Genomic DNA, 143,785 nt, shown 5'->3' with positions numbered 1-143,785 from the left:
CTGCTGCCCAATGACTGCTGGGATAGGCTCCAGCATCCCTGCGACCCTGAGAGCGGGGTAAGCGGTTCGGATAATGGATGGTTTAATTTTGCTCTGTTAAAGTCCCCAAGGATTGATTATGGAAAGGGAGTCTGTGTGTTTTTGTTCCAAGCGGGTAATCTGGTCGGCCAGTTTGCAGTGCACCGGTCACACTGGCCTGGGATAGCATGTAAACACCGACCGGGATAATAATAATAATAATAACTTTATTCATATAGCACTTTTCTAAAACTGTCTCAAAGTGCTTTACAAAGAAATAAAACCAGACAAGGAGAAAACAAGAGCAAGACCAAATAAGTAAGAGTGAAAATAAAAACAGCATGAATAAAAACAACGATCAAACATTTGTAGAAGCTTTCATAAAAGGAAGAGTTCGTCTTAGCCCAGCAGGAAGAGAGCTCCATAGTGTGGGGGCTCTACCAGCAAACGCCCGATCACCCTTTGTAACAAACCGAGACCTGGGAACACCCAGCGGGGCTCCATCTGCAGGTCTTCATGGTCAAGGGGGGTATACCGGGTCAATCAATCACAAATGTATGTAGGAGCAAGACCGTTTAAAGCCTTAGAGGTGATCAATAACATTTTAAAATCAATAGGAAATATAACAGGCAGCCAGTGTAGGGAGACAAGCGCAGGAGTGACAGATATGGTCACGCCTCCTGGTCCCGGTCCCAAAAAGGGAAGGATGAGAACTCCCGCAGATCGGGATGGATTCGCTGAGGCAGGTTTCAGTGAACAAACGGCAGCAGAACCTACGACGTCCTTGTTTCATCCCGCTGAGCAGAAGCAACACTTTTTGTTCGTATTCTCTCCATCTGTGTGTGTGTGTGTGTGTGTGTGTGTGTGTGTGTGTGTGTGTGTACCTGGGGGATGAGTAAGTACTTGATTGGACGTCATACATGTTTTGTAATTCTTGTGGGATAAAAAAATGTGAAAATCAATAAAATATATTTACAAAAAGAAACCTCAGGTAGAGACCTCAAATAGGAACCTCAGATAGAACCCTCAGATAGGAACCTCAGATAGAACCCTCAGATAGGAACCTCAGGAATGAACATCAGATAAAACCCCAGCTAGAAACCTCAGATAGAACCCTCAGATAGAAACACCGGATAGAAACCTCAGATCGGAACCTCAGATAGAAATCTCAGATAGAAACCCCAGGTAGAGACCTCACATAGAAACCTCAGATAGAAACCCCAGATAGAGACCTCAGATAGGAACCTCAGATAGAAACCTCAGATAGAAACCTCAGATAAGAACCTCAGATAGAAACCCCAGATAGAAACCTCAAATAGAACCCTCAGATAGAAACCTCAGATAGAACCCTCAGGTAAAAACCCCGCGTAGAAACCCCAGATAGAGACCTCAGATAGGAACCTCAGATAGAAACCTCAGATAGGAACCTCAGATAGAAACCTCAGATAGGAACCTCAGATAGAAACCTCAGGTAGAAACCCCAGATAGAAACCTCAGATAGAAACCTCAGATAGGAACCTCAGATAGAACCCTCAGATAGAACCCTCAGATAGAAACCCCAGATAGAAACCCCAGATAGAGACCTCAGATAGGAACCTCAGATAGAACACTCAGATAGGAACCTCAGATAGAAACCTCAGATAGAACCCTCAGATAGAAACCCCAGATAGAAACCCCAGATAGAGACCTCAGATAGGAACCTCAGATAGAACCCTCAGATAGGAACCTCAGATAGAACCTCAGATAGGAACCTCAGATAAGAACCTCAGATAGAAACCCCAGATAGAAACCTCAGATAGAACCCTCGGATAGAAACCTCGGATAGAAACCCCAGATAGAAACCCCAGATAGAGACCTCAGATAGGAACCTCAGATAGAACCCACAGATAGGAACCTCAGATAGGAACCACAGATAGAACCTCAGATAGAAACGTCAGGTGGAAACCCCAGATAGAAACCTCAGATAGAAACCTCAGATAGAAACCCCAGATAGAAACATCAGATAGAACCCTCAGATAGGAACCTCAGATAGAAACATCAGATAGAAACCCCAGATAGAAACCTCAGATAGAAACCTCAGATAGAAACCCCAGATAGAGACCTCAGATAGAAACCTCAGATAGAAACCCCTGATAGAGACCTCAGATAGGAACCTCAGATAGAACCCTCAGATAGGAACCTCAGGTAAGAACCTCAGATAAAACCCCAGATAGAAACCTCAGATAAAACCCCAGATAGAAACCTCAGATAGAACCCTCTGATAGAAACCCCAGATAGAGACCTCAGATAGGAACCTCAGATAGAACCCTCAGATAGGAACCTCAGATAGAAACCTCAGATAGAAACCTCAAATCGGAACCTCAGATAGAAATCTCAGATAGGAACCCCAGATAGAAAGCCCAGATAGAGACCTCAGATAGGAACCTCAGATAGAAACCCCAGATAGAAACCTCAGATAGGAACCTCAGATAGAAACCCCAGATAGAGACCTCAGATAGGAACCTCAGATAGAAACCCCAGATAGAAACTTCAGATAGAGACCTCAGATAGAAACCCCAGATAGAAACCCCAGATAGAGACCTCAGATAGGAACCTTAGATAGAACCTTCAGATAGGAACCCCAGATAGAAACCCCAGATAGAGACTTCAGATAGGACCTCAGATAGAAACCTCAGATAGAAACCTCAGATAGAACCCTCAGATAGGAACCTCAGATAGAAACCCCAGATAGAGACCTCAGATAGAAACCTCAGATAGAAACCCCAGATAGAGACCTCAGATAGGAACCTCAGATAGAACCCTCAGATAGGAACCTCAGGTAAGAACCTCAGATAAAACCCCAGATAGAAACCTCAGATAGAACCCTCAGATAGAAACACCGGATAGAAACCTCAGATCGGAACCTCAGATAGAAATCTCAGATAGAAACCCCAGGTAGAGACCTCACATAGAAACCTCAGATAGAAACCCCAGATAGAGACCTCAGATAGGAACCTCAGATAGAAACCTCAGATAGAAACCTCAGATAAGAACCTCAGATAGAAACCCCAGATAGAAACCTCAGATAAGAACCTCAGATAGAAACCCCAGATAGAGACCTCAGATAGGAACCTCAGATAGAACCCTCAGATAGGAACCTCAGATAGGAACCTCAGATAGAAACCTCAGATAGAAACGTCAGGTGGAAACCCCAGATAGAAACCTCAGATAGAAACCTCAGATAGAAACCCCAGATAGAAACCTCAGATAGAACCCTCAGATAGGAACCTCAGATAGAAACATCAGATAGAAACCCCAGATAGAAACCTCAGATAGAAACCTCAGATAGAAACCCCAGATAGAAACCTCAGATAGAAACCTCAGATAAAAGCTATCAATAAGGACATTTTTACATATAAATGTCCAGTATTGAAGCTTTAAATCAGAAGTAATACTTTTTGTTCGTGTTCTCTCCATCTGTGTGTGTGTGTGTGTGTGTGTACATGGGGGATGAGTAAGTACTTGATTTGACGTCATACATGTTTTGTAATTCTTGTGGGATAAAAAAATGTGAAAATCAATAAAATATATTTACAAAAAGAAACCTCAGGTAGAAACCTCAGATAGAACCCTCAGATAGAAACCCCAGATAGAAACCTCAGCTAGAACCTTCAGATAGGAACCCCAGATAGAAACCCCAGATAGAGACCTCAGATAGGAACCTCAGATAGAAACCCCAGATAGAAACCTCAGATAGAACCCTCACATAGGAACCTCAGATAGAAACCGCAGATAGGAACCTCAGATAGAAACCTCAGATAGAAACCCCAGATAGAGACCTCAGATAGGAACCTCAGATAGAACTCTCAGATAGGAACCTCAGGTAAGAACCTCAGATAAAACCCCAGATAGAAACCTCAGATAAAACCCCAGATAGAAACCTCAGATAGAACCCTCAGATAGAAACCCCAGATAGAGACCTCAGATAGGAACCTCAGATAGAACCCTCAGATAGGAACCTCAGATAGAAACCTCAGATAGAAACCTCAGATCGGAACCTCAGATAGAAATCTCAGATAGGAACCCCAGATAGAAAGCCCAGATAGAGACCTCAGATAGGAACCTCAGATAGAAACCCCAGATAGAAACCTCAGATAGGAACCTCAGATAGAAACCCCAGATAGAGACCTCAGATAGGAACCTCAGATAGAAACCCCAGATAGAAACTTCAGATAGAGACCTCAGATAGAAACCCCAGATAGAAACCCCGGATAGAGACCTCAGATAGGAACCTTAGATAGAACCTTCAGATATGAACCCCAGTTAGAAACCCCAGATAGAGACCTCAGATAGGAACCTCAGATAGAAACCCCAGATAGAAACCTCAGATAGAACCCTCAGATAGGAACCTCAGATAGAAACCCCAGATAGAGACCTCAGATAGAAACCTCAGATAGAAACCCCAGATAGAGACCTCAGATAGGAACCTCGGATAGAACCCTCAGATAGGAACCTCAGGTAAGAACCTCAGATAAAACCCCAGATAGAAACCTCAGATAGAACCCTCAGATAGAAACACCGGATAGAAACCTCAGATCGGAACCTCAGATAGAAATCTCATATAGAAACCCCAGGTAGAGACCTCACATAGAAACCTCAGATAGAAACCCCAGATAGAGACCTCAGATAGGAACCTCAGATAGAAACCTCAGATAGAAACCTCAGATAAGAACCTCAGATAGAAACCCCAGATAGAAACCTCAGATAGAACCCTCAGATAGAAACCTCAGATAGAACCCTCAGGTAAAAACCCCGGATAGAAACCCCAGATAGAGACCTCAGATAGGAACCTCAGATAGAACCCTCAGAACGGAACCTCAGATAGAAACCTCAGATAGGAACCTCAGATAGAAACCTCAGGTAGAAACCCCAGATAGAAACCTCAGATAGAAACCTCAGATAGAAACCCCAGATAGAAACCTCAGATAGAACCCTCACATAGGAACCTCAGATAGAAACCGCAGATAGGAACCTCAGATAGAAACCTCAGATAGAAACGTCAGGTGGAAACCCCAGATAGGAACCTCAGATAGAACCCTCAGATAGGAACCTCAGGTAAGAACCTCAGATAAAACCCCAGATAGAAACCTCAGATAGAAACCCCAGATAGAGACCTCAGATAGGAACCTCAGATAGAAACCTCAGATAGAAACCTCAGATAGGAACCTCAGATAGAAACCTCAGGTAGAAACCCCAGATAGAAACCTCAGATAGAAACCTCAGATAGGAACCTCAGATAGAAACCTCAGATAGAACCCTCAGATAGAAACCCCAGATAGAAACCCCAGATAGAGACCTCAGATAGGAACCTCAGATAGAACACTCAGATAGGAACCTCAGATAGAAACCTCAGATAGAACCCTCAGATAGAAACCCCAGAAAGAAACCTCAGATAGAAACCTCAGATAGGAACCTCAGATAGAACCCTCAGATAGGAACCTCAGATAGAACCTCAGATAGGAACCTCAGATAAGAACCTCAGATAGAAACCCCAGATAGAAACCTCAGATAGAACCCTCGGATAGAAACCTCGGATAGAAACCCCAGAGAGAAACCCCAGATAGAGACCTCAGATAGGAACCTCAGATAGAACCCTCAGATAGGAACCTCAGATAGGAACCTCAGATAGAAACCGCAGATAGAAACGTCAGGTGGAAACCCCAGATAGAAACCTCAGATAGAAACCTCAGATAGAAACCCCAGATAGAAACCTCAGATAGAACCCTCAGATAGGAACCTCAGATAGAAACCTCAGATAGAAGCTATCAATAAGGACATTTTTACATATAAATGTCCAGTATTGAAGCTTTAAATCAGAAGTAATACTTTTTGTTCGTATTCTCTCCATCTGTGTGTGTGTGTGTGTGTGTGTGTGTGTGTGTGTGTGTGTGTGTGTGTGTGTGTGTGTGTGTGTGTGTGTGTGTGTGTGTGTCCGTCCAGTCTAAGAGGATGGAGGACCAGAGATGTTCTGTACCGGAGCTTGATGAGATTTCAGCTTCGCTTCCTGATGGTCAAGAGGATTTCTTCAGTCTGATCCAGAGAGTCCAGTCCAGGAGGCTGAATGAACAGAGAGCCTCGCTCCTGATCGAACACACTGAAACACACACTGACACACACACACACTGACACAGACCCACACACAGTCATTCATTCATTAAACCATTGTTTTACCTTGAAAGACCATTGGGGAGGTGTCCTCATTTACAAGTTGTATGTGTATTTGCAATTGTACATTTGTATTGCACATCTGGTTTAAAAAGAGGTAGTGTACATCGTACTTATGTAGGTGAGACATGTTGACCACAGAGGGTATTTACAAAGCGTCCTATTTACATAATAAGTGTCCATTATTGCACCATGCTGTTAAGTGTTCATGAGAGACGTGGCCTGTGTGAAAAACTATTCCTATGACTGGTGGTTTTGGTGCACATTGCCCTGTAGTGCTTACCAGAGATTTAAGAGTTCAACCAGACTGTGTCCTGGGTGGGTGTGTGTGTGGGGGGGGGGGGATGCCATCCTGGATGAGTCCGATGACCATACTGTCATCTGCAATCTTCAGTAATTTAACGGCTGGGTCCTTGGAGGTGCAGTTGTTGGTGTAGAGAGAGAAGAGCAGTGGGGAGAGGACACATCCCTGGGGAGCACCAGTGCTGTTTGTATACCAGAAGTGACTTCCCCCAGCCTCACCTGCTGTTTCCTGCCTGCTAGGAAGCTGGTGATCCACTGACAGACAGTGGGGCATATGGTGAGCTGGGATAATTTGGAGGAGAGCCTTTCTGTAGTGATGGTGTTGAATGCCAAACTGAAGTCCACAAACAGGATCTTTTCACGTGTTGCTGGGCAGTCAAGGTGTTGTAGAATGTAGTACAGTCCCACGTTGACTGCATCATCTATTGACCTGTTTTCGCAGTAGCCAAACTGCAGGGGGTATAGCAAGTGTCCTGTGGCATCCTTCAGGTGAGCCAAAACCAGTCATTCGAAAGACTTCTTGACCACAGAGGTCAGAACGACAGACCTGTGGTCATTCAATACTTTGGTCGAGGGTTTCTTGGGGACTGGGATGATGATGGAGCATTTGAAGCAAGAGGGGAATTCACACAGCCTCTTGAAGTTGATGATCTGCATGAAGATTTGAGCCAGTTGGTCAGCACAGCCTTTAAGACAGGATGGGGGGACACTGTCTGGACCTGGTGCTTTCCTGGTCTTCTGTCTCTGGAAAAGCCTGCTCAATTCCTCTACACATATATTGAGTGCAGCCTGAGTATCCAGGGGGAGAGTAGGGGGGGGGTTGCCAGAGGTGTGATGGGGGCTGTTGTCGCTGGGCTGGAGTGAGTGAGGGGTGTGAATTTGGATCTCTGAAACCTGCAGTAGAAGATGTTCAGGTCATCAGCCAGGACTTTATATGCCTCAGCATGGGGGATAGTCTACGGTAGTTTGTGATGGCTTGCTGGCGCCTCCACACCGACTCAGGGTTGTTGGCTGAAAACCTGTTTTTCAGCTTTTCCGTGTAGCTTCTTTTAGCCACTCTGTTCTCCTTTGTCAGTGAATTTCTGGCCTGCTTGTACAGGGCTCGTCTGTAGGCATCTTGCTGGGCCTGCTGAAGTTTTCTTAGTGTGGCTGTGAATCCAGGCTTGTTATTGTTGTATGTGCAGAAGGTCTTAGTAGGCACACAAGTCTTCACAAAAGCTGATGTAAGATGTCACAGTGTCATTTAGTTCATCCAGGTTTTCAGGTGCAGCTTCAGATACACTCCTGTCGGTGCAGTCCAAACAGTCCTGCAGCTCCTGCTTTGCTTCACTGGTCCATTTCTTCACTGTTCTAACCACAGGCTTTGCAGATTTTAGTTTCTGCCTGAAGGTAGGAATAAGATGAACCAGGCAGTGATCAGAGTGCCCCAAGGCTGCCCGGGGGACAGAGCAATATGCATCTTTAAAAACTGTGTAGCAGTGGTCCGGTGTGTGTTTTCCCCGGGGGGACAATTAATATGCTGTCTGTATTTTGGTAGTTCATGGTTTAATTTTTTTGGGGGGCGGCACGGTGACGCAGTTATTAGCGCAGTCTCCACACAGCAAGAAGGTTCTGGGTTCGAGCCCCGGGGTAGTCCAACCTCAAGGGTCATCCCAGGTCGTCTTTTGTGTGGTGTTTGCATGCTCTCCCCGTGTCTGTGTGGGTTTCCTCCGGGTGCTCCGGTTTCCTCCCACAGTCCAAAGACATGTAGGTCAGGTGAATCGGCCGTACTAAATTGTCCCTAGATGTGACTGTATGTGTGTTGACCCTGTGATGGCCTGGCGGCCTGTCCAGGGTGTCTCCCCGCCTGCTGCCCAATGACTGCTGGGATAGGCTCCAGCATCCCTGCGACCCTGAGAGCGGGGTAAGCGGTTCGGATAATGGATGGTTTAATTTTGCTCTGTTAAAGTCCCCAAGGATTGATTATGGAAAGGGAGTCTGTGTGTTTTTGTTCCAAGCGGGTAATCTGGTCGGCCAGTTTGCAGTGCACCGGTCACACTGGCCTGGGATAGCATGTAAACACCGACCGGGATAATAATAATAATAATAACTTTATTCATATAGCACTTTTCTAAAACTGTCTCAAAGTGCTTTACAAAGAAATAAAACCAGACAAGGAGAAAACAAGAGCAAGACCAAATAAGTAAGAGTGAAAATAAAAACAGCATGAATAAAAACAACGATCAAACATTTGTAGAAGCTTTCATAAAAGGAAGAGTTCGTCTTAGCCCAGCAGGAAGAGAGCTCCATAGTGTGGGGGCTCTACCAGCAAACGCCCGATCACCCTTTGAAACAAACCGAGACCTGGGAACACCCAGCGGGGCTCCATCTGCAGGTCTTCATGGTCAAGGGGGGTATACCGGGTCAATCAATCACAAATGTATGTAGGAGCAAGACCGTTTAAAGCCTTAGAGGTGATCAATAACATTTTAAAATCAACAGGAAATATAACAGGCAGCCAGTGTAGGGAGACAAGCGCAGGAGTGACAGATATGGTCACGCCTCCTGGTCCCGGTCCCAAAAGGGGAAAGATGAGAACTCCCGCAGATCGGGATGGATTCGCTGAGGCAGGTTTCAGTGAACAAACGGCAGCAGAACTTACGACGTCCTTGTTTCATCCCGCTGAGCAGAAGCAACGCCTCCGTTTCGATGGCGTGGAGCCGAGATTGGGCAGGAGAATCGCTGGGAGAATCGCTGGGAGTGCAGACCGGAGTCCCTGCCGGCGCACCGTCCGCGTCCCCCGTCACCACCACGTGACTGAAGAGGTCGCTTAGATTAGTGATGAAAGGTTTCGCTCAGTAAACCTTGTGTCCAGATGAACTGATTCAACTGTCTGCGACCTTTTGGATACTGTAACGTGCATGGAGAAGTAGACACGTTGGTCCGGGACTAACGGGTCGGACCCTTTAGTCGACTGGTTAACGGTGTCGCTTGTGGGGTGGGAGACATGGGTTCGCGTCCCGGCTGTGGCGACGGTCTCCCGGGCTGGCCCCCGATCCGCTACATTATACTTTATGTATGTTCAGCTCCTGTTCCCCCACGGTCACTTCCATGCCCCCCCCCCCTCGATAAAGTATGCCGCCCGCCTCAATCGCGCGCTCTTGCGTAATACATGCGAGCGGTAGGCGACGCTGTTTTCTGTAAGTTGTTTGCTGGTTTAAACGTACTGTGTGCCATGCTGACGTAGTCCTATGCCATTTAACTTGGGTAGGGCTGCAGAGCACATGTCGCTGTTGACCGGAGGGTTTTGATTTGGATTTTAACCTTGTCAGACTAAATGGAGATTGCCTCCAGGGAGCTCCTGGTCCGGCACAATTCCTCAGACACAACGCACGCGAGACCCCGCCGGTTACACTTGGTGCCGTGACCCGCTGCATCGACGGGTCAGCGCTTGTCTGGTCCCCGGGATACAGCTGCTGACGGCCGGCTCCTCCTCTCTCCTGCTGACGGCCGGCTCCTCTCTCCTGCTGACGGCCGGCTCCTCCTCTCTCCTGCTGACGGCCGGCTCCTCCTCTCTCCTGCTGACGGCCGGCTCCTCTCTTCCCGCTCTACGGCTCGGGGAACTGCGCTCTCTTGTGGTTGGTCTTGTAAATTGTAAAAGTTTCCCAGCCGGAGGACTGCTGATTAGTCTGCGGAGCCACTGTCACACATTGAGATTATAATATCTAATATTGCTGTTTATAGTCTGCCTTGAGGTGGGTTTTTTTATTTTCATTTTTTTTCCATTTTTCTTGGTTCTGCCAATATTGCTGCTAGTTTGTAATGTCAGAAGAAGACATTTTCGAGGTTTGAATATGGCTGGTCACAGGCATGATGTCACTCTTGAAGTGGGGAGGGTAGAACAAAAGATTGCTTATAGAGGTAGGTCTGTGTCCCCCAGCGGTCCCAACTACACAGTCCACCAGCCAGTTGTTGTCCCATCAGTAGCCCCCACTGCTAGTTCCACACCAATTACCCAATCGGAACCTAAGCCCACACAAGTCATCTCTGTTAAAGCTTTTGGGGACTTGATTACAGATTTGGCTAGACAGATTGGAGATAACATCTCTGCCAGCCTTAGCACTATGTACCAGCCTAGTATTGTCCAGCCTCAGTCTCCCACGAGTCAGTCATCCAGTCATACTGATTTGTCACAGTTGAAGGTCGTTGTACTGTCTGACACCAAAGCTCCGCCTCACTTCAGGGGTGACCATGCCAATATGTTCTCTGTTCACGAATGGGAGGACATGATGCAATGTCACTTGGATAGGGTTAAGTGTGACACTCATGCTGAAAAGTTTGACCTAATAATGTTGAAACTAACAGGCAAAGCTAGGGATGTGGTGAAAGTTTTGCTCCACAGCCATCCTGGGCTGCATGCAACTGAACTGCCCACAACTGTGTTTGACATACTGAAAAGTCACTTTAGTGAGCTGTCATACTCAAACTTGCCCATGAAAGATTTCTATAGCACCATTCCTCAAGCTGATGAGGCTGCCATGGACTACTTGATTCGCCTTAATAAGTCCATCGATGCTGCTAACGAGTGTCTCTGGAGGCGAGGTAGGTCTGTGGAAGACCCCAGCGCTGAAGTGATCATGATGTTCATTAATCATTGTCCCGAACCCAGTCTTGCCATGTCATTCCAGCTTAAGGCACCTGAGCAGTGGACCGCAGCTGAAGTTCAAGAGTGTCTGGATAGTCACATGAGAATTTTGAGAAAGACAGCAGCCCAATCCCGACATACAGTGGGTTTGTCAGCTTACAGTCAGAGCCCTGTGACTGATTCCTTTCACCTTTACGAGCCTGGCGTGTCTCAAGCAACAGCCCCCACCTACCTCTCTGCCTGCTTCTGCCCTGGCTTGCAGTCAGCCTCGGTCAGACAACATGATGGTGAACCCATGCAGCCCTGCCTCCTTATCCATACCTCCCGCTGCTGTCTCAGGTTCAACGCCAGCTACCGAACCTGGTGTTCAACAGGTCATAACTATGTTTGACAAGGTTCTGTCCCTGTGCAACGCCTCCCTTGCAATCAGTCAAAGGCCAGTTAGCCGCCGCCCAGTCAACCGTCAGCCGGTCCGCCGTCAGGCTGGCCAGCCCCGTAACCAGCAGGGTTCTTAGCCCTTAACATGCAGAGTTTGTGGTTCCAGGGACCACTCAACCAACGCACACTGTAGACTTTGTAGATTGTGCCTCAACTGCTTCAGTCCCGGTCATATGAGACACAAGTGCCCGCAGACCTCTCGTTCCCCAGCCATGCCAACCCCTTCTCCCTCCAATGCTGATTTAAACTAGCCCGCCCGTGTTGTGAGAGGGGTAGCATGGGCAGTGCTGGTGACACCCTCAGTGAAGAAAAGGATTTGCAGTCAACGTACGTGAACTGCTGTAGTACTCTTTCTGATGACAAAACAATAATTGTTGTGGGGTCGCATAGAGTGGAAGGAGCTAGTGACCTGTTCTATGCTCCAGTGTTCATTGGGGGCCAGTCTTCTTTGAAGGGGATGCTCGATTCAGGGAGCATGTCATGCACGCTCAGTGTAGAGGCAGAGTCCAAGCTTAAAGCCGCTGGTGTTCTCCCAAGTCCTTAGCCTGTACCCGAGAAGGTGGTCCTTGTCGGCTGCGGTGGCCTTGCAACACAACCCATATGTATCCATGACTTGGACATTGAGATTTATGGATCCAAGCTCATTGTGCCGACTTTCCTTGTTCCAGGGCAGAGGGATGAGCTTATCATTGGAAGCAATGTTATCAGGCCCATAGTACAGAAGATGAAGTCTGATGAGAAATACTGGGAGCTAATCTGCTCCAACACCTCGGACCCGGAGTATGAGCAGTTTCTTCAGTTGCTCAGTTGCATCACTCGTTGGACTTGTGCTGAAATGCCCAACAGGGTTGGCACTGTTAGGCTACGACATGCTGTCACCCTTGCACTACAGCAGGAGTATCTTGTATGGGGAAAGTTGCCCAGTAGTGCCCTTGTGTCACCAGGGACCACTATCATTGTGGAGCCCACCTCTTCCAGTTCAGCTCCTAAAGACATCTTGGATGAGTTTTGGCACCCATGTGAGGAGATCACTGGGTCCCGATGAAGATCCTCAACCCAATGAAAAGACCTGTGACAGTACGCCGCAATGCAAGAGTGGCAGATGTATTTGCTTGTGTTGCTGTGGAGGATCTTCTCTTCCAGGGGGTGAGTAGACCACAGGCTGCTCAGACAGCAGACCCTGTCTTCAACTCGGATACCACCTCTGTTCCCTCTCAGCGGCTTAAGGGCTGCGGATTGGCAGACATCGACCTTGAAAGCTGCGAAGTGTCGCATGAATGGAAATAGCGGCTGGCTGCTGTCGTGCTCACTTACCAGGATATTTTCTCCAAGGACAAGCTGGACTGTCGGGAAGCGAAGGAGTTTGTCCACTGTATTCACCTCACTGATGATCGCCCCTTCCGGCTGCCCTATCGCCGTGTCCCTCCAGCACACTCGTAAACCGAGAGAGGTGCTGTCTGAGATGGAGTTGAAAAGCATCGTCAGTAAGTCAATAAGTGACTATGCCTCCCCGCTGGTCCTAGTTTGGAAGAAGTCAGGAGACTTAAGGATCTGCACTGACTTTTGCTGGCTTAACACCAAGACCGTCAAGGATGCCCACCCGCTGCTCCATCAGGCCAACTGCCTTGCTGCCCTTGGTTGAAATGCCTTTTTCAGCACCATGGACCTCACATCGGGGTTCTACAACATCCCACTCCATGAGTCTGACAGGCGGTACACAGCATTTACAACACCCTTAGGCCTGTATGAGTACAACAGACTTCCCCAGGGCCTGTGCAACAGTCCTGCATCCTTTATGCGAATGATGATCAGTGTCTTTGGTGACGTAAACTTCTCCAGTCTCCTATGTTATCTAGACGACCTGCTCGTCTTTGCTCCACCGGAGGAAGAAGCTCTGGAACGTCTGGAGACGGTCTTCTCACATCTCAGGACCAATAACCTGAAGCTGACGCAGAAGAAGTGCCACTTCCTTCACAGGTCAGTGAGGTTTCTTGGCCACGTGATGGACAGCAGTGGTATTTCAGTCGACCAGGAGAAAGTGAGGGTCATCTCAGCTTTCAGGAAGGAGGATCTCATGAAGGATGACGGCTGCACTCCCATCTCAGCAGAAGGTCAAATCCTTGCTTGGGATGGTGCTGTATTACAAGCATTTCATTCCTGGCTGCTCTTCCAACGCAAAACCACTCTACACATTGACTGCAGGGCAGAAAAGGAGAGCTAAAGGCCCCTTTAATAGGCGGAGAGCTGGTACATTCCGAGAGCTAACTCCTCGGGATTGGAGTCCTGTGTGTGGGAAAGCATTTGAAAATCTGAAAAGTGCACACCTCAACGGTGTGGTGCTGGCACATCCAGACTTCGATAGTCCTTTCATCCTCTCCACCGATGCTTCCCTTGATGGTCTGGGTGCTGTGCCAGCTGGTGAGGAGAGAGCAAGACCCATCGCTTTTCCAAGAAAAACTCTCAGTCACAGTCAAGCCAACTATCCTGCTCAAAGGCTGGAGTTCTTGGCTCTTAAGTGGGCGGTTTGTGATAAGTTCAGCCACTGGCTCAAGGGCCACAGATTCACTGTTTGGTCATACAACAATCCACTCACATACATCTTAACCAAGCCGAAGCTTGATGCCTGTAGCAGCATTGGGTCTCTAAACTGGCTCCATATTCTTTTGAGATCAAACACATTCCAGGCAGGATGAATGTGGTAGCGGATGCCCTCAATAGGGACCCAATTGTGAAGGCTTTGAGAGAGCAACTGCTGTGCAAACCTTATTCTGAGCTGCTGGGCCAGGTTTGTGATGTTGATGATGGATGTGTGCAGGACACCTTCCACCTCACCTGCCAGCCACAGTCACTGGGAGGTCCCTCAACCTCTGTTGGCATTGAGGGTTCACTGTCTGAAGATGACGTCTCCTATCTTCTCTCCTCTTTGGATGAGTGGGACTCTGCTCCTATGCAGCATGCAGCTTCTCTTGCTGACCACCTCACCACATTGGAATCTCCTGGTCAGGACTTTTTGCCTTTCTTATCTCTCGCTGACCTTCAGTCACACCAGCAACAGCACCCAGTCATCTCAAGGGTTTCTCACTATGTTGACAGGAAACGCAGGCCCTCCAGATGTGAATGCTGCAATGAGAGTCAGCCAACTCTCAGAGTTCTTAAACAGTGGGATAAACTCACACTCCTGAACGGCATCCTCTATAGGGTCACAAAGGACCCCTTGACCAAACGGAGGAGGTTTCAGTTTGTTGTGCCCGAGTCCCTGAAGGCAGACACGTTGTCCGGTGTTCACGACCACGCTGGTCATCAAGGTCAGCGCCGTACACTTTCTTTGGCTCGCCGGCGTTTCTGCTGGTATGGCATGGAGAAAGATGTCCGCAATCATGTCAAGTGCTGCCATTGATGTCTTCTCAGCAAAACCCCTGAGCCTTCTGCAAGGGCCCCACTGGAGAGCATTAAGACCTCTGCTCCTCTGGAACTTGTTTGCATCGATTTTTGGTCAGCTGAAGACAATAACAAGTCTGTGGATGTTCTTGCGATCACCGATCACTTCACAAAGATGGCTCATGTTTTTCCCTGTCAGAACAAGACTGCCAAGAGGGTAGCCAGAAAGCTGTGGGGTAACTTTTTCTGCATTTATGGCTTCCCTCAGCACCTCCCTTCTGACCAGGGAGCAAACTTCGAAAGTGAGCTGCTCATCAAGCTCTTGAAGTTGTCAGGAGTTGATAAGTCTCATACCTCGTCCTACCACCCTATGGCGAATGGCGGTACAGAGAGGTTTAACCACACCCTGGGCAACATGCTGAGAACTTTAACCCTCCGTTCCAAGCAGAAATGGCCACAGATGATCCAAACTATGACCTTTGTATATAATTGCACTGCTCATGTGACCACCAGATTTGTGCCTTTTTACCTGATGTTTGGGAGAGTCTCTAGGTTGCCGGTTAACCTTCTCTTCAAGAATGTACTCCATAATGTGACAGTGTGTGACTATGATACTTACATGCGTAGTCCCTTTTAGAGGACCTGCACTGTGCCATGGCAGTGGCTCAGAAGAACTGCGCAGCTAAGCAGAGACATCAGTGTGACCAGTACAACAACCAGGTCAAAGGTCAGCCTCTGTCTCTCGGTGACCAGGTGCTGCTGGCAAACAAGGGCATCAAGGGGAAATGTAAACTTTCTGACAACTGGGCGCCTGTTATTTACACCATGGTGGCCTCAAAACCTGCCCTGCATATCTACCGGATAAGGGATCAGGAGAGAAATGAACAAGTTGTTCACCAGAACCTGCTGCTCCAGGTCAACTTCCTGCCCCTGGATGAGGCCTTGGATGGTGATGTTGCTCCTATGTCCATGCCTGCCTCTAGTATGGCCAATGCCCCCCCTACATCTGACTGGCACGAGACTGAGATGTCTGGATTGGACACTGAAGCTGTGACAGTTGAGCCATCCTTTGCTGGTTCCCTCTTGAGTGTTGATGACTGGGATGATGGCCACACTGCATCATGAGTCCATGAGCAGTCGTCCATTGCTGAGTGCTCTGGTTCGGACCGTTCGCCTCCTCCCTCTGTGATGGTCTCCCCTGTTTCTGATGATCCCGCCACTGCTGTGGATTCCCCAACGGCTGTCCCCACTCCTCTACCACTCAGGCATCAAATGCAGATGGCCAATTTACTTCACAGTTTGGCAGAGTTATTAGGCCAGTGTGCCGTTTGATTGAGTCCATGGCACAACTTGAGTCCATTTTAGGGGATGAACCAAGCCCCCGTGCTGTTATTCACGTGTGAGTCAGAGTGGCATGCTAATGCGATGTTTTTGTTTTTTTGTTGTTGTTTTTTTTAGGGTGTGTTCTTAGGCCACTCTTTATGTTGATATGGTATGCTGGGGGGGTTTTCCTTCTTCCATTTCCCCACATTGTTTGGCCTGGGTGTGTGTGGTGTATAAGGCACCTCACATTGTCTATGCAGTATGGAGAGCTCTTGCTAGGCGCCAAGCAGGTCTCTAATTCTCTTATCCTTTAGATAGGAAGTTCATATAGCTGGTTCACTCCACTTTGCTGTGTTTGTGTTTTCTTTATGGCCAGTGTCTTTGAAATGTGGATTGCTTTACGACCCAGAATTTTGTGCAATTCTAGGGGGGGTGAGTGTAACAGAGTCATTTATTTTTATGTATTATAATTACACAAAATCTGTGTATTACTAATCTGTGTTGATTAGTAATACACAGATTTTGTGTGTATTACTAAAATGTGTGTTGTTAACCTGACATGCTATGCCTCCAGAGCCAATGTGCGGAACGTTTGTTCAGCTCCTGTTCCCCCACGGTCACTTCCATGGCTCCCCCTCCATAGATTATGCCGCCTGCCTTAATCGCACGCTTTTGTGTAATACATGCGAGAGGTAAGCGACATGTTTTTCTGTAAGTTGTTTGCTGGTTTAAACTTACTGTGTAACATGCTGACATACTCCTATGTCATTTAATTTGTGTAGGGCTGAAGAGCACATGTTATCATTGACCGGATGATTTTGATTTTTAACCTTGTCAGAATAAACGGAGATTGCCTCCAAAGATATCCTGGTCTGGCACAATTCCTCAAACACAACGCACGCGAGACACCACCGTTTACATTTATATTGGTGCAAATACACCACAATAAATTGCTAAAACGGTCAATGTTACGCCCCCTAGTGGCCAGAGGACCAAGGCGCAACATTTTACCACAACAGAACAAACCAAATGTGGGTGCAGCCTCACAAAACCACAACTTAAGCAGGAAGAACCACAACGTAAGAAATATTTATCTAATACCAAAACACAGCAACACATGGACATAGGGCGCTAATCGGTGGCACCAAATAAACTATAAACTGAAAGGAAACCCCTCCCCCCTTAACAGGCATCAGGCGCCCCTAAATACATGGGTTGGTGCCCACCGCTAAACTAATGAAGAATAACACGAACAAACTACGTGTAAAGTAAATGTAGACCCCAGGGTGTCTCAACTCACCAACTTACCCAAATGTCCCCTATGAGCTTAAACAAGAAAAGAGACAAAGAACCACTAACCAACAAACAAGCACAGGCTGATCAGAGGTAAACTAACTCATAGTCTTAAACAACCAAAAACTAGACAAACACAAAACCCAACCCACCAACCGCCCGCCTCCTGGTACTGCCAGTACCCAGGAGAACGAGAGGGAGCAGTGGAAAAGCTAGGACCCTATATACACGTATAGGAGGAGGAGGAGGAGGAGCAGGGCGTGGCTAATTGGTGATACGGAACAGCTGTGTTGATGCTTCTTCTGTAAAGAAGTTAATAATTTATTCATCAAGTTTGTGTGGAAAAGGAGACACCATCACCTTAAAAAAGAAATACTCAGATGGGAGAGAGCTGACGGAGGGTTGGAAATCTTAGATTTTGTCCATTTAAACTGCACGTTCAAGATCACACGGCTTCAACAATATTCGGAGCTCACAGAATCATTATGGCATTTTATACCACACAATATACTTAGACATACAGGTGGCTTAAAGTTTCTAATGGGGTGTTATTACACCGTCTCTAAATTGCTGATAAAAATCTCAAGGTTCTATGAGCAGGCTTTATTGTCTTGGAAGTTGTGTTACGTTCACAACTTTTCACCACATCAGGATATCACCTGGACCAGTTGTAATATCACTGATGTAACCAGGTTAAAATTAATGTTTTTATTTTATTTTGTTTGAGTATGAAATATCACCAAATCCTGTCTGTGTGCTGTTATTTGTGTTTACTACATTTAATTTTATGTCATTATTTACTTTTATGTATGTTTTCCAACGACCGTCATATACGTGTACTGTCGCTTTAAGAGAGAGGTCTTGTGGGTACACGGAAGAGGGAACGCGGGAGAGGCCATTTTTGTTTTGTGGGAGGAGTCTCAAGCAGCAATCGAGCCGAGCCACACGTTTTTCTTACCGTGGGACAGTTTTGCTGGTTGAGGAGAACGTAACCTTGAGTATCCCTGTAAGAAGATACTGCAAGCTGTGGGATAAAATACTTGTTTATCCTTTCTTACATCGGAGTCCCGTGGACGGTTTCTACTTCTAACGCACACGAGTGGAGTCCGGGCAGTGGTTGAACTTCGACCCCCACGTCCGTAAGAAACACCGCTCCCGCTGGAGGACTGGACGGTTGTCGAAGGGTTTGAAACCAAAATAAATGGCAAGGTGGGCCAAATAGAGTCCTGTGTGTCCCCGCTCCTTCCTTGATCATGATGATGATGAGAGACTGAGGGCCCCCCACAACACCTGGGGCCCCACCCAACTAGAACACAACGCAGAGCTAATGATGAGAGTGACGGGCATGCAGCAGGCTGACCAGCACAGAACAGCATAGGACTGCCCCCGTTACATTGGTGCCGTGACCCTCCTGGATTCTGAGAGTGACATCAGTTGCTCGCCGCGGGAGGCTGCTGTCGTCATCAAGCCCCAGACGTCCTCAGGTATTTCTACAGACTGTACACTCATGTTACAGTGGACTGGAGTTGAGCTGTGTGGACACTGGACAGTCATAGCTGTGGTTACCATGGACTGGGCTTGTGAACAGGACATTTGTATATACTGAAGGAAGAAAAACACACGAAAAAAAAAGGAAAAAAAGGTTAATGTTGATGTGATTGAAGGACTCGTGTGAATAATCTATTGATCTAAACTACTGGATATGTGCATATGTGATTAATCTATTGGTGAATTTGTTGATTGTGTGTGATTGTTTCAATCTCTTAGTGATTTCTAGATTCAATTATTTAAATGAATTGAGCTTTTCACTTTTTTATTTTATTTTTTATTTTATCTGAGTGTTAGAGGTAGGAACATGGCAGAGGGTGGTTCGTACGTAGGTGGGGGTAACATTGCTGATCAGGATCTTTTGGATCGCCAGTGTGCTATGGAGAGGGGGTACCAGTTAGATGTGGGTGGGGGTTTACGGCTAGGTGTAGGTAGGAGTTTCGGGCAGCTCTTAGAGGGCGGGGAACCAGACACCAGAGCACCAGGACCTAGAGACCCGACCACATTTGGCACTCCTCAGTTCACCTCCACACGCTACGTAGAATGGGCCAGGCCAGGTATCAGCGAAGGGGCTGTGCTGGGTAACAGCGAGCAGCCAGTGGGTGAGTTAGCCATGCTCATTACTCGGTTAGCAGAGAAGATAGGAGAGTCAATCACTGCTAAGCTGCAGGAAACACAAATGCTTAGAAACACACACACAGACAGTGCTAGGTCTGCTGAACAGTGTTCGGAGACAGTGCCTAGTGTTAGAGTAGTAATGCAGACAGACGCTAGGGAGCCTCCTATTTTCAGGGGCGACAGCTCTGATAAGTTTACAGTTCATGAGTGGGAGAGCCTTATGACTTTGTATTTGAGGAAGCGAGCCATTCCAGTTAGTGAGCAGTCACATGAGATTCTAGCTAAGCTTATGGGGAAAGCAAGGGACGTGGTGAGGATAAAGCTGCGCAACACATCTGTCGACCACATAGCGAACCCCCACATTATTTTTGATGTACTGAAGCAACACTTTAGTGACTTCACATACTCGAGCATGCCCCTGGCGGACTTTTACAGTACGCTGCCCAAGCCAGGTGAGGACGCTATGGAGTATTGGATTAGGCTTAATAAAACAGTGGAGGTGGCTGACGAATGCTTGAAGTGGCAGGGCCGTAGTATTGAAGAGCCAAGCCACGAGGTAAGCATGATGTTTATCAAACACTGTCCAGATCAGTCTCTTGCCAATGTTTTTAAGTTCAAGTCCGCAGGGAAATGGTCTGCTAGCGAGATCCAGGAGAGGCTTGATGAGCACATGCTGGAGAGGAAGTCCCGTGTTGCTGCAGGTGGACAACGTGAAGCAGGCGCGGTAGAGCGTAGGTTCCATTCACAGGTTCATGTCCCTGTAGTCGACATGGCTCCCGACTTGAGCACGACCGTGCCGGTGGTGCTATCTCCCGTCCCGGCTCATGCGTCATCTCCTATACCATTTTGTGCAAGGTCTCCTACACCGTCTCCTGCACCTGTCTCTGGCGGTGATGATTATATGAGGAGTTTGGTGAGCTTGCTAGACCGTTTGGTCAAAATGCAGACTCAGGTTCCAGTTAGCGCTGCAGTCCGGACACCGACGCAGACTCAACCGCCAGCTAGCGCCGCAGGGCAGGTGTCAGACGCACCGCAGAGGTTGTGCAGGGTTTGTAAGTCTCCGGATCACTCCACATTTTCCCACTGCAGCCGGGAGAACCGATGTATAAACTGTTTGTCTCCTGGTCATTGGAAGAGGGACTGTCCTCACCCTCAGCCGCCCAACCAGCTCCGTTCTCAGCCTGGTGGAAGAGCTGGTCGTCAGTCTCGTCCGTTAAACTACTAAACCCACACCTAGAGAGGGATGGTGTGGGTAATGTAGATGTATCCCTCACTGATGTCTCCGACCTGGCTCACTTGTATGAAGACAAGTGTGCCAAAGCACCTCAGGGTTCGCGTATGGTCATTCAGGCGACACAGAGGATTCAGGCTTTCAGTGACTTGTTCTATGCTCCTGTTCTTGTCAACCAGAGTGTGCAGCTTAATGGCATGTTGGATACTGGCTCTATGTCATGCAGTATCAGTGAAAATGCAGTAGAGAAGCTCCGCTCTGGGGGTGTTTTACCTGAGAAGCAGCAGCCTGAAGAGAACATTGTCTTGATTGGCTGCGGTGGTCTGGAGACTAGGCCTGATGGTTTTTATGACCTCAACATGCAGCTTTATGGTGTTTCCTTTGTCATACCCACTCTGGTCGTGCCCGGTCAGCATGATGATCTGATAGTCGGCACAAACGTCATTAAACATGTGGCCCATGTACTCAAGAGTGGTACTGAGTACTGGGACATCGCGTCCAGACAGGAACATCCGTCTAGTCCTGACGTTGAACAGTTCTTGTCCATGTTCACGAATGTAGAGCGCTGGAGGGGTGGTGCAGTTCCTGAGAAGATAGGTACTGTTAAGCTCACCCAGGCCGTGACACTCTTACCGAGGCACGAGCACTTAGTCTGGGGCAGACTTCCTGCTAAGGTGCCTATGTCAGCTGGAAGCACTGTTGTTGTGGAGCCAACAGACTCCAAGGCCATGCCACGCAGTGTCCTCGTAGGTCGACTTGTCACACCGCTCTGGGGTGATAGGTGGGTACCCATGACTGTTGTCAATCCATCTGACAAAGCCATCACACTGAAAAGGAACTGCAAGTTGGCTGATGTGTTTCCATGCTTGGCGATTGAAGACTTTAATGTTTTCCAGGGACTGCAATCAGTTGCAGGGAGGCATGAGTCCAACGCCACAGATAGTGCCTGTCCCCCTGTCCAGCCGGCTAGGAGTTTGTCAGAGCTCGGACTCAGTGACATTGACCTCAGCTCCTGTCAGGTTAGTAAGGCATGCAAGTCCCAGCTCACTCAGCTGCTCACCGAGTACCATGACATCTTCTCCAGGGACTCTCTGGACTGTGGCGAGGTCACAGGATACACACATCCATCTGGTGGATGAGCGCCCCTTTCGCTTGCCCTACAGGAGGGTTCCCCCAGCCCACTATCAGAAGTTGAGACAGGTTCTCACTGATATGGAGGAGAAAGGGATTATCCGGAAGTCCTCGAGCGCATACGCTTCACCGCTGGTTATGGTATGGAAGAAGGATGGCGGGCTTCGGATCTGCACTGATTTCAGATGGCTGAATGCTCGGACCTTGAAAGACGCTCATCCCTTGCCACACCAGTCGGACTGTCTTGCCGCGCTGGGTGGTAACTGCCTCTTTAGTACGATGGACCTCACCTCTGGCTTCTTCAACATCCCAATGCATGAAGATGACAAGAAGTACACTGCTTTCACGACTCCCCTTGGGTTGCATGAATACAATCGCATGCCACAGGGCCTTTGTAATAGCCCTGCAGCCTTCATGAGAATGATGATTGGGATCTTTGGGGATCTGAACTTCACGAAGCTTTTGTGCTATCTTGATGATCTTCTTGTCTTCGCGCCGTCAGAGGTTGAGGCTCTGTCGAGGCTCCGCACTGTGTTTCAGAGGTTGAGGGAGAACAACTTGAAACTGGCTCCGAAGAAGTGTCATCTGCTGCAGAAGCGGGTGCGGTTTTTGGGCCACGTGGTTGATGGCGGAGGTGTGTCTGTCGATCCCTCCAAAGTAGAGGTCATCTCCAACATGACAGTGCAGGATCTCATGGAAGGTGATGGGTGCACGCCTTCTGTTCGTAGGATCAAATCTTTCCTTGGTATGGTATTTTACTACCAGCATTTCCTCCCGAACTGCTCCTCCGTGGCTAAGCCCCTGTTCGCCCTTACAGCTGGACAAAAGAGGAGGGGGAGGTCGGCTAAGGATAAGAAGCCCCATGGCAGCTTCCGTAAGCTTACCTCCGCAGACTGGACGGTGGAATGTGGGGAAGCATTTGATCTGTTGAAGACGATGTTACTGGAGTGTGTGGTGCTTGCCCATCCAGACTTTGAGGTGCCTTTCATTTTGTCGGTCGATGCGTCTTTGGACGGACTCGGCGCGGTGCTGTCTCAAGTGCCCCGAGGAGAGTCCAAGGCCAGACCTGTTGGTTTTGCAAGCAAGTCCCTCAGTGCCTCACAGCGGAAGTATCCAGCTCATAGACTGGAGTTCATGGCGCTGAAGTGGAGTGTTTGTGAAAAGTTCAGCCACTGGCTGAAGGATCAAAGCTTCGCCGTTTGGACAGATAATAATCTGCTGACTTATCTCCTAACGAAGCCGAAGCTTGATGCGTGTGAGATCCGCTGGGTGTCTAAGTTGGCGTCTTACACCTTCGATCTCAAACACCTGCCAGGGAAGAAAAACATGGTGGCGGATGCATTGAGTCGCGACCCTTTTTCCAAGCCCGTCAGTCAGAGGCTACTTAGGGAGCCCTACCCGGCCCTTGTTCAGGAAGCCGACGGGGTTGAGGGGGACTCTGTGCAGGATGTTTTCAGACTCAGTTGCCAGTCCCAAACACTGAGTAGTGCGCGATCTGGGTTTGCTTGTGATGCAGCTGAGGTCAGGGCTTTTTGTCAAGCCAAATGTGACTGGCCTGATGCATCAGTATTCACAGCACTCAGTTTGGTCCAGCACGTTCAGCATCTGTCGGGTGGTCAGGATACACTGCCAATGTTATCCACCGAGGAGCTCAGGTTGAGTCAGGAGCAGGACCCCTGCATCTCCAAGGTGTTGCCCTTTGTCGCTGTTCGGAAGCGGCCATCGAGGCGTGAGAGGCATGGTGCTGACCAGAAGGTCCTCAGGCTGTTGAAACAGTGGGAGAAGTTGGAAGTCAATGATGGTGTCTTGTACAGGGTGACAAAGGACCCAGTGTCCAAGCAGAGGAGGTCTCAGTATGTTTTACCTCTGAGTTTGAAAGACAAGGCACTGTCTGGCATCCACGATCACGCTGGTCATCAGGGCCAGGACCGTACTCTCTCTCTTGCAAGGCAGCGTTTTTATTGGCCTGACATGGAGAGGGATATCAGAGCATATGTCAGATGCTGTCGGAGATGTGTGTTTGGGAAGACCCCAGAGCCAGCTGCTTGCGCGCCCCTGGAGAGCATTAAAACTTCCGCACCGATGCAGCTTGTGTGTATGGATTTCTGGTCCGCTGAGGACAGTAAGCAGCGGTCAGTCGATGTCTTAGTGGTTACTGACCACTTCACTAAGCTTGCTCACGCGTTCCCCTGCACCAATCAGACAGCGAAGCAGGTCGCCAAGAAACTCTGGGATCATGTATTCTGTGTTTACGGGTTTCCGGAAAGAATACATTCTGACCAGGGCACAAACTTTGAGAGCAACCTGATTGCAGAGCTTCTCAAGTTGGCGGGTGTAGCGAAGTCCCACACGACGGCTTACCATCCTATGGGTAATGGTGGGACAGAGCGGTTTAATCGCACGATGGGGAATATGCTCCGTTCCCTTCCGCTTCAGCAGAAGCAACAGTGGCCTCAGCAGATCCATTCTCTCACGCTCGCGTACAATGCCACTGTTCACGAGACCACGGGTTACGCGCCTTTCTTCCTGATGTATGGGCGTGTCCCAAGACTGCCGGTGGATGTTATGTTCAGGCAGGTTTTGCATGACCCTCACGTTGTTGATTATGACTCTTATGCTCAGTCTCTGCTTTCCTGTCTAAGGAGTGCAATGGAGATCGCTCAGAAGCACTCCACGGCTGAGCAGCAGCATCAGGCGCGACAGTACAACAGACATGCCAAGGGCACTGTCCTGTCTGTCGGGGATCGTGTTTTGGTTGCGAACCAGAGTGAGCGAGGGAAGAGAAAGTTGGCTGACAAATGGGAGAACGGAGTGTACACGGTTGTCGGTGTCAACCCCAATATCCACGTCTACAAGATTCAGGATGCAGAGGGGCACACCAGGGTGGTGCACAGGAACCGTTTGTTGGAGGTCAACGTCTTGCCCCTTCCTGAGTTAGATCAGGGTGAGGAGTCCAGTACAACCAGTCAGTTGTCTGACTGCGCAGAGTCCGATGAGGAGGACAGTGCAGATGTCCTGACGGTCTCAGGGGATGCAGTGGGGTTAGCAGTCTCATCACTTGGAGACTCGCCTAGTGGGCAGAAGCGGAAGAGTTCATTCCGTCTAGTCTGGTAGTCAGTCCTGTGGGGGCCAATGCTCAGTCTCCACCCAACACACACGCACCACACAACACACATGCACCACACATAGAGGCATCACACTCACTCGATGTAGGTGTTATATCTCACACTGATTCGCACACAGGGGCACCACCCTCACTCGATACAGATGTTGCAGCTCGCACTGTCTCACGCACACAAGTAGAGAGCGATGGTCGGGTTAGGACACGCACAGGGAGGGTGGTGAGGTCAGTGAACAGGTTAATAGAATCTATGGCTCAGATGCCATTTCTACGGAGTGTGAGGGTTTGAACTTTGATGGAGGTTGGAGTCATTCAAACTAGTTTAATGTGAGTTATTAGGTGTCTATCAGACAGGGTTGTTTTGGGCCAAGTGCATGGTGTGGCGTATCAGGCGTCACATTGATCTAGGGGAATACTGAGACTTGATCAACCTCATTATTTTCTGAACCTCGTAACCGAGGTAGCTCCTAAGTTGACTGGAGGACTAGGTCCTTCTTTTCACTTGTGCCAGTAGTCAGTGATGGGCTTTTCCTTTCCTCTTTCTCTTTTTATCCTGCTGTCAGGATGTTGGTGAATTTCAGGAGGGGTGAATGTAACCAGGTTAAAATTAATGTTTTTATTTTATTTTGTTTGAGTATGAAATATCACCAAATCCTGTCTGTGTGCTGTTATTTGTGTTTACTACATTTTATTTTATGTCATTATTTACTTTTATGTATGTTTTCCAACGACCGTCATATACGTGTACTGTCGCTTTAAGAGAGAGGTCTTGTGGGTACACGGAAGAGGGAACGCGGGAGAGGCCATTTTTGTTTTGTGGGAGGAGTCTCAAGCAGCAATCGAGCCGAGCCACACGTTTTTCTTACCGTGGGACAGTTTTGCTGGTTGAGGAGAACGTAACCTTGAGTATCCCTGTAAGAAGATACTGCAAGCTGTGGGATAAAATACTTGTTTATCCTTTCTTACATCGGAGTCCCGTGGACGGTTTCTACTTCTAACGCACAGGAGTGGAGTCCGGGCAGTGGTTGAACTTCGACCCCCACGTCCGTAAGAAACACCGCTCCCGCTGGAGGACTGGACGGTTGTCGAAGGGTTTGAAACCAAAATAAATGGCAAGGTGGGCCAAATAGAGTCCTGTGTGTCCCCGCTCCTTCCTTGATCATGATGATGATGAGAGACTGAGGGCCCCCCACAACACCTGGGGCCCCACCCAACTAGAACACAACGCAGAGCTAATGATGAGAGTGACGGGCATGCAGCAGGCTGACCAGCACAGAACAGCATAGGACTGCCCCCGTTACACTGACAACAAGAAATGTAGTTATAAAGAGAACTGGATTGAAAGGGGTAAATTCTGTGTTACAGATTGGTTTGATGATAAAGGTAATCTTTATAGTTATGAACATTTCCTACAAGCCACATCGTTTCCAGTCCAATATAAAGAACTGGCTCCTGTGATCAGGGCTGTTCCCACAGGTATAACCGAGTTAAGGAAATGTCACCGTGGATATCAAAATGTTAATCTTCCAATACCTCGTTTAAAAGTTAATGGAATGAAATTAACAGACATGAAATGTACCAACAAACATATAAGAGAAGTGCTTCATGACTATAATGAGATGTCCCCCAGAGGGAAACCTCTCTGCAATCCATACCTGGATGACATAACATGGCGTAAGGCTTGGTTGGGCCCATTTCAATTCTGTATCTCAGATAAAATGAGAGAAATTCGTTTTAAACTCTTACACAACATCTATCCATGCAACGCATTCATTTCCCAATTTACTGGCAGAGAACCTCATTGCACCTTTTGTAGCGCTGAGCCAGAAACGGTTCTGCATTTGTTTTGTCACTGCCCCTCCTCATCTGCCCCTCCACATCTGCCCCTCCTCATCTGCCCCTCCTCATCTGCCCCTCCTCATCTGCCCCTCTTCATCTGCTCCTCCTCATCTGCCCCTCCTCATCTGCCCCTCCACATCTGCCCCTCCTCATCTGCCCCTCTTCATCTGCCCCTCCTCATCTGCCCCTCCCCATCTGCCCCTCCTCATCTGCTCCTCCTCATCTGCCCCTCCTCATCTGTGTTTTGGAGTGACGTAGAGAATGTTATACTTAACAAAGCTGGACAGCCTATAATAATGATGCCTGAAGACATTGTTTCTAGATCTGAAGGTGAAAATAAATCTTTAAATGACATGAAGGACCTTGTAATTGCACTCAGTAAATGTCACATACACAAAGCGAGGTTCTCCGGGTCCCTCCCAAGCCTCGGTGCTTTTCCGGTTGAGTTCAGTGTGTATTTAGACACATTGGCCCTGATGACGAATAAAACAAGGGAACCCACCCTGTCTTGTTATAAGCAACTGTTTTCTGTAGCCTCTGATTAAGTTTCACTGACTTTATTTAGGTTATTGTTTATCATCTTTAGATACTTTATACTTGTTGTTTACTTTGCATATTTACTTGATTATCTGCCTTTTCCATTTTCAGTCGAAGAAATTTGAATTATATAAGAATGTGTTACACTTAGATAAACGAAAAAAGTTCACTGTGACCTTCAAACTTTGAAAGTATACGATGTTTTGAACATATATTTAATTTTTTGTTCTTCGTGTCTCGTTCTGTATTGTTTATAATTGGTTTATGTATGTGTATGTATGCATATGTGTGTGTATATATATATATATATGTGTGTATATATGTGTGTATGTGTATGTGTGTATATATATGTATATGTATATATACACATATATACACATATATATACATATATGTGTGTGTGTATATATATATATATATATATATATATATATATACACATATATGTGTGATGTTGTCTTTGTAATGTTTTGAGTCGGATTTAAATAAAGTTTTGTTTAAAAGATGTTTTGTAAGCTTGTTGTAAGAGCGGGTAGTAGAGAGCTAAGTCCTGCGGTGTTTGCCTGCATAGATATGGCTCACATCAGAGGCTACAGAGGAACCCGAGTCAAGCTTTGCTTGTCCTCCCTACGCAAGGAGAAGACTGCGCACCCCAGCCCAACAGCTCATGGGCCCCGGCAGAGTCGGACTAGAGCTAGCAAGAGCTAGCGTTCCAGAAAAAGGTTAACGCCAAGCATTACACGGAACCTCTGCAGGCTGTGTGGACCAGCTGGGAGGCAAGTGAGCGTTTATATCACAGAGCTTCTTAATCCGTGTTTATATTCTCGGAAGAAGTTTGACGCGACGTATTATGCGTTAGCCAACGAAGCTAACAAGCTAGTTTAGCAAAGAGAAAGTATAGCAAGCTAGTAGGCCGCGGTCAAATTAGCGCGCTAGCAACGTGGCAAGCAGAGCAACGGGAGTCTTGGCACCGCCGCAGCTTTTGTTGGACGGATCCCAAGGTAAGTACGGCCTTTGGGAGACACGACTCCCAGGCTGCGGACTCACCCTGAAGCTAAGAGAGACTATTCTACCCGAGCCCACCGGCGCTAGCGAAGAAGAGTTAGCTGAAGACAGGAGGAAGGATGCTGACTGCTATGCTGAGCTAATAAGACTGATGGATGATAAAAGTCTATCGCTGATAAGACCTGAAGCCGTTGATGATGGCAGCAAGGCTCTGAGAATACTGGAAGAACATTATGGCGGGAAAAGCAAGCCGCCCATATAATACATTTATACACGTCGTTGACCAAGCTTCACATGGCGGACAACGAGAGTGTTACGGACTACATAATAAGGGCGGAGAACCTCATTCCGGCCCTGAGAGATGCAGGCGAGACCATGAGTGGTGGACTGGTCGTAGCCATGATCCTAGGCGGGCTACCAGACTCCTTTAAGCCTCTAGCCGTCCACATAAAGCAAAACGAAGATAACGTTACGTTCGCTGACTTTAACAGAAGACTACGGGTCTATGAAGAGGCGGAGAAGATGAACACGGCGGGATCCACGGATAATGTGATGAAGACATGTGCGAGGCAAGGCCGAGGCCCCACCAAGACGCACGCTAGCAACAGAAACGATGAAGATGCCAACGTGACGTGTTACAAGTGTGGAATAAAAGGGCACAAGGCAAGAAAATGGTTTGGAAAAGTGTGGTGCAGTTACTGCAAAAATAATACACACCAAGAATCCATATGCAAAAAAAGGGGGAACAAGATGGTGTCAGAAAAGTCACGGAGGAACAAAATAGCGACCAAGGCCATCTCTTCAAGGCCAAGCACACAAAGAACGAGAGACCACCGGACAACGTGAAGATGAAAGGCATCATGGTGGATGCAGGAGCAACATCCCACATCGTGAACCACATCGGAAATTTTAAAAGCTTCGACAACTCATTCCAGCCTCACAGCCATTCAGTGGAGTTAGCCGATGGCACCAAGTGCAGTGGGATAGCACAACGAAGAGGAACTGTGACGACATGTCTACTAGACAGCACCGGAGGACAGCACAGAGCACAGCTACGGGACACACTGTACATGCCTTCATACCCTCATGACATCTTTTCGGTGGCAAGAGCAACAAACGGAGGGGCGACAATCACTTTCAAGAAAGGGGACAGCCGCATGGTTACCAAGGATGGTAGCAGGTTTGACATCCACGAGAGTGGACATTTCTATTACATGCCAACTGCTGAGGAGAATGTTGGCCAATGTAAAGGGTGTCACGACATGCAAACTTGGCATGAAATGTTGGGTCATTGTAACTGAAGATGTACAAAAGTTGCAAGGTGTAGTGAAAGGCATGGATATAAAAGGAAGCGCAGTCAGACCAGATCAGTTATGCGAAGTGTGTACACAGGGCAACGGTACCCGGGCTGCCCCCCCTGAATTCCCTGCATGGGTGTCAGAAGTGGGATGCGCGCGGACGCGCTTCCCGAAGGAGGGGGGTAGTGTAACGTGCACGGATAAGTAGACACGTTAGCCTTTAACTAACGGGTCGGACCCTTTAGTCGAGCGGTTAGCGATGTCTTCCGTGGTGCGGGACATACGGGTTCGCGTCCCGGCTGCGACAGTTCCTGCAGTTGCCCCCCGAATTCGCTACATTGGTGTCAGAAGTGGGATGCGCGCGGACGCGCTTCGGGAAGGAGGTGAGTAGTGTAACGTGCACGGATTGGCTAATGAGTTTGACCCTTTAGTCGAGCGGTTCGCGATGTCGCTTGCGGTGCGGGAGCTCCAGGTTTGCGCCCTGGCTGTGGCGATTGGCGGGGACGCGAATGTCGACGGAAGGGGGTAATGTAACAATCACTGATAAATAGGCTCGGTAGCCCTTGGCTAGGGGTCGGACCCTTAAGTCGACAGGTTAACGTTGTCGCCCGCGGTGAGGGAGATACGGGTTCGCGTCCCGGCTGTGGCGGTACCCAGGCTGCCATATATATCAGTACAGATGCAGGAATAAAAGATTTTAATACATAGCAGTACAGGCCTGTTTCGTGCGTCGCGCCCTCATCAGCTGCTAATATATATATATGTGTGTGTGTGTGTGTGTATATCCTCTCACTGTGTGTATATATATCTCCTCTCACTCCCTCTTCACCCTCAACTAAAATCCAAAGACTGCAGCTCATATTAAAAAAAAAAAGGACTGGTTTTTAACATCCCTAGTGTTTGCACTGCAACAGTTTCGGTGGGAAATAAACTGGAGATGGCTGCCAAGGTGACATTGCCACCACCAGGACACATCGTCAGTTGTGTACCTCATCATCACAGGGTGTTTCGGCCTTTTATCACAAGACACCCTCCGCTGAGGCAGGCCCACCACAGGTTGATTGGTCCTGGGTGCGTGACCTGTGGTTAGCTGTTCACCCTGGCAGCCCTGACGGCGTCTCTCCTTTTGATCCAAATCCAATGTCCAGTCCTCTCAGCAGTGTCGGCTAGCTCTTTGATTACTCTCCTGTGGGCCTGCCCCCTGACTCCTAGTTCCCTCAGGAATTTTGCTGTGGAGCTGGCAACAAAGCCCCTACAACCCACCTCCACAGGGGCGCACCTTCACCTTCCAGCCTCTGTCCTCTGCTTCGGCTGCTAGGTTGGCGTACCGCAGCTTCTTACGCTCGTATGCTTCATCGACTGCATCCTCCCAGGGGACTGTCAGCTCGATGATGTAAGTGAGCTGGCAAGAATTGGACCAGAGGACGAGGTCTGGTCGCAAGGTGGTTGTTGCGATCTCTGTCAGGAAGATGAGCTTCTGGCCTAAGTCCATCCGCATTTCCCAATCCCTGGCTGAGTTTAGTGAGCCAAAGTCGGGAAGTGAAGGGTTGGCCTTCAGTTTATCCCCCTCCCTCCCGAAAGCTGGAAAACGCCGGGGCCCTTCTTGGTTGTTGAAGGGTTGGGCATTGATGGAAACCCTCTTGCGCTCAAGTTCAGCTGCCAAGCAGTCTAGCACCTGATTATGTCACCAGGTGTATCTGCCTTGGGTGAGGCTGGTCTTGCAGCCAACCAAGATGTGCTTGAGGGTTGCTGGGGCTGTACAAAGGGAGCAAGATGGATTTTCTCCAAGCCAGAGATTTAGATTTATGGGAGAGGGCAGGACATCATATGTGGCTTTGATGATGAAACTCAGCCTGTTTGATTCATGCTCCAGAGCTCACTCCATGTGAGTTTCCTCTTTTCAACACCCTCCCACCTCATCCAGCGGCCCTGTTTGGCTTGTGCTACGGCTTTAGAACATCTGGCTGCTTCTTCCTGTCGGCGAACTTCCTCTACCACCATAGTTCGCCGTTCAGTAGTAATCGCCTTTTGCCAGGTAGGTGTTTTTGTTCTCAGGCCAAGGTAGCCTCTGCCTTGTTGAACATGGCCTACTACATCTCAGTGGCGGAGGGCAGATTTCGCCTCCAGTACAGCTGCAGCTGGGGTCCATTTCTTCCCTGTTGCTAGGATTGGAGCAACTCCTCTCACTACCGGGTCTTGGGATTCTGTGAGGGACATGTCCAGCCTCACTTTGGCACATTTGAATTCCTCAACCAGGCTGGAAATTGGCAGTGTGAGGACTCCATTGCCGTAGAGTCCAACACTGCTGAGGCACTTTAGCAGTCCGAGCCACTTCCTCACCTGCAAGTTCACTAGCCTCCCCAAGCGATTGGCATGAGATAGTGAGACCTCGTACATGGTTATTGGCCACATGAGTCGGGGTAGCAGCCCAAACTGAAAGCACCAGAGCGTCAACTTCCTGGGCAGTGCAGTGTTGTTGATTTGCCTGAGGCCGCTGATTGTATCTTGACGAAGTTGCTCCAGTTGCTGGGTGTCTTTGAGGTCTGCATTGCACCACCATCCGAGGCTCTTGATGGGCTTCTCCTGGACTGTGGGGATTGGTTGATCACTGATGTAGAACCGTTCATCTGTTAATTGGCCTTTAACAGTGGAGATACTGCGGGATTTGCTTGGTTTAAACTCCATTCGTGCCCATTTGATGTTTTTCTGGAGTTTTCCTGTCAATTTCCCGCTGCCTCCTGGATTTGGGCTGGGTTGAAGGATCTTTCTGCCGACTAGGTGTCTTCTCCTTTACCCCAAATCTCTCTACGCCATAGCTGTAAATGATGGCTCCTATGTTCTCCACTGTACATGCCTTCATACCCTCATGACATCTTTTCGGTGGCAAGAGCAACAAACGAAGGGGCGACAATCACTTTCAAGAAAGGGGACAGCCGCATGGTTACCAAGGATGGTAGCAGGTTTGACATCCACGAGAGTGGACATTTCTATTACTTGCCAACTGCTGAGGAGAATGTTGGCCAATGTAAAGGGTGTCACGACATGCAAACTTGGCATGAAATGTTGGGTCATTGTAACTGAAGATGTACAAAAGTTGCAAGGTGTAGTGAAAGGCATGGATATAAAAGGAAGCGCAGTCAGACCAGATCAGTTATGCGAAGTGTGTACACAGGGCAACGGTACCCGGGCTGCCCCCCCTGAATTCCCTGCATGGGTGTCAGAAGTGGGATGCGCGCGGACGCGCTTCCCGAAGGAGGGGGGTAGTGTAACGTGCACGGATAAGTAGACACGTTAGCCTTTAACTAACGGGTCGGACCCTTTAGTCGAGCGGTTAGCGATGTCTTCCGTGGTGCGGGACATACGGGTTCGCGTCCCGGCTGCGACAGTTCCTGCAGTTGCCCCCCGAATTCGCTACATTGGTGTCAGAAGTGGGATGCGCGCGGACGCGCTTCGGGAAGGAGGTGAGTAGTGTAACGTGCACGGATTGGCTAATGAGTTTGACCCTTTAGTCGAGCGGTTCGCGATGTCGCTTGCGGTGCGGGAGCTCCAGGTTTGCGCCCTGGCTGTGGCGATTGGCGGGGACGCGAATGTCGACGGAAGGGGGTAATGTAACAATCACTGATAAATAGGCTCGGTAGCCCTTGGCTAGGGGTCGGACCCTTAAGTCGACAGGTTAACGTTGTCGCCCGCGGTGAGGGAGATACGGGTTCGCGTCCCGGCTGTGGCGGTACCCAGGCTGCCATATATATCAGTACAGATGCAGGAATAAAAGATTTTAATACATAGCAGTACAGGCCTGTTTCGTGCGTCGCGCCCTCATCAGCTGCTAATATATATATATATATGTGTGTGTGTGTGTGTGTGTATATCCTCTCACTGTGTGTATATATATCTCCTCTCACTCCCTCTTCACCCTCAACTAAAATCCAAAGACTGCAGCTCATATTAAAAAAAAAAGGACTGGTTTTTAACATCCCTAGTGTTTGCACTGCAACAGTTTCGGTGGGAAATAAACTGGAGATGGCTGCCAAGGTGACATTGCCACCACCAGGACACATCGTCAGTTGTGTACCTCATCATCACAGGGTGTTTCGGCCTTTTATCACAAGACACCCTCCGCTGAGGCAGGCCCACCACAGGTTGATTGGTCCTGGGTGCGTGACCTGTGGTTGGCTGTTCACCCTGGCAGCCCTGACGGCGTCTCTCCTTTTGATCCAAATCCAATGTCCAGTCCTCTCAGCAGTGTCGGCTAGCTCTTTGATTACTCTCCTGTGGGCTTTGATGATGAAACTCAGCCTCCTGTTCTTCCCCATGCCCTGGGTATGACTCTTTTCTGCCATGCCACTTTCATAAGCTTCCAGAGGAATTTCAGGACTCCAGGAGTGTTCGTATAGAGTCTATACTGAATATCATTGGGCCCAGGAGCTGACGTCGATCTTGCCTGCTTTACCATCCTCTCTACCTCGCTCCGTGTGGGGGGTCTTGTGTCCATACGGTGATTGAGTGGGTGAATTGGTGGCATGTCATACGGGATGATGACTGGCTCATGTCTCCAGTCATCCGAGTAGGTCTTCTTTATGTGCTCTTCCAGATCTTGTATGCACTCTGAGGCTCCCATTCTTCTCACTGTCAAAAAGGCTTTTGACAAAGCTGTAAGGGTTGCTGTAGAAGCGAGTCCTAGCCCGTTCTTTCCTCTTATGCTGTCGTCTGAGGTGTTCTGCTATTCGCAGCTTTGTCAAACGCTGCTTTATTTCAGCCTGCAGTGCGTCAAGCCCAACCCTCTCTCCCTCTGTGGCCTTCCTCCACTGCTTCCTCAGTTGTCTTCTCTCCTTCACCAACCTGTCAATTTCCCGCTGCCTCCTGGATTTGGGCTGGGTTGAAGGATCTTTCTGCCGACTAGGTGTCTTCTCCTTTACCCCAAATCTCTCTACGCCATAGCTGTAAATGATGGCTCCTATGTTCTCCAGTTTTCTTTCAACTGTTCCCCTTTGTTCTTCTCGCAAGAAGACAAGGTCAGAGTTGATGGTCTCCCACTCTGTCTTCTGGCTAGACTTGGGCCACAGGATTTGAGGTTTTCTTCCTTCCATCTTCCTCTCTGCTGCTGGCTGTGGCTGGCTGGCTGGGCTCCAGACCGGAGTCCACTGGAGCGTCTATGCAAAGCTGAGCTTTGTCTGGGGTGCTGATACCCTGAGGACTGTAGGGGTTCTCCTGCTAGTATGAAACTTGTGTAATAACTGCACATTGCTGACTTACTGACAGTATATGAAAAATAGGCACATATGGGCATAATTTTTTTAAGCTGTCATATTTTCATGCTGGCGGCATGGTGGCGCAGTGGTTAGCGCGGTCGCCTCACAGCAAGAAGGTCCTGGGTTTGAGCCCTGGTGATAGTCCAACCTTGGGGGTCGTCCTCTGTGCGGAGTTTGCATGTTCTCCCCGTGTCTGCGTGGGTTTCCTCCCACAGTCCAAAGACATGTACTAGGTCAGGTGACTCAAAGACATGTAGCTCAGGTGACTCAAAGACATGTAGCTCAGGTGAATCAGCCATACTAAATTGTCCCGAGGTAAGAATGTGTGTGTGTGTGTGTGTGTGTGTGTGTGTATGTATGCATCTATGTATGTATGTACAGTGCATCCGGAAAGTATTCACACCCCTTCACTTTCCCCACATTTTGTTATGTTACAGCCTTATTCCAAAATGGATTAAATTCCTTTTTTTCTCATCAATCTACACACAATACCCCATAATGACAAAGGGAAAAAGGTAGACATTTTTGCAAATTTATTAAAAATAAAAAACTGAAATATTGCATGTACATAAGTATTCACACCCTTTACTCAGTACTTGGTTGAGACACGCTTGGCAGCGATTACAGCCTCAAGTCCTCTTGGGTATGAAGCTACAAGCTTGGCACACCTATATTTGGGGTATTTCTCCCATTCTTCTCTGCAGATCCTCTCGAGCTCTGTAAGGTTAGATGGGGAGCGTCGCTGCACAGCTATTTTCAGGTCTTTCCAGAGATGTTCAATGGGGTTCAAGTCTGGGCTCTGGCTTGGCCACACAAGGACATTCACAGACTTGTCCCAAAGCCACTCCTTCGTTGTCTTGGCTGTGTGCTTAGAGTCGTTGTTGTGTTGAAAGGTAAACCTTCGCCCCAGTCTGAGGTCCTGAGCGCTCTGGAGCAGGTTTACATGAAGGATATCTGTACTTTGCTCCATTCATCTGTCCTTCGATCCTGACTAGTCTCCCAGTTCCTGCCGCTGAAAAACATCCCCACAGCATGATGCTGCCACCACCATGCTTCACTGTAGGGATGGTATTAGCAAGGTAATGAGAGGTGCCTGGTTTCCTCCAGACGTGACGTTTGGCCTTCAGGCCAAAGAGTTCTGTCATGTATGAAACACTAATAATGTTCTAAGCTGTTTAAGCAGATAACTGGAAAGTGCACACGGCAGACTTATGACAGTAACGTAGTATATTTATTATTACACTGTAACAACCTAGTTATCCAGAGTAGAACGGAGTACCAAGAGAATGCCCTGGTGGCGATTCTGCCTTATATACTATTCAGGAACAACCAATAGATGACCTCCACCTTATTCAGTACCAATCACATTGATCTGTGTATATTCAAAACTGATAAAACCACACTGGTTAATATTCTGTGTTGGGAACACCACAGCTCCTCCCCTGTAATTTTTTACCAACACGTGTTGACCAACCTTAAAAGACCTAACACGGGGAAGATTTGGTTCAGACTCGGTCTGCATTCTCTGAGAGAACTTTGGTTTGATTAGACACAACCTGGTTCGCACCTGTCTTCTCAGAAATAGCTCAGCTGGTGTCTTTCCTGTCTTAGTATGGGGTGTGTTTCTGTACCCAATCAGAAAATTTGCTACACAGTGCTCAAGCGTCATACCACCAATGGCTCTATTCTTTGCAAGGGATTTCTTAAGATTTTGGACCAATCTTTCAGCTAAACCATTACTTGCAGGATGGTATGCAGGTGACTTGATGTGTTTTACTCCATTTTTAGTCAAAAATGACTCAAACTCTTGCTGAGGTCCGTTATCAGTTACAACCTCTTTAGGCAACCCATAAGCTGCAAATAAATTTCTCATTGCTTCAATTGTCTTAGATGAAGTAGTAGTGGTCATGGGAACTATCTCTGGCCATCTAGCATAGGCATCCATCACTACTAAAAACATCTGCTTGTGGTCCTCAGCAAAATCAAGATGTACTCTTTCCCATGGACTCAAAGACCATTTCCATGTATGTATCAGTGTGGTAGCAGGCATACTACGCTGCTCCTGACAAATAGTACACTGATTCACATCACGTTCAATACTGTCATCTAATGTAGGCCACCAGAATAAACTTCTGGCGAGGGACTTCATTTTAACTATTCCCCAGTGGTGCTCATGTAATTCAGACAATAGCCTGTCTCTTAGTTTATCAGGCCCTACCACACGGTAACTCCATAATAAACAATCCTCCTAAATGCTAAGCTCTAATTTTCTCTGAAAATAAGGCTTCAGTGACTCATCCTGTACATGTTTAGGCCATCCAGTTAACACCAACTGTTTAACCACTCTTAACACAGGATCTCTGTCTGTTTCTTTGGCTATTTCTCTAGCAGTAAGAGGTAAGTCTTCCAGGTAAGACACTCTGTAAATTGGGTTTGACACCACATCAGGCTTCACAGGTAATCTTGATAAAGCATCAGCATTGCTATGCTGCTCTGACTTCTTGTACTGGATTTCGTATGTATACGCTGCCAAAATTAGAGCCCACCTTTGTAATCTAGCGGTGGCCAGTGTTGGCACACCTGTTTTAGGCCCCAGAATTTTCAACAGTGGCTTGTGGTCTGTCAGTAACAAGAATTTCCTTCCATAAAGATACTCATGGAATTTCATAACTCCAAAAAACAAGACCCAGTGCCTCTTTTTCCAGTTGAGAGTAATTCTGTTCTGTTTTAGTTAACATTCTGGATGCAAATGCGATAGGTCTCTCACTTCCATCTTTCATTTTGTGGCTGATTACAGCACCAACTCCATAAGGAGAAGCATCACATGCTAGTATGATATGTAACTCTGCATCAAAATGTACTAACAATTTATCTGACTGAAGAGACTTCTTTGCACTATCAAATGCACTTTGACATTTCTCTGACCATTCCCAGGTTGCATCTTTATGCAGCAATGCTGTCATTGGCTGAATCAGAGTAGATAGATTGGGGATAAACTTCCCATAGTAGTTTAACAGAGCTAAGAATGACCCGAGTTCAGTTACATTTATCGGAACTGGAGCCCTCTGAATAGCATCTGTCTTTTCCTTCATTGGATGTATGCCCATGGCATCAATGACATGCCCTAAGTATGAAACGCTGTTCTGCATGAATGCACACTTCTCTTTTTTAACCCTGAGATTCTAAGTTTCAAGTCTGCTAAGCACCTCTTCCAAGTTAGTCAGGTGCCTTTCTGTATCTTTTCCAGTAATTAAGATGTCATCTAAATAGCAGATGACCCCTTCCATGCCCTGAAGAACCTGATCCATAATCTTTTGAAAAATAGCAGGGGCGCTAGCAACACCGTAGGGTAACCTATTGTAGTGATACAACCCTCTGTGTGTGTTGATAGTTAGGTAATGTCTTGAATTGTCCTCTAACAGAACTTGCTGATAAGCCTGCGACAAGTCTACTTTGGTAAACTGCTGACCTCCTGCTAGTTTAACAAATAAATCTTGGGTTTTGGGTAGTGGATACTGTTCCACATTCAACCATGGATTGATGGTGACCTTGTAGTCTCCACAAATTCTCACACTGTCATCCTTTTTAGGCACACAAACTATTGGAGCTGCCCACTCACTGTAATTAATGGGTGAGATGACACCTTCAGCTTCCAATTTTGCCAGTTCTCTCTCTACGGCTTCTCTTAATGCATAAGGCATGTTTCTAAGCTTACAGAACTTGGGCACAGCATCTGGAACAACATGTAGTCTGGCTTCAGTACCATTTAACTTGCCTAGCTCAGGTTTGAACACTGATGCGTGTCTGGCACACACATCATCCACTGTATCAGGAGCCACTCTGTTGACTCTTGACCAGTCTAGCTTTAATTGACTTATCCAGTCTCTGCCCATTAATGCAGGACCTCTTCCTTTCACGACTAGTAGTTCTAGCTTTTCTGAGCGTTCCTTGCATTTCACCTTTGCTGTGAATTTTCCTATCAACGGCAATGATTCCTCACTGTAGGTTTTCAGCACACAATTTGCAGGACTAAGTTTCACATCTTTAAACCTGCGTTTAAGTAGAGTTTCAGATATCACTGACACGGCTGCGCCAGTGTCTACCTCCATTTTCACCCTTGTACCATTTACACTGACATACACATAGTAGGGTTTCACAATGTCACCTTTACCTGTGTCCATTGCAAAAAGTTCGTTCCCTCCACTGTCCCAATGTCTGACCAGTGTCAATGCTCTGTACAGCCTCCACCATGCACCTTGTCGGCACACAGCAGTCGTCTCTGGCACTGCAGAGCTGAGGCTGGATAGGATCTCCATCTGCCCGAAGACTGTGAGCGTTGCTCTGGTCCACGTGCTGGGGAGCGTGGCAACATTCCAAATGCCTGGTCCCTCTCGATGCCTTGCCATGGCTTCCTTCTTTAGGTGAACGGCATGCTTTTGCGGTGTGTCCCTTTTTCTTGCACTGGTGACACTCTGCGTCCTTGAACCTGCATTCATCCAGTCTGTGGCCTTTTCCATTGCAGCGATAGCAGGGCTTTCCATTAGCTGTAGACTTTACCGTAGCCTCTCTATGCTTTATGTTAGCCTTCTTTTCCACCACATTAGCTTTATAGCCTTTCTGTGCAAACTGTTGCGCACTGTTGCCTTTGGTTACCTCACAAGAAAGCGCCATTTCAACTGCGAGCTGTAACGTTAAGTCTTTTGTGTGAGCAGCATTGAGTAACCGATCTCTTAGCTCACTGCTCTTAACTCCACAGACCAACCTATCACGCAGTGCTTCATCTGAAAATGCTCCACATTTGCATGTGGCTGGTAACTTTCTCAAACTTGCAATGTACTCACTTACTGTTTCGTTTTCCTTTTGGTTTCTTCCGTGAAACTTGCATCTCTCGGCAATAAAGTTGGTTTTCGGGATGTAGTGCTTTTCTAGCATTCCCACCAGTACTTCATATGTTTTACCCGATGGCTTATCTGGTGCACACAAATCCATCAGCAAGCTATGCGCCCTTTTTCCTACCACCGTAAGAAATACCGCTTTGGTTTTCTCATCTCGAGTGTCCAATCCATCTGCTGCGAAGTACTGCTCTAACCGCTGGCGACAACTATCAAAGCTTTCCTCACTTTCCTCTAAGTGGAAATCTTCTGGCTTACCGAATGCCATCTTCTGTTCGACGGTCCTTCCACTCTCCGAACGTCTCCCTGGTTGTTCGTCGGTGACTTCTGCCTCGCTGGAGCTGCTTGACATGCGAACTCTGACTTCCAACTTAAACATCCCATCCTCGTCGCCAAACTGTCGTGTATGAAACACTAATACTGTTCTCAACTGTTTAAGTAGATAACTGGAAAGTTACACAAAAGAATTGAAATAAAACAAAATAGAGCTCTTTAAAGTAAATAAAATAAACCAAAGAAAACCTCGTTCAAATCACAACCCTCAATGAGTGTTAGCAGTTTGAGATGAAATAAAGAAAAGTTCAGTTCCTTGTCCTTCAGTGTATGTGTTGGTCCAAGAGTTCGGTTCCGGATCCGTGAGGGTATTGAATATACTTCAGCGATGACTATTTCTCCCCTGGTAGAGGAAATAGGCTGGTGTGTATGAGTTCTTATCTGTGTCTGGATGACTGATTCAGGCTTGTCAGACGTATCCTGGGACAGATCCTACGGTAGGCCACCGCCTCACGGGGCTGGGCTCGCCATCACTAGCTTCCAAATTATATCTGGTAGTTAAAAAAAAACAAACAATCGGACTTCAAAATACTTTAAACTCGACAGACCTTCGTCTCGTAAGCTCACAGATGAGATTCTGATTATACAGAACACTTTTCACAATCAAAGAATGTCAATACTAACTTTCTGAGGCTATGTATAACGAAATGCAGTCGTCGGTTCAAGAGCACAACTTCCAGGATGTTCACAAAAAGAAATGACGACTGCGTGTAGCAGCAGTCTCTACCCTAGCGAGTTGCATAGTGCGCCCCTTAAGGAGCGGCATGTCACTACACCTCTAAATCAATGACTATTAGTAGCCCTATGTGTCATATGGGTTACACACACAAAAATACATATAAAACAAATTCAAAACAGTTTCTTATACAGCAGATGTTATTATTAAATTGTATATATATATATATCACTTAGATGAAACGTGTCTCCGAGTAAACGCTGTGTCCAGATAAACTGAACTCAGCTGTCTGGGATTATGACATGGTATCACGCCCACCTCTTATTTCACCTGTATGACTCAGTCCTTGTGTGTATATATGTGAAGCTTGTTGTGTTGCAGTGTTGCTATTCTATGTTAAGTACACTGAGAGAGCCACGACACCAGTCACATCCCATGTGTGTGCAAACCTACATAGCCAATAAGCATGGTTCTGAGTCAGATCAGAAGATACGACTGCTGCAAGCAACGCCAGGCACGTGGTTGGTTGCGAGGGGAGCAGCGACACGTGTGATTGGTTGCGAGGGGAGCCAGCGACACGTCTGATTGGTTGAGATGGGAGCCGGCGACACGTGTGATTGGTTTAGAGGAGGAGCTTGTTTCCGCTCTCGGTTGGTGAAGTAGTGAGGGGTGTAAATAGCAGCCAGCTGCTCTCATGTCGTCCCGTCCAGACGGTTATAATACTTCCGTGTTCCGTATCTGAATGGAAGGACTACTCCGTTTAAAAGCTGCCGTCCTCCTCTGCTTCCTCACGCGGCTCTGCGGTGCCGGAGCCGCCGCTTTGTACACGGAGGAGGAGCCGCTGGCCCTCCTGACGGCAGCTAGCCTGAAGTCGACGGTCAGCAACTCCTCGTGTGCCTGGCTGGTCCAGTTCTACTCCTCCTGGTGTGGCCACTGCATCCAGTACTCCTCCACATGGAAGGCCCTGGCCCACGACGTCAAAGGTCGGTTTACTGCTCTCGTACTATGGCAAAACTGCGTCCTGCTGGAAACAAAGCAGAATGGCAGGCAGGCAGGCTGGCTATACTGATATCAGCGCTAACTGGCTTTGCAAACTGCGGCCAAGCCAGCCCCCGTGCTGTTTCGTGGTGCGTATATGTAGTAGGCATTACGGTAAAAGTGTGTAAGAACTGGTTTCAAAATATCAGCGACTTTCCGGTGAGCGTGATTTCACAGTCAGCCAGTTCGTCAGCCAATAATTTAATGATGATAATAAACAGAAGACCAATCTCGTTTTTAAGCAGCAAAAGGACAGACTGAGAAACTTCCTGCTTCCGCCGACCAGTTTCACTTCAGAATGACAGCAGACCACATCAAGAGTGTCACTGAGAAAACACTGACTCGTCTGACGAGGAATTTCATAATTACAGCCCTCTAAAATGGGACGCGTGAGCCATGGCCCCTCTGAATCAGTTACAATCAAAAGGAAACAGCCTGTTGCCACAGACCAAGTCCACGTCAGCACACTACCCCAGTGTCACTCAGAAAAGATCAGCTCAATCACAATGTTAACAGCTACACTACCGTTCAAAAGTTTGGGATCACCCAAACAATTTTGTGTTTTCCATGAAAAGTCACACTTATTCACCACCATATGTTGTGAAATGAATAGAAAATAGAGTCAAGACATTGACAAGGTTAGAAATAATTATTTGTATTTGAAATAAGATTTTTTTTACATCAAACTTTGCTTTCGTCAAAGAATCCTCCATTTGCAGCAATTACAGCATTGCAGACCTTTGGCATTCTAGCTGTTAATTTGTTGAGGTAATCTGGAGAAATTGCACCCCACGCTTCCAGAAGCAGCTCCCACAAGTTGGATTGGTTGGATGGGCACTTCTTTGAGCAGATTGAGTTTCTGGAGCATCACATTTGTGGGGTCAATTAAACGCTCAAAATGGCCAGAAAAAGAGAACTTTCATCTGAAACTCGACAGTCTATTCTTGTTCTTAGAAATGAAGGCTATTCCATGCGAGAAATTGCTAAGAAATTGAAGATTTCCTACACCGGTGTGTACTACTCCCTTCAGAGGACAGCACAAACAGGCTCTAACAGGTACTATTTAATGAAGATGCCAGTTGGGGACCTGTGAGGCGTCTGTTTCTCAAACTAGAGACTCTAATGTACTTATCTTCTTGCTCAGTTGTGCAACGCGGCCTCCCACTTCTTTTTCTACTCTGGTTAGAGCCTGTTTGTGCTGTCCTCTGAAGGGAGTAGTACACACCGGTGTAGGAAATCTTCAATTTCTTAGCAATTTCTCGCATGGAATAGCCTTCATTTCTAAGAACAAGAATAGACTGTCGAGTTTCAGATGAAAGTTCTCTTTTTCTGGCCATTTTGAGCGTTTAATTGACCCCACAAATGTGATGCTCCAGAAACTCAATCTGCTCAAAGAAGTGCCCATCCAACCAATCCAACTTGTGGGAGCTGCTTCTGGAAGCGTGGGGTGCAATTTCTCCAGATTACCTCAACAAATTAACAGCTAGAATGCCAAAGGTCTGCAATGCTGTAATTGCTGCAAATGGAGGATTCTTTGACGAAAGCAAAGTTTGATGTAAAAAAAATCTTATTTCAAATACAAATCATTATTTCTAACCTTGTCAATGTCTTGACTCTATTTTCTATTCATTTCACAACATATGGTGGTGAATAAGTGTGACTTTTCATGGAAAACACAAAATTGTTTGGGTGATCCCAAACTTTTGAACGGTAGTGTAGGTTTAAACTGGAAATAAAAGGACCAAGTCCACGTCAGCCTGACAGCCTCCGTGTTGCTAGAAGACATTAGCTCAATCTGATGTGGAATTTCAGCACTCAGGAACACTGTCATTTTACCTCATGTACTTGCACACATGAAATGCCATGCTGTTTTCCCCAGCTCACGGCAGTACAACGTACAGACAAAAACACATGCAAGAACACACGTATCCAAAAGGAAACAAGAACTGCAAGAAGACACATATCCAAAGGAAACCGTTTCCATAGACCAGTTTCACTTTAGACGGACAGCACGCCACCTCAGTGTCACTTAGGCAATATCAGCACAATCTGATGGGGTTAGGGTTAAACCTAACCCTACTTTCAGTAAGTACTGCAGACTGCATTAATTTCTGTTAATTCTTATTGAACAACATCCAGCCATTATCCAAACCGCTTATCCTGCTCTCAGGGCCGCTGGAGCCTATCCCAGCAATGAGCAACAAATATCTATAAATACAAATAATATCAAAACACAGCATTATGAGTTGGTGTAGTAAACATTGAAATCAGCCCTTAAAACAGTGCATTACATTCTGTGATATCAATAGTGTGGCTAAACTGTCAAGATTTGAACCAGGGATCCCGTGGTTTGAGATCCCCTTCATCGCTCTCTGTTTCTGTGGTTGCTGTCTGTAGCTCAGTGCAGATCCCATACCGTCAGCCCTCCATGCCTCAGCCCAGTCATCTGGTGTCTCCATTCCCGCTCTGCCTGTCTGCACCACTCACCAGCTAATTATCCAGTAGGCCTGGACTGCATGGCCAACAATGACATCACGAGAACAATTTCCATATCAGTCAATATCGACAATCATCACAATAAATGTCAAATCATTATCTCTTTTAACTTTAAAGGCTGATTTTTGCTCGAGTGAAAGTTGAAGAAACCAGTCCAGTTGTGATTTTAGAATATTATTGTCAGAACATGACAAACACTGGGACATTTTGCAAATCTGAGGTCAAAAATTAAAAACAATTATGAAAAATCTTTTTTTCCAGCATCAACATATTACGGCTGGGGGCGTCCAGGTGGCATAGCGGTCTATTCCGTTGCCTACCAACACAGGGATCGCCGGGTCGAATCCCCGTTTTACCTCTGGCTTGGTCGGGCGTCCCTACAGACACAATTGGCCATGTCTGCAGGTGGGAAGCTGGATGTGGGTATGTGTCCTGGTCGCTGCACTAGCGCCTTCTCTGCTCGGTCGGGGTGCCTGTTTGGGGGGGGGGGACTAGCGTGATCCTCCCACGCGCTACGTCCCCATGGTGAAACCCCTCACTGTCAGGTGAAAAGAAGCATGTGACTCCACATGTATCGGAGGAGGCATGTGGTAGTCTGCAGCCCTCCCCGGAGCAGCAGAGGGGGTGGAGCAGAGGCAGGGATGGCTCGGATGAGTGGGGTAATTGGCTGGGTACAATTGGGGAGAAGCTACTACTACTTTCGGCTGCTCCCATTAGAGGTCGCTACAGCGGATCATCCGTTTCCATCTCTTCCTGTCCCCTACATCTTCCTCTGTCACACCAGCCACCTGCATATCCTCCCTCACCACAGCCATAAACCTCCTCTTTGGCCTTCCTCTTCCCTGGCAGCTCCATATTCAGCATCCTTCTCCCAATCTACCCAGCATCTCTCCTCCACACATGTCCAAACCATCTTAGTCTTGTCTCTCTTGCTTTGTCTCCAAACTGTCCAACCTGAGCGGTCCCTCTAATGTACTCGTTCCTAATCCTGTCCTTCTTCATCACTCCCAATGAAAATCTTATCTTCATCTTTGCCACCTCCACCTCCTGTCTTTTCATCAGTGCCACTGTCTCCAAACCATATAACATAGCTGGTCTCACAACCATCTTGTAAACCTTCCCTTTAACTCTTGCTGGTACCCTTCTGTCACACATCACTCCTGACACTCTTCTCCACCCACTCCACCCTGCCTGCACTCTCTTCTTCACCTCTCTCCTGCACTCCCCATTACTTTGGACAGTTGACCCCAAGTATTTAAACTCAAATGCCTTCGTCACCTCCACTCCTTGCATCCTCACCATTCCACTGTCCTCCCTCTCATTCACGCATAGGTATTCCGTCTTGCTCCTACTGACTTTCATTCCTCTTCTCTCGAGTGCATACCTCCACCTCTCCAGGCTCTCCTCAACCTGCACCCTACTCTCACTACAGATCACAATGTCATCCGCGAACATCATCGTCCATGGAGACTCCTGCCTGATCTTGTCCATCAACCTGTCAATCACCGCTGCAAACAAGAAAGAGCTCAGAGCCGGTCCTTGATATAATCCCACCTCCACAGTAGTCACCCTCTACTGTAACCTACAAAAAGACTCACTGGCTGATCGCAAGGGGGTCTGCCCCTGTAGTCGAGCAGTTAGCAATGTCGCCTCGTGGTGCAGTACAACCCCGGATCAAATCCTGCAGTGGGCAGAAAATATGATCGGTTATCCTAGCTTTGACAAACTTAAGATTTATAATTTCTTTAGTCATTTCTCAGTACTTGCATACGTTGAAATGAACTTTATCCTCTGCATATAACCTTTCCTATACACTACGAGCAGTGGGTGGGGCCAAATCCAGTTCCACATTCCTATACACTACGAGCAGTGGGCGGGGCCAATTCCAGTTCCACATTCAATCAGCTGTTAGCCTAAGTCTATATAACTTTTTACAACCTGAACCCAACAAGAGTCAAACAAAGATGCAAAACACGCTTATTTCTGTTATAACAATAATTTTAACGAGATAGCCGTAACAGTAGGCTTAATAGTGTAATACTCCCAACAGTTTGACAAAGAAATCACAAATCACTCAAATACAATTATTATTTTCCAATTACCGACACAGTGAAAAACAAAACTAATGAATGAACTATAATAAATAGAACATGGACGTGCAATAATAATAGCAGCACAGCTGAGCTCTTCCGGTATTTTGTTTTGCCTTTAACAGATAATGTCAGCTGAAGTGTGACGTCACTGCTGAGTGAGAGCGATGTCATGTGCCCAAGCTGAGACGGTATATATATTTCCACAATTTAACAGTGCAATTAAAGCGTTTTAGTACAAGAATGTGGCGACGGGCAGCATAGTGGTCTATTCCGTTACCTGCCAACTCGGGGATCGTCGGTTCGAATCCCCGTGTTACCTCCGGCTTGGTCGGGCGTCCCTACAGACATAATTGGCCATGTCTGCGGGTGGGAAGCCGGATGTGGGTATGTGTCCTGGTCGCTGCACTAGCGCCTCCTCTGGTCGGCCGGGGTGCCTGTATGGGGGGGGGGGGATAGCGTGATCCTCCCACGCGCTACGTCCCCCAGGTGAAACTCCTTAGTGTCAGGTGAAAAGAAGCGGCTGGTGACTCCACATGTATTGGAGGAGACATGTGGCAGTCTGCAGCGCTCCCCGGATCAGCAGAGGGGGTGGAGGAGAGACCGGGACGGCTCGGAAGAGTGGGGTGATTGGCTGGATACAATTGGGGAGAAGGGGGGTCAAATTTTTTTTTTTTTTTTTAAACGTGGCAACAAAATATTTTTTTTCAGTTCACCTTTATTGATAGCTTCATTTAGCAAAAAAATAATATCCAAATCCCAGAGTTGAAAACCAGATGCCTGCCCCACAAACATCTGGATAGCCAATTATTTTGAGTCCAGACCCACAAAATATGCATGCTATCCTTTTTTTTAAGTCTTTTTTCCTCAACAAAATAAATATCTTCACAGAAAAATTAAGTGCTGCAGTGTACAGCACATGTGTAACCTCATTATTTTTGGCAGAAAGACTCAGACACAGAGAATTGCAGCTTATCTCAGTGCTGTGTCTGGAGTGCAAAAGTGAAGCTAGAAATCTTGGTGTAATCTTAAGTTTGATTATTATTATCATAGACATCCAACTTTTAAGAGCCACATCAATCATCTCACAAGATCACCCTTCTACCATCTTAAAAACTGAGAGGCTTTCTATCAAAATCAGACTGAGAAATTAATCCATACGTTTACAACAAGTAGACAAGCTGTCACGTATCTGGAAAAACCCAAGAGCAGATGGGACAACCAGGTAATGAAAAAATCAAGTACTTATTGAAGTGGCAGATCCCAGGAGTAGAGCAGGAGTGTGCTCAGTGGCAGGGAGACTGGCAGGCTGAAGTGCATGAAGAACAGAGAGCAAAAAGTCAGACAGGCAGGCAAAAATGCAAAAACTATTAACATCAGAGAATGCAGACTGGGACTGGACGTGCAATAACCTTTTAGGCAACAAACCACGAACGGCTACGTTCCATCAAAGACTGGTCCACAGTGGAGGCTTCTTAAAGGTGAGGGTGATTGCTTGATGGCCAGCAGGTGTGTTGATTGAAACCATGGACAGGTGTGCCAGAGTGAATGAAGGAGGAGGAGGAGTGAGCAGGTGTCAAGAAAGAGGGGTTGTGACACAAGACTACTGTGATGGTCTATTCATTGGCCTCCTAAAATTAGTTGTGCACCAATTACAGTTAATTCAAAATGCGGCATCACGTGTTCTCACCAGAACTAAAAAGTATGAGCACGTTACACCTGTTCTCACATCTTTGCATTGGCTCCCCGTCAAAACTAGAATCGATTTTAAAATTCTGTTAACTGTATACAAAGATCTAAATGGATGTTGAATGGATGTTGGGGCATATGCGCTGATGAAGGTTATCAGCACATATGCCCCGCAAGTTGGGTGTGAGATGGAAGAGAAAGAAGAATTCTGGAGTGAGTTGGATGAAGTGGTGGAGCGGGTACCCAAGGAGGAGAGAGTGGTGATTGGAGTGGACTTCAATGGACATGTTGGTGAAGGGAACAGAGGTGATGAGGAGGTGATGGGTAGGTACGGAGTCAAGAAGATAAATGTGGAAGGACAGATGGTGGTGGATTTTGTGAAAAGGATGGAAATTGCTGTGGTGAATACATATTTCAAAAAGAGGGAGGAACACAGGGTGACATACAAGAGTGGAGGAAAGTGCACACAGGTGGACTATATCTTATGTAGAAGGTGCGATCTACCACGACCCTGCCAAGACCACCGCCTGTACGAGAACCACGAGCCTCCCACGCCCACCGCCTGTACGGGAACCACGCCCCCGCTAAGGCCACTGCCTGTCCCAAGAGCCCTGTTCCTGTCTAACCCTGCAAGACAATAAACGTGCCCCATTGGTTTTTCTCCCTATTCTGTCTCATGTTCTGCTTTTGGGTCCTACACCTGGTAGCCCTGACAGGTCATATGTTGGTCTACATCTTTATTATTATTATTATTGTTGTTGTTATTATTAACTATAATTATAATTAACTTATTACATATTTCAAGAAGAGGGAGGAACACAGGGTGACGTACAAGAGTGGAGGAAAGTGCACACAGTTGGACTATATCTTATGTAGAAGGCGCCATCTAAAAGGGATTGGAGACTGCAAGGTGGTGACAGGGGAGAATGTACCTAGGCAGCATCAGATGATGGTCTGTAGGATGACTTTGGAGACCAAGATGAGGAAGAGAGTGAAGGCAGAGCCAAGGATCAAATGGTGGAAGTTGAAGAAGGAAGACTTTTGTGTGGAGTTCAGGCAGGAGTTAACACAGGCACTGGGTGGTAGTGAAGAGTTGCCAGATGGCTGGGCAACCACTGCAGAAATAGTGAGGGAGACAGCTAGGAAGGTACTTGGTGTGTCATCAGGACAGAGGAAGGAAGACAAGGAGACTTGGTGGTGGAATGAGGAAGTACAGCAAAGTATACAGAGGAAGAGGTTTGCAAAGAAGAAGTGGGATAGTCAGAGAGATGAAGAAAGTAGAAAGGAGTACAAGGAGATGCAGCGTAAAGTGAAGAGAGAGGTGGCGAAGGCAAAGGAAAAGGCGTATGGTGAGTTGTATGACAGGTTAGACACTAAGGAAGGAGAAAAGGACTTGTACCGATTGGCTAGACAGAGGGGCCGAGCTGGGAAGGATGTGCAGCAGGTTAGGGGGATGAAGGATAGAGATGGAAATGTGCTGACAAGCGAGGAGAGTGTGCTGAGAAGGTGGAAGGAGTACTTTGAGGAGCTGATGAATGAAGAAAATGAGAGAGAGAGAGAGAAGGTTGGATGATGTGGGGATAGTGAATCAGGAAGTTCAATGGATTAGCAAGGAGGAAGTGAGGGCAGCTATGAAGAGGATGAAGAGTGGAAAGGCAGTTGGTCCTGATGACATACCTATGGAGGCATGGAGGTGTTTAGGAGAGATGGCAGTCGGGTTTTTAACTGGATTGTTTAACACAATCTTGGAAAGTGAGAGGATGCCTGAGGAGTGGAGAAGAAGCATACTGGTACCGATTTTCAAGAACAAGGGCGATGTGCAGAACTGTAGCAACTACAGAGGTATAAAGTTGATCAGCCACAGCATGAAGATATGGGAAAGAGTAATAGAAGCTAGGTTAAGAGGGGAGGTGATGATCAATTCAATTCAATTTATTGTCATTAAAAACAATGTGCAGGCACATGTTAAAAATGAAATGAGGGCTGTGGCTTCACCAAACAGTGCAAGACAGACAAAGACAAACACAGCAAACACAGTAAAATATATACACACATGAAGACCAAAAGCTAAAAATGAGTTAAAAAAAAGAGCTTGAGTACAAAATATTTAAGAATATCTACAGACATTCAGTGGGTAGCCAGGTTCAGGTGGGCAACAGCTTGTGGAAAGAAACTTGTTTTTTAGCCTGGTAGTGCGGGCTCTGGGGCTCCTGTAGCACCTCCCAGAGAGCAGGGGGGAGAACAGTCCATGGTTGGGCTGGGCTGATGCTCAGACCCCTTCGAATCAGTGAGCAGCAGTATGGTTTCATGCCATAAAAGAGCACCACAGATGTGATGTTTGCTTTGAGAGTGTTGATGGAGAAGTATAGAGAAGGCCAGAAAGAGTTGCATTGTGTCTTTGTAGATTTAGAGAAAGCATACGACAGGGTGCCGAGAGAGGAGGTGTGGTATTGTATGAGGAAGTCGGGAGTTGAAGAAAAGTACTATGTGGTAGTGGTGCAGGATATGTATGAGGGAAGTGTGACAGTGGTGAGGTGTGTGGTTGGTATGACAGATGGGTTCAAGGTGGAGGTGGGATTACATCAAGGATCGGCTCTGAGCCCTTTCTTGTTTGCAATGGTGATGGACAGGTTGACGGACAAGATCAGGCAGGAGTCTCCATGGACTAGGAGTAGAGGTGACGAAGGCGTATGAGTTTAAATACTTGGGGTCAATGAGGAATGAAAGTCAGTAGGAGCAAGACGGAATACCTATGCGTGAATGAGAGGGAGGACAGTGGAATGGTCAGGATGCAAGGAGTGGAGGTGACGAAGGCATTTGAGTTTAAATACTTGGGGTCAACTGTCCAAAGTAAAGGGGAGTGCAGGAGAGAGGTGAAGAAGAGAGTGCAGGCAGGGTGGAGTGGGTGGAGAAGAGTGTCAGGAGTGATGTGTGACAGAAGGGTACCAGCAAGAGTTAAAGGGAAGGTTTGCAAGATGGTAGTGAGACCAGTTATGCTGTATGGTTTGGAGACTTTGGCACTGATGAAAAGGCTGGAGGTGGCAGAGTTGAAGATGATAAGATTTTCATTGGGAGTGATGAAGAAGGACAGGATTAGGAACGAGTATAGTAGAGGGACAGCTCAGGCTGGACGGTTTGGAGACAAACCAAGAGAGGCAAGACTGAGATGGTTTGGACATGTGTGGAGGAGAGATGCTGGGTATATTGGGAGAAGGATGCTGAATATGGAGCTGCCAGGGAAGAGGAGAAGAGGAAGGCCAAAGAGAAGGTTTATGGCTGTGGTGAGGGAGGACATGCAGGTGGCTGGTGTGACAAAGGAAGATGCAGAGGACGGGAAGAGATGGAAACGGATGATCTACTGTGGCGCCCCCTAATGGGAGCAGCCAAAAGTAATGGTAGTAGTAGAAGTAGTAATGGTGGTGGTGGTAGTAGTAGTAGTAGTAGTAGTAGTGGTGGTAGTAGTAATAGTAGTAGTAGTGGTGGTAGTAGTAGTAGTAGTAGTAGGTGTAGTAGTGGTAGTGGTAGTAGTAGTTGTAGTATACGAAGTGCTAAATGGCCTTGCACATGCTAATTAAAAGACATGCTAATTACGTACAAACCAGCAAGAACTCTCAGGTCCAATGGCAGTGGTCTTCTAACCATCTCAGTGGTCTTCTAACCATCCCAGTGGTCCTCTAACCATCCCAGTGATCTTTTAACCATCCCAGTGGTCTTCTAACCATCCCAGTCGTCTTCTAACCATCTCAGTAGTCTTCTAACCATCCCAGTGGTCTTCTAACCATCTCAGTAGTCCTCTAACCATCCCAGTGGTCTTCTAACCATACCAGTGGTCTTCTAACCATCCCAGTGATCTTTTAACCATCCCAGTGGTCCTCTAACCATCCCAGTGGTCTTTTAACAGTCCTAGTGGTCCTCTAACCATCCCAGTGATCTTTTAACCATCCCAGTGGTCTTCTAACCATCTCAGTGGTCCTCTAACCATCCCAGTGGTCTTCTAACCATACCAGTGGTCTTCTAACCATCCCAGTGGTCCTCTAACCATCCCAGTGGTCTTTTAACCATCCCAGTGGTCTTCTAACCATCCCAGTGGTCTTCTAACCATCCTCCGTGCTAGGTCTAGAGCAGGGGAAGCTACATTTTGTATTTATGCCCCATGTCGATGGCACGCCCTGCCTGAGGACCTGAGAGAGGCCCCCACACTGGGCACATTTAGAAGCAGGTTAAAAACCTTACTTTTTAAAACAGCTTATGGTTGTTGGTGCGTGTGTTTTGTATATTTTGATATTTGTTTATTCTACACTAACACGTGCTGATATGCATATTTATTTTCTGAATTTTTGTTTTATGATTGACTTGCAGTTGTATTGTCATTTTATATAAAGCACAGTGTGTTGCCATGTGTGAAATGTGCTGTACAAATAAAGTTTGACTTGACGCTTACCGTAATGTCTAGTGTATACAAGTACCACAAAACAAGGTGAGGGCTGACTTGAGCTGGTTTATAATGGTTATCATGTTACACTAGTGTAATGACGGGTGAGTGACTTTGCCCACAATATGAACGCTGACCTGTGTCTTGCTAAGTTACATGTGCACACTGTCATATGTAGTACATTAGAAGACCTGAAGTAAACATGAACTGTGTTTCTACCAGATGAGCTTGAGACATGTCTGTCATAGTCCCTGTGGTACAGCTAACTAGTCCCTCAGACTGTGGGTTAAACTGTGTTACTACACACATGTCCAGCCTGAATAGTCCTCAGTGCTGCTAACTAGTCCCTAAGTCTGTGGGTTTAACTGTATTACTACACACCTGTCCAGCCTGAATAATCCTCAGTGCTATTAACTAGTCCCTCAGACTGTGGGTTGAACTGTGTTACTACACACCTGTCCAACCTGAATAATCCTCAATGCTGCTAACTAGTCCCTCAGACTGTGGGTTGAACTGTGTTACTACACACCTGTCCAGCCTGAATAATCCTCAATGCTGCTAACTAGTCCCTCAGACTGTGGGTTGAACTGTGTTACTACACACCTGTCCAGCCTGAATAATCCTCAGTGCTGCTAACTAGTCCCTCAGACTGTGGGTTGAACTGTGTTACTACACACCTGTCCAGCCTGAATAATCCTCAGTGCTGCTAACTAGTCCCTCAGGTTGTGGGTTGAACTGTGTTACTACACACCTGTCCAGCCTGAATAATCCTCAATGCTACTAACTAGTCCCTCAAACTGTGGGTTTAACTGTTACTACACACCTGTCCAGCCTGAATAATCCTCAGTGCTGCTAACTAGTCCTGTGGGTTGAACTGTGTTACTACACACCTGTCCAGCCTGAATAATCCTCAGTGCTGCTAACTAGTCCCTCAGGTTGTGGGTTGAACTGTGTTACTACACACCTGTCCAGCATGAATAATCCTCAGTGCTGCTAACTAGTCCCTCAGACTGTGGGTTGAACTGTGTTACTACACACCTGTCCAGCCTGAATAATCCTCAGTGCTGCTTACTGGAGAAACATCTTCTGTCTCCACCAGCCTTCCTGTGGACCAGTCTGTAGACAATAGCAACAATACCAGATGACTTCAGGACATAACAGCTAGCTAAAATGAAGCTTAATGACATGATGCATGCAGGTGATTAGATAATTAGCATAACTTTTAGATAGTTCTTAGCAGTTACCTACTATATGTTAGGTGGAGAAGTCATTTCACCAGGTTTGGTGGTCAACACAAATGAGCCATGAAAAGTAGAACCTGAAGTAATTGGTTTTTGAAATTCTTCATGAAGTGCTGTATCATAACTTTACTGGAAACATTGTATACCCCTTGGCATCCAGAACACATGGTTGATGATCTAGACTGACAGACAGCCGTACAACAGCTGTAAATGGGGATTAACCAGTACTGACCCTGGTGTGGGTCAGTACTGGTTAATGTGGGGGGTCTAGAATGGAGTATCAGAGTGTTTACTTGAGGCTACAATGCAACACAAAAAGTCAGGATGAACATGTAAGGAATAAAAGCAACACTGGTTTGATCTCCTGCATGTTTGGCACATACAGGCCAGTGTTACTTTAATGTTGGAACAACTGTCTCCATCGCTAATGTTGGCAAGCTAATGGCCTATGTCTGCACTGCTGGGTGAAGTCATGAGTTGGGTCAGTACTTCAACACTGGTACTGGGAATCAGTACTGATGTGACATTGGTTCATTGCTGCTGCAGCCTCCAGGAATGTGTTCAGCTGTTATAGCTGACAGGTCGCTAAGCTAACATGGAGGACATCTGGCTCCCCGGGAGGAGCAGCGGTCTCCGTTCACACACCTTTGACCCCTACAGCAGGTCCACAAAAACTGTGTGCTCAAAGCATGAGAAAAGTGTGTATTTAAGAGGATTGTAGTGTGAAATATTAATGTTTACTGAACCCACACAGCGTCTCTTCTCCACACACTAGCCTATATGTTTAAGGAGACCCTGCCGGACAACAGCTGGAGTGAAGGACATTTTATTTGTCTCTCTCTCTCTCTTCTTCTCCCTCTGTCTGTCTCTACCAGACTGGGCTAGGGCTATCAGGATAGGAGTGTTGGACTGTGCCCAGGAGGAGAACTTCCATATCTGTAAAGAATACAACATCCACTTCTACCCCACATTCAAGGTATGTAGTACTAGTACTAGTATCCATCTCCCACTTAGTGTTTTACATCTTCATCAGAAGAAGGCAGTGGTGTTGAGTGTGAAGAAGAAGTGAAGGTGTGGTGTCCAACCAGCACATGTGGTAGAACAAGCTGGTAGAAGACCTTCACCAACACATAGTACTACATCAATAAGTACAACTCAGCTTCTACCAACACATAGTACTACATCAATAACTACAACTCAGCTTCTACCAACACATGGTACAATAACACCAGCAGATCCACCTAACCACCACTTACATAGACACACACTGGTACAATAACACAAACAGATCCACCTCACCACCACCTACACAGGACACACACTGGTGCTTTAACACCAGCAGATCCACCTCACAACCACCTACATAGACACACACTGGTACAGTAACACCAGCAGATCCACCTCACCACCACCTACATAGACACACACTGGTACATTAACACCAGCAGATCCACCTCACCACCACCTACATTGACACACTGGTACAGTAGCACCAGCAGATCCACCTCACCACCACCTACATAGACACACACTGGTACAGTAACACCAGCAGATCCACCTCACCACCACCTACATAGACACACACTGGTACATTAACATCAGCAGATCCACCTCACCACCACCTACACAGACACACACTGGTGCAGTAGCACCAGCAGATCCACCTCACCACCACCTACATTGACACACACTGGTACAATAACACCAGCATATTCAGGGCTTTGGCTTTGACCTGTTTTCAGCTGTATAGCTATAGCATGTTAAACCAAAGGATTTAAAGAGTGTAAATTGTGTTAACTTCTGTTCTGTTTTGGATCGCAGTATTTCCGAGCCCACAGCCCGCCAACTGACCTTGGGACAACCAGCAGAGGTGAGACTGACATTTAGGGAATTTCTGTTGGCACCTTTGGCCGTGCCAAATCAAACTGTGCCATGATGATTTGTGCTTCCATTACCAGTTAAAAAGCGCCGAGTTGTGCTGCGCTGCACCCGAGATGGACCTTCTCCGGAGTTGGGCCAAAGCGCGCTAGACCCCCTCCAAGCGCGTTGTGGTCACCTGGTGTGTTTGTAAAGCAAAACGTGGTCGACGCCAAGCAGAATCGTAACCATAGGCACCGAGTTATGTTCTGGCCTGTAGGGCCCAAACTATGTTCCTACCACCCAGGTGACGATGGTCACAAAACCCCTTACCACCCAGGTGACGATGGTCACAAAACCCCTTACCACCCAGGTGACGATGGTCACAAAGCCCCTTACCACCCAGGTGACGATGGTCACAAAACCCCTTACCACCCAGGTGACGATGGTCACAAAGCCCCTTACCAACCAGGTGACTATGGTCACAAAGCCACTTACCACCCAGGTGATGATGGTCACATAGTGACTTACCACCCAGGGGACAATGGTCACAAAGTCACTTACCTTGTTTAAACTTCTGCTGCACTTGCTTTAGTAATGACTGTGATGTGGGCTGACTGGACTGCTGCCATCTATTGGACGTACAAACAAACCGCAGCGACATTCTGGCCATTACATAATACTACATCACATACAGCACACAGTACTGAGGGGGTAGTATTTACACACACACTGGCCACTACATCACATAGAGCACACAGTACTGAGGGGGTAGTATTTATACACACATTGACCACTACATGATACTACATCACATACAGCACACAGTATGGAGGGGATAGTTTTTACACACACACTGGCCACTACATAAGTAGGTTATTATTTAACATGAACATAATGACCTTCTGTAAACACGTAGAAACACATGAACATAATGACCTACTGTAAACACGTAGAAACATGTTAAACATGAACATAATGACCTACTGTAAACACGTACAAACATGTTAAACATGAACATAATTACCTTCTATAAACACGTAGAAACATGTTAAACATGAACATAATGACCTCCTGTAAACATGTAAAAACATGTTAAACATGAACATAATGACCTACTGTAAACACGTAGAAACACGTTAAACATGAACATGATGACCTACTGTAAACACGTAGAAACATGTTAAACATGAACATAATTACCTACTGTAAACACGTAGAAACATGTTAAACATGAACATGATGACCTACTGTAAACATGTAGAAACATGTTAAACATGAACATAATGACCTCCTGTAAACATGTAAAAACATGTTGAACATAAACATAACTACCTACTGTAAACATGTAGAAACATGTTAAACATGAACATAATGACCTACTGTAAACACGTAAAAACATGTTAAACATGAACCTAATGACCTACTGTATACACGTACAAACATGTTAAACATGAACATAATGACCTACTGTAAACACGTAGAAACACATTAAACATGAACATAATGACCTACTGTAAACACATAAAATCATGTTAAACATGAACATAATGACCCACTGCAAACACGTAGTAACTTGTTAAACATGAACATAATGACCTACTGTAAACATGTAGAAACATGTTAAACATGAACATAATGACCTACTTTAAACACGTAGAAACATGTTAAACATGAACATAATGACCTTCTGTAAACACGTAGAAACACATGAACATAATGACCTACTGTAAACATGTAGAAATGTGTTAAACATGAACCTAATGACCTACTGTAAACCTGTAGAAACATGTTAAACATGAACATAATGACCTACTGTAAGCATGTAGAAACATGTTAAACATTAACATAATGATCTACTGTATACACGTACAAACATGTTAAACATGAACATAATGACCTACTGTAAACATGTAGAAACGTGTTAAACATGAACATAATGACCTACTGTAAACACGTTGAAACATGTTACATAATGACCAACTATGTCACCTTCATAAACTGTATAAACCATCCTTCGCTCTGTGTGTGTCTTTGTAGGTGCGGATAGAGACGTCCAGACAGTGAGACGGTTGATGATTGATTTCCTCCAGAACCACACCAAACTGAAATGGCCTGATCTCTGTCCTGTGCTGGACCCGTACAGGTAGCATATCCCAGCAGAATCTCTCAGAACTCATCTGCATTCAGAGCTACAGCACTTTCAAGACCAGCTCAGATGTTTCTTCTTCAGCACAATGACGCCATGCTGCAGACAGCCGACAGTAGTACCAGCTACTGACACCACGCTGCACAGCCAGCCGTCAGTAATACCTGCTCTCTCATAAAGGATAGAGAGCAGGTATTACTGACACCATGCTGCACAGCTGCTCAACACAATCTACATGGTATTAACACAATCTACGTAATATTAACACAATCTACATAACACAATATACATGATATTAACACAATCTACATGGTATTAACACAAGCTACACATTAACAATCTACATGATATTAACACTATGTACATGGTATTAACACAATCTGCATATTAACACAATGTACATTATATTAACACAATCTACATTATATTAACACAATGTACATGCCTGCTTTCTGTGTTCATATTGGATTTATGTGTGTGTGTGTGCGTGTGTGTGTGCGCGCGTGCATGCGTGTAGTTCATTGGAGGTTCTTCCTCTCTTAGGTCAGAGGTCAGATCACCACACAGTCCTTATCATAGAGGAGCCACAATCCTACATTGGACGAGAGGTTACTCACACACACACACACACACACACACACACATTTCCCTGCTATGTGGATGAAAACCTGTTCTGTAGCTCTATCTGTCTCTCCATGTGTCTGCAGGTGATTTTAGACCTGTCACTGTACTCTGGGCTGGTGGTGAGGAGAGTTCTGTCCACAGACCTACTCCTGGTGGACAAACTGGAAATCACAGCCTTCCCCTCGGCCTACCTGCTGGGCTCCAATGGAGCACACACAGACCTGGAAGTGTGAGTCTCTTTCGATCAAGACGTGAACCATGATTCCTGTGATGCCTAAATAATAATGGATCTAGCAGCTTTCCCCAGCTGGGACGAGTAAGCAGTTAGGGTCCATGGCTTACATGCAGAGGTGTAAAAACCAGGTCCAGAAAGTAAAAGTCCAAACCATGTATTTGCTCCACTCATGCACTACACCAGCAGATTCTAGTCAACACCACTCCTCAACTAGGAAGGGGAAACTAACTAATGAAATCAGCTGGTTTAGTAACATGGTTGGAGCAAATACACGGTTTGGACATTAACTTTCTGGACGTGGTTTTTACAACTCTGCTTACATGCCTAATGCTAGAGAAACCAACTCTCAGATATGCATCGCTTTGGATGTAAGCGTGTGCTAAAAGAAATTGTGAGACAAAGATTTGTTTCCAGATTTGGTTATTTTTCCTGAGAATGAGTTTTCTCCCGCTTTCCCTTCTCTCCTCTTGTAGTCAGAAGAGGTTGCGTTCTTTCTTTTCCTCTGCCTTGAGGCTGTTACCAGATGTCCAGATCCAACAGAACCAGCACAGCAGCAGCAGCAGTTCCAGTGTTGGACAGACAGGGGCATCAAACGCCATACAGGCCCAAGAGCCGTGGAAAGAATATGACAGGTCAGTGCACACCTGGTGAGGTTACCTTTAACCCTGGAAAACCTAACCTAACCTGGTGAGGTTACCTTTAACCCTGGAAAAGCTAACCTAACCTGGTGAGGTTAGCTTTAGCCCTGGAAAACATACCCTAGCCTGGTGAGGTTAGCTTTAGACTTGGAAAACCTAACCTAACCTTGTGAGGTTAGCTTTAGCTCTGGAAATCCTAACCTAGCCTGGTGAGGTTATCTTTAGACTCGGAAAACCTAACCTAACCTGGTGAGGTTGTGGCAGGAATGAGGAAAAACACATGAGACCAAGGCGAGATTGATGTTTATTCCTCAACTCCAAAAACCAACTGCAGCAGGAACAACCCTGCCCCGGCGAGCCCGGGAACGTAAACCACGCCCCCAGCTCACAGTCCTGCTGGGTGAGAGGCATAGCCCCTAGTGTCCGCCACACAGGCCCCCCCCCCGAACACCCAGAAGGGACTCCTGGAAAGAAACTTAGTGTCTCACTGGAGGCTTAAGCAGCCTGCCATAACGGCTGCGCCGTCCCTCAGCCGAAACAGTAGGTGAAACACAGTCCAAAGCCGGCTGAGAAGCAGAACGCTGAACCCGTGAAGACCCTGCCGGGGTCCTGGAAGGAGGACGACCCCGAACGGGAACCTGGGCCGGAAACACAACTTCGCCTGCCACCCTGTGCGCCGGTTTAAGCCTATCAAGCGTGACACGCCCCCTACGCCCACCCATATCTAGCACAAAACCCTTAGGACCCGTCTCAAGAACCCGAAATGGACCATCGTATGGGGGTTGGAGGGGTGAGCGGTGAGCATCATGCCGTACAAAAACAAAACGAGCCGACATGAGCTCCGCAGGCACGAACGACCACGGAAAACAGTGGTGAACGGGGCCTGGAACCCGAGTGCTGTCGGACAAAAAAGGATAAACGGCCGGACGGGGTCGAGGAGCGGAACTCCCAGGCAAAAATTCCCCAGGGACGCGGAGTGGCTGACCGAGCACCAGCTCAGCGGGTGACGCGTCGAGGTCCTCCTTAGGAGCCGAACGCAACCCGAGCATAACCCAAGGTAAACGATCCACCCAGTTACCATCCGAGACCGCAGCGCACAGCGCTGCCTTGAGCGACCGGTGAAAACGTTCACACAACCCGTTAGCCTGAGGGTGATACGCGGTAGTGCGGTGTACCTGCACACCCAAGGATCGCACAAGTGCCGACCAGAGCTCTGACACGAACTGGGGGCCCCTGTCTGAGGTGATATCTGACGGAGTGCCAAAACGGGCGACCCAGGAGGAAAGAAAAGCGCGTGCAACATCCGAGGAGGTTGTGGAGGATAGAGGGACAGCCTCTGGCCACCTGGTGGTCCGATCTACCATTGTGAGCAGGTGCGTAAAACCCTGTGAAGAAGGTAGAGGGCCCACCAGGTCCACATGCACGTGGTCGAAACGTCTGGCCGGGATCGGAAATGGCTCAAGGGGCGATTTAGTGTGCTGGTGGACCTTAGCGCGCTGGCACGCTACACATGCAGCTGCCCACCCCTTGACGTCCTTGCGGAGGCCAGGCCAGACGAACTTGGAACCGACCAACTTCACCGATGCCCGAACTCCAGGGTGCGAGAGGGAGTGAATCGAATCGAAAACTCGACGGCGCCAGGCCACTGGAACAACGGGGCGGGGACGGCCGGTGGAGACATCGCAGAGGAGGGCAGGACTGCCTTCCTGCATCACAGCGTCCTCTAGCTTGAGACCGGTACGCGTTGACCTAAGGGCAAGGACGTCCAGGTCACTGGGCTGGTCGGCAGCCATAGCGGAGAAATCCACACCGAGGTGCACAGGACACACAAGCACACGCGACAGACAATCAGCAACAGGGTTGGACTTCCCGGCCACATGCTGAATGTCCGTTGTGAACTCGGAGATCGCCGCTAGGTGGCGCTGTTGACGAGCAGACCACGGCTCAGTCACCCTGGACATGGCAAAAGTCAGCGGCGTGAATGGGCGACCCTCCAGCAGGAAGCGGAAATGCCGGGTTGCAAGGTGCAGTGCCAGCAACTCCCGGTCAAAAACGCTGTACTTGCGCTCGCTATCTCGCAGTTTGCGGCTAAAAAATGCGAATGGCTGCCACGCATTCGCCACACGCTGTTCAACCACAGCCCCCACGGCTATGTCAGACGCATCGGTTGTTAAAGCTATGGACGCCGTGGGTGTGGGATGGGCGAGGAGGGCAGCGTTAGCCAGGGCGCACTTAGCTCCGTCAAAGGCCTGGACCTGTTCGGGAGTCCAGTCGACAGGGTCGTTAGCCTTCTTAAGCCGCAGGGCTTCGTAAAGTGGCTGAAGGAGGTGGGCAGCGCGAGGGAGGAAACGGTTATAGAAATTCACCATTCCCAAGAATTCCTGCAATGCCTTAACAGAGACTGGGCGGGGAAATTCCGCCACCGCTTGCACCTTAGAAGGCAACAGGACCGCGCCTTGCGGCGAAATGCGGTGACCCAAGAAGTCAATCACCGGCAGTCCAAACTGACACTTGGCCTGGTTGACTATCAGGCCGTGTTCGTCCAGACGACGGAAAACCTGTTTCAGGTGCGCCAGGTGCTCGTCAGCTGACGGACTGGCCACTAATATGTCGTCGAGATAAACGAACACGAAATCAAGGTCACGCAACACCGAGTCCATCAGCCTCTGAAAGGTTTGCGCTGCCCCCTTCAAGCCAAAAGGCATGCGCATGAATTCGAAAAGCCCAAACGGGGTGATCACTGCGGTCTTGGGCACGTCCTCTGCGCGCACGGGAACCTGATGATAGCCGCGCACCAGGTCCACCTTAGAGAAAATAGTGGTACCTGCCAGGCATATGGAAAAGTCCTGTATGTGTGGGATGGGATAGCGGTCATTGGCGGTGACGTTGTTCAGGCGGCGAAAATCGCCGCAAGGCCGCCACGACCCATCCGCCTTGGGCACCATGTGAAGCGGCGAGGCCCACGGGCTGTTGGAACGCCTCACTATACCCAGACGCTCCATGATGGCGAACTCCTCCTTAGCTGTAGCCAATTTTACCGTGTTGAGGCGCCGCGCGCGCGCAAAAACTGGCGGTCCCAAAGTGGGAATGAAATGTTCTACCCCGTGTTTAGTAACCGCGGTGGAAAAGGCAGGCGTAGTCACCGATGGAAAATCCGCCAGCAAGCGCTGAAAAACATCCCCTAATGCTAAAAAGTTAGCGTGTGTTAACGGCCCGGCTCCCCTTGTCTCGCACGGAACAGTGGCGAAAGACACAGCATCAATTAAACGGCGGTTTAGAACATCAACCAGCAGACCATTAGCACACAGAAAATCCGCGCCGATAATAGGAACAGTAATGGCGCCCACTACAAAGTCCGACTCAAAATGGCGCCCGTGGAAGCAAACAGTCACCAACCTTGTGCCAAACGTCGCAATGGAGGAACCGTTAGCTGCACTTAACTGTGGGCCGCCGCCTTCGGCCGACCTGTCTGTCTTAGCAGGAGGGAGTAGGCTCTTTTGCGAGCCTGAGTCCACCAGAAACCGTCTTCCTGACATCGTGTCCTTAATGAAGAGCAGCTCACTACGTCCGCCAGCGCCCACAGCTGCTACTGAGCGCTGGCCCTGGAGTTTCCCGCCGTCTCAAACGTGCACGGAGGGACGCAGCGCCTCGCCTTGCCGCCCAACCGCTGGTGGAAGAAGCAGAGGCCTCTCCCGCGCCGTCTCCGGGCAGTCACTCCAGCCACCACTGCCGGGTCCGCGTCCTCCGACGTCGGTTGCAGAGGCTCCGATGCCACACTCTGCACAGAGAACCGTCTGGTAGCCAGCAGGACCCGATCAGCCTCCTCAGCCAAACCTCGGCAGTCACCAGCGGCCAGACACGGGGAGTTAGCCAAAGCCGCGCGCACAGGAGACGGGAGCTGGCGCAGGAAAACGTGCGGGAAAAGGAACCCACCTTCGTCTGAGCCTAGCAGCGACAGCATATTGTCCATGAGATCCACAGCCGTCCCGTCGCCCAAACCGGATAGGGAAAGGATTCTATCCGCCCTCTCTGCGGTAGATAGGCTGTACCTCCGGAGCAGAAGATGTTGGAGGGCGACGTATTTATCGTGTTGCGGAGGGGCGCGCAACAGCTGCATGGCCCGGCGTGTGGACTGCTGATCCAGCGCAGCGACGACCAGATAGTATCTGGAGTCGTCCGCGGAGATTCCACGCAGGTGGAACAGCGCCACGACATGCTGGAACCACGAGGCCGGGTCGCTCTGCCAGAACTCTGGGAGCTTCACAGCCGCGGCGAGAACGGCCGGCTGTGAGAGTCGGGGCGGCGTGGCCGAAGTGGATTCACACACATCTTCTGCTCCAAACATGTTCAATTCGGGGTCAGCAATGTGGCAGGAATGAGGAAAAACACATGAGACCAAGGCGAGATTGATGTTTATTCCTCAACTCAAAAAACCAACTGCAGCAGGAACAACCCTGCCCCGGCGAGCCCGGGAACGTAAACCACGCCCCCAGCTCACAGTCCTGCTGGGTGAGAGGCATAGCCCCTAGTGTCCGCCACAAGGTTAGCTTTAGCTCTGGAAAATCTAATCGAGCCTGGTGAGGTTAGATTTACACTTAGAAAACCTAACCTAACCTGGTGAGGTTAGCTTTACACTTGGAAACCCTAATCTAGCCTGGTGAGGTTAGCTTTAGCCCTGGAAAACCTAACCTAACCTGGTGAGGTTAGCTTTGGACTTGGAAAACCTAACCTAACCTGGTGAGGTTAGCTTTAGCTCTGGAAAACCTAACCTAGCCTGGTGAGGTTAGCTTTAGACTTGGAAAACCTAACCTAACCTGGTGAGGTTAGCTTTAGCTCTGGAAAACCTAACCTAACCTGGTGAGGTTAGCTTTAGCCCTGGAAAACCTTATCTAGCCTGGTGAGGTTAGCTTGAGACTTGGAAAACCTCACCTAACCTGGTGAGGTTAGCTTTAGCCCTGGAAAACCTTATCTAGCCTGGTGAGGTTAGCTTTAGACTTGGAAAACCTAACCTAGCCTGATGAGGTTAGCTTTAGCCCTGGAAAACCTAACCTAACCTGGTGAGGTTAGCTTTGGACTTGGAAAACCTAACCTAACCTGGTGAGGTTAGCTTTAGCTCTGGAAAACCTAACCTAGTCTGGTGAGGTTAGCTTTAGCCCTGGAAAACCTAATCTAGCCTGGAGAGGTTAGCTTTAGACTTGGAAAACCTAACCTAACCTGGTGAGGTTAGCTTTAGCCCTGGAAAACCTAACCTAACCTGGTGAGGTTAGCTTTAGCTCTGGAAAACCTAACCTAGCCTGGTGAGGTTAGCTTTAGACTTGGAAAACCTAACCTAACCTGGTGAGGTTAGCTTTAGCTCTGGAAAACCTAACCTAACCTGGTGAGGTTAGTTTTAGACTTGGAAAAACTAACCTAACCTGGTGAGGTTAGCTTTAGCTCTGGAAAACCTAACCTAACCTGGTGAGGTTAGCTTTAGCCCTGGAAAACCTAATCTACCCTATTGAGGTTATCTTAAGAGTTGGAAAACCTAATCTAGCCTGGTGAGGTTAGCTTTAGACTTGGAAAACTTAACCTAACCTGGTGAGGTTAGCTTTAGCCCTGGAAAACCTAACCTAGCCTGGTGAGGTTAGCTTTAGACTTGGAAAACCTAACCTAACCTGGTGAGGTTAGCTTTAGCTCTGGAAAACCTAACCTAGTCTGGTGAGGTTAGCTTTAGCCCTGGGAAACCTAATCTAGCCTGGTGAGGTTAGCTTTAGACTTGGAAAACCTAACAAAACCTGGTGAGGTTAGATTAACCCTGGAAAACCTTATCTAGCCTGGTGAGGTTAGCTTTAGACTTGGAAAACCTAACCTAACCTGGTGAGGTTAGCTTTCATTTTGGAAAACCTAATCTAGCCTGGTGAGGTTAGCTTTAGACTTGGAAACCCTAATCTAGCCTGGTGAGGTTAGCATTAGCCCTGGAAAACCTAACCTAGCCTGGTGAGGTTAGCTTTAGCCCTGGAAAACCTAACCTAACCTGGTGAGGTTAGCTTTGGACTTGGAAAACCTAACCTAACCTGGTGAGGTTAGCTTTAGCTCTGGAAAACCTAACCTAACCTGGTGAGGTTAGCTTTAGACTTGGAAAACCTAACCTGTTGAGGTTAGCTTTAGCTCTGGAAAACCTAACCTAGCCTGGTGAGGTTAGCTTTAGACTTGGAAAACCTAACCTAACCTGGTGATGTTAGCTTTCATTTTGGAAAACCTAATCTAGCCTGGTGAGGTTAGCTTTAGACTTGGAAACCCTAATCTAGCCTGGTGAGGTTAGCTTTAGCCCTGGAAAACCTAACCTAGCCTGGTGAGGTTAGCTTTAGCCTGGAAAACCTAACATAACCTGGTGAGGTTAGCTTTGGACTTGGAAAACCTAACCTAACCTGGTGAGGTTAGCTTTAGCTCTGGAAAACCTAACCTAACCTGGTGAGGTTAGCTTTAGCCCTGGAAAACCTAATCTAGCCTAGTGAGGTTATCTTAAGAGTTGGAAAACCTAATCTAGCCTGGTGAGGTTAGCTAAGCTCTGGAAAACCTAACCTGGCCTGGTGAGGTTAGCTTTAGACTTGGAAAACCTTACCTAACCTGGTGAGGTTAGCTTTCATTTTGGAAAACCTAATCTAGCCTGGTGAGGTTAGCTTTAGACTTGGAAACCCTAATCTAGCCTGGTGAGGTTAGCTTTAGCCCTGGAAAACCTAACCTAGCCTGGTGAGGTTAGCTTTAGCCCTGGAAAACCTAACCTAACCTGGTGAGGTTAGCTTTGGACCTGGAAAACCTAACCTAACCTGGTGAGGTTAGCTTTAGCTCTGGAAAACCTAACCTAGCCTGGTGAGGTTAGCTTTAGACTTGGAAAACCTAACCTGTTGAGGTTGGCTTTAGCTCTGGAAAACCTAACCTAGCCTGGTGAGGTTAGCTTTAGACTTGGAAAACCTAACCTAACCTGGTGAGGTTAGATTTCATTTTGGAAAACCTAATCTAGCCTGGTGAGGTTAGCTTTAGACTTGGAAACCCTAATCTAGCCTGGTGAGGTTAGCTTTAGCCTGGAAAACCTAACCTAGCCTGGTGAGGTTAGCTTTAGCCTGGAAAACCTAACATAACCTGGTGAGGTTAGCTTTGGACTTGGAAAACCTAACCTAACCTGGTGAGGTTAGCTTTAGCTCTGGAAAACCTAACCTAACCTGGTGAAGTTAGCTTTAGCCCTGGAAAACCTAATCTAGCCTAGTGAGGTTATCTTAAGAGTTGGAAAACCTAATCTAGCCTGGTGAGGTTAGCTTAGCTCTGGAAAACCTAACCTAGCCTGGTGAGGTTAGCTTTAGACTTGGAAAACCTAACCTGTTGAGGTTAGCTTTAGCTCTGGAAAACCTAACCTAGCCTGGTGAGGTTAGCTTTAGACTTGGAAAACCTAACCTACCCTGGTGAGGTTAGCTTTCATTTTGGAAAACCTAACTTGGCCTGGTGAGGTTAGCTTTAGACTTGGAAACCCTAATCTAGCCTGGTGAGGTTAGCTTTAGCCTTGGAAAACCTAACCTAGCCTGGTGAGGTTAGCTTTAGCCCCGGAAAACCTAACCTAACCTGGTGAGGTTAGCTTTGGACTTGGAAAACCTAACCTAACCTGGTGAGGTTAGCTTTAGTTCTGGAAAACCTAACCTAACCTGGTGAGGTTAGCTTTAGCCCTGGAAAACCTAATCTAGCCTAGTGAGGTTATCTTAAGAGTTGGAAAACCTAATCTAGCCTGGTGAGGTTAGATTTAGACTTGGAAAACCTAACCTAACCTGGTGAGGTTAGCTTTAGCCCTGGAAAACCTTATCTAGCCTGGTGAGGTTAGCTTTAGACTTGGAAAACCTAACCTAACCTGGTGAGGTTAGCTTTAGCCCTGGAAAACCTTATCTAGCCTGGTAAGGTTAGCTTTAGACTTGGAAAACCTAACCTAACCTGATGAGGTTAGCTTTAGCCCTGGAAAACCTAACCTAACCTGGTGAGGTTAGCTTTGGACTTGGAAAACCTAATATAGCCTGGTGAGGTTAGCTTTAGACTTGGAAAACCTAACCTAACCTGGTGAGGTTAGCTTTAGCTCTGGAAAACCTAACCTAGTCTGGTGAGGTTAGCTTTAGCCCTGGGAAACCTAACCAAACCTGGTGAGGTTAGATTAACCCTGGAAAACCTTATCTAGCCTGGTGAGGTTAGCTTTAGACTTGGAAAACCTAACCTAGCCTGGTGAGGTTAGCTTTAGCCCTGGAAAACCTAACCTAACCTGGTGAGGTTAGCTTTGGACTTGGAAAACCTAACCTAACCTGTTGAGGTTAGCTTTAGCTCTGGAAAACCTAACCTAGCCTGGTGAGGTTAGCTTTAGACTTGGAAAACCTAACCTAACCTGGTGAGGTTAGCTTTCATTTTGGAAAACCTTATCTAGCCTGGTGAGGTTATCTTAAGAGTTGGAAACCCTAATCTAGCCTGGTGAGGTTAGCTTTAGCCCTGGAAAACCTAACCTAGCCTGGTGAGGTTAGCTTTAGCCCTGGAAAACCTAATCTAGCCTAGTGAGGTTATTTTAAGACTTGGAAAACCTAATCTAGCCTGGTGAGGTTAGCTTAGCTCTGGAAAACCTAACCTGGCCTGGTGAGGTTAGCTTTAGACTTGGAAAACCTAACCTAACCTGGTGAGGTTAGCTTTCATTTTGGAAAACCTAATCTAGCCTGGTGAGGTTAGCTTTAGACTTGGAAACCCTAATCTAGCCTGGTGAGGTTAGCTTTAGCCCTGGAAAACCTAACCTAGCCTGGTGAGGTTAGCTTTAGCCCTGGAAAACCTAACCTAACCTGGTGAGGTTAGCTTTGGACCTGGAAAACCTAACCTAACCTGGTGAGGTTAGCTTTAGCTCTGGAAAACCTAACCTAGCCTGGTGAGGTTAGCTTTAGACTTGGAAAACCTAACCTAACCTGGTGAGGTTAGCTTTCATTTTGGAAAACCTAATCTAGCCTGGTGAGGTTGGCTTTAGACTTGGAAACCCTAATCTAGCCTAGTGAGGTTATCTTAAGAGTTGGAAAACCTAATCTAGCCTGGTGAGGTTGGATTTAGACTTGGAAAACCTAACCTAACCTGGTGAGGTTAGCTTACCTCTGGAAAACCTAACCTAGCCTGGTGAGGTTAGCTTTAGACTTGGAAAACCTAACCTGTTGAGGTTAGCTTTAGCTCTGGAAAACCTAACCTAGCCTGGTGAGGTTAGCTTTAGACTTGGAAAACCTAACCTAACCTGGTGAGGTTAGCTTTCATTTTGGAAAACCTAATCTAGCCTGGTGAGGTTAGCTTTAGACTTGGAAACCCTAATCTAGCCTGGTGAGGTTAGCTTTAGCCCTGGAAAACCTAACCTAGCCTGGTGAGGTTAGCTTGAGACTTGGAAAACCTAACCTAACCTGGTGAGGTTAGCTTTCATTTTGGAAAACCTAATCTAGCCTGGTGAGGTTAGCTTTAGACTTGGAAACCCTAATCTAGCCTGGTGAGGTTAGCATTAGCCCTGGAAAACCTAACCTAACCTGGTGAGGTTAGCTTTGGACTTGGAAAACCTAACCTAACCTGGTGAGGTTAGCTTTAGCTCTGGAAAACCTAACCTAACCTGGTGAGGTTAGCTTTAGACTTGGAAAACCTAACCTGTTGAGGTTAGCTTTAGCTCTGGAAAACCTAACCTAGCCTGGTGAGGTTAGCTTTAGACTTGGAAAACCTAACCTAACCTGGTGATGTTAGCTTTCATTTTGGAAAACCTAATCTAGCCTGGTGAGGTTAGCTTTAGACTTGGAAACCCTAATCTAGCCTGGTGAGGTTAGCTTTAGCCCTGGAAAACCTAACCTAGCCTGGTGAGGTTAGCTTTAGCCTGGAAAACCTAACATAACCTGGTGAGGTTAGCTTTGGACTTGGAAAACCTAACCTAACCTGGTGAGGTTAGCTTTAGCTCTGGAAAACCTAACCTAACCTGGTGAGGTTAGCTTTAGCCCTGGAAAACCTAATCTAGCCTAGTGAGGTTATCTTAAGAGTTGGAAAACCTAATCTAGCCTGGTGAGGTTAGCTAAGCTCTGGAAAACCTAACCTGGCCTGGTGAGGTTAGCTTTAGACTTGGAAAACCTAACCTAACCTGGTGAGGTTAGCTTTCATTTTGGAAAACCTAATCTAGCCTGGTGAGGTTAGCTTTAGACTTGGAAACCCTAATCTAGCCTGGTGAGGTTAGCTTTAGCCCTGGAAAACCTAACCTAGCCTGGTGAGGTTAGCTTTAGCCCTGGAAAACCTAACCTAACCTGGTGAGGTTAGCTTTGGACCTGGAAAACCTAACCTAACCTGGTGAGGTTAGCTTTAGCTCTGGAAAACCTAACCTAGCCTGGTGAGGTTAGCTTTAGACTTGGAAAACCTAACCTGTTGAGGTTGGCTTTAGCTCTGGAAAACCTAACCTAGCCTGGTGAGGTTAGCTTTAGACTTGGAAAACCTAACCTAACCTGGTGAGGTTAGATTTCATTTTGGAAAACCTAATCTAGCCTGGTGAGGTTAGCTTTAGACTTGGAAACCCTAATCTAGCCTGGTGAGGTTAGCTTTAGCCTGGAAAACCTAACCTAGCCTGGTGAGGTTAGCTTTAGCCTGGAAAACCTAACATAACCTGGTGAGGTTAGCTTTGGACTTGGAAAACCTAACCTAACCTGGTGAGGTTAGCTTTAGCTCTGGAAAACCTAACCTAACCTGGTGAGGTTAGCTTTAGCCCTGGAAAACCTAATCTAGCCTAGTGAGGTTATCTTAAGAGTTGGAAAACCTAATCTAGCCTGGTGAGGTTAGCTTAGCTCTGGAAAACCTAACCTAACCTGTTGAGGTTAGCTTTAGCTCTGGAAAACCTAACCTAGCCTGGTGAGGTTAGCTTTAGACTTGGAAAACCTAACCTACCCTGGTGAGGTTAGCTTTCATTTTGGAAAACCTAACTTGGCCTGGTGAGGTTAGCTTTAGACTTGGAAACCCTAATCTAGCCTGGTGAGGTTAGCTTTAGCCCTGGAAAACCTAACCTAGCCTGGTGAGGTTAGCTTTAGCCCCGGAAAACCTAACCTAACCTGGTGAGGTTAGCTTTAGTTCTGGAAAACCTAACCTAACCTGGGGAGGTTAGCTTTAGCCCTGGAAAACCTAATCTAGCCTAGTGAGGTTATCTTAAGAGTTGGAAAACCTAATCTAGCCTGGTGAGGTTAGATTTAGACTTGGAAAACCTAACCTAACCTGGTGAGGTTAGCTTTAGCCCTGGAAAACCTTATCTAGCCTGGTAAGGTTAGCTTTAGACTTGGAAAACCTAACCTAACCTGATGAGGTTAGCTTTAGCCCTGGAAAACCTAACCTAACCTGGTGAGGTTAGCTTTGGACTTGGAAAACCTAATATAGCCTGGTGAGGTTAGCTTTAGACTTGGAAAACCTAACCTAACCTGGTGAGGTTAGCTTTAGCTCTGGAAAACCTAACCTAGTCTGGTGAGGTTAGCTTTAGCCCTGGGAAACCTAACCAAACCTGGTGAGGTTAGATTAACCCTGGAAAACCTTATCTAGCCTGGTGAGGTTAGCTTTAGACTTGGAAAACCTAACCTAGCCTGGTGAGGTTAGCTTTAGCCCTGGAAAACCTAACCTAACCTGGTGAGGTTAGCTTTGGACTTGGAAAACCTAACCTAACCTGTTGAGGTTAGCTTTAGCTCTGGAAAACCTAACCTAGCCTGGTGAGGTTAGCTTTAGACTTGGAAAACCTAACCTAACCTGGTGAGGTTAGCTTTCATTTTGGAAAACCTTATCTAGCCTGGTGAGGTTATCTTAAGAGTTGGAAACCCTAATCTAGCCTGGTGAGGTTAGCTTTAGCCCTGGAAAACCTAACCTAGCCTGGTGAGGTTAGCTTTAGCCCTGGAAAACCTAATCTAGCCTAGTGAGGTTATTTTAAGACTTGGAAAACCTAATCTAGCCTGGTGAGGTTAGCTTAGCTCTGGAAAACCTAACCTGGCCTGGTGAGGTTAGCTTTAGACTTGGAAAACCTAACCTAACCTGGTGAGGTTAGCTTTCATTTTGGAAAACCTAATCTAGCCTGGTGAGGTTAGCTTTAGACTTGGAAACCCTAATCTAGCCTGGTGAGGTTAGCTTTAGCCCTGGAAAACCTAACCTAGCCTGGTGAGGTTAGCTTTAGCCCTGGAAAACCTAACCTAACCTGGTGAGGTTAGCTTTGGACCTGGAAAACCTAACCTAACCTGGTGAGGTTAGCTTTAGCTCTGGAAAACCTAACCTAGCCTGGTGAGGTTAGCTTTAGACTTGGAAAACCTAACCTAACCTGGTGAGGTTAGCTTTCATTTTGGAAAACCTAATCTAGCCTGGTGAGGTTAGCTTTAGACTTGGAAACCCTAATCTAGCCTAGTGAGGTTATCTTAAGAGTTGGAAAACCTAATCTAGCCTGGTGAGGTTGGATTTAGACTTGGAAAACCTAACCTAACCTGGTGAGGTTAGCTTACCTCTGGAAAACCTAACCTAGCCTGGTGAGGTTAGCTTTAGACTTGGAAAACCTAACCTGTTGAGGTTAGCTTTAGCTCTGGAAAACCTAACCTAGCCTGGTGAGGTTAGCTTTAGACTTGGAAAACCTAACCTAACCTGGTGAGGTTAGCTTTCATTTTGGAAAACCTAATCTAGCCTGGTGAGGTTAGCTTTAGACTTGGAAACCCTAATCTAGCCTGGTGAGGTTAGCATTAGCCCTGGAAAACCTAACCTAACCTGGTGAGGTTAGCTTTGGACTTGGAAAACCTAACCTAACCTGGTGAGGTTAGCTTTAGCTCTGGAAAACCTAACCTAACCTGGTGAGGTTAGCTTTAGACTTGGAAAACCTAACCTGTTGAGGTTAGCTTTAGCTCTGGAAAACCTAACCTAGCCTGGTGAGGTTAGCTTTAGACTTGGAAAACCTAACCTAACCTGGTGATGTTAGCTTTCATTTTGGAAAACCTAATCTAGCCTGGTGAGGTTAGCTTTAGACTTGGAAACCCTAATCTAGCCTGGTGAGGTTAGCTTTAGCCCTGGAAAACCTAACCTAGCCTGGTGAGGTTAGCTTTAGCCTGGAAAACCTAACATAACCTGGTGAGGTTAGCTTTGGACTTGGAAAACCTAACCTAACCTGGTGAGGTTAGCTTTAGCTCTGGAAAACCTAACCTAACCTGGTGAGGTTAGCTTTAGCCCTGGAAAACCTAATCTAGCCTAGTGAGGTTATCTTAAGAGTTGGAAAACCTAATCTAGCCTGGTGAGGTTAGCTAAGCTCTGGAAAACCTAACCTGGCCTGGTGAGGTTAGCTTTAGACTTGGAAAACCTAACCTAACCTGGTGAGGTTAGCTTTCATTTTGGAAAACCTAATCTAGCCTGGTGAGGTTAGCTTTAGACTTGGAAACCCTAATCTAGCCTGGTGAGGTTAGCTTTAGCCCTGGAAAACCTAACCTAGCCTGGTGAGGTTAGCTTTAGCCCTGGAAAACCTAACCTAACCTGGTGAGGTTAGCTTTGGACCTGGAAAACCTAACCTAACCTGGTGAGGTTAGCTTTAGCTCTGGAAAACCTAACCTAGCCTGGTGAGGTTAGCTTTAGACTTGGAAAACCTAACCTGTTGAGGTTGGCTTTAGCTCTGGAAAACCTAACCTAGCCTGGTGAGGTTAGCTTTAGACTTGGAAAACCTAACCTAACCTGGTGAGGTTAGATTTCATTTTGGAAAACCTAATCTAGCCTGGTGAGGTTAGCTTTAGACTTGGAAACCCTAATCTAGCCTGGTGAGGTTAGCTTTAGCCTGGAAAACCTAACCTAGCCTGGTGAGGTTAGCTTTAGCCTGGAAAACCTAACATAACCTGGTGAGGTTAGCTTTGGACTTGGAAAACCTAACCTAACCTGGTGAGGTTAGCTTTAGCTCTGGAAAACCTAACCTAACCTGGTGAGGTTAGCTTTAGCCCTGGAAAACCTAATCTAGCCTAGTGAGGTTATCTTAAGAGTTGGAAAACCTAATCTAGCCTGGTGAGGTTAGCTTAGCTCTGGAAAACCTAACCTAGCCTGGTGAGGTTAGCTTTAGACTTGGAAAACCTAACCTGTTGAGGTTAGCTTTAGCTCTGGAAAACCTAACCTAGCCTGGTGAGGTTAGCTTTAGACTTGGAAAACCTAACCTACCCTGGTGAGGTTAGCTTTCATTTTGGAAAACCTAACTTGGCCTGGTGAGGTTAGCTTTAGACTTGGAAACCCTAATCTAGCCTGGTGAGGTTAGCTTTAGCCCTGGAAAACCTAACCTAGCCTGGTGAGGTTAGCTTTAGCCCCGGAAAACCTAACCTAACCTGGTGAGGTTAGCTTTGGACTTGGAAAACCTAACCTAACCTGGTGAGGTTAGCTTTAGTTCTGGAAAACCTAACCTAACCTGGGGAGGTTAGCTTTAGCCCTGGAAAACCTAATCTAGCCTAGTGAGGTTATCTTAAGAGTTGGAAAACCTAATCTAGCCTGGTGAGGTTAGATTTAGACTTGGAAAACCTAACCTAACCTGGTGAGGTTAGCTTTAGCCCTGGAAAACCTTATCTAGCCTGGTGAGGTTAGCTTTAGACTTGGAAAACCTAACCTAACCTGGTGAGGTTAGCTTTAGCCCTGGAAAACCTTATCTAGCCTGGTAAGGTTAGCTTTAGACTTGGAAAACCTAACCTAACCTGATGAGGTTAGCTTTAGCCCTGGAAAACCTAACCTAACCTGGTGAGGTTAGCTTTGGACTTGGAAAACCTAATATAGCCTGGTGAGGTTAGCTTTAGCTCTGGAAAACCTAACCTAACCTGGTGAGGTTAGCTTTAGCTCTGGAAAACCTAACCTAGTCTGGTGAGGTTAGCTTTAGCCCTGGGAAACCTAACCAAACCTGGTGAGGTTAGATTAACCCTGGAAAACCTTATCTAGCCTGGTGAGGTTAGCTTTAGACTTGGAAAACCTAACCTAGCCTGGTGAGGTTAGCTTTAGCCCTGGAAAACCTAACCTAACCTGGTGAGGTTAGCTTTGGACTTGGAAAACCTAACCTAACCTGTTGAGGTTAGCTTTAGCTCTGGAAAACCTAACCTAGCCTGGTGAGGTTAGCTTTAGACTTGGAAAGCCTAACCTAACCTGGTGAGGTTAGCTTTCATTTTGGAAAACCTTATCTAGCCTGGTGAGGTTATCTTAAGAGTTGGAAACCCTAATCTAGCCTGGTGAGGTTAGCTTTAGCCCTGGAAAACCTAACCTAGCCTGGTGAGGTTAGCTTTAGCCCTGGAAAACCTAATCTAGCCTAGTGAGGTTATTTTAAGACTTGGAAAACCTAATCTAGCCTGGTGAGGTTAGCTTAGCTCTGGAAAACCTAACCTAGCCTGTTGAGGTTAGCTTTAGACTTGCAAAACCTAACCTAACCTGGTGAGGTTGTGATTTCATTTTGGAAAACCTAATCTAGCCTGGTGAGGTTAGCTTTAGACTTGGAAACCCTAATCTAGCCTGGTGAGGTTAGCTTTAGCCCTGGAAAACCTAACCTAGCCTGGTGAGGTTAGCTTTAGCCCTGGAAAACCTAACCTAACCTGGTGAGGTTAGCTTTGGACTTGGAAAACCTAACCTAACCTGGTGAGGTTACCTTTAGCTCTGGAAAACCTAACCTAACCTGGTGAGGTTAGCTTTAGCCCTGGAAAACCTAATCTAGCCTAGTGAGGTTATCTTAAGAGTTGGAAAACCTAATCTAGCCTGGTGAGGTTAGATTTAGACTTGGAAAACCTAACCTAACCTGGTGAGGTTAGCTTTAGCCCTGGAAAACCTTATCTAGCCTGGTGAGGTTAGCTTTAGACTTGGAAAACCTAACCTAACCTGGTGAGGTTAGCTTTAGCCCTGGGAAACCTAACCTAGCCTGGTGAGGTTAGCTTTAGACTTGGAAAACCTAACCAAACCTGGTGAGGTTAGATTAACCCTGGATAACCTTACCTAGCCTGGTGAAGTTAGCTTTAGACTTGGAAAACCTAACCTAGCCTGGTGAGGTTAGCTTTAGCCCTGGAAAACCTAACCTAACCTGGTGAGGTTAGCTTTGGACTTGGAAAACCTAACCTAACCTGGTGAGGTTAGCTTTAGCTCTGGAAAACCTAACCTAGCCTGGTGAGGTTAGCTTTAGACTTGGAAAACCTAACCTAACCTGGTGAGGTTAGCTTTAGCTCTGGAAAACCTAACCTAACCTGGTGAGGTTAGCTTTAGCCCTGGAAAACCTAATCTAGCCTAGTGAGGTTATTTTAAGAGTTGGAAAACCTAATCTAGCCTGGTGAGGTTAGATTTAGACTTGGAAAACCTAACCTAACCTGGTGAGGTTAGCTTAGCTCTGGAAAACCTAACCTAGCCTGGTGAGGTTAGCTTTAGACTTGGAAAACCTAACCTGTTGAGGTTAGCTTTAGCTCTGGAAAACCTAACCTAGCCTGGTGAGGTTAGTTTTAGACTTGGAAAACCTAACCTAACCTGGTGAGGTTAGCTTTCATTTTGGAAAACCTTATCTAGCCTGGTGAGGTTAGCTTTAGACTTGGAAACCCTAATCTAGCCTGGTGAGGTTAGCTTTAGCCCTGGAAAACCTAACCTAGCCTGGTGAGGTTAGCTTTAGCCCTGGAAAACCTAATCTAGCCTAGTGAGGTTATCTTAAGAGTTGGAAAACCTAATCTAGCCTGGTGAGGTTGGATTTAGACTTGGAAAACCTAACCTAACCTGGTGAGGTTAGCTTACCTCTGGAAAACCTAACCTAGCCTGGTGAGGTTAGCTTTAGACTTGGAAACCCTAATCTAGCCTGGTGAGGTTAGCTTTAGCCCTGGAAAACCTAACCTAGCCTGGTGAGGTTAGCTTGAGACTTGGAAAACCTAACCTAACCTGGTGAGGTTAGCTTTCATTTTGGAAAACCTAATCTAGCCTGGTGAGGTTAGCTTTAGACTTGGAAACCCTAATCTAGCCTGGTGAGGTTAGCTTTAGCCCTGGAAAACCTAACCTAACCTGGTGAGGTTAGCTTTAGACTTGGAAACCCTAATCTAGCCTGGTGAGGTTAGCATTAGCCCTGGAAAACCTAACCTAGCCTGGTGAGGTTAGCTTTAGCTCTGGAAAACCTAACCTAACCTGGTGAGGTTAGCTTTAGACTTGGAAAACCTAACCTGTTGAGGTTAGCTTTAGCTCTGGAAAACCTAACCTAGCCTGGTGAGGTTAGCTTTAGACTTGGAAAACCTAACCTAACCTGGTGATGTTAGCTTTCATTTTGGAAAACCTAATCTAGCCTGGTGAGGTTAGCTTTAGACTTGGAAACCCTAATCTAGCCTGGTGAGGTTAGCTTTAGCCCTGGAAAACCTAACCTAGCCTGGTGAGGTTAGCTTTAGCCTGGAAAACCTAACATAACCTGGTGAGGTTAGCTTTGGACTTGGAAAACCTAACCTAACCTGGTGAGGTTAGCTTTAGCCCTGGAAAACCTAACCTAACCTGGTGAGGTTAGCTTTGGACCTGGAAAACCTAACCTAACCTGGTGAGGTTAGCTTTAGCTCTGGAAAACCTAACCTAGCCTGGTGAGGTTAGCTTTAGACTTGGAAAACCTAACCTGTTGAGGTTGGCTTTAGCTCTGGAAAACCTAACCTAGCCTGGTGAGGTTAGCTTTAGACTTGGAAAACCTAACCTAACCTGGTGAGGTTAGATTTCATTTTGGAAAACCTAATCTAGCCTGGTGAGGTTAGCTTTAGACTTGGAAACCCTAATCTAGCCTGGTGAGGTTAGCTTTAGCCCTGGAAAACCTAACCTAGCCTGGTGAGGTTAGCTTTAGCCCTGGAAAACCTAACCTAACCTGGTGAGGTTAGCTTTGGACTTGGAAAACCTAACCTAACCTGGTGAGGTTACCTTTAGCTCTGGAAAACCTAACCTAACCTGGTGAGGTTAGCTTTAGCCCTGGAAAACCTAATCTAGCCTAGTGAGGTTATCTTAAGAGTTGGAAAACCTAATCTAGCCTGGTGAGGTTAGATTTAGACTTGGAAAACCTAACCTAACCTGGTGAGGTTAGCTTAGCTCTGGAAAACCTAACCTAGCCTGGTGAGGTTAGCTTTAGACTTGGAAAACCTAACCTGTTGAGGTTAGCTTTAGCTCTGGAAAACCTAACCTAGCCTGGTGAGGTTAGTTTTAGACTTGGAAAACCTAACCTAACCTGGTGAGGTTAGCTTTCATTTTGGAAAACCTTATCTAGCCTGGTGAGGTTAGCTTTAGACTTGGAAACCCTAATCTAGCCTGGTGAGGTTAGCTTTAGCCCTGGAAAACCTAACCTAGCCTGGTGAGGTTAGCTTGAGACTTGGAAAACCTAACCTAACCTGGTGAGGTTAGCTTTCATTTTGGAAAACCTAATCTAGCCTGGTGAGGTTAGCTTTAGACTTGGAAACCCTAATCTAGCCTGGTGAGGTTAGCTTTAGCCCTGGAAAACCTAACCTAACCTGGTGAGGTTAGCTTTAGACTTGGAAACCCTAATCTAGCCTGGTGAGGTTAGCATTAGCCCTGGAAAACCTAACCTAGCCTGGTGAGGTTAGCTTTAGCTCTGGAAAACCTAACCTAACCTGGTGAGGTTAGCTTTAGACTTGGAAAACCTAACCTGTTGAGGTTAGCTTTAGCTCTGGAAAACCTAACCTAGCCTGGTGAGGTTAGCTTTAGACTTGGAAAACCTAACCTAACCTGGTGATGTTAGCTTTCATTTTGGAAAACCTAATCTAGCCTGGTGAGGTTAGCTTTAGACTTGGAAACCCTAATCTAGCCTGGTGAGGTTAGCTTTAGCCCTGGAAAACCTAACCTAGCCTGGTGAGGTTAGCTTTAGCCTGGAAAACCTAACATAACCTGGTGAGGTTAGCTTTGGACTTGGAAAACCTAACCTAACCTGGTGAGGTTAGCTTTAGCTCTGGAAAACCTAACCTAACCTGGTGAGGTTAGCTTTAGCCCTGGAAAACCTAATCTAGCCTAGTGAGGTTATCTTAAGAGTTGGAAAACCTAATCTAGCCTGGTGAGGTTAGCTTTAGCTCTGGAAAACCTAACCTAGCCTGGTGAGGTTAGCTTGAGACTTGGAAAACCTAACCTGTTGAGGTTAGCTTTAGCTCTGGAAAACCTAACCTAGCCTGGTGAGGTTAGCTTTAGACTTGGAAAACCTAACCTAACCTGGTGAGGTTAGCTTTCATTTTGGAAAACCTTATCTAGCCTGATGAGGTTAGCTTTAGACTTGGAAACCCTAATCTAGCCTGGTGAGGTTAGCTTTAGCCCTGGAAAACCTAACCTAGCCTGGTGAGGTTAGCTTTAGCCCTGGAAAACCTAATCTAGCCTAGTGAGGTTATCTTAAGAGTTGGAAAAACTAATCTAGCCTGGTGAGGTTAGATTTAGACTTGGAAAACCTAACCTAACCTGGTGAGGTTAGCTTACCTCTGGAAAACCTAACCTAGCCTGGTGAGGTTAGCTTTAGACTTGGAAAATCTAACCTGTTGAGGTTAGATTTAGGTCTGGAAAACCTAACCTAGCCTGGTGAGGTTAGCTTTAGACTTGGAAAACCTAACCTAACCTGGTGAGGTTAGCTTTCATTTTGGAAAACCTAATCTAGCCTGGTGAGGTTAGCTTTAGACTTGGAAACCCTAATCTAGCCTGGTGAGGTTAGCTTTAGCCCTGGAAAACCTAACCTAGCCTGGTGAGGTTAGCTTTAGCCCTGGAAAACCTAACCTAACCTGGTGAGGTTAGCTTTGGACTTGGAAAACCTAACCTAACCTGGTGAGGTTAGCTTTAGCTCTGGAAAACTTAACCTAGCCTGGTGAGGTTAGCTTTAGCTCTGGAAAACTTAACCTAGCCTGGTGAGGTTAGCTTTAGACTTGGAAAACCTAACCTAACCTGGTGAGGTTAGCTTTAGCTCTGGAAAACCTAACCTAACCTGGTGAGGTTAGCTTAGCTCTGGAAAACCTAACCTGGCCTGGTGAGGTTAGCTTTAGACTTGGAAAACCTAACCTAACCTGGTGAGGTTAGCTTTCATTTTGGAAAACCTAATCTAGCCTGGTGAGGTTAGCTTGAGACTTGGAAACCCTAATCTAGCCTGGTGAGGTTAGCTTTAGCCCTGGAAAACCTAACCTAACCTGGTGAGGTTAGCTTTGGACCTGGAAAACCTAACCTAACCTGGTGAGGTTAGCTTTAGCTCTGGAAAACCTAACCTAGCCTGGTGAGGTTAGCTTTAGACTTGGAAAACCTAACCTGTTGAGGTTGGCTTTAGCTCTGGAAAACCTAACCTAGCCTGGTGAGGTTAGCTTTAGACTTGCAAAACCTAACCTAACCTGGTGAGGTTAGATTTCATTTTGGAAAACCTAATCTAGCCTGGTGAGGTTAGCTTTAGACTTGGAAACCCTAATCTAGCCTGGTGAGGTTAGCTTTAGCCCTGGAAAACCTAACCTAGCCTGGTGAGGTTAGCTTTAGCCCTGGAAAACCTAACCTAACCTGGTGAGGTTAGCTTTGGACTTGGAAAACCTAACCTAACCTGGTGAGGTTACCTTTAGCTCTGGAAAACCTAACATAACCTGGTGAGGTTAGCTTTAGCCCTGGAAAACCTAATCTAGCCTAGTGAGGTTATCTTAAGAGTTGGAAAACCCAATCTAGCCTGGTGAGGTTAGATTTAGACTTGGAAAACCTAACCTAACCTGGTGAGGTTAGCTTTAGCCCTGGAAAACCTTATCTAGCCTGGTGAGGTTAGCTTTAGACTTGGAAAACCTAACCTAACCTGGTGAGGTTAGCTTTAGCCCTGGGAAACCTAACCTAGCCTGGTGAGGTTAGCTTTAGACTTGGAAAACCTAACCAAACCTGGTGAGGTTAGATTAACCCTGGATAACCTTATCTAGCCTGGTGAAGATAGCTTTAGACTTGGAAAACCTAACCTAGCCTGGTGAGGTTAGCTTTAGCCCTGGAAAACCTAACTTAACCTGGTGAGGTTAGCTTTGGACTTGGAAAACCTAACCTAACCTGGTGAGGTTAGCTTTAGCTCTGGAAAACCTAACCTAGCCTGGTGAGGTTAGCTTTAGACTTGGAAAACCTAACCTAACCTGGTGAGGTTAGCTTTAGCTCTGGAAAACCTAACCTAACCTGGTGAGGTTAGCTTTAGCCCTGGAAAACCTAATCTAGCCTAGTGAGGTTATCTTAAGAGTTGGAAAACCTAATCTAGCCTGGTGAGGTTAGATTTAGACTTGGAAAACCTAACCTAACCTGGTGAGGTTAGCTTACCTCTGGAAAACCTAACCTAGCCTGGTGAGGTTAGCTTTAGACTTGGAAAACCTAACCTGTTGAGGTTAGCTTTAGCTCTGGAAAACCTAACCTAGCCTGGTGAGGTTAGTTTTAGACTTGGAAAACCTAATCTAGCCTGGTGAGGTTAGCTTTAGACCTGGAAAACCTAACATAGCCTGGTGAGGTTAGCTTTAGCCCTGGAAAACCTAATCTAGCCTAGTGAGGTTATCTTAAGAGTTGGAAAACCTAATCTAGCCTGGTGAGGTTAGATTTAGACTTGGAAAACCTAACCTAACCTGGTGAGGTTAGCTTACCTCTGGAAAACCTAACCTAGCCTGGTGAGGTTAGCTTTAGACTTGGAAAACCTAACCTGTTGAGGTTAGCTTTAGCTCTGGAAAACCTAACCTAGCCTGGTGAGGTTAGCTTTAGACTTGGAAAACTTAACCTAACCTGGTGAGGTTAGCTTTCATTTTGGAAAACCTAATCTAGCCTGGTGAGGTTAGCTTTAGACTTGGAAACCCTAATTTAGCCTGGTGAGGTTAGCTTTAGCCCTGGAAAACCTAACCTAGCCTAGTGAGGTTATCTTAAGAGTTGGAAAACCCAATCTAGCCTGGTGAGGTTAGATTTAGACTTGGAAAACCTAACCTAACCTGGTGAGGTTAGCTTTAGCCCTGGAAAACCTTATCTAGCCTGGTGAGGTTAGCTTTAGACTTGGAAAACCTAACCTAACCTGGTGAGGTTAGCTTTAGCCCTGGGAAACCTAACCTAGCCTGGTGAGGTTAGCTTTAGACTTGGAAAACCTAACCAAACCTGGTGAGGTTAGATTAACCCTGGATAACCTTATCTAGCCTGGTGAAGATAGCTTTAGACTTGGAAAACCTAACCTAGCCTGGTGAGGTTAGCTTTAGCCCTGGAAAACCTAACTTAACCTGGTGAGGTTAGCTTTGGACTTGGAAAACCTAACCTAACCTGGTGAGGTTAGCTTTAGCTCTGGAAAACCTAACCTAGCCTGGTGAGGTTAGCTTTAGACTTGGAAAACCTAACCTAACCTGGTGAGGTTAGCTTTAGCTCTGGAAAACCTAACCTAACCTGGTGAGGTTAGCTTTAGCCCTGGAAAACCTAATCTAGCCTAGTGAGGTTATCTTAAGAGTTGGAAAACCTAATCTAGCCTGGTGAGGTTAGATTTAGACTTGGAAAACCTAACCTAACCTGGTGAGGTTAGCTTACCTCTGGAAAACCTAACCTAGCCTGGTGAGGTTAGCTTTAGACTTGGAAAACCTAACCTGTTGAGGTTAGCTTTAGCTCTGGAAAACCTAACCTAGCCTGGTGAGGTTAGTTTTAGACTTGGAAAACCTAATCTAGCCTGGTGAGGTTAGCTTTAGACCTGGAAAACCTAACATAGCCTGGTGAGGTTAGCTTTAGCCCTGGAAAACCTAATCTAGCCTAGTGAGGTTATCTTAAGAGTTGGAAAACCTAATCTAGCCTGGTGAGGTTAGATTTAGACTTGGAAAACCTAACCTAACCTGGTGAGGTTAGCTTACCTCTGGAAAACCTAACCTAGCCTGGTGAGGTTAGCTTTAGACTTGGAAAACCTAACCTGTTGAGGTTAGCTTTAGCTCTGGAAAACCTAACCTAGCCTGGTGAGGTTAGCTTTAGACTTGGAAAACCTAACCTAACCTGGTGAGGTTAGCTTTCATTTTGGAAAACCTAATCTAGCCTGGTGAGGTTAGCTTTAGACTTGGAAACCCTAATTTAGCCTGGTGAGGTTAGCTTTAGCCCTGGAAAACCTAACCTAGCCTGGTGAGGTTAGCTTGAGACTTGGAAAACCTAACCTAACCTGGTGAGGTTAGCTTTCATTTTGGAAAACCTAATCTAGCCTGGTGAGGTTAGCTTTAGACTTGGAAAACCTAACATAGCCTGGTGAGGTTAGCTTTAGCCCTGGAAAACCTAATCTAGCCTAGTGAGGTTATCTTAAGAGTTGGAAAACCTAATCTAGCCTGGTGAGGTTAGATTTAGACTTGGAAAACCTAACCTAACCTGGTGAGGTTAGCTTACCTCTGGAAAACCTAACCTAGCCTGGTGAGGTTAGCTTTAGACTTGGAAAACCTAACCTGTTGAGGTTAGCTTTAGCTCTGGAAAACCTAACCTAGCCTGGTGAGGTTAGCTTTAGACTTGGAAAACCTAACCTAACCTGGTGAGGTTAGCTTTCATTTTGGAAAACCTAATCTAGCCTGGTGAGGTTAGCTTTAGACTTGGAAACCCTAATTTAGCCTGGTGAGGTTAGCTTTAGCCCTGGAAAACCTAACCTAGCCTGGTGAGGTTAGCTTGAGACTTGGAAAACCTAACCTAACCTGGTGAGGTTAGCTTTCATTTTGGAAAACCTAATCTAGCCTGGTGAGGTTATCTTAAGAGTTGGAAACCCTAATCTAGCCTGGTGAGGTTAGCATTAGCCCTGGAAAACCTAACCTAGCCTGGTGAGGTTAGCTTTAGCCCTGGAAAACCTAACCTAACCTGGTGAGGTTAGCTTTGGACTTGGAAAACCTAACCTAACCTGGTGAGGTTAGCTTTAGCTCTGGAAAACCTAACCTAACCTGGTGAGGTTAGCTTTAGACTTGGAAAACCTAACCAAACCTGGTGAGGTTAGATTAACCCTGGATAACCTTATCTAGCGTGGTGAGGTTATCTTAAGAGTTGGAAAACCTAATCTAGCCTGGTGAGGTTAGATTTAGACTTGGAAAACCTAACCTAACCTGGTGAGGTTAGCTTTAGCCCTGGAAAACCTTATCTAGCCTGGTGAGGTTAGCTTTAGACTTGGAAAACCTAACCTAACCTGGTGAGGTTAGCTTTAGCCCTGGGAAACCTAACATAGCCTGGTGAGGTTAGCTTTAGACTTGGAAAACCTAACCAAACCTGGTGAGGTTAGATTAACCCTGGATAACCTTATCTAGCCTGGTGAAGTTAGCTTTAGACTTGGAAAACCTAACCTAGCCTGGTGAGGTTAGCTTTAGCCCTGGAAAACCTAACATAGCCTGGTGAGGTTAGCTTTAGCCCTGGAAAACCTAATCTAGCCTAGTGAGGTTATCTTAAGAGTTGGAAAACCTAATCTAGCCTGGTGAGGTTAGATTTAGACTTGGAAAACCTAACCTAACCTGGTGAGGTTAGCTTACCTCTGGAAAACCTAACCTAGCCTGGTGAGGTTAGCTTTAGACTTGGAAAACCTAACCTGTTGAGGTTAGCTTTAGCTCTGGAAAACCTAACCTAGCCTTGTGAGGTTAGCTTTAGACTTGGAAAACCTAACCTAACCTGGTGAGGTTAGCTTTCATTTTGGAAAACCTAATCTAGCCTGGTGAGGTTAGCTTTAGACTTGGAAACCCTAATTTAGCCTGGTGAGGTTAGCTTTAGCCCTGGAAAACCTAACCTAGCCTGGTGAGGTTAGCTTGAGACTTGGAAAACCTAACCTAACCTGGTGAGGTTAGCTTTCATTTTGGAAAACCTAATCTAGCCTGGTGAGGTTAGCTTTAGACTTGGAAACCCTAATCTAGCCTGGTGAGGTTAGCATTAGCCCTGGAAAACCTAACCTAGCCTGGTAAGGTTAGCTTTAGCCCTGGAAAACCTAACCTAACCTGGTGAGGTTAGCTTTGGACTTGGAAAACCTAACCTAACCTGGTGAGGTTAGCTTTAGCTCTGGAAAACCTAACCTAACCTGGTGAGGTTAGCTTTAGACTTGGAAAACCTAACCTGTTGAGGTTAGCTTTAGCTCTGGAAAACCTAACCTAGCCTGGTGAGGTTAGCTTTAGACTTGGAAACCCTAATCTAGCCTGGTGAGGTTAGCTTTAGCCCTGGAAAACCTAACCTAGCCTGGTGAGGTTAGCTTTAGCCTGGAAAACCTAACATAACCTGGTGAGGTTAGCTTTGGACTTGGAAAACCTAACCTAACCTGGTGAGGTTAGCTTTAGCTCTGGAAAACCTAACCTAACCTGGTGAGGTTAGCTTTAGCCCTGGAAAACCTAATCTAGCCTAGTGAGGTTATCTTAAGAGTTGGAAAACCTAATCTAGCCTGGTGAGGTTAGCTTAGCTCTGGAAAACCTAACCTAGCCTGGTGAGGTTAGATTTAGACTTGGAAAACCTAACCTGTTGAGGTTAGCTTTAGCTCTGGAAAACCTAACCTAGCCTGGTGAGGTTAGCTTTAGACTTGGAAAACCTAACCTAACCTGGTGAGGTTAGCTTTAGCCCTGGAAAACCTAACCTAGCCTGGTGAGGTTAGCTTTAGCCCTGGAAAACCTAATCTAGCCTAGTGAGGTTATCTTAAGAGTTGGAAAAACTAATCTAGCCTGGTGAGGTTAGATTTAGACTTGGAAAACCTAACCTAACCTGGTGAGGTTAGCTTACCTCTGGAAAACCTAAACTAGCCTGGTGAGGTTAGCTTTAGACTTGGAAAACCTAACCTAACCTGGTGAGGTTAGCTTTCATTTTGGAAAACCTAACCTAGCCTGGTGAGGTTAGCTTTAGACTTGGAAACCCTAATCTAGCCTGGTGAGGTTAGCTTTAGCCCTGGAAAACCTAAGCTAGCCTGGTGAGGTTAGCTTTAGCCCTGGAAAACCTAACCTAGCCTGGTGAGGTTAGCTTTAGACTTGGAAAACCTAACCTGGTGAGGTTAGCTTTAGCTCTGGAAAACCTAACCTAGCCTGGTGAGGTTAGCTTTAGACTTGGAAAACCTAACCTAACCTGGTGAGGTTAGCTTTAGCTCTGGAATACCTAACCTAACCTGGTGAGGTTAGCTTTAGCCCTGGAAAACCTAATCTAGCCTAGTGAGGTTATTTTAAGACTTGGAAAACCTAATCTAGCCTGGTGAGGTTAGCTTAGCTCTGGAAAACCTAACCTGGCCTGGTGAGGTTAGCTTTAGACTTGGAAAACCTAACCTAACCTGGTGAGGTTAGCTTTCATTTTGGAAAACCTAATCTAGCCTGGTGAGGTTAGCTTTAGATTTGGAAACCCTAATCTAGCCTGGTGAGGTTAGCTTTAGCCCTGGAAAACCTAACCTAGCCTGGTGAGGTTAGCTTTAGCCCTGGAAAACCTAACCTAACCTGGTGAGGTTAGCTTTGGACTTGGAAAACCTAACCTAACCTGGTGAGGTTACCTTTAGCTCTGGAAAACCTAACCTAACCTGGTGAGGTTAGCTTTAGCCCTGGAAAACCTAATCTAGCCTAGTGAGGTTATCTTAAGAGTTGGAAAACCTAATCTAGCCTGGTGAGGTTAGATTTAGACTTGGAAAACCTAACCTAACCTGGTGAGGTTAGCTTTAGCCCTGGAAAACCTTATCTAGCCTGGTGAGGTTAGCTTTAGACTTGGAAAACCTAACCTAACCTGGTGAGGTTAGCTTTAGACTTGGAAAACCTAACCTAGCCTGGTGAGGTTAGCTTTAGACTTGGAAAACCTAACCAAACCTGGTGAGGTTAGATTAACCCTGGATAACCTTATTTAGCCTGGTGAGGTTATCTTAAGAGTTGGAAAACCTAATCTAGCCTGGTGAGGTTAGATTTAGACTTGGAAAACCTAACCTAACCTGGTGAGGTTAGCTTTAGCCCTGGAAAACCTTATCTAGCCTGGTGAGGTTAGCTTTAGACTTGGAAAACCTAACCTAACCTGGTGAGGTTAGCTTTAGCCCTGGGAAACCTAACCTAGCCTGGTGAGGTTAGCTTTAGACTTGGAAAACCTAACCAAACCTGGTGAGGTTAGATTAACCCTGGATAACCTTATCTAGCCTGGTGAAGTTAGCTTTAGACTTGGAAAACCTAACCTAGCCTGGTGAGGTTAGCTTTAGCCCTGGAAAACCTAACCTAACCTGGTGAGGTTAGCTTTGGACTTGGAAAACCTAACCTAGCCTGGTGAGGTTAGCTTTAGACTTGGAAAACCTAACCTAGCCTGGTGAGGTTAGCTTTAGACTTGGAAAACCTAACCTAACCTGGTGAGGTTAGCTTTAGCTCTGGAATACCTAACCTAACCTGGTGAGGTTAGCTTTAGCCCTGGAAAACCTAATCTAGCCTAGTGAGGTTATTTTAAGACTTGGAAAACCTAATCTAGCCTGGTGAGGTTAGCTTAGCTCTGGAAAACCTAACCTGGCCTGGTGAGGTTAGCTTTAGACTTGGAAAACCTAACCTAACCTGGTGAGGTTAGCTTTCATTTTGGAAAACCTAATCTAGCCTGGTGAGGTTAGCTTTAGATTTGGAAACCCTAATCTAGCCTGGTGAGGTTAGCTTTAGCCCTGGAAAACCTAACCTAGCCTGGTGAGGTTAGCTTTAGCCCTGGAAAACCTAACCTAACCTGGTGAGATTAGCTTTGGACCTGGAAACCTAACCTAACCTGGTGAGGTTAGCTTTAGCTCTGGAAAACCTAACCTAGCCTGGTGAGGTTAGCTTTAGACTTGGAAAACCTAACCTGTTGAGGTAGGCTTTAGCTCTGGAAAACCTAACCTAGCCTGGTGAGGTTAGCTTTAGACTTGGAAAACCTAACCTAACCTGGTGAGGTTAGATTTCATTTTGGAAAACCTAATCTAGCCTGGTGAGGTTAGCTTTCGACTTGGAAACCCTAATCTAGCCTGGTGAGGTTAGCTTTAGCCCTGGAAAACCTAACCTAGCCTGGTGAGGTTAGCTTTAGCCCTGGAAAACCTAACCTAACCTGGTGAGGTTAGCTTTGGACTTGGAAAACCTAACCTAACCTGGTGAGGTTACCTTTAGCTCTGGAAAACCTAACCTAACCTGGTGAGGTTAGCTTTAGCCCTGGAAAACCTAATCTAGCCTAGTGAGGTTATCTTAAGAGTTGGAAAACCTAATCTAGCCTGGTGAGGTTAGATTTAGACTTGGAAAACCTAACCTAACCTGGTGAGGTTAGCTTTAGCCCTGGAAAACCTTATCTAGCCTGGTGAGGTTAGCTTTAGACTTGGAAAACCTAACCTAACCTGGTGAGGTTAGCTTTAGCCCTGGGAAACCTAACCTAGCCTGGTGAGGTTAGCTTTAGACTTGGAAAACCTAACCAAACCTGGTGAGGTTAGATTAACCCTGGATAACCTTATCTAGTGGTGAAGTTAGCTTTAGCCCTGGAAAACCTAACCTAGCCTGGTGAGGTTAGCTTTAGCCCTGGAAAACCTAACCTAACCTGGTGAGGTTAGCTTTGGACTTGGAAAACCTAACCTAACCTGGTGAGGTTAGCTTTAGCTCTGGAAAACCTAACCTAGCCTGGTGAGGTTAGCTTTAGACTTGGAAAACCTAACCTAACCTGGTGAGGTTAGCTTTAGCTCTGGAAAACCTAACCTAACCTGGTGAGGTTAGCTTTAGCCCTGGAAAACCTAATCTAGCCTAGTGAGGTTATCTTAAGAGTTGGAAAACCTAATCTAGCCTGGTGAGGTTAGATTTAGACTTGGAAAACCTAACCTAACCTGGTGAGGTTAGCTTAGCTCTGGAAAACCTAACCTAGCCTGGTGAGGTTAGCTTTAGACTTGGAAAACCTAACCTGTTGAGGTTAGCTTTAGCTCTGGAAAACCTAACCTAGCCTGGTGAGGTTAGTTTTAGACTTGGAAAACCTAACCTAACCTGGTGAGGTTAGCTTTCATTTTGGAAAACCTTATCTAGCCTGGTGAGGTTAGCTTTAGACTTGGAAACCCTAATCTAGCCTGGTGAGGTTAGCTTTAGCCCTGGAAAACCTAACCTAGCCTGGTGAGGTTAGCTTTAGCCCTGGAAAACCTAATCTAGCCTAGTGAGGTTATTTTAAGAGTTGGAAAACCTAATCTAGCCTGGTGAGGTTAGATTTAGACTTGGAAAACCTAACCTGGTGAGGTTAGCTTACCTCTGGAAAACCTAACCTAGCCTGGTGAGGTTAGCTTTAGACTTGGAAAACCTAACCTGTTGAGGTTAGCTTTAGCTCTGGAAAACCTAACCTAGCCTGGTGAGGTTAGCTTTAGACTTGGAAAACCTAATCTAGCCTGGTGAGGTTAGCTTAGCTCTGGAAAACCTAACCTAGCCTGGTGAGGTTAGCTTTAGACTTGGAAAACCTAACCTGTTGAGGTTAGCTTTAGCTCTGGAAAACCTAACCTAGCCTGGTGAGGTTAGCTTTAGACTTGGAAAACCTAACCTAACCTGGTGAGGTTAGCTTTCATTTTAGAAAACCTTTTCTAGCCTGATGAGGTTAGCTTTAGACTTGGAAACCCTAATCTAGCCTGGTGAGGTTAGCTTTAGCCCTGGAAAACCTAACCTAGCCTGGTGAGGTTAGCTTTAGCCCTGGAAAACCTAATCTAGCCTAGTGAGGTTATCTTAAGAGTTGGAAAAACTAATCTAGCCTGGTGAGGTTAGATTTAGACTTGGAAAACCTAACCTAGCCTGGTGAGGTTAGCTTTAGCCCTGGAAAACCTAACCTAACCTGGTGAGGTTAGCTTTGGACTTGGAAAACCTAACCTAACCTGGTGAGGTTAGCTTTAGCTCTGGAAAACCTAACCTAGCCTGGTGAGGTTAGCTTTAGACTTGGAAAACCTAATCTAGCCTGGTGAGGTTAGCTTAGCTCTGGAAAACCTAACCTAGCCTGGTGAGGTTAGCTTGAGACTTGGAAAACCTAACCTGTTGAGGTTAGCTTTAGCTCTGGAAAACCTAGCCTAGCCTGGTGAGGTTAGCTTTAGACTTGGAAAACCTAACCTAACCTGGTGAGGTTAGCTTTCATTTTGGAAAACCTTTTCTAGCCTGATGAGGTTAGCTTTAGACTTGGAAACCGTAATCTAGCCTGGTGAGGTTAGCTTTAGCCCTGGAAAACCTAACCTAACCTGGTGAGGTTAGCTTAGCTCTGGAAAACCTAACCTAGCCTGGTGAGGTTAGCTTTAGACTTGGAAAACCTAACCTGTTGAGGTTAGCTTTAGCCCTGGAAAACCTAACCTAGCCTGGTGAGGTTAGCTTTAGCCCTGGAAAACCTAACCTAACCTGGTGAGGTTAGCTTTGGACTTGGAAAACCTAACCTAACCTGGTGAGGTTAGCTTTAGCTCTGGAAAACCTAACCTAACCTGGTGAGGTTAGCTTTAGCCCTGGAAAACCTAATCTAGCCTAGTGAGGTTATCTTAAGAGTTGGAAAACCTAATCTAGCCTGGTGAGGTTAGATTTAGACTTGGAAAACCTAACCTAACCTGGTGAGGTTAGCTTTAGCCCTGGAAAACCTTATCTAGCCTGGTGAGGTTAGCTTTAGACTTGGAAAACCTAACCTAACCTGGTGAGGTTAGCTTTAGCCCTGGGAAACCTAACCTAGCCTGGTGAGGTTAGCTTTAGACTTGGAAAACCTAACCAAACCTGGTGAGGTTAGATTAACCCTGGATAACCTTATCTAGTGGTGAAGTTAGCTTTAGCCCTGGAAAACCTAACCTAGCCTGGTGAGGTTAGCTTTAGCCCTGGAAAACCTAACCTAACCTGGTGAGGTTAGCTTTGGACTTGGAAAACCTAACCTAACCTGGTGAGGTTAGCTTTAGCTCTGGAAAACCTAACCTAGCCTGGTGAGGTTAGCTTTAGACTTGGAAAACCTAACCTAACCTGGTGAGGTTAGCTTTAGCTCTGGAAAACCTAACCTAACCTGGTGAGGTTAGCTTTAGCCCTGGAAAACCTAATCTAGCCTAGTGAGGTTATCTTAAGAGTTGGAAAACCTAATCTAGCCTGGTGAGGTTAGATTTAGACTTGGAAAACCTAACCTAACCTGGTGAGGTTAGCTTAGCTCTGGAAAACCTAACCTAGCCTGGTGAGGTTAGCTTGAGACTTGGAAAACCTAACCTGTTGAGGTTAGCTTTAGCTCTGGAAAACCTAACCTAGCCTGGTGAGGTTAGTTTTAGACTTGGAAAACCTAACCTAACCTGGTGAGGTTAGCTTTCATTTTGGAAAACCTTATCTAGCCTGGTGAGGTTAGCTTTAGACTTGGAAACCCTAATCTAGCCTGGTGAGGTTAGCTTTAGCCCTGGAAAACCTAACCTAGCCTGGTGAGGTTAGCTTTAGCCCTGGAAAACCTAATCTAGCCTAGTGAGGTTATTTTAAGAGTTGGAAAACCTAATCTAGCCTGGTGAGGTTAGATTTAGACTTGGAAAACCTAACCTGGTGAGGTTAGCTTACCTCTGGAAAACCTAACCTAGCCTGGTGAGGTTAGCTTTAGACTTGGAAAACCTAACCTGTTGAGGTTAGCTTTAGCTCTGGAAAACCTAACCTAGCCTGGTGAGGTTAGCTTTAGACTTGGAAAACCTAATCTAGCCTGGTGAGGTTAGCTTAGCTCTGGAAAACCTAACCTAGCCTGGTGAGGTTAGCTTTAGACTTGGAAAACCTAACCTGTTGAGGTTAGCTTTAGCTCTGGAAAACCTAACCTAGCCTGGTGAGGTTAGCTTTAGACTTGGAAAACCTAACCTAACCTGGTGAGGTTAGCTTTCATTTTAGAAAACCTTTTCTAGCCTGATGAGGTTAGCTTTAGACTTGGAAACCCTAATCTAGCCTGGTGAGGTTAGCTTTAGCCCTGGAAAACCTAACCTAGCCTGGTGAGGTTAGCTTTAGCCCTGGAAAACCTAATCTAGCCTAGTGAGGTTATCTTAAGAGTTGGAAAAACTAATCTAGCCTGGTGAGGTTAGATTTAGACTTGGAAAACCTAACCTAGCCTGGTGAGGTTAGCTTTAGCCCTGGAAAACCTAACCTAACCTGGTGAGGTTAGCTTTGGACTTGGAAAACCTAACCTAACCTGGTGAGGTTAGCTTTAGCTCTGGAAAACCTAACCTAGCCTGGTGAGGTTAGCTTTAGACTTGGAAAACCTAATCTAGCCTGGTGAGGTTAGCTTAGCTCTGGAAAACCTAACCTAGCCTGGTGAGGTTAGCTTGAGACTTGGAAAACCTAACCTGTTGAGGTTAGCTTTAGCTCTGGAAAACCTAACCTAGCCTGGTGAGGTTAGCTTTAGACTTGGAAAACCTAACCTAACCTGGTGAGGTTAGCTTTCATTTTGGAAAACCTTTTCTAGCCTGATGAGGTTAGCTTTAGACTTGGAAACCGTAATCTAGCCTGGTGAGGTTAGCTTTAGCCCTGGAAAACCTAACCTAGCCTGGTGAGGTTAGCTTTAGCCCTGGAAAACCTAATCTAGCCTAGTGAGGTTATCTTAAGAGTTGGAAAAACTAATCTAGCCTGGTGAGGTTAGATTTAGACTTGGAAAACCTAACCTAACCTGGTGAGGTTAGCTTACCTCTGGAAAACCTAACCTAGCCTGGTGAGGTTAGCTTTAGACTTGGAAAACCTAACCTGTTGAGGTTAGATTTAGCTCTGGAAAACCTAACCTAGCCTGGTGAGGTTAGCTTTAGACTTGGAAAACCTAACCTAACCTGGTGAGGTTAGCTTTCATTTTGGAAAACCTAATCTAGCCTGGTGAGGTTAGCTTTAGACTTGGAAACCCTAATCTAGCCTGGTGAGGTTAGCTTTAGCCCTGGAAAACCTAACCTAGCCTGGTGAGGTTAGCTTTAGCCCTGGAAAACCTAACCTAGCCTGGTGAGGTTAGCTTTAGACTTGGAAAACCTAACCTGGTGAGGTTAGCTTTAGCTCTGGAAAACCTAACCTAGCCTGGTGAGGTTAGCTTTAGCCCTGGAAAACCTAACCTAGCCTGGTGAGGTTAGCTTTAGCCCTGGAAAACCTAATCTAGCCTAGTGAGGTTATCTTAAGAGTTGGAAAAACTAATCTAGCCTGGTGAGGTTAGATTTAGACTTGGAAAACCTAACCTAGCCTGGTGAGGTTAGCTTTAGCCCTGGAAAACCTAACCTAACCTGGTGAGGTTAGCTTTGGACTTGGAAAACCTAACCTAACCTGGTGAGGTTAGCTTTAGCTCTGGAAAACCTAACCTAGCCTGGTGAGGTTAGCTTTAGACTTGGAAAACCTAATCTAGCCTGGTGAGGTTAGCTTAGCTCTGGAAAACCTAACCTAGCCTGGTGAGGTTAGCTTGAGACTTGGAAAACCTAACCTGTTGAGGTTAGCTTTAGCTCTGGAAAACCTAACCTAGCCTGGTGAGGTTAGCTTTAGACTTGGAAAACCTAACCTAACCTGGTGAGGTTAGCTTTCATTTTGGAAAACCTTTTCTAGCCTGATGAGGTTAGCTTTAGACTTGGAAACCCTAATCTAGCCTGGTGAGGTTAGCTTTAGCCCTGGAAAACCTAACCTAGCCTGGTGAGGTTAGCTTTAGCCCTGGAAAACCTAATCTAGCCTAGTGAGGTTATCTTAAGAGTTGGAAAAACTAATCTAGCCTGGTGAGGTTAGATTTAGACTTGGAAAACCTAACCTAACCTGGTGAGGTTAGCTTACCTCTGGAAAACCTAACCTAGCCTGGTGAGGTTAGCTTTAGACTTGGAAAACCTAACCTGTTGAGGTTAGATTTAGCTCTGGAAAACCTAACCTAGCCTGGTGAGGTTAGCTTTAGACTTGGAAAACCTAACCTAACCTGGTGAGGTTAGCTTTCATTTTGGAAAACCTAATCTAGCCTGGTGAGGTTAGCTTTAGACTTGGAAACCCTAATCTAGCCTGGTGAGGTTAGCTTTAGCCCTGGAAAACCTAACCTAGCCTGGTGAGGTTAGCTTTAGCCCTGGAAAACCTAACCTAGCCTGGTGAGGTTAGCTTTAGACTTGGAAAACCTAACCTGGTGAGGTTAGCTTTAGCTCTGGAAAACCTAACCTAGCCTGGTGAGGTTAGCTTTAGCCCTGGAAAACCTAACCTAGCCTGGTGAGGTTAGCTTTAGCCCTGGAAAACCTAATCTAGCCTAGTGAGGTTATCTTAAGAGTTGGAAAAACTAATCTAGCCTGGTGAGGTTAGATTTAGACTTGGAAAACCTAACCTAGCCTGGTGAGGTTAGCTTTAGCCCTGGAAAACCTAACCTAACCTGGTGAGGTTAGCTTTGGACTTGGAAAACCTAACCTAACCTGGTGAGGTTAGCTTTAGCTCTGGAAAACCTAACCTAGCCTGGTGAGGTTAGCTTTAGACTTGGAAAACCTAATCTAGCCTGGTGAGGTTAGCTTAGCTCTGGAAAACCTAACCTAGCCTGGTGAGGTTAGCTTTAGACTTGGAAAACCTAACCTGTTGAGGTTAGCTTTAGCTCTGGAAAACCTAACCTAGCCTGGTGAGGTTAGCTTTAGACTTGGAAAACCTAACCTAACCTGGTGAGGTTAGCTTTCATTTTGGAAAACCTTTTCTAGCCTGATGAGGTTAGCTTTAGACTTGGAAACCGTAATCTAGCCTGGTGAGGTTAGCTTTAGCCCTGGAAAACCTAACCTAGCCTGGTGAGGTTAGCTTTAGCCCTGGAAAACCTAATCTAGCCTAGTGAGGTTATCTTAAGAGTTGGAAAAACTAATCTAGCCTGGTGAGGTTAGATTTAGACTTGGAAAACCTAACCTAACCTGGTGAGGTTAGCTTACCTCTGGAAAACCTAACCTAGCCTGGTGAGGTTAGCTTTAGACTTGGAAAACCTAACCTGTTGAGGTTAGATTTAGCTCTGGAAAACCTAACCTAGCCTGGTGAGGTTAGCTTGAGACTTGGAAAACCTAACCTAACCTGGTGAGGTTAGCTTTCATTTTGGAAAACCTAATCTAGCCTGGTGAGGTTAGCTTTAGACTTGGAAACCCTAATCTAGCCTGGTGAGGTTAGCTTTAGCCCTGGAAAACCTAACCTAGCCTGGTGAGGTTAGCTTTAGCCCTGGAAAACCTAACCTAGCCTGGTGAGGTTAGCTTTAGACTTGGAAAACCTAACCTGGTGAGGTTAGCTTTAGCTCTGGAAAACCTAACCTAGCCTGGTGAGGTTAGCTTTAGACTTGGAAAACCTAACCTAACCTGGTGAGGTTAGCTTTAGCTCTGGAAAACCTAACCTAACCTGGTGAGGTTAGCTTTAGCCCTGGAAAACCTAATCTAGCCTAGTGAGGTTATTTTAAGACTTGGAAAACCTAATCTAGCCTGGTGAGGTTAGCTTTAGCTCTGGAAAACCTAACCTGGCCTGGTGAGGTTAGCTTTAGACTTGGAAAACCTAACCTAACCTGGTGAGGTTAGCTTTCATTTTGGAAAACCTAATCTAGCCTGGTGAGGTTAGCTTTAGATTTGGAAACCCTAATCTAGCCTGGTGAGGTTAGCTTTAGCCCTGGAAAACCTAACCTAGCCTGGTGAGGTTAGCTTTAGCCCTGGAAAACCTAACCTAACCTGGTGAGGTTAGCTTTGGACCTGGAAAACCTAACCTAACCTGGTGAGGTTAGCTTTAGCTCTGGAAAACCTAACCTAGCCTGGTGAGGTTAGCTTGAGACTTGGAAAACCTAACCTGTTGAGGTTGGCTTTAGCTCTGGAAAACCTAACCTAGCCTGGTGAGGTTAGCTTTAGACTTGCAAAACCTAACCTAACCTGGTGAGGTTAGATTTCATTTTGGAAAACCTAATCTAGCCTGGTGAGGTTAGCTTTAGACTTGGAAACCCTAATCTAGCCTGGTGAGGTTAGCTTGAGACTTGGAAAACCTAACCTGTTGAGGTTAGCTTTAGCTCTGGAAAACCTAACCTAGCCTGGTGAGGTTAGCTTTAGACTTGGAAAACCTAACCTAACCTGGTGAGGTTAGCTTTCATTTTGGAAAACCTTTTCTAGCCTGATGAGGTTAGCTTTAGACTTGGAAACCCTAATCTAGCCTGGTGAGGTTAGCTTTAGCCCTGGAAAACCTAACCTAGCCTGGTGAGGTTAGCTTTAGCCCTGGAAAACCTAATCTAGCCTAGTGAGGTTATCTTAAGAGTTGGAAAAACTAATCTAGCCTGGTGAGGTTAGATTTAGACTTGGAAAACCTAACCTAACCTGGTGAGGTTAGCTTGAGACTTGGAAAACCTAACCTAACCTGGTGAGGTTAGCTTTAGACTTGGAAAACCTAACCTGTTGAGGTTAGATTTAGCTCTGGAAAACCTAACCTAGCCTGGTGAGGTTAGCTTTAGACTTGGAAAACCTAACCTAACCTGGTGAGGTTAGCTTTCATTTTGGAAAACCTAATCTAGCCTGGTGAGGTTAGCTTTAGACTTGGAAACCCTAATCTAGCCTGGTGAGGTTAGCTTTAGCCCTGGAAAACCTAACCTAGCCTGGTGAGGTTAGCTTTAGCCCTGGAAAACCTAACCTAGCCTGGTGAGGTTAGCTTTAGACTTGGAAAACCTAACCTGGTGAGGTTAGCTTTAGCTCTGGAAAACCTAACCTAGCCTGGTGAGGTTAGCTTTAGACTTGGAAAACCTAACCTAACCTGGTGAGGTTAGCTTTAGCTCTGGAAAACCTAACCTAACCTGGTGAGGTTAGCTTTAGCCCTGGAAAACCTAATCTAGCCTAGTGAGGTTATTTTAAGACTTGGAAAACCTAATCTAGCCTGGTGAGGTTAGCTTTAGCTCTGGAAAACCTAACCTGGCCTGGTGAGGTTAGCTTTAGACTTGGAAAACCTAACCTAACCTGGTGAGGTTAGCTTTCATTTTGGAAAACCTAATCTAGCCTGGTGAGGTTAGCTTTAGATTTGGAAACCCTAATCTAGCCTGGTGAGGTTAGCTTTAGCCCTGGAAAACCTAACCTAGCCTGGTGAGGTTAGCTTTAGCCCTGGAAAACCTAACCTAACCTGGTGAGGTTAGCTTTGGACCTGGAAAACCTAACCTAACCTGGTGAGGTTAGCTTTAGCTCTGGAAAACCTAACCTAGCCTGGTGAGGTTAGCTTTAGACTTGGAAAACCTAACCTGTTGAGGTTGGCTTTAGCTCTGGAAAACCTAACCTAGCCTGGTGAGGTTAGCTTTAGACTTGGAAAACCTAACCTAACCTGGTGAGGTTAGATTTCATTTTGGAAAACCTAATCTAGCTTGGTGAGGTTAGCTTTACACTTGGAAACCCTAATCTAGCCTGGTGAGGTTAGCTTTAGCCCTGGAAAACCTAACCTAGCCTGGTGAGGTTAGCTTTAGCCCTGGAAAACCTAACCTAACCTGGTGAGGTTAGCTTTGGACTTGGAAAACCTAACCTAACCTGGTGAGGTTAGCTTTAGCTCTGGAAAACCTAACCTAACCTGGTGAGGTTAGCTTTAGCCCTGGAAAACCTAATCTAGCCTAGTGAGGTTATCTTAAGAGTTGGAAAACCTAATCTAGCCTGGTGAGGTTAGATTTAGACTTGGAAAACCTAACCTAACCTGGTGAGGTTAGCTTTAGCCCTGGAAAACCTTATCTAGCCTGGTGAGGTTAGCTTTAGACTTGGAAAACCTAACCTAACCTGGTGAGGTTAGCTTTAGCCCTGGAAAACCTAACCTAGCCTGGTGAGGTTAGCTTTAGACTTGGAAAACCTAACCAAACCTGGTGAGGTTAGATTAACCCTGGATAACCTTATCTAGCCTGGTGAAGTTAGCTTTAGACTTGGAAAACCTAACCTAGCCTGGTGAGGTTAGCTTTAGCCCTGGAAAACCTAACCTAACCTGGTGAGGTTAGCTTTAGCCCTGGAAAACCTAACCTAACCTGGTGAGGTTAGCTTTAGCTCTGGAAAACCTAACCTAGCCTGGTGAGGTTAGCTTTAGACTTGGAAAACCTAACCTAACCTGGTGAGGTTAGCTTTAGCTCTGGAAAACCTAACCTAACCTGGTGAGGTTAGCTTTAGCCCTGGAAAACCTAATCTAGCCTAGTGAGGTTATCTTAAGAGTTGGAAAACCTAATCTAGCCTGGTGAGGTTAGATTTAGACTTGGAAAACCTAACCTAACCTGGTGAGGTTAGCTTTAGCTCTGGAAAACCTAACCTAGCCTGGTGAGGTTAGCTTTAGACTTGGAAAACCTAACCTAACCTGGTGATGTTAGCTTTCATTTTGGAAAACCTAATCTAGCCTGGTGAGGTTAGCTTTAGACTTGTAAAACCTAACCTAACCTGGTGAGGTTAGCTTTAGCTCTGGAAAACCTAACCTAGTCTGGTGAGGTTAGCTTTAGACTTGGAAAACCTAACCTGTTGAGGTTAGCTTTAGCTCTGGAAAACCTTATCTAGCCTGGTGAGGTTAGCTTTAGACTTGGAAACCCTAATCTAGCCTGGTGAGGTTAGCTTTAGCCCTGGAAAACCTAACCTAGCCTGGTGAGGTTAGCTTTAGCCCTGGAAAACCTAATCTAGCCTAGTGAGGTTATTTTAAGAGTTGGAAAACCTAATCTAGCCTGGTGAGGTTAGATTTAGACTTGGAAAACCTAACCTGGTGAGGTTAGCTTACCTCTGGAAAACCTAACCTAGCCTGGTGAGGTTAGCTTTAGACTTGGAAAACCTAACCTGTTGAGGTTAGCTTTAGCTCTGGAAAACCTAACCTAGCCTGGTGAGGTTAGCTTTAGACTTGGAAAACCTAACCTAACCTGGTGATGTTAGCTTTCATTTTGGAAAACCTAATCTAGCCTGGTGAGGTTAGCTTTAGACTTGGAAAACCTAACCTAACCTGGTGAGGTTAGCTTTCATTTTGGAAAACCTAACCTAGTCTGGTGAGGTTAGCTTTAGCCCTGGAAAACCTAATCTAGCCTGGTGAGGTTAGCTTTAGCTCTGGAAAACCTAACCTAGTCTGGTGAGGTTAGCTTTAGCCCTGGAAAACCTAATCTAGCCTGGTGAGGTTAGCTTTAGACTTGGAAAACGTAACCAAACCTGGTGAGGTTAGATTAACCCTGGAAAACCTTATCTAGCCTGGTGAGGTTAGCTTTAGACTTGGAAAACCTAACCTAGCCTGGTGAGGTTAGTTTTAGCCCTGGAAAACCTAACCTAACCTGGTGAGGTTAGCTTTGGACTTGGAAAACCTAACCTAACCTGGTGAGGTTAGCTTTAGCTCTGGAAAACCTAACCTAGCCTGGTGAGGTTAGCTTTAGACTTGGAAAACCTAACCTAACCTGCTGAGGTTAGCTTTAGCTCTGGAAAACCTGACCTAACCATGTGAGGTTAGCTTTAGCCCTGGAAAACCTAATCTAGCCTAGTGAGGTTATCTTAAGAGTTGGAAAACCTTATCTAGCCTGGTGAGGTTAGCTTTAGACTTGGAAAACCTAACCTAACCTGGTGAGGTTAGCTTTAGCCCTGGAAAACCTTATCTAGCCTGGTGAGGTTAGCTTTAGCTCTGGAAAACCTAACCTAACCTGATGAGGTTAGCTTTAGCCCTGGAAAACCTAACCTGACCTGGTGAGGTTAGCTTTGGACTTGGAAAACCTAACCTAACCTGGTGAGGTTAGCTTTAGCTCTGGAAAACCTAACCTAGTCTGGTGAGGTTAGCTTTAGCCCTGGAAAACCTAATCTAGCCTGGTGAGGTTAGCTTTAGCCCTGGAAAACCTAACCTAGCCTGGTGAGGTTAGCTTTAGCCCTGGAAAACCTAATCTAGCCTAGTGAGGTTATCTTAAGAGTTGGAAAAACTAATCTAGCCTGGTGAGGTTAGATTTAGACTTGGAAAACCTAACCTAACCTGGTGAGGTTAGCTTACCTCTGGAAAACCTAACCTAGCCTGGTGAGGTTAGCTTTAGACTTGGAAAACCTAACCTGTTGAGGTTAGATTTAGCTCTGGAAAACCTAACCTAGCCTGGTGAGGTTAGCTTTAGACTTGGAAAACCTAACCTAACCTGGTGAGGTTAGCTTTCATTTTGGAAAACCTAATCTAGCCTGGTGAGGTTAGCTTTAGACTTGGAAACCCTAATCTAGCCTGGTGAGGTTAGCTTTAGCCCTGGAAAACCTAACCTAGCCTTGTGAGGTTAGCTTTAGCCCTGGAAAACCTAACCTAGCCTGGTGAGGTTAGCTTTAGACTTGGAAAACCTAACCTGGTGAGGTTAGCTTTAGCTCTGGAAAACCTAACCTAGCCTGGTGAGGTTAGCTTTAGACTTGGAAAACCTAACCTAACCTGGTGAGGTTAGCTTTAGCTCTGGAAAACCTAACCTAACCTGGTGAGGTTAGCTTTAGCCCTGGAAAACCTAATCTAGCCTAGTGAGGTTATTTTAAGACTTGGAAAACCTAATCTAGCCTGGTGAGGTTAGCTTAGCTCTGGAAAACCTAACCTGGCCTGGTGAGGTTAGCTTGAGACTTGGAAAACCTAACCTAACCTGGTGAGGTTAGCTTTCATTTTGGAAAACCTAATCTAGCCTGGTGAGGTTAGCTTTAGATTTGGAAACCCTAATCTAGCCTGGTGAGGTTAGCTTTAGCCCTGGAAAACCTAACCTAGCCTGGTGAGGTTAGCTTTAGCCCTGGAAAACCTAACCTAACCTGGTGAGGTTAGCTTTGGACCTGGAAAACCTAACCTAACCTGGTGAGGTTAGCTTTAGCTCTGGAAAACATAACCTAGCCTGGAGAGGTTAGCTTTAGACTTGGAAAACCTAACCTGTTGAGGTTGGCTTTAGCTCTGGAAAACCTAACCTAGCCTGGTGAGGTTAGCTTTAGACTTGGAAAACCTAACCTAACCTGGTGAGGTTAGATTTCATTTTGGAAAACCTAATCTAGCTTGGTGAGGTTAGCTTTAGACTTGGAAACCCTAATCTAGCCTGGTGAGGTTAGCTTTAGCCCTGGAAAAACCTAACCTAGCCTGGTGAGGTTAGCTTTAGCCCTGGAAAACCTAACCTAACCTGGTGAGGTTAGCTTTGGACTTGGAAAACCTAACCTAACCTGGTGAGGTTAGCTTTAGCTCTGGAAAACCTAACCTAACCTGGTGAGGTTAGCTTTAGCCCTGGAAAACCTAATCTAGCCTAGTGAGGTTATCTTAAGAGTTGGAAAACCTAATCTAGCCTGGTGAGGTTAGATTTAGACTTGGAAAACCTAATCTAGCCTAGTGAGGTTATCTTAAGAGTTGGAAAACCTTATCTAGCCTGGTGAGGTTAGCTTTAGACTTGGAAAACCTAACCTAACCTGGTGAGGTTAGCTTTAGCCCTGGAAAACCTTATCTAGCCTGGTGAGGTTAGCTTTAGACTTGGAAAACCTAACCTAACCTGATGAGGTTAGCTTTAGCCCTGGAAAACCTAACCTGACCTGGTGAGGTTAGCTTTGGACTTGGAAAACCTAACCTAACCTGGTGAGGTTAGCTTTAGCTCTGGAAAACCTAACCTAGTCTGGTGAGGTTAGCTTTAGCCCTGGAAACCCTAATCTAGCCTGGTGAGGTTAGCTTTAGCCCTGGAAAACCTAACCTAGCCTGGTGAGGTTAGCTTTAGCCCTGGAAAACCTAACCTAGCCTGGTGAGGTTAGCTTTAGCCCTGGAAAACCTAATCTAGCCTAGTGAGTTTATCTTAAGAGTTGGAAAAACTAATCTAGCCTGGTGAGGTTAGATTTAGACTTGGAAAACCTAACCTAACCTGGTGAGGTTAGCTTACCTCTGGAAAACCTAACCTAGCCTGGTGAGGTTAGCTTTAGACTTGGAAAACCTAACCTGGTGAGGTTAGATTTAGCTCTGGAAAACCTAACCTAGCCTGGTGAGGTTAGCTTTAGACTTGGAAAACCTAACCTAACCTGGTGAGGTTAGCTTTCATTTTGGAAAACCTAATCTAGCCTGGTGAGGTTAGCTTTAGACTTGGAAACCCTAAGCTAGCCTGGTGAGGTTAGCTTTAGCCCTGGAAAACCTAACCTAACCTGGTGATGTTAGCTTTGGACTTGGAAAACCTAACCTAACCTGGTGAGGTTAGCTTTAGCTCTGGAAAACCTAATCTAACCTGGTGAGGTTAGCTTTAGACTTGGAAAACGTAACCAAACCTGGTGAGGTTAGCTTTAGCTCTGGAAAACCTAATCTAGCCTGGTGAGGTTAGCTTTAGACTTGGAAAACCTTAGCTAGCCTGGTGAGGTTAGCTTTAGACTTGGAAAACCTAACCTAACCTGCTGAGGTTAGCTTTAGCTCTGGAAAACCTAACCTAACCTGGTGAAGTTAGCTTTAGCTCTGGAAAACCTAACCTAGCCTGGTGAGGTTAGCTTTAGACTTGGAAAACCTAACCTAACCTGGTGAGGTTAGTTTTAGACTTGGAAAACCTAACCTAACCTGGTGAGGTTAGCTTTAGCTCTGGAAAACCTAACCTAGCCTGGTGAGGTTAGCTTTAGACTTGGAAAACCTAACCTAACCTGGTGAGGTTAGCTTTCATTTTGGAAAACCTAATCTAGCCTGGTGAGGTTAGCTTTAGACTTGGAAACCCTAATCTAGCCTGGTGAGGTTAGCTTTAGCCCTGGAAAACCTAACCTAACCTGGTGAGGTTAGCTTTGGACTTGGAAAACCTAACCTAACCTGGTGAGGTTAGCTTTAGCTCTGGAAAACCTAACCTAGCCTGGTGAGGTTAGCTTTAGACTTGGAAAACCTAACCTAACCTGGTGAGGTTAGCTTTAGCTCTGGAAAACCTAACCTAACCTGGTGAGGTTAGCTTTAGCCCTGTAAAACCTAATCTAGCCTAGTGAGGTTATCTTAAGAGTTGGAAAACCTAATCTAGCCTGGTGAGGTTAGATTTAGACTTGGAAAACCTAACCTAACCTGGTGAGGTTAGCTTTAGCCCTGGAAAACCTAATCTAGCCTAGTGAGGTTATCTTAAGAGTTGGAAAACCTTATCTAGCCTGGTGAGGTTAGCTTTAGACTTGGAAAACCTAACCTAACCTGGTGAGGTTAGCTTTAGCTCTGGAAAACCTAACCTAGCCTGGTGAGGTTAGCTTTAGACTTGGAAAACCTAACCTAACCTGGTGAGGTTAGCTTTAGCTCTGGAAAACCTAACCTAACCTGGTGAGGTTAGCTTTAGCCCTGGAAAACCTAATCTAGCCTAGTGAGGTTATCTTAAGAGTTGGAAAACCTAATCTAGCCTGGTGAGGTTAGATTTAGACTTGGAAAACCTAACCTAACCTGGTGAGGTTAGCTTTCATTTTGGAAAACCTTATCTAGCCTGGTGAGGTTAGCTTTAGACTTGGAAACCCTAATCTAGCCTGGTGAGGTTAGCTTTAGCCCTGGAAAACCTAACCTAGCCTGGTGAGGTTAGCTTTAGCCCTGGAAAACCTAATCTAGCCTAGTGAGGTTATTTTAAGAGTTGGAAAACCTAATCTAGCCTGGTGAGGTTAGATTTAGACTTGGAAAACCTAACCTAACCTGGTGAGGTTAGCTTACCTCTGGAAAACCTAACCTAGCCTGGTGAGGTTAGCTTTAGACTTGGAAAACCTAACCTGTTGAGGTTAGCTTTAGCTCTGGAAAACCTAACCTAGCCTGGTGAGGTTAGCTTTAGACTTGGAAAACCTAACCTAACCTGGTGATGTTAGCTTTCATTTTGGAAAACCTAATCTAGCCTGGTGAGGTTAGCTTTAGACTTGGAAAACCTAACCTAACCTGGTGAGGTTAGCTTTAGCTCTGGAAAACCTAACCTAATCTGGTGAGGTTAGCTTTAGCCCTGGAAAACCTAATCTAGCCTGGTGAGGTTAGCTTTAGACTTGGAAAACCTAACCTAACCTGGTGAGGTTAGCTTTAGCTCTGGAAAACCTAACCTAGTCTGGTGAGGTTAGCTTTAGCCCTGGAAAACCTAATCTAGCCTGGTGAGGTTAGCTTTAGACTTGGAAAACGTAACCAAACCTGGTGAGGTTAGATTAACCCTGGAAAACCTTATCTAGCCTGGTGAGGTTAGCTTTAGACTTGCAAAACCTAACCTAGCCTGGTGAGGTTAGTTTTAGCCCTGGAAGACCTAACCTAACCTGGTGAGGTTAGCTTTGGACTTGGAAAACCTAACCTAACCTGGTGAGGTTAGCTTTAGCTCTGGAAAACCTAACCTAGCCTGGTGAGGTTAGCTTTAGACTTGGAAAACCTAACCTAACCTGCTGAGGTTAGCTTTAGCTCTGGAAAACCTGACCTAACCTGGTGAGGTTAGCTTTAGCCCTGGAAAACCTAATCTAGCCTAGTGAGGTTATCTTAAGAGTTGGAAAACCTTATCTAGCCTGGTGAGGTTAGCTTTAGACTTGGAAAACCTAACCTAACCTGGTGAGGTTAGCTTTAGCCCTGGAAAACCTTATCTAGCCTGGTGAGGTTAGCTTTAGCTCTGGAAAACCTAACCTAACCTGATGAGGTTAGCTTTAGCCCTGGAAAACCTAACCTGACCTGGTGAGGTTAGCTTTGGACTTGGAAAACCTAACCTAACCTGGTGAGGTTAGCTTTAGCTCTGGAAAACCTAACCTAGTCTGGTGAGGTTAGCTTTAGCCCTGGAAAACCTAATCTAGCCTGGAGAGGTTAGCTTTAGACTTGGAAAACCTAACCTAACCTGGTGAGGTTAGCTTTCATTTTGGAAAACCTAATCTAGCCTGGTGAGGTTAGCTTTAGACTTGGAAACCCTAATCTAGCCTGGTGAGGTTAGCTTTAGCCCTGGAAAACCTAACCTAACCTGGTGATGTTAGCTTTGGACTTGGAAAACCTAACCTAACCTGGTGAGGTTAGCTTTAGCTCTGGAAAACCTAATCTAACCTGGTGAGGTTAGCTTTAGACTTGGAAAACGTAACCAAACCTGGTGAGGTTAGCTTTAGCCCTGGAAAACCTAACCTAACCTGGTGATGTTAGCTTTGGACTTGGAAAACCTAACCTAACCTGGTGATGTTAGCTTTCATTTTGGAAAACCTAATCTAGCCTGGTGAGGTTAGCTTTAGACTTGGAAAACCTAACCTAACCTGGTGAGGTTAGCTTTAGCTCTGGAAAACCTAACCTAATCTGGTGAGGTTAGCTTTAGCCCTGGAAAACCTAATCTAGCCTGGTGAGGTTAGCTTTAGACTTGGAAAACCTAACCTAACCTGGTGAGGTTAGCTTTAGCTCTGGAAAACCTAACCTAGTCTGGTGAGGTTAGCTTTAGCCCTGGAAAACCTAATCTAGCCTGGTGAGGTTAGCTTTAGACTTGGAAAACGTAACCAAACCTGGTGAGGTTAGATTAACCCTGGAAAACCTTATCTAGCCTGGTGAGGTTAGCTTTAGACTTGCAAAACCTAACCTAGCCTGGTGAGGTTAGTTTTAGCCCTGGAAGACCTAACCTAACCTGGTGAGGTTAGCTTTGGACTTGGAAAACCTAACCTAACCTGGTGAGGTTAGCTTTAGCTCTGGAAAACCTAACCTAGCCTGGTGAGGTTAGCTTTAGACTTGGAAAACCTAACCTAACCTGCTGAGGTTAGCTTTAGCTCTGGAAAACCTGACCTAACCTGGTGAGGTTAGCTTTAGCCCTGGAAAACCTAATCTAGCCTAGTGAGGTTATCTTAAGAGTTGGAAAACCTTATCTAGCCTGGTGAGGTTAGCTTTAGACTTGGAAAACCTAACCTAACCTTGTGAGGTTAGCTTTAGCCCTGGAAAACCTTATCTAGCCTGGTGAGGTTAGCTTTAGCTCTGGAAAACCTAACCTAACCTGATGAGGTTAGCTTTAGCCCTGGAAAACCTAACCTGACCTGGTGAGGTTAGCTTTGGACTTGGAAAACCTAACCTAACCTGGTGAGGTTAGCTTTAGCTCTGGAAAACCTAACCTAGCCTGGTGAGGTTAGCTTTAGCCTTGGAAAACCTAACCTAACCTGGTGAGGTTAGATTTAGACTTGGAAAACCTAACCTAACCTGGTGAGGTTAGATTTAGACTTGGAAAACCTAACCTAACCTGGTGAGGTTAGCTTTAGCCCTGGAAAACCTAATCTAGCCTAGTGAGGTTATCTTAAGAGTTGGAAAACCTTATCTAGCCTGGTGAGGTTAGCTTTAGACTTGGAAAACCTAACCTAACCTGGTGAGGTTAGCTTTAGCTCTGGAAAACCTAACCTAGCCTGGTGAGGTTAGTTTTAGACTTGGAAAACCTAACCTAACCTGGTGAGGTTAGCTTTAGCTCTGGAAAACCTAACCTAACCTGATGAGGTTAGCTTTAGCCCTGGAAAACCTAATCTAGCCTAGTGAGGTTATCTTAAGAGTTGGAAAACCTAATCTAGCCTGGTGAGGTTAGATTTAGACTTGGAAAACCTAACCTAACCTGGTGAGGTTAGCTTTCATTTTGGAAAACCTTATCTAGCCTGGTGAGGTTAGCTTTAGACTTGGAAACCCTAATCTAGCCTGGTGAGGTTAGCTTTAGCCCTGGAAAACCTAACCTAGCCTGGTGAGGTTAGCTTTAGCCCTGGAAAACCTAATCTAGCCTAGTGAGGTTATTTTAAGAGTTGGAAAACCTAATCTAGCCTGGTGAGGTTAGATTTAGACTTAGAAAACCTAACCTAACCTGGTGAGGTTAGCTTACCTCTGGAAAACCTAACCTAGCCTGGTGAGGTTAGCTTTAGACTTGGAAAACCTAACCTGTTGAGGTTAGCTTTAGCTCTGGAAAACCTAACCTAGCCTGGTGAGGTTAGCTTTAGACTTGGAAAACCTAACCTAACCTGGTGATGTTAGCTTTCATTTTGGAAAACCTAATCTAGCCTGGTGAGGTTAGCTTTAGACTTGGAAAACCTAACCTAACCTGGTGAGGTTAGCTTTAGCTCTGGAAAACCTAACCTAATCTGGTGAGGTTAGCTTTAGCCCTGGAAAACCTAATCTAGCCTGGTGAGGTTAGCTTTAGACTTGGAAAACCTAACCTAACCTGGTGAGGTTAGCTTTAGCTCTGGAAAACCTAACCTAGTCTGGTGAGGTTAGCTTTAGCCCTGGAAAACCTAATCTAGCCTGGTGAGGTTAGCTTTAGACTTGGAAAACGTAACCAAACCTGGTGAGGTTAGATTAACCCTGGAAAACCTTATCTAGCCTGGTGAGGTTAGCTTTAGACTTGCAAAACCTAACCTAGCCTGGTGAGGTTAGTTTTAGCCCTGGAAGACCTAACCTAACCTGGTGAGGTTAGCTTTGGACTTGGAAAACCTAACCTAACCTGGTGAGGTTAGCTTTAGCTCTGGAAAACCTAACCTAGCCTGGTGAGGTTAGCTTTAGACTTGGAAAACCTAACCTAACCTGCTGAGGTTAGCTTTAGCTCTGGAAAACCTGACCTAACCTGGTGAGGTTAGCTTTAGCCCTGGAAAACCTAATCTAGCCTAGTGAGGTTATCTTAAGAGTTGGAAAACCTTATCTAGCCTGGTGAGGTTAGCTTTAGACTTGGAAAACCTAACCTAACCTGGTGAGGTTAGCTTTAGCCCTGGAAAACCTTATCTAGCCTGGTGAGGTTAGCTTTAGCTCTGGAAAACCTAACCTAACCTGATGAGGTTAGCTTTAGCCCTGGAAAACCTAACCTGACCTGGTGAGGTTAGCTTTGGACTTGGAAAACCTAACCTAACCTGGTGAGGTTAGCTTTAGCTCTGGAAAACCTAACCTAGTCTGGTGAGGTTAGCTTTAGCCCTGGAAAACCTAATCTAGCCTGGAGAGGTTAGCTTTAGACTTGGAAAACCTAACCTAACCTGGTGAGGTTAGCTTTCATTTTGGAAAACCTAATCTAGCCTGGTGAGGTTAGCTTTAGACTTGGAAACCCTAATCTAGCCTGGTGAGGTTAGCTTTAGCCCTGGAAAACCTAACCTAACCTGGTGAGGTTAGCTTTGGACTTGGAAAACCTAACCTAACCTGGTGAGGTTAGCTTTAGCTCTGGAAAACCTAACCTAGCCTGGTGAGGTTAGCTTTAGACTTGGAAAACCTAACCTAACCTGGTGAGGTTAGCTTTAGCTCTGGAAAACCTAACCTAACCTGGTGAGGTTAGCTTTAGCCCTGTAAAACCTAATCTAGCCTGGTGAGGTTATCTTAAGAGTTGGAAAACCTAATCTAGCCTGGTGAGGTTAGATTTAGACTTGGAAAACCTAACCTAACCTGGTGAGGTTAGCTTTAGCCCTGGAAAACCTAATCTAGCCTAGTGAGGTTATCTTAAGAGTTGGAAAACCTTATCTAGCCTGGTGAGGTTAGCTTTAGACTTGGAAAACCTAACCTAACCTGGTGAGGTTAGCTTTAGCCCTGGAAAACCTTATCTAGCCTGGTAAGGTTAGCTTTAGACTTGGAAAACCTAACCTAACCTGATGAGGTTAGCTTTAGCCCTGGAAAACCTAACCTAACCTGGTGAGGTTAGCTTTGGACTTGGAAAACCTAACCTAACCTGGAGAGGTTAGCTTTAGCTCTGGAAAACCTAACCTAGTCTGGTGAGGTTAGCTTTAGCCCTGGAAAACCTAATCTAGCCTGGAGAGGTTAGCTTTAGACTTGGAAAACCTAACCTAACCTGGTGAGGTTAGCTTTAGCCCTGGAAAACCTAACCTAACCTGGTGAGGTTAGCTTTAGCTCTGGAAAACCTAACCTAGCCTGGTGAGGTTAGCTTTAGACTTGGAAAACCTAACCTAACCTGGTGAGGTTAGCTTTAGCTCTGGAAAACCTAACCTAACCTGGTGAGGTTAGTTTTAGACTTGGAAAACCTAACCTAACCTGGTGAGGTTAGCTTTAGCTCTGGAAAACCTAACCTAACCTGGTGAGGTTAGCTTTAGCCCTGGAAAACCTAATCTAGCCTATTGAGGTTAGCTTAAGAGTTGGAAAACCTAATCTAGCCTGGTGAGGTTAGCTTTAGACTTGGAAAACCTAACCTAACCTGGTGAGGTTAGCTTTAGCCCTAGAAAACCTTATCTAGCCTGGTGAGGTTAGCTTTAGACTTGGAAAACCTAACCTAACCTGGTGAGGTTAGCTTTAGCTCTGGAAAACCTAACCTAGTCTGGTGAGGTTAGCTTTAGCCCTGGAAAACCTAATCTAGCCTGGTGAGGTTAGCTTTAGACTTGGAAAACCTAACCAAACCTGGTGAGGTTAGATTTAGCCCTGGAAAACCTTATCTAGCCTGGTGAGGTTAGCTTTAGACTTGGAAAACCTAACCTAACCTGGTGAGGTTAGCTTTAGCTCTGGAAAACCTAACCTAGCCTGGTCAGGTTGGCGTTAGACTTGGAAAACCTAACCTAACCTGGTGAGGTTAGCTTTAGACTTGGAAAACTTAACCTAACCTGGTGAGGTTAGCTTTAGCTCTGGAAAACCTAACCTAGCCTGGTCAGGTTAGCGTTAGACTTGGAAAACCTAACCTAGCCTGGTCAGGTTAGCGTTAGACTTGGAAAACCTAACCTAACCTGGTGAGGTTAACTTTAGCTCTGGAAAACCTAACCTAACCTGGTGAGGTTAGCTTTAGCGTGGAAGCACACGGCCCGGTATACACATAGCTAGCTGTTGACTAGCTGTGGTTTCTGTTGTAAAGGCCCTCACCACACATTTTAGGGGGCAAGACTATGTCTGTCTGGCTCTGTCTGTCTGTCTGTCTCTGTTTCTGTCTGTCTCTCTGTGTGGCTGTCTCTCTATCTGTCTGACTCTGTTTCTGTCTTGTCTGTCTAACTCGGTCTGTTTCTGTCTGCCTCTATTTCTGTCTGTCTGTGTATCTGTCTGTCGCTATTTCTGTCTGTTTGTCTGACTCTGTCTCTCTGTGTGCCCATCTGTCTGACTGTCTCTGTTTCTGTCTGTCTGTCTGTGTCGTTCTGTCTCTATCTGTCTTCTCTGTCTGTTTCCGTTTATGTCTGTCTGTCTCTGTTTCTGTCTGTCTGTTTACCTCTGTCTGTTGGACTGTCTTTCTCTGTGTGGCCACCTGTCTGACTCTGTCTGTCTGTCTTTGTTTCTCTCTGTCTTTCTGTCTAATTCTTGTCTCTGTTTGTTTCTTTCTGTCTGTTTGTCTGTGTCTCTTTCTGTCTGTCTGTCTGTTTCTGTCTTGTCGGTCTTTCTGACTGTCTGTTTCTCTCTGTCTGTCTCTGTTTCTGTCTGTCTTTCTGACTGTCTCGCTCTGTGTTTGCAGTTCTTTGGTGTACATGTCTGATGTTGAGTCTGCTCTGCATTACCTTCTGAGAGTGGAACTGGCTACCCATAATAACCTGCAGGGGGAGGAGCTTAAGATCTTCAAAGACTTTGTCACTGTAGTTGCCAAGGTAACAACACCCCCCTCCACACACAGACATTTTTAGGACTTCTACAGACTCACAAGTCAGTCTCTAAACACTTCACTCAACTAGAGACTGAGGACAATCTCACAGCTTTCATTGCTAAAACTGGGTGGAAACTTTAGATTGTTTAAAAACACCTGCAATGCAGAACTGATCCAGAGTTTTGTGGGCGGCCCTTCCTGTGGGGCGGTGACCTGCAGAAGTCATACACCTGTAAAAACTGTCATACCAGCAGCATGTGGATTATAAGGATGGCTCAGCCGCAGTCACAGAAGGAAACGCCTTCAGAGTTTGTTGATGTTTGTCATGTTTGTGTTGAAACATCTTCATCGGTTAAAAACACAATCTTTTAACAGGACATGATTGATCTGTCCAGCTGGACCACACATCTGCTTCGGAGGACAATGCAGGGCGAATTACATTGGGAGACGGCATCAGCTATTTTAGCCAACACGTCTTTCTTGTCCGGGTTAACAGTTTGAAACAAAGTGGCTGCAAATCCTTAATTTCACCAATCTTGTTGACTGAGCACACATTTGATAACACGGGATCAAATAATTTAACGTTGCTCGGGACATCTGTTTTCAGTGTTCTGAAAGCTCTCCGCATTACTGCTGATGCTGCACCATTCCGCCTGTCAATCTCCTGCTCCACCCTACCCTCACTCGTGAACAAGACCCTGAGATACTTGAACTCCTTCACTTGAGGCAACAACACATCCTCAACCCGCAGGGAGCAATCCACTTTTTTCTGGTAGAGAACCGTGGCCTCAGACTTGGAGGTGCTGAGTCTCATCCCGGACATTTCACACTCAGCTGCAAACAGCCCCACTGCATGCTGGAGGTCACGTTCTGATAAAGCCAATGAAACCACATCGTTGCGAAGAGCAGAGATGCAATTCTTAGGTTCCCAAAATGGACACACTCCTCACCTTGGCGGCACCTTGAGATCCTGTCCATGAATATCACAAACAGAATCGGAGACAAGGGACAACCTTGCCAGAGTCCGACACCCACAGATAACGTGTTTAACTTTGTGCCGAGAATGTGGACACAGCTCTCACTTTGGTTATACAAGGACCGGATAGCTTGTAGCAACTGCCCCGGTACCCCATACTCTCGCAGTACCCCCCACAGAGTGCCCCGGGGTACATGGTCGTAAGCCCTCTCCAAGTCCACAAAACACATGTAGCCTGGCTGGTTAAAGGTTGATGCTAGATCCAGCAGGGTGTAGGCACGGAATAGACGTGATTGGTTGTTGGTTAGGGTTTAAACTCTTTGAATTTCCATTGTTAACGTTAGCTACCGTTACAGTACGACCTGGCAATGTTATGGTCAGTTGTAAGCTAGCTAGCTAAATTTTTCAGTACGCTTCAAGGTTCCACGCTGTCTATTGGCTGACGCAACAGTCAATCACGGCTACTTCCGTGCCTACACCCCGGTGGATCTAGCATCAACCCTGGTCAAACTCCTATGCTGTCCATCCATGTTGTACCAGACTGTTATGGTGAAGAGGGAGCTGAGCTGGAAGGCAAAGCTCTCAATTTACCAGTCAATCTTCGTTCCAACCCTCACCTATGGTCATGAGCTTTGGGTAGTGACTGAAAGGGTGAGATCGCGGATACAAGCGGCTGAAATGAGTTTCCTCTGTAGGGTGTCTGGGCTCAGCCTTAGAGATAGGGTGAGGAGCGCGGACATCTGGAGGGAGCGCGGACATCCGGAGGGAGCTCGGAATACAGACGCTGCTCCTTCGCATTGAAAGGAGTCAGTTGCTGTAGTTTAGGCATCTGATCAGGATGATTCCAGGGCACTTTCCTTTGGAGGTTTTCCAGGCACATCCAACTGGGAGGAGATCCCGGGGTAGACCCAGAACTCACTGGAGGGACTACATGTCCAATCTGGCCTGGGAATGCCTTGGGATCCCCCAGGAGGAGCTGAAGGGCATCGCTGTGGAGAGGGATGTCTGGAGTGCCCTACTTAGCTTGTTGCTACTGCGACCTGACCCGGAGAAGCGGCTGAAGATGAGCTGAGATGAGATCTCTCTGTGTTACAAAGTGATTCACTATACCTCCAGTTCCGTTCACTGTAGAGGATGATGGGGAAGAGCGTCATTTCCGGTAAGGCATGTCGTAGATTTCCAAAGCAGTATTCCTAGGTTTGTCAGCAGCCGTTCTCACCACAGTTGTAGAAACTATCTCACATTTAGAAGTCCCAGACGATGATCTTTGATTGTCTGGTACAGCGATACTAGGACTTCTATGGCCTCTGCATAGTTGGTGAGAAAAAATTTGTATAAGTCCATTATAATTCTGTTATCCTCTTTCAATGTTGTATTGTGTAAATTGCATGAACACAAAATCTATTGCACACTGTCCATCTTGGGAGAGAGATCCTCCTCTGTTGCTCTCCCTGAGGTTTCTTCCTATTTGTTCTCCCTGTTAAAGGTTTTTAGGGAGTTTTTCCTTATCCGATGAGAGGGTCCAAGGACAGGATGTTATGTTGCTGTTAAGCCCACTGAGGCAAATTTGTAATTTGTGATATTGGGCTATACAAATAAAATTGATTTGATTTGGTGACAACTGTGTTGTGTGTGTGTGTGTGTGTGTGTGTGTGTGTGTGTGTGTGTGTGTAGTTGTATCCTGGTGGACCTACTGTCGTCAAGTTGATGGAGACTCTTCTGGAATGGCTGCTCAGCCTTCCTTTGGAATCAATCCCCTACCAAGCAGTACTGGACATGGTGGACAACAAGATGGAGGTGAGACACTTCCACACACACACACACACACACACACACACACACACACACACACACACACACACACACACAGTTCTTTCACACACCTTGCTGTCTATTCAGTTCAACTGGAGCTCTTCAAAGTCCCAGTGGAAGTTATTTGCTCAGAAGTGATTTCTGTGTCCTCGAGTGGTAACTGCACGACAGTTTGAACATAGTTTGACCACATTACCCATAAATCCCTTGCTATCAGCTTTGGTGATGTCATGTCGTAAACAGCTATGGCATGTGAATGAAGTTTGAAGATCAGCCCGGTATAGAGAGGGTCAACAGGTGACGGTGGAGTTAGCAGCATGAGACTTATGGAAGTTTTCTGGTCTCATGAGGGCAGATTCAGCACGATAACATGACTTTGAGGTCTGGGGAAGTTTCATCTCAGTCTTCTGTCATTTCCTCTCTGCTGGATTCCAGCGGCAACATTTTGATTGGCTGCTCCAGCTGTCAACCACTGGCATTTTGAAGTCTTTTCAGGGAATTTCAAACTGTGCCTCTCATCACAGCCCTTCTGATGCCCCATTTTGGTTAGTCAGCCTCTTTTGTTTTCTCCACCTCCTTTTGTCTGAAATGAGAAAAGTTCATCAGGGACTTTTACAGACCCTGGTACAGGTTGAAGGTTCACCAGTCAAGTCAAGTCAGTTGTATTTGTGTAGCCCATATCACAAATTACAAATGTGCCTCAGTGGGCTTTACGGCAACACAGCATCCTGTCCTTAGACACTCTCATCGGATAAGGAACAACTCCCTAAAACCTTTAACAGGGAGAACAAATAGGAAGAAACCTCAGGGAGAGCAGCAGAGGAAGATCTCTCTCCCAAGACGCACAACCTGCAAGGATGTTGTGTTTACACAATTTACACAATACAACATTGAAATAGGATAACACAATTATAATGGAATTATAAAATATATGAAGAATATGATGAGGAGGATACCAAGGAGTGTCCAGATGCCCCCAGAACAGTCCAGGACCCGAGCTACACGACCACTATCACCATGTAGAAAAATAAATAATTAGTCACACGTCTGAGTGAGAGAAGGATACAACATTGAAACAGGACAACAAAATTACATGGATTTGTAAGATATATAAAAAGAAAATGTGATGAGGGGGATGCCAAGCACCGTCCAGGAGGCGACCACCGTCACCACTGAGACCTGGGAGGAGGACAGATTGCATGTCCCACACAAGGGAGACTCACATCACACCATTCACACACAGAAGAAGAGAAAAGAGAAGACATCATTCAGAGAGAGAGAAAAGACATGTGAGAGAAGAGAACGGTTTGCAATAGTCAATAATCTATACTCTATAATCTACACGCTGTAATCTCTGAATGGCACCCACAAATAAAATGTATTATTATTATCTATACTCTATAATCTATATAATCTATACTCTATAATATATACACTATAATTCCGTCGGCAGAACAGTGGTTGGTAAATTCATTGAGACAGAAACCGACCCACCATGCAGTACAGGTTGTGAAGCACTCAACTAAAAGACAATTTATTGTAGGTTAAGACAAAAAGATGAGTTTTAAGTTTGGATTTAAAGGACTCAACAGACTGATCGTCTGATGGCAGCAGGCAGGTTATTCCACAAGAACGGAGCCTGATAGGAAAAGGCCCTGCTGCCACCAGCTGACTTCTTTTAACGTTGGGTACACACAGGAGCCCTGTATTTTGAGAATGAAGAGCTCGAGATAGCATGTAAGGTTTAACGAGATCAGACAGGTAGGATGGGGCAAGCCCATTTAGGATTTTATAAGTCAGCAGAAGCACCTTGTATTCTGATCTAACATGGATAGGAAGCCAATGAAGGGAGGCAAGAATTGGTGTAATATGGTCAAATTTCCTAGATGTAGTTAGGATTCTAACAGCAGCATTCTGAACCATCTGAAGACTTTTGGTACTAGAATGTGGCAGACCTGAGAACAGAACATTACAGTAATCAAGTCTGGATGAAACAAATGCAAACAAATTTCGCCATTTCTGTTCCAGTCTCCTGCAGGTCCACTTAAGAGCATGTGTCTCATCATTAAACCAGGGTGTAGGCCTCTTTAGTCGCCTAGCTCTGGTAGTGAATCAACTGAATCGAGGAGACTAGAGAGGGCCACATTTAAGTCACTAGTGAAATTTTCAACAGAGTCAGTTACCATAGTGAAAGGAGCCAAGACTTCAGACAGCTGCTGGCCAAATGCAGCTACAGTGGAGGGACCAATATGGCGAGTGGCAATTACATCAGTGCTGACATTAACTGGACAGGCCAATAATGCTTCAAATTTGATGAGAAAATGATCTGACACAGCAGATGTGGTTGGCAAAACATTCAGATCAGAAACAGCTATCCCTTTAGATAAAACCAAATCAAGGGTGTTACCACTGCAATGAGTCGACTCTTGAACAAACTGAGTGAACCCAAAAGCATCAACTAGTGCCAGAAAGGCTTTACTTAGAGGATCAGCAGCCTTATTCAGATGAATATTGAAATTACCTAGAATTAGAATCTCATCAGAGTGAGTAACAAGGCCTGAGCCAAAATCTCCAAATTCTTCAAGAAATAACGAGTAACAGCCAAGGAGGGCGGTAGAGTATCACAATTTGGACTGAGCCGAGTCTATTCATGGCTGAGGGAGATGGACCAAGAACAAGAGACTCAAAAGACTGGAATTTAGATTCGAGTCTAGAAGTCAGATTGAAAATAGATTTATATATTAAGGCAACACCCCCACCTTGTTTATTTGCCCAAGCTACATGGGCATAAGTATAGTCAGGTGGGGAAGCTTCATTTAAGGGAAGGAAAACATTTGGTTTCAGCCATGTTTCACATAACCCAATCATATCAAAACTATGTTCAAGAATCAGATCATTTATTAGTAAGGCTTTGGTAGACAGTGATCTGATATTTATGAAACCACATTTAACCATCTTGTGGAAGTGATCAGTAGTAGGCAGAGCTTTAGAGCTACCAATAGGTGAAAGATTAATTGGAATTAGACACCTTGTTGACAGTTTTGGCCACCAACGCTTTGGACGATATGTAGTCACATTCTTGATAACATTAGCTGTTTGGTTTTGTAGATTATTAGGTACTTTGTCGCACATCTCACCACTACCAGTGGTAGGAATAATTACTAGATTATTGTGATTCACACATTTAGGAGAGTAGAGCTTGGGAGCAATACAGCAGGGTAGGGAGACAGTCTCAATGTTATAGACCAAGCTATCAGGCTGATAATCTACACTATGAGAAATTCCCTGACTAACATTAATTAAACTACTTGACTCCATATCCGCACTAGATTTAAACCTAGCAGGCTCTCTAATCACCTGCAACCTACTGAATAATAAGTCCCTAGTGTCAAAGTAAACGTAAACAACTATCTAGTATATTGCTAGACAAAAGAGCGGCGCCGTCCCCAGTAGGGTGAATACCGTCCGCTTTCAGCAGGTAAGGGCGGCCCCAGAAGGAAGGCCAGTTATCAACAAAGCCGAATCCCTGCTCATTACAGTAATGCGCCAGCCAGCGGTTCATTGAGGTGAGCCTACTGTACATCTCGTCATTACCCCTCACAGGTAAGGGATCAGAGACAATTAATCGATGCCGACACATCTTTCTGGCAAACTCAAGCATCCTGACTAGGCTGGCTTTTGTGATCTCTGATTGCTTCATCCTAGCATTATTGGTGCCGACATGAATAACAATGTTGCTGAAAGTAGTGGTGCTGTTTGCCTGGGTTCCCTGACTCTCCCTCCGTGATGCCACCACCCTAAGATTATCCTCTATGTCGGAGACTCTGGCCCCGGGTAAACAGTGAACCAAGGCTGTCGAAGCTAATCTAACATTGCGGGTAATGGAGTCTCCTATCACTAGCGTGTGTTGCTTTACTCTGTCGACAGAGGGGGGAGAAGCACGATGGCTGGTAGGACTACCAACAGGGCTGGTGAGTGGAGAAAACCGGTTTGCGGTCGGGAGAGGTGACTGCAGACCAGGCCACACGACCGGTGGCTTGCTCTTTCGAGCCTTCTCACGCCGGTAAACAGAGACAAACTCCGCCGCATCTGCCGACGAAGCTGAGCTAGTGCTAACAATAGCAGGCCTGCTGTCAGGCCCGGGGCTACTGAGCTAGTGCTAACAATAGCAGGTCTGCTGTCAGGCCCGGGGCTACTGAGCTAGTGCTAACAATAGCAGGTCTGCTGTCAGGCCCGGGGCTACTGTGCTAGTGCTAACAATAGCAGGCCTGCTGTCAGGCCCGGGGCTACTGAGCTAGTGCTAACAATAGCAGGCCTGCTGTCAGGCCCGGGGCTACTGAGCTAGTGCTAACAATAGCAGGCCTGCTGTCAGGCCCGGGGCTAAGGCTATCTGGAGTGCCCGTCACATCTAACGTAATCCTAGCCGAAAGCAGGCGCTCTAACTCACGGACACGTCTCTCTAGTAGAGACAACCTGTCTGTAACTACGGAGCAGCCACCACAAACCATCGTTTTAACGAGGCTGCGTTGACTGCGAATGTAATAGAGCTAACTGCTAAGCTAGGCTAAGCTCAAAGCTAGGCTAAGCGTGAAGCTAGTAACAAACTAGGAACGAGAGGCTGCCTACTAAACTCAAGAGTCGTCTGAGACTCTAGTGGTAAGTGAACGAAGCACAGGAAATAGATAAATCAGAAGAAATGAAGAGGTCAGGGCAGAATATAGAGAAGAAACCGTAAGAAAATAAAAGCTATCGGTCTCACGAAGCTGGAAACAGCTGTCAGTGACGTCCACGGACTACCACCGAAGGAGGAGCTCAATACCCAACCACTAGTCATTGTTTAGTAGTTGTTTCCAGAGGTTGACGGGACTTCCTGTTGCATCTGCAGATCTCGGGTGTGTTCCTGCCGGCGGAGCTTCGCTGGGTGGGCTGTCAGGGCAGCAGGCTGGGGCTGAGAGGTTACCCCTGTGCTCTGTGGACGTTGTTTCACATCCTGGCTGTCCAATATGACACAACACCTCATGCCCTGGACAACACAGGTCTGTCTCTCACACACACACACACACAAGTAGACATATACATATTATGATGCACTGCGTGTGAGTATCTATGACAGGGTATGAATGCGTTGTGTTGCTGGGTGGTGTTCTCCCTCCAGGCCTGGAGGGGGAGCCAGCGGCTGTGCTGAAAGCCATGCGTGGTTACATCGTCACCTTCTTCGGCTGTCAGCAGTGTGGACGACACTTTGACACCATGGCTGCAGATCTGCACACAGTCACAACTACACAACAAGCAGTGCTCTGGCTATGGAAGAAACACAATCTGGTCAACAACAGACTGACCGGTAGAACATACACACATGCACACACACAAATGTACACAAAACATACATGCACACACACACACGTACACACAAACACACATGTACACACACACACCACTACACGCACGTACGCACACACAAACACACACAAAACATGTACACACGTACACACACACACACAAACACACAAATGCACACAAAACATGCATGCACGCACACACAGACACACAGAGGCACGCACACAGCCCTACACATAAACACACCTGCACACACACACACACACACACACACACACACACACACACACACACACACACACACACACACACACACACACCACAACAAACAAATGTACACACACATGTACACACACACACCACAACAAAAACATATGTACACACACACAAACATATTTACACACACACACCACTACAAACACATGTACACACACACACACATGTACACACATACACACACAAAACTGAATGGTTGTGTAGTAATATCAGCTGTTGCAACGGGTTTACAGGGTAGGTTATCTGGTTAATACTACGCGGTTGTGTAGTAAGTATGTAGTAATATCGGCTGTTGCAGCAGGTTTAGAGGGTAGGTTATCTGGTTAATACTAAATGGTTGTGTAGTAATAGTATGCAGTAATATCAGCTGTTGCAGCAGGTTTACAGGGTAGGTTATCTGGTTAATACTAAATGGTTGTGTAGTAATAGTATGCAGTAATATCAGCTGTTGCAGCAGGTTTACAGGGTAGGTTATCTGGTTAATACTAAATGGTTGTGTAGTAATAGTATGCAGTAATATCAGCTGTTGCAGCAGGTTTACAGGGTAGGTTTATCTGGTTAATACTAAATGGTTGTGTAGTAATAGTATGCAGTAATATCAGCTGTTGCAGCAGGTTTACAGGGTAGGTTATCTGGTTAATACTAAATGGTTGTGTAGTAGTAGTTAATATGAGGTGTTTTGTCTCTGCAGGCTCTCTGAGTGAGGACCCCATCTTCCCCAAGCACCCCTGGCCGAGCCCCTCCCTCTGCGCCTCCTGCCATGACGAGAAAGAGGGAGTCCATGTGTGGAATGAGGAAGAGGTGTTGATGTTCCTCAGACGTCACTATGGAGCCAGCAACCTGTCCCCACAATACCTCCCCCCTTTCCCCCACTTCCTGGTTGCCCGGGAAGAAGTGGAGGATGTGTCAGCTGGGGTTGCGAGAGGAGTCCGTGGAGGAGTGTGGATCCTGGGCTTCAACAGCGTGGATATGAGCCTGTGTGTTTTCCTCTACGTCTCCTCCTGTGTCTTCCTCATGCTCCTCTTCTTCTTCTTCAGAATCCACTCCAGGAGGTGGAAACTCCGTCACAGCCGCCTCTATGTCTAACACACACACACACACACACACACAAACACACATGGACTGTGTGTGAGAGTTGGACTTGAGTTGTGGTGTATTTTGTGTTTGACTTCATATGAATGAAGTTTATTTTTCAGTTTCTTCTTTATGAAAATATTCATAAACCCAGATCATCACTACAGTGAAGCAAACTGTCTGTCTCTCGGTCTGTCTGACTGGCTGGCTGGCTGGCTGTGTGTGTGTGTGTGTGTGTGTGTGTCTGCGACCCCGTTTACACTTGGTTTAAAAGTGGACAGCACTAAATACAAGTGTAAATGACCTCCAAACCGTCTTGTGAACAGGTTACTGAAACCACTTGCCGAGGTGGTCGGGGACGCATTTGACTACTTCTTCTTCTTCTTCTTCTTCTTCTTCTTCTTCTTCTTCTTCTTCTTCTTCTTCTTCCTTTTTTCCTTCTTCGGAGTAACAAAATCTGGTCACAAGTGGTCAGCAAGATGCATGTGGAGATGCATGATAGACACAGGTGTAAATGGCGACGTGTCTCACTGTCCACTTGTGATCCGATCACCCAAAACGCATTTTAAAAACAAAGTCTAAACAGGCTCTAAGTGTGTGTGTGTGTGTGTGTGTGTATGCACGCTAACTCTTAATATGAAGAGCTGCAGTAGTGTCCATGTGCTGCCCAGCAGTACAGACATGTTAAGTAGTGAGAGGGAAGCAGCAGAACAGCAGCTTCATCTTGTTCTTGTTTATCTTGTTCTTGTTCTTGTTCATCTTGTTCTTGTTCTTGTTCTTGTTCTTGTTCATCTTGTTCTTGTTCTTGTTCATCTTGTTCTTGTTCATCTCGTTCTTGTTCTTGTTCGTCTTGTTCTTGTTCGTCTTGTTCTTGTTCATCTTGTTCTTGTTCATCTTGCTCTTGTTCTTGTTCGTCTTGTTCTTGTTCATCTTGTTCTTGTTCATCTTGTACTTGTTCATCTTGGTCTTGATCATCTTGTTCATCTTGTTATTGTTCATCTTGCTCTTCTTCTTGTTCATCTTGTTTTTGTTCTTGTTCATCTTGCTCTTCTTCTTGTTCATCTTGTTCTTGTTCATCTTGGTCTTGATCATCTTGTTCATCTTGTTCTTGTTCATCTTGCTCTTCTTCTTGTTCATCTTGTTCTTGTTCATCTTGGTCTGGATCATCTTGTTCATCTTGTTCTTGTTCATCTTGCTCTTCTTCTTGTTCATCTTGTTCTTGTTCATCTTGTTTTTGTTCTTGTTCGTCTTGTTCTTGTTCATCTTGTTCTTGTTCATCTTGTTTTTGTTCTTGTTCGTCTTGTTCTTGTTTGTCTTGTTCTTGTTCGTCTTGTTCTTGTTCAACTTGTTCATCTTGTTCTTGTTCATCTTGTTCTTGTTCATTTTGGTCTTGTTCTTGTTCATCTTGTTCTTGTTCAACTTGGTCTTGATCATCTTGTTCATCTTGCTCTTCTTCTTGTTCATCTTGTTCTTGTTCATCTTGGTCTTAATCATCTTGTTCATCTCGTTCTTGTTCTTGTTCATCTTGTTTTTGTTCTTGTTCGTCTTGTTCTTGTTCATCTTGTTCTTGTTCATCTTGTTTTTGTTCTTGTTTTTGTTCTTGTTCGTCTTGTTCTTGTTCGTCCTGTTCTTGTTCATCTTGTTCTTGTTCATCTTGGTCTTGATCATCTTGTTCAACTTGTTCATCTTGTTCTTGTTCATCTTGTTCTTGTTCAACTTGTTCATCTTGCTGAATCCATTTTTCCTTTTTTAATTTATTCAGTCATCATTCCAAACCATTTTAGAGTCGCTAAGCATCTTAATGAAGAATTCTCCAGAATCAAACCAGTATCAAACTGGTTTCAAACTTGTTTTCAAACCAGCAGCCTTTCAAACAGATTGAAGCAGTTCTGGACTGACCAACCAATCAGAATCCAGCGAGTGGCCGTGGCATCTGACAGCACGTTGGGATGGAGATGTCAGGCTTCTGACGGCACGTTGGCATGGAGATGTCACCTGTCTGACGCCACGTTAGGATGGAGACGTCAAGCTTCTGACGACATGTTGGCATGGAGATGTCACGTGTCTGATGACTCGTTGGCATGGAGATGTCAGGCGTCTGACGGGACATTGGGATGGAGATGTCAGGTGTGCACACATTGTCCTGCTGTGTCTAATACACTTTGTTAAAGGTGCAGTTCGCGACTTTTCCAGCTATGTGATCCATGTGAAGAGTGGCGGTGACGTGTTGGTTGTGTTGGACTGTCAGCATCCAGTAGAACGGCATTGTGGGTTTCATCCTGTTTTTTCTTGCTGTTAAAGGTTTTTAGGGAGTTGTTCCTTATCTGATGTGAAGGTCTAATGACAGGATGTTGTGTTGCTGTAAAGCCCCTGAGGCAAATTTGGAATTTTGGGCTGTACAAATAAAATGGACTTGACTTAACTTGACACCACATGGACCACTGGTTGTCAGTCACACATCAGCATCACGTCTCAGTCTTGTTACCAACACGTATATGTGCTGCTGCTGCAGCAATGGTCAAACCTACTGTGGTGGGTGGAGACTGGAAAGTCTCTGCCCATGGGGAAGATGACAGCTGGTGTCATGGAGCCCGACTTCATCTCACACATGGAGGACAGGAACATTTATTAAGGGAGCAGAGTAGTGTGTGTGTGTGTGTGTGTGTGTGTATTCGCTGCATGCATTTGACAGACTGGGCTTGCTGACGTGTTCATGAGGATGTCCCATCATCACTTCCAACTGGACTGAACTTTTCTAGACCTGCCTGTATTGAAGAAACTGTCAGAAGTTTAAATGAGTTTTGGATGATTTTGTGAAGATGAGAACTATTCCATGATGTACATTATGTGAAGATGAGAACTATTCCATGATGTACATTATGTGAAGATGAGAACTATTCCATGATGTACATTATGTGAAGATGAGAACTATTCCATAATGGACATTATGTGATGAGAACTATTCCATGATGTACATTATGTGAAATGAGAACTATTCCATGATGTACATTATGTGAAGATGAGAACTATTCCATGATGGACATTATGTGAAGATGAGAACTATTCCATGATGTACATTATGTGAAATGAGAACTATTCCATGATGTACATTATGTGAAATGAGAACTATTCCGTGATGTACATTACGTGAAATGAGAACTATTCCGTGATGGACATTATGTGAAGATGAGAACTATTCCATGATGTACATTATGTGAAGATGAGAACTATTCCATGATGTACATTATGTGAAGATGAGAACTATTCCATGATGGACATTATGTGAAGATGAGAACTATTCCATGATGGACATTATGTGAAGATGAGAACTATTCCATGATGTACATTTTGTGTAGATGAGAACTATTCCATGATGGACATTATGTGAAGATGAGAACTATTCCATGATTTACATTATGTGAAATGAGAACTATTCCATGATGTACATTATGTGAAATGAGAACTATTCCATGATGTACATTATATGAAGATGAGAACTATTCCATGATGGACATTATGTGAAGATGAGAACTATTCCATGATGGACATTATCTGAAGATGAGAACTATTCCATGATGTACATTTTGTGTAGATGAGAATTTTCATACATTTGTGCCATAGCGTAGAAACCAGGACACGTGTAAAATAATAATTTAATAGGTGTGAATGTTTTCTACTTGTTAGAATGTAAGTGATCAGTCTTAACAATAAAGGTGACGTCATGGTCCAGCAGTTTTTATGTGGACTCTACTGAAGCTTTATTGAAAGGTGGATTTATTGAACATTTTCACTATAACTACACATACAAATAATTCAGATGTACAAAATGCATTTGTGTGTGTTCAAATCAAAATCAAATAATCAAATTTTATTTGTATAGCCCAATATCACAAATTACAAATTTGCCTCAGTGGGCTTGACAGCAACACAACATCCTGTCCTTAGACCCTCTCATGGGATGAGGAACAACTCCCTAAAATAAAAACCTTTAACAGGGAGAAAAAGTAGGAAGAAACCTCAGGGAGAGCAACAGAGGAGGGATCTCTCTCCCAAGACGGACAGCGTGCAATAGATGTTGTGTTTATGCAATTTACATAATACAACATTGAAAGAGGATAACAGAATTATAATGGACATAACATTTATGAAGAACATGGTGCACAGGATGCCAAGCAGTGTCCACATGCCAACGGAGCAGTCCAGGACCCAAGCCACGCGACCAGCATCATCATGTAATAAGAAAAACTTAGGTGAGGAGTGGAAGGGCAGGCAGCATCCAAGTGGCGACCACCATCACCACAGAGACCTGGGAGGAGAACCGACTGCACATGCATGCAAGAGAGACTCACATGACACCATTCACACACAGAAAAAGAGAAAGGAGAAGACATCATTCAGAGAGAGAGAAAAGACATGATAGAGAAGAGAACAGTTTGCAATAGTCATTAGCCATAATCAATTAAGTCATCAATTAGTCATAATCTATACTCTGTAATCTATACTTGATAATCTCATCGGCAGAAGAGTGGTTGGTAAATTCATTGAGACAGAAAACCAACCCGCCATCCAGTACAGGTTGTGAAGCACTCAACTAAAAGGCAACTAATTGTAAACTAAGGCAAAAAGATGAGTTTTAAGTTTGGATTTAAAGACTCAACAGACTCTGATGGTCTGATGGCAGCAGGCAGGTCATTCCACAACAATGGAGCCCGATAGGAAAAGGCCCTGCTGCCACCAACTGACTTCTTTTTAACTTTGGGTACACACAGGAGCCCTGTATTTTGAGAACGAAGAGCTCGAGATGGCATGTAAGGTTTAAGGAGATCAGACAGGTAGGATGGGGCGAGCCCAGTAAGAGATCATTTACCACTCTGGTCAGAGGAGTTTCAGTGGAGTGACAGGGCCTGAAAGCCGACTGAAAAGGTTCATATAGATGGTTTTCTTTTATATGAGTCAAAAGTTGTTGATACACAACTCTCTCTAGTACTTTAGAGAAGAATGGAAGATTAGAGACTGGCCAATAGTTATTAAGAGACCCTGGATCAAGGTGCGGTTTTTTAAGTAGAGGTTTAACCACAGCTGTCTTAAAACTGCTGGGAACAATGCCAGTGGTAAGAGATAAATTAACGATGTCTTGTCACGTATCTGGAAAAACCCAAAATCAGATGGGACAACCAGGTAAGGGAAGAAATCAAGTCTTTATTGAAGTGGCCGATCCCAGGGGTAGAGCAAGAGTTGGCTCAGTGGCAGGTAGACTGGCAGGCTGAAGTCCTTTAGGCAACAAACCATGAATGGAAACGTTCCAGCGAAGACTGGTCCACAGTGGAGGCTTCTTAAGGGTGAGGGCGATTGCTTGATGGCCAGCAGGTGTGCCGGGGTGAAGGAGGGGTGAGCAGGTGTCAAGGGAGAGGGGGTGACTGCCTGATGGCCAGCAGGTGTGCCGGGGTGAGCAGGTGTCAAGGGCGAGGGGGTGATTGCTTGATGGCCAGCAGGTGTGCCGGGGTGAAGGAGGGGTGAGCAGGTGTCAAGGGAGAGGGGGTGATTGCTTGATGGCCAGCAGGTGTGCCGGGGTGAAGGAGAGGTGAGCAGGTGTCAAAGGCGAGGGGCTGTGACAGTACCCCCCCTCCGAGGGGCGCCACAAGGCGACCCACCAGGCCCGTCAGGGTGTGTCCTGTGGAAGTCCCGGACGAGGTTCGCGTCCAGGACAAGGCGACGAGGGACCCAACACCTCTCCTCCGGGCCATATCCCTCCCAGTCAACGAGATACTGCAGGCTGCGACCGCGGCGACGAGAGTCCAGGAAACGACGAACAGTGTAAGCAGGATGATCGTTGATCATACGATGAGGTGGGGGCGGGGGGGCCGGAGGAACTAGAGGGCTGGTAGAGACAGGTTTGAGGCAGGACACATGGAAGGAAGGAGGAACCCGAAGAGTGCGGGGCAGCATCAGACGGACCAGAGGGGTTAATGACTTTGACAATGGAAAAGGGACCAATATACCTGGGGGAAAGATTTTTAGCGTCCGATTTCAAGGGTAGGTCCTTGGTAGAGAGGCATACCTGGTCACCGGGGGAGTAGTCCGGAGCAGGGGTGCGATGACGATCCGCCAAGCGCTGGTAACGACCGGAGGCCCTGAGCAGTGCAGCACGGGCTCGCTGCCAGGTCCAACGGCACCGACAGACATGGGCCTGGACAGACGGAACCGGAATGTCTACCTCTTGAGAAGGAAAAAGGGGAGGCTGATAGCCGTAAAGGCATTGAAAAGGGGACAACCCAGTAGCAGACGATGGCAAGGTGTTATGGGCATATTCTACCCAGGGAAGTTGTGAGGACCAAGAGGATGGGTTGGCAACACCAGACAGCGGAGAACAGTCTCCAATACCTGTTTGGCCCTCTCGGCCTGGCCGTTGGTCTGAGGATGGAACCCCGATGACAGGCTGACGGTGGCACCGATGGCAGAGCAGAAAGCCTTCCACACAGCAGAAGTGATCTGGGGACCACGGTCAGACACTATTCGGCTCTTAAGCACGACGTCACGACGCACGACGCGACGTCACGTGTGGGCGGAGTTATACTTCCGGTGCCTTGGGGAATCTCACTGCATTATTTTCCACTCAAAACAATATGTCTGAACCCGTAAATATATTTACATTAACGTCTTTTTTTAAAGACGAACCTCTCAGGGTGAAAAGGGGTCTCAACGCTTTCAATTCAGATAGAGTTGTGAACGTAAATGTTTCAGGGGGCATTATAAAAGGCAAGGTACAGGCTTCCATGAAACAAAGTTTATCAGGTTGAGGTGAGTGAGCTAACAGGGTTAGCTAGCGTTAGCTTGGTAATGTTGGGTATTCTGGCTTCTGATGTTATATCCCACGTTTACTGGCGATTCATAAGCCTTGGATAAAGACTGCCAGTGCTTTATTTTGTCGGTAGATAATTGTTTTCCGGCGTTTGACTTGTTAAAATAACTCTGACGTTCTTGGATCCAAGGCTAGCTTTTCATGTGTCTAGCTCCAGAATGGCTATGATCGTACATACTGTAACGCTGTAAAGATTTAATGAATTTAAAATACATATTAGGAATTAATGAAATATAGACTTACATGTAAGATCACAGCCATTTTAGGGCTACCATGTGTGCTACGATCTGTTTCTTATTAACGTTATAGGCCACGTTGGATACAGGTCAGCTGGGCACCAGGAAATCTCTGGGCACCTTGATGTAAAATGTTCTATTTTGTCCAAAATGTTTGGAAACATGTAATATTAGAAGAATGGTCTTAACCACACGAACCCCAGCATTCATTTAGTCATCCTCAGACGAGTTTGCCAAGGGTTTTAATTAAATTTAATTAATCAAATTAATCAAATTTAAACCTTTGTGCGTATTTAAGGACTGTGGGGCACAACTCCTCACAGCTCTTGAACCATTCTTAGTCTGTTCCCTCCTAGACCAGTTTGCCATGTGTGACCCTACAGTAGCGCAAGGCCACAGACAACATAGCTCTCGGGATTCATGGGGTCACTCAAACTTCTCCACCGCGTTAAGGTGATGGTTCGAGGAGAGCATAACATAATAACATAAAACACAAGACACTTAGTTAGAGCCCTGAAGGACTCTGTCCAAACATATGGGTTGGATAAGTGGTTAAGTAATGTAAAGTATACATGATGTGAACATGCACGGTACATCATTATCATTTAAATAGGCAAATTTGCCTATTTAAATGTTGTATTCATCATATGGTGATCCTCTTCTTTACGTTGACAGTAGTTTTTGCACTATGCATTTTGTTACCAATGTTGATGTTTTGCACTTTATACATTTTACGTTGACAGTAGTTTTTGCACTATGCATTTTGTTACCAATGTTGATGTTTTGCACTTTATACTTTTTACAGTGACATTAGTTTTTGCACTATGCATTTTGTTACAAATGTGTTTTGATTAAAAAAATCAAGCAGTGTTCTTAATTCAGTATTACTTTATTAAAAGTATAAATACATGAATCTGATTCTGCTTACATTTATTCAAGTCATTTCATGCTATTTCCCGAAGAATTGGTGTTTGTAGGTTGGTAAGACACACGCACACTTTCAGTATTTTGTTTATGTTTTTAGTAAACTGATATGGGATATTGTCCAAAATGTTGAACAATTTCAACCTCTGAATGGAGCGCTCCACATGGATCCTAGCACTGGATATGAGTTTGTTTTTCTTAACTTCTTCTTGTGTGAACTGTCCATTAACAAGGAAAAGACGGGATGTTGAGTGAAACCCCTTCTGGCAAGATGTCCCGGATTGTGAAGCCTTTATCTGCCATCACCATGTCTCCTGGGCGTAGATGATTGAGAACTCCAGAATCTAATGTAATAGCCTTGTCTGAGGCGCTTCCACCATAATAGCCACTGACAAATGTTATCACTCCATTAGGAGCCACACCTATTAAGGCTTTGTGTGTGGTCCGTTTTTTGTACTGGCTCCATAAATGATTCTGTTTGTCAAGCCTCTCTGTCCTGGAGACTGCTAACTCTGTGCAATCGAGCACAATCCTACAGTTAGGAAACGGACGGAAACACTCTGGCAACGATGCCTGGTTCTTCTCTATGGAGGGGATGTTGTTCTCAAGCATACCAACATATAAAATGTCATACAGGGCACTGACAATGGTGATAAAAATGTTGGTAACTGTGGCTGTACTGCAATTAAACCTGGTTGCAAGGTCTTCATGACCAGAATTAAGTTTGAGCTTCATCAAAGTCAGTAGCAACTGATCGACTAGTGGCATAGACTGGACTGTCCAATTCGAATGATATTGTAGCTCAAACTTAGATAAGAGTGCTTCCAAAACCAGGACGGTAGCAACATCTGGTAAGCCAGTGAAATATTTTACTTTGACACGATTGGAAGATATTTGGCTGAAGGAAAAGGTCTGTTTTTGTTTCTCCAATTCTCTTTTCAATTTTTCATTCTCTCTTCTCAACATGTCAACCTCTATCTCTAGCAGCGCAACACTGTTAAAGGGGTTGTCTGAAGTACGAGGGGTGTCTGCGGTTGGGTTGTCTGAAGTACCAGGGGTGTCTGCGGTTGGGTTGTCTGAAGTACTAGGGGTGTCTGCGGTTGGGTTGTCTGAAGTACCAGGGGTGTCTGCGGTTGGGTTGTCTGAAGTATTAGGGGTGTCTGCGGTTGGGTTGTCTGAAGTACTAGGGGTGTCTGCGGTTGGGTTGTCTGAAGTACCAGGGGTGTCTGCGGTTGGGTTGTCTGAAGTACTAGGGGGCTCTGCGGTTGCAATGTCTGAATTTTGTAATTCAAGTTCATTTGTCCCTTCTTCACCACTGGGAGGGAGTGGTACTGTTTTTCTCTTCTTGTGTGGAAGGCTGAGGTGGCCTGGGAAAGTCTTCCCCTCGTTCCAAGCAAAACGTGATGGGCCAGCAGCTTTGCCATATGGAAAATGCCAACTGCACACCCTTGAGCAGGGGCTTGGTGTAAAGCCATCACGCCTGTAAAAAAAAAAAGAATGAGAGATTTAGAAATGATTGGCAATGAAAACTTGAAGCTGCATTGTAACTTATCGTCTGCCCTGGATTTGAACAATTAAAGTGGCATTCTTTAACTTTTTTCGATAAAAAATAAAGTTGATTTTGGTCAAGATTTACCACTATCTTTCACTGAAGGAGGTAACACTGTACTAATTCAGCCTATTTCCCATTCATGAAATCTTCAGCATCTGCTACAATGCCCATTTTTGTGTCTGTGTCTGGTTAGACACAGTCACAAACATGGGCATTGTAACAGATGGTGAAGGATTTGTGAATGGGAAATAGGCTAAATCAGTCCTCTGTTACCTCCTTCAGTGAAAGATAGTGGTAAATTGTGACCAAAATCAACTTTATTTTTTTATCAAAAAAAGTTAAAGAATGCCACTTTAACCATCAATTATTTAAAACACAATTTCTATTGTGTTAACATACTCTACTGTAAAGATTGTATAATGATATTATACAAACAGTCTACCATACAGATTGGGCAAGTTATATTGTATTCACATACTATACAATACAGATTTTTTTGGGGGGGGGGGGCAAATATTATAGCCTTTTCATAGCCTTTTCATAAAGGAAAGGTTACATAGTAAGGCTTTAGAATTAGATGTCAGTCTCCCTACAGAAACATTATTTTTTGTAGATATGAAGTTTCATTGTTTGATTTATATGGGAAAAGTCAGAAGTGAAACTACTGTAACAAAACAGGCAGAAACAGCACATTCACCTGGACTATCTAACGTTATGTACCCCTGCTTATTCATGCATTTACTCCAAGTCTCTTTAATGATAATCCCCTTGAGATGCATCATCTCGTTTTAGATAATCATGGGCTAACAATGCATAGAATAATGCAGTTTTCCGAGTGTGTAGCTGACATAATGCTTGCTTACAGTAACTGTATGTCTTCACAGACAGGGTTGTAGTAGTAACAACATAAGTGGCTAACCGATGCTTGTTTACCCTCCACTACACTCTGATTAAAGCCTTATTGACCAGAAAAACATATGGAAAAGCACATATATTGATCCTCGCTTGTTGAATTAGCTAAAAATCTAAATACCTGTCTAGTATGTAACGTGGATTTCGGTAACAAGAGGGTAGCTACCGGTAGTAGCTAGTCTGCGGTGCAGGGTAGCTAGTCTGCACTTAGCACAAAAGTCGGCGCCAAACTTCGATTTTCAATGCATTTCTTCAATAGCAACTTACCGTATTAACTGCAGCCACCTCTTCTTATCTTTGTCTTTCGGAGGAAAGTGATAGAAAGACAGTTTGGTCTCAGTTTTACTCTCTGATCGATTTAAACAAAGGGGGACACAGCAGTGAGGCATATTGTCAACAAGTCGATGGAGCCGGAAGCAAATTCGCGCGCGCGCGCCTACGCAACAGGGACGTGCCTACGTCATAGCTTAAGACGCGAATATCACGGGGAAGACCGTTGACCCGGAAAACCTCCCTGACCAGCAGATCCGCAGTGTCTCAGGCCGAAGGCGGTTTCGACAAGGGCAAAAAATGAACAAATTTACTGAAGCAATCAACAACAGTCAGTACAACGGTGTTACCGTCGGAGGCGGGCAGACCAGAGACGAAATCCAAGGACAGATGCGACCAGGGACAGTGTGGAACAGGCAGGGGGCGCAGCAGACCGGCACTGGCCTGAGTGGAGGGCTTATTCTGGGCACAAACAGGACAGGCAGAAACAAAAGACCCAGTATCCTCCGTCATGGAAGGCCACCAGAACCGCCTGCGTAGGAAGGCTAGGGTACGGGTTACTCCAGGATGGCAGGTAAGTTTGGAAGAGTGAGACCACTGCAACACACTAGATTTAACAGCATCTGGAACAAACAAGCGCCCAGGGGGACCGTTACCTGGGTTGGGCTGAGTCCGTTGTGCTGCCATGACCTCCCTTTCAATGTTCCAGGTGACAGCCGCAGCCGCAACCACACAGGTAGAGGGAACGATGGTGTCAGGTTGGAGCTTGGGCTCAGACTCCTTCCCATGCACACGAGACAGAGCATCGGGCTTGGCATTCCTGGAGCCAGGTCTGTAAGTCAAAGAAAAATTAAAACGACCCAAAAAGAGCGCCCACCTGGCTTGGCGCGCGGTGAGTCGCTTTGCTGACTGGATGTATTTCAGGTTCTTATGGTCAGTCCACACTATAAAAGGAAGCTCAGACCCCTCCAGAAAATGTCGCCATTCCTCCAGTGCCAATTTCACTGCCAGGAGCTCACGATTCCCCACATCGTAGTTCCTTTCAGCTGGGGAGAGACGGTGAGACAGGAAGGCACAGGGGTGTGTCTTGCCATCCTCACTGGATCGCTGAGAAAGGACCGCCCCCACCCCAATCTCAGAGGCATCCACTTCTACAATGAACTGCTTGGTTGGGTCTGGCTGTATGAGGATAGGAGCTGTGGTGAAGCGGTGCTTGAGGGCTTGGAAAGCTGCCTCTGCTACAGGGGTCCACAGGAACTGTCTGGAGGTGGAGGTAAGAGCGGTTAGTGGGGCCGCAACACGGCTGTAATTGCAGATGAACCGTCTGTAGAAGTTGGCAAACCCGAGAAACCTCTGAAGCTGCTTACGGCTGGTCGGGCTTGGCCACTCAAGAACCGCTCTGACCTTGGCGGGGTCCATTCTCACCTGCCCATCGGCCACGATGTAGCCCAGGAAGGTGACTGAAGGAGCATGGAATTCGCCCTTCTCTGCTTTTACGAAAAGGCGGTTCTCCAGAAGCCGTTGAAGGACTTGGCGGATGTGCATGACATGCTCTGACAGGTCTCTGGAAAAAATCAGGATATCATCCAGGTAAACAAAAACGAAACGATCCAACATGTCACGTAGGATGTCATTGACCAGACTCTGGAAGATAGCTGGGGCATTAGTGAGACCAAACGGCATCACCAGATATTCAACATGCCCCAGGGGGGTGTTGAAGGCAGTTTTCCATTCATCTCCGTCTCGAACCCGGACCAGGTGGTAAGCATTGCGGAGGTCTAGTTTAGTGAACACTGTGGTTCCCTGGAGAGAATCAAAAGCAGAAGTCATGAGGGGCAGAAGATACTTATTCTTGACCGTGATGTTATTGAGGCCTCTATAGTCAATACACGGCCGGAGGGTCTTGTCCTTCTTGGCCACAAAAAAGAACCCCGCACCAAGGGGTGACGATGAAGGGCGAATAAGACCAGCAGCCAAGGAGTCCTTGATGTACCTCTCCATGGACTCCCGCTCAGGCTTGGAGAGGCTATATAGATGGCTGCTAGGGAGGGAGCGCCCGGCAGCAGGTGAATAGCACAGTCATAGGGGCGATGAGGAGGCAGGGAGAGAGCTTGCTGTTTGTTGAACACAGCTTGGAGGTTATGGTACTCTGGAGGCACCAGTGACAGGTCAGAGGTCTCAGGGCTTTACACCTGACAGGGGACAGACTGAGGCAGAGCAGACTGGAGGCATATGGCATGACAGACGAGACTCCAACTTGAAATTCTGGCTGATGACCAATCAATATGGGGACTATGCTTAACCAGCCAGGGATGACCAAGTATAATGGGAACAAATGGAGAATTGATAACGAAAAAACTTAACTCCTCTTGATGGTTTCCCGACAACAGCAGGCGCACAGGCTCGGTCTTAGAGGTTATCCGGGCCAGGAGACGTCCATCCAGGGCATTAGCTTCAAGAGGCTGGTCCAGATTCACAGTGGCAAGACCTAACTGCTTCACAACACTTGCATCCAAAAAGCTTTCATCACCTCTAGAGTCAATTAAAGCCAAAAGTTTAGTGGACTGACCTTTAAAACTGATGGTAGCTTGCAACTGGGTATGTGGACGAGGAGACAGAGGGCAGACAGTTGGGCTCGCGAGGATGCAGCGTTGATGCTCCTCCGGGTTGAGCCGGAAGCGGCCGAGTTGCATCGGCTCCGAAGCTGGGGAAGAATCACGCCTCGGATTTCTCAGAGGACATCAGCCTCGGTCGAGCAAGCTCAGCCCCCAGAGTTTGGAGGTGTGGCCCGTGGAAAGTTGTTGTGACCAGGAAAGCGGCGCATCCTCTCTCTCCTCCGCTCCCGGAGACGGTTGTCCACACGAATGGCCAGGGTAACCAATTCCTCCAATCCTCCAGGCTCGGGGTAGGAAACCAATTCGTCCTTTATGAATTCGCTTAGACTGTTGGAAAACCCGGCCTGGAGGGACTCGTTGTTCCATCCGCTCTCCACTGATAGCGTACAGAACTCAACTGAGTAGTCAGCGATGCTGCGGGAACCCTGCCGGAGAGAGATCAGTCTTTTTGAAGCATCCTTTCCCCGCACGGGATGATCAAAAACCTGGCGAAAAGCAGTGGTGAACTCAGCGTAGGATGAGGAAGTGGGGGCCCGCATCTCCCACACCGCTGTAGCCCAATCCAGAACGCTTCCCCGGAGAAGACCCATGATGTAAGCGACTTTGGCTCCATCCATGGAATATGACTGGGGCTGCTGGTTAAACACAATCTTACATTGCATCAAAAAAGGGCGACAAAGTTCAAAATCTCCATCATACTTATCGGGCAGGGCAACCCATGGTTCCTTAGCCGAAGTTGATGGCGCTGAGGGTGGCGGAGCTGCCCCGGCTAGCGGAGGCACTAAGTTGGGTCTGGATTCTGGAGATCTTTGAGCTGAGCTCACGGAGGGCGTCAGCCATCCCATGTAGCACCTGGCTGTGCTGGCCGAGGACCGATTCCTGGTTGGCTACAGCCTGGCAGACCGTGGCCAGGTCTGTGGTGGAACGGTCTACTGGGTCCATAGTGGCTGGAACGTACTGTCACGTATCTGGAAAAACCCAAAAGCAGACGGGACAACCAGGTAAGGGAAGAAATCAAGTCTTTATTGAAGTGGCCGATCCCAGGGGTACAGCAGGAGTTGGCTCAGTGGCAGGTAGACTGGCAGGCTAAAGTCCTTTAGGCAACAAACCATGAATGGCAACGTTCCAGCGAAGACTGGTCCACAGTGGAGGCTTCTTAAGGGTGAGAGCGATTGCTTGATGGCCAGCAGGTGTGCCGGGGTGAAGGAGGGGTGAGCAGGTGTCAAGGGAGAGGGGGTGATTGCTTGATGGCCAGCAGGTGTGCCGAGGTGAAGGAGGGGTGAGCAGGTGTCAAGGGAGAGAGGCTGTAACATGTCTAGCATTGTAGGTCCAAGAAAAGGCCAGAGGTCTTTAAAAAGTTTTGCTGGTAAGGGATCAAGTAGGCAAGCAGTTGGTTTAGAAGCTGACACGAACTTAGTCAAAGTATCAAGCGAGATAGTCTCAAAAGCTGTAATAACTGGAACTGTCAGTGACTCATTGTGTAGATATGAATTTAGTATGACAGGATCTGCAGGAGTAGATGGAGTTGAACTAATTTTGTTTAAGATCTCATCAACCTTATTGCAGAAAAAATCTAGAAATTCATGGGCTGGGAATGGTGAGCAGCTAATAGACGGCTGCTCAGATACAGTGTCAAAGAGAAATCTGGGGTTATGTTTATTAATATTTATTAAGTGAGAGAGATACAATGCTTTTGCAGTAGATAAAGCACACTTGTATTTCAATAAACACTCGTGCCACGATAGGTAAAAAGCTTCCAATTTTGATTTTCGCCATTTACGTTCCAGTCTCCTGCAGGTCCACTTAAGAGCACGTATCTCATCATTAAACCAGGGTGTAGGCCTCTTTAGTCGCCTAGCTCTAGTAGTGAGAGGTGCAACTGAATCGAGGAGACTAGAGAGGGCCACATTTAAGTCACTAGTGAAATTTTCAACAGAGTCAGTTACCACAGTGAAAGGAGCCAAGACTTCAGGCAGCTGCTGGCCAAATGCAGCTACAGTGGAAAGACCGATGTGGCGAGTGGCAATTACATCTGTGCTGACATTAACTGGACAGGCCAATAATGCTTCAAATTTGATGAGAAAATTATCAGACTCAGCAGATGTGGTTGGTAAAACATTCAGATCAGAAACAGCTATCCCTTTAGATAAAACCAAATCAAGGGTGTTACCACTGCAGTGAGTCGACTCTTTAACAAACTGAGTGAACCCAAAAGTATCAACTAGTGCCAGAAAGGCTTTACTTAGAGGATCAGCAGCCTTATTCAGATGAATATTGAAATCACCTAGAATTAGAATCTCATCAGAGTGAGTAACAAGGCCTGAGACAAACTCTCCAAAGAAATAATGAGTAACAGCCAGGAGGCCGATAGAGTATCACAATTTGGACTGAGCCGAGTCTATTCATGGCTGAGGGAGATGGACCAAGAACAAGAGACTCAAAAGACTGGAATTTAAATTCAAGTCTAGAATTCAGACTGAATATAGATTTATATATTAAGGCAACACCCCCACCTTGTTTATTTGCCCGAGCTACATGGGCATAAGTATAGTCAGGTGGGGAAGCTTCATTTAAGGGAAGGAAAACATTTGGCTTCAGCCATGTTTCACATAACCCAATCATATCAAAACTATGTTCAAGAATCAGATCATTTATTAGTAAGGCTTTGGTAGACAGTGATCTGATATTTATGAAACCAAATTTAACCATCTTGTGGAAGTGATCAGTAGTAGGCAGAGCTTTAGAGCTACCAATAGGTGAAAGATTAATTGGAATTAGACACCTTGTTGACAGTTTTGGCCACCAACGCTTTGGACGATATGTGGTCACATTCTTGATAACATTAGCTGTTTGGTTTTGTAGATTATTAGGTACTTTGTCGCACATCTCACCACTACCAGTGGTAGGAATAATTACTAGATTATTGTGATTCACACATTTAAGAGAGGAGAGCTTGGGAGCAATACAGCAGGGTAGGGAGACAGTCTCAATGTTATAGACCAAGCTATCAGGCTGATAATCTACACTATGAGAAATTCCCTGACTAACATTAATTAAACTACTTGACTCCACATCCGCACTAGACTTAAACCTAGCAGGCTCTCTAATCACCGGCAACCTGCTGAATGATAAGTCCCTAGTGTCAAACTAAACGTAAACAGCTATCTATATTGCTAGACAAAAGAGCGGCGCCGTCCCCAGTAGGGTGAATACCGTCCACTTTCAGCAGGTAAGGGCGGCCCCAGAAGGAAGCCCAGTTATCAACGAAGCCGAATCCCTGCTCATTACAGTAATGCGCCAGCCAGCGGTTCATTGAGGTGAGCCTACTGTACATCTCATCATTACCCCTCACAGGTAAGGGACCAGAGACAATTAATCGATGCTGACACATCTTTCTGGCAAACTCAAGCATCCTGACTAGGCTGGCTTTTGTGATCTCTGATTGCTTCATCCTAGCATTATTGGTGCTGACATGAATAACAATGTTGCTGAAAGTAGTGGTGCTGTGTACCTGGGTTCCCTGACTCTCCCTCCGTGATGCCAGCACCCTAAGATTATCCTCTATGTCGGAGACTCTGGCCCCGGGTAAACGGTGAACCAAGGCTGGCGAAGCTAATCTAACATTGCGGGTAATGGAGTCTCCTATCACTAGCGTGCGTTGCTTTACTCTGTCGACAGAAGGGGGAGAAGCACGATGGCCGGTAGGACTACCAACAGGGCTGGTGAGTGGAGAAAACCGGTTTGCGGTCGGGAGAGGTGACTGCAGACCAGGCCACACGACCGGTGGCTTGCTCTTTCGAGCCTTCCCACGCCGGTAAACAGAGACAAACTCCGCCGCATCTGCCGACGAAGCTGAGCTAGTGCTAACAATAGCAGGCCTGCTGTCAGGCCCGGGGCTACTGAGCTAGTGCTAACAATAGCAGGCCTGCTGTCAGGCCCGGGGCTACTGAGCTAGTGCTAACAATAGCAGGCCTGCTGTCAGGCCCGGGGCTAAGGCTATCTGGAGTGCCCGTCACGTCTAACGTAATCCTAGCCGAAAGCAGCTGCTCTAACTCACGGACACGTCTCTCTAGTAGAGACAACCTGTCTGTAAATACGGAGCAGTCACCACAAACCATCGTTTTAACGAGGCTGCTTTGACTGGGAATGGAATAGAGCTAACTGGTAAGCTAGGCTAAGCTCAAAGCTAGTAACAAACTGGGAACAGGAATCTACCTACTAAACACAAGATTCGTATAAGAAAGAAACTAGAGAATCTAGCGATAAGTGAACTAAGCACAGAAAATAGCTAAATCAGAACAAAATGAGGAGGTTAGGACAGAATATAAAGAACTAATAAAAGAAAAATAAAAGTTGTCGAGCTCACGAAGCCGCCGCTCACGAAGGCGGAAGCTGGAAACAGCTGGCAGTGATCAGTCAACTCGGTGGAAGTGGGCGGATCCTCGGATCCCCGGATGTGGTTCACATCAACAATACACAGACAGATTTCCAGCTGGTGGCTTCTGTTTCTGTAATACTGAATGTATAACTGTAAATACATATACATATACTGTAAACACATATAACTGTAAACACAAGTGTAAACCCAAATACATACATACAACTGTAAACACATAACTGTAAATACATATAACTAAATACATATAACTGTAAACATATGAGTGCAAACTCATATCTGTAAATACATATAACTGTAAACAAGTGTAAACACAACTAAATACATACAACTGTAAACATAACTATAAATACATAGAGCTATATACATATAATTGTAAATACATATAAAGTGTAAATGCATAACTGTAAAGACAACTGTAAACACATAAGCGTAAATACGTATAAGTGTCAACACATAACAGTAAACACATATAAATGTAAATACACATAACAGTAAACACATATAAGTGTAAACACATATAAGTGTAAATACACATAACAGTAAACACATATAAGTGTAAACACATATAAGTGTAAACACATATAGGTAAACACATATAAGTTTAAATACATATACGTGTAAATACATCATTGGATATGTCAAGTGTCCTGGCTCATAGTCAATTGTGTGAATATAAGTTGTGGGTATTATTATTGTAATGTGACTCTTAAGAGTGGGTTTTATATATTGAGGGGGGGGGTCTATCTGTGCTTATGGACTGTATGTGGATTCGCTGTGAGAGACTTTCTTGTAACTGAGAGTGAACACTGGAGCGGGATAGGTCGCTTCCCTTCATAAAAGGAGCAGTATGATGAACGAGGGGGAGGAGCTTACCGGCGGGGAGCTGTGATGCGGAAGCCGGACGGACGACAGTGGTGGGACCGGCGCCGAGAGAGCGACGGCAACGCGAGCTGCTAAGTGTTTAATTCAGGACGGTTGGCGCTGCGTTCCCATCTACTTAGTGCTGTAATCGCTGCGCTAAAAGCGGCCGATTGTGGTCCTGATTGCTGTGTGTTGACCGTGGCCTACTGCCGAGGAGACCGGTGTTCATCAGACGTGCGCTACATCCGGGAAGTGGAGCGAGGAGACGAGCGACGGGTGACCGTTCTGTGCACAACGCTCTCGACTCGTCCAGACGAAGGGACGTTGTGTTTCCGTTCTGTCGGTGTTGTCCCATTGCTAGTTTTCGTCTTCGGCTCGGTGAGGCCGTGAAACTGAGGCCTGTTGTTGTGCTTCCTCTGTAGCTGGGGGCGGAGCCTCGAGCGACTACACTCACACTGAAGTGCCAGCTGGGGGCGTTCGGCCTGATCGAGACGGCACCATTCCATTTACGCCCTGGAACGTGACGTCACCAGCCTAGATCGGGTGACTGTGGACTCTGTGGCTACTATTAGTTTTCTGGACAGTAGGTTGACTCTCCTCCTTTTTGTTGTGGCCAGTACATGGACTGACAAACAAACAGGCTTAACAGATTGGCGAAACCAAATGGAAATTTTCATCCGTGCCCAAAATCTCAACCAAGCCCAACAAGTAGATTTTGTGCTGAGTGCTCTTGAAGGAGAAGCCAGGAGGGAGATCCTATTGCTCACTGCTGGAGACCGCGACAGCCCATCAAAGATATTTAAGGCCTTAGATGGTGTTTATGGGGAACAAGTCACTGTGGCTCAGCTGCGGGCCCGTTTTTTCACCTGTAGGCAACAGGCTGGGGAGGAGGTGGGGGCATTTACCTTGCGACTTCATGAGTGTCTTTCTAGGTGGCATAGTAAGGAGCAAAGTGATTACGACGACGAAATGTTGTGGTTCCAGTTGGTGGCAGGGCTTCGTCCAGGACCCCTGCAGACTGAGCTCCAGAAGTTATTGCGAAGGAGTGCCACCATGACGTTTGCAGAGGTTTGCAAGGAGGCCAAGGCTGTGGAACAAGAGCAGAGTCACCCAGCCGAGGAGGCCAGCTCAAGACGGACTTATGTGCATCCCCCAGCCCCCCCCCCCATCAGCCAAAACCACAGAGGAATGGCAACAGATCCGAGAGACTCTGAAGGCAGAGGTACTGTCTGAGGTGAAGGAACAGATGTCTACACTCAAGGAGAGCATCCTAGGGGAAATCCGGCAACAGTTTCGGGAACACCAGCCTCCCCAATCGCAGATGGAGCCGCACGGTGCAAAGAATCGTGGCCGGTGGGAGGCCAGGGACCCGCCATCCCAATGACAGCGACATTGCGCACCGAGATGGGATGACCAGGGGTGACCCATATGCCTGCGTTGCAACCGGCCGGGACACATGCAACGAGAGTGCTCACAATGGCAGGCCCCACCCCAGGATTTTTGACCCCCTCGGCCACTGTTGGGCAGGTGGCTGAGGAGGGAACCCAGACAGAAGCCCCCCTTAAACCTGCATTGATTGGACAGTGCCCCGAAGTTGAAGTCACGGTGCAAGGGAAAAACATCCCCTGCATCCTCGACACAGGCTCACAGGTGACCTTATTTAGCCAGTCTTTGTATCGCCAGTATGTGCAAAAAGAGCCAGTCCATGAAGCCGGGGAGATACCCTGGCTGACCTTAAAAGCTGCCAATGGGTTGAGCCTACCCTACGTTGGTTATGCCATTTTGGACTTTCAGATAGGGGGAGTCATGGTGCCTGCAAAGGGGGTCATTGTAGTGGAGGATGGCTGTCTCCAGTCAGATTACGGCATCCTCGGCATGAACGTGATCAACCATTGCTGGGAGGCCCTCTTCCAGGATGGCCACCCTGGTCTGGTGGCGTTCAAATCCACCATCCTGCAACGAGCCGGCCGGGCATGGGAGAAGGCCTTCCAGGTGTGCCGACGCGTGCAAGTGGTCAGTCCTATGATGGAGTTCCAGGGGACGGCCCGGCTGTACCCACCAGAGTCCATCCTGCTACCCCCCCAGACAGAGATGATGTTGTGGGCATCTGTACCACAAGCCACTGGCCACCCTAACTGCTGTTTTGTGGTGGAAGACCTGGGGGGCGAGACAAGAAAGTGGAGGGTAGGTCGGGCTGTAGTGCAGATGAAAGCAGGTAAGCTGCCTCTCCGTGTTTCAACCCACACCCCTATCCTGTGGAATTGCCCTCCTGCAAGCCACTGGCCCAAGTTACGAAGATAAATCCCTCCAATGTCCAGGACCAGAAGCAGCTGGTATTGCGGCCTATAAGTGGCTCCGAAGTTGAGGTTGACGTACGTCCAGTGGGCACTGAGAGTGACTGCGGCCACCCTGCTGTTTCCCTCCAGGGAGAGGGACTGACCACGGACCAGCAAGAACAACTGACCAACCTGTTCCAGAGATGGACCTGCGTCTTTGTCGCCCATGAGGAGGACTATGGACGGACCAGCGTGGTGATGCATCAGATCCCGACAGGCGACGCTCACCCAATACGGGAACGCTACAGGCCAATCCGCCCTAACCTGTATGCAGAACTGCGCACCCTGCTTCAGGGGATGTTGGCAAGCGGAGGTGTCATTGAGAGTTCCAGCCCCTGGGCTGCCCCCGTGGTTCTGGTGAAGAAGAAAGATGGTGCTTGGCGGTTTTGTGTTGATTACAGAAAACTTAATGCTGTAACTCACAAAGATGCGTTCCCCCTCCCTCATATCGAGGAATCGCTCACTGGATTAAAGAGAGCCATGTGGTATTCGACCCTTGACTTGGCTAGTGGCAATTGGCAGGTTGAGGTTGACCTACTGGATAAAGAGAAGACTGTCTTTGTAACACCTATGGGCCTTTACCAGTGGGAGTGGATGCCATTCGGACTTTGTAATGCACCTGCTACCTTCCAGCGCCGTATGCAGAGGTGTCTGGGGGGGCAGGTCCATGACTTTCTTTTAATCTATTTAGACGATGTAATTATCTACTCCCCTGATTTCAATAGCCACCTGGCTCACCTTGAACAAGTGTTTGAATGGCTCCACCACCATGGCCTTAAACTGCGGCCCCAGAAGTGCCGGCTCTTTCGACGGGAGGTGACGTATCTTGGCCATGTCATGAGTCAGGAGGGAGTGGCAGTGGGTCCAGAGAAGACATCAGCAGTGCGGGAGTGGCCTGTCCCCACCACAGTAAGAGACACATGCGCTTTCTTAGGCTTTGCAGGATATTATAGGCGCTTCGTCCCAGGGTTCTCCAAGATTGCGCTGCCACTGAACAACCTGCTCCAGGGGACCGGGGGCAAGAAGACGGCAGCCATCACCTGGACACCAGCCTGCCAAGCTGCTTTTGAAAGACTCAAAGGGGCTCTCCTCCAGGCACCAGTCCTAGCGTATGCCGATTTCAAAGCCCCTTTTTGCCTCTACACGGATGCTAGCTTCCAAGGCTTGGGTGCAGTGTTGGCACAGGTACAAGAGGGAAAGGAGCGAGTGATTGCCTATGCAAGCCGCAGCCTCCATCCGGCAGAAAGGAATGACCGGAACTATAGTTCTTTCAAGCTGGAGCTGCTGGCATTAAAATGGGCGGTCACAGAGAAATTCAAAGACTACCTCTGGGGGGCGTCCTTCAAGGTATTCACCGATAACCGCCCACTGACCCATCTTCAGACGGTGCAGCGTTGGGTTGCCCAGTTGGCTAATTTCAATTTTGAAATCTGCTATAGGCCGGGGTCCTCCAACCAAAATGCTGATGCCTTGTCTCGGATGTCCGTAGAGGTGGCTAGCAACCTGGTGGGAGTAGGTGCCCTACCACAACCCTCAGGCACAGATGGCTCCAGGGTTCCCTCAGAGGGACATGATCCTCAGGCTGATTGGTTGACCCTTCAGGAAGGCGACGCAGACCTGGGATTGATACGTCAGTGGAACTCAGCGGGCAAGCGGCGGCAACAGGTGGACCCGCAGTCCCTTTCTGCCGGTGGGCGGAAGCTACTGTGGGAGTGGGAGTGCCTACAACTGCGTGAGGGCATCCTTGTCTGGGCAAGCCGGGACCCCATAACTGGACAACTCTGGATGCCACCTGTGGTGCCAGCAAGAGAACAGCAGAAGGTGTGGGAGTCCTCCCACCAGGCCTTTTGCCATGCACGGGGCCAGAGAATGGTACGGGCTCTCAGAGGACAGGTCTACTGGGATGGCATGGCTCGAGACTCTGGGAAATGGTCAGCCAAGTGCCGGCAGTGTGTGCTGGGACCTGCAGGACCAGTGGTGAGTCAATACCCTTTTGAAATTTTGGCTTTGGATTATCTGTCATTGGGGCGGGGCAATGATGCATATTCATATATACTGGTAGTAACAGACCTGTTTTCAAGATACGCAGTGGCCATCCCCACAAGGGACCAGACAGCCCAGTCCACCGTGAAGGCACTTTGGCGGCATGTCATTCAATTGTTTGGCTGTCCTGAACGCACCCTGACAGATCGGGGGGGTGCGTTTGAATCTGAGCTCAAGAAAGAACTCTGCCAAGTGTATGGATGCACCAAGAGCCGCACAACCCCATACCACCCACAGGGCAACGGGGCCTGTGAACGGTTTAATCAGACCTTCCTGGGGCTGTTGAACACCTTAGACCAGGAGGGCCAAGCGCATTGGGTTGGCCAGCTGCCATATTTGTTGCAGGCATACAACAACACGCCGCACAGCTCGACAGGCCTCGCCCCCTTCTATGTCCTCTATGGGAGGCATGCCGGGTTGCCAGTTGACATGGCCCTGGGTATCTCCCCACCTCAACGACAGGGCCCTGTGGGGGATTGGGTGACTCATCACCAGAAGCAGCTAGTGGCAGCCTACCGACAGGTACAAGGACATACCAGACGGCGGCAGGCGTGGGATCAGCGTCGCTACAACCAAAGGGCCAAGGCCCTTCCCCTGTCACCTGGGAAAAGGGTGCTCTGCAAGAACTTTAGGCGGAGGGCCAGGGGGAAGTTGGGGCCTTACTGGGTGCCGAAGCCTTTCGTGGTGGTCTAGTAGCCTGTTTATGTGATTCACCCTGAAGGCAAGGACGGGCCCACACGTACAATCCACCGCAACAATTTGCATCCCTGTCCAGGGGTCTGGACCATGAGCTGGGAAGAGGAAGACCAGGGGAGGAAGACTCCACAGGGGGAGGTGGGGTTTTGGCCTGTCAATCTCCAATGTAGCCCAAGGCACCCAGGTCCTTTCCAAAACCTCCAAGACCAGGTAGGGGCAGGTGTACCTGAAACCGACCTAGTGGGGCAGGGAGGAGGAGAGTCTTTAGCTGAATCCGCAGATGAGGCAGAAGTTGAGGGTTTTGTACCGGGACCCAGGCGCTCCGAAAGAGTAACCTCGGGGTGCCTCCTGTAAGGTTTGGGCATTAGCATGATGGTCGGGACGACCATTGTTAAAGGGGGGAGGGAAATGTCAAGTGTCCTGGCTCATAGTCAATTGTGTGAATATAAGTTGTGGGTATTATTATTGTAATGTGACTCTTAAGAGTGGGTTTTATATGTTGGGGGGGGGGTCTATCTGTGCTTATGGACTGTATGTGGATTCGCTGTGAGAGACTTTCTTGTAACTGAGAGTGAACACTGGATCGGGATAGGTTGCTTCCCTTCATAAAAGGAGCAGTAGGATGAACGAGGGGGAGGAGCTTACCGGCGGGGAGCTGTGATGCGAAAGCCAGACGAGTTTTTTTTATATGTTTTTTTTTTTTATTGAACATTGTTCATATTCATGTACAGATTCTTGAAGAAAGTTCATTATAAAACAAACATGGCAAATATACATTCCATCCAAAAATACATAGATATATCCAAGGTGCCAAAGGGAACAGTATGTAAACATTTCTATACAGTATATCAGGAAGTACATAGAGGTTGAATGTCACATGACAAATATACGGTAATGTATTATGAAAATAAGGGTACAAACAATAATAAATTAAATACATGACATACACTAAT

At 46.4% G+C, this 143,785-nt stretch overlaps 2 protein-coding genes across 2 annotated transcripts; one reads left to right on the top strand and one right to left on the bottom strand.

Moving 5' to 3' along the window:
• The first annotated feature begins 41,681 nt into the window (after positions 1-41,681).
• qsox2 (quiescin Q6 sulfhydryl oxidase 2) lies at positions 41,682-119,701 on the top strand. The gene is made up of 12 exons (XM_056280995.1): positions 41,682-42,042; positions 54,921-55,021; positions 55,867-55,915; positions 57,943-58,048; positions 58,569-58,659; positions 58,759-58,904; positions 59,384-59,542; positions 109,529-109,658; positions 112,305-112,427; positions 117,328-117,478; positions 117,598-117,783; positions 118,747-119,701. Exons 1-12 carry the CDS (start codon positions 41,802-41,804, stop codon positions 119,139-119,141), a joined length of 1,878 nt encoding a protein of 625 aa, XP_056136970.1. The 5' UTR covers positions 41,682-41,801; the 3' UTR covers positions 119,142-119,701.
• A 21-nt stretch (positions 119,702-119,722) lies between these two features.
• On the bottom strand, positions 119,723-122,873 carry LOC130113408 (putative uncharacterized protein DDB_G0286901). Its single transcript, XM_056281005.1, has one exon. The coding sequence runs from the start codon at positions 120,852-120,854 to the stop codon at positions 119,814-119,816; it is 1,041 nt and encodes a 346-aa protein (XP_056136980.1). The 5' UTR covers positions 120,855-122,873; the 3' UTR covers positions 119,723-119,813.
• Positions 122,874-143,785: the final 20,912 nt, after the last annotated feature.

Source organism: Lampris incognitus, chromosome 1 (genome assembly GCF_029633865.1).
Source record: "Lampris incognitus isolate fLamInc1 chromosome 1, fLamInc1.hap2, whole genome shotgun sequence".
Taxonomy (NCBI): Eukaryota; Metazoa; Chordata; class Actinopteri; order Lampriformes; family Lampridae; genus Lampris; species Lampris incognitus.
Note: the sequence above shows the minus strand (reverse complement) of the source record. Positions and strands in the feature narration are given on the sequence as shown.

Coding starts and splice junctions, on each gene's coding strand:
- qsox2 (XM_056280995.1), top strand. CDS start 41,802: ATGGAAGGACTACTCCGTTTAAAAGCTGCCGTCCTCCTCTGCTTCCTC. Junction 42,043..54,920: donor CCTGGCCCACGACGTCAAAG/GTCGGTTTACTG, acceptor TGTCTCTACCAG/ACTGGGCTAGGGCTATCAGG. Junction 59,543..109,528: donor CCGTGGAAAGAATATGACAG/GTCAGTGCACAC, acceptor CTGTGTTTGCAG/TTCTTTGGTGTACATGTCTG.
- LOC130113408 (XM_056281005.1), bottom strand. CDS start 120,854: ATGAACAAGTTGAACAAGAACAAGATGAACAAGAACAAGATGAACAAG.